At 45.5% G+C, this 140,047-nt stretch overlaps 2 protein-coding genes across 3 annotated transcripts; both read right to left on the bottom strand.

Moving 5' to 3' along the window:
- Positions 1-32,078: 32,078 nt before the first annotated feature.
- On the bottom strand, positions 32,079-41,917 carry OCSTAMP (osteoclast stimulatory transmembrane protein). The gene is given in 5 exon segments (XM_003253691.4): positions 32,079-32,550; positions 32,552-32,613; positions 32,616-32,970; positions 36,631-37,633; positions 41,866-41,917. Coding segments are annotated over 5 exon segments (1,698 nt in total). The 5' UTR covers positions 41,910-41,917; the 3' UTR covers positions 32,079-32,316.
- Positions 41,918-49,223: 7,306 nt separating this feature from the next.
- Positions 49,224-103,493, bottom strand: SLC13A3 (solute carrier family 13 member 3). Of its 2 annotated transcripts, XM_030825686.1 has the most exons (12): positions 103,069-103,493; positions 100,062-100,225; positions 89,548-89,614; positions 85,735-85,920; positions 82,073-82,198; positions 78,829-78,924; positions 77,721-77,825; positions 73,069-73,166; positions 66,942-67,054; positions 57,600-57,761; positions 54,809-54,946; positions 49,224-51,609 (listed from the first exon to the last, which is right to left on the bottom strand). In XM_030825686.1, exons 1-12 carry the CDS (start codon positions 103,350-103,352, stop codon positions 51,433-51,435), a joined length of 1,716 nt encoding a protein of 571 aa, XP_030681546.1. In that variant the 5' UTR covers positions 103,353-103,493; the 3' UTR covers positions 49,224-51,432. The 2 variants fall into 2 exon arrangements, with proteins under 2 accessions (XP_030681546.1, XP_030681547.1); XM_030825687.1 differs by lacking the exon at positions 89,548-89,614 and having other exon boundaries at positions 82,073-82,115; positions 103,069-103,328.
- Positions 103,494-140,047: the final 36,554 nt, after the last annotated feature.

Raw genomic sequence — 140,047 nt, 5'->3', positions numbered from 1 at the left:
GAAGGTTGAAGATAAATCAGAATATCTCGGAAGAAAATGCTCTATTAGCCGTAACCCCAATTCCCAGAGATACCCAAGTTTAACATTAGGTGCACATTCTTCTGACAGTTTTACAAAAAGGAGCTCATATGGGTCTAATAATTTGTTATTTTTTAAATTAGCAAAATAGTTAATATACTTTAATACCACGAATTATCTCATATACATTGTGAGTAATATAGAAAATAGTTTTACATCCACAAGGAAAATACATACAATCATGCATGGTTTAACGATGGGGATACACTCTGAGAAATGTGTCTTTAGGCAATCTCGTCTTTGTGTGAACATCATGGAGGGTTCTTACACAAATCTAGACGATTTAGTCTACCACACACCTAGGCTGTATGGTATAGCCTATTTCTCCTAGGCTACAGACCTGTGTGGCATGTCACTGTCCTGAATACCATATGCAATGGTAACACAATGGTATTTGTGTATGTAAACATATCTAAACATAGGGAAGGTACAGTAAACGTACAGTATTAGAATCTTATGAGACCACAGTTGTATATGCAGTACATCATTGACTGGAACATTCTTATATTATGCATGACTGTATATGAATTGTATACATATTGAATAAATAGAACTTTATAAAACTTTACTCATTGAAAGGCATGAAAGTTTCTGACAAAGTTATGATGTATTATTATTCAATTCCAGAAAAGAGCAATTAGCAACTGGTGGTAGCTAGTCTTCAAAGATGGCCCCCAATGAACTAAACTTCCCAGTATTCCAGGCTTGTATATTTCTCTCCCACATTGAATTTGACTGACTCTGTGACTCTCTTTAACCAAAAGAATGCGTCAGAAGTGACACTGTGCCAGTTCCAGAAAATAAGCCATACAAAGTCCTGGCAGCTTCAGCTTTGCCCTTTGAAGAGTCCTAAGACACTATGTAAGACATGCAGCTAACCTGTTAGACCAAGTGGAGAAACCAAGAGAAGTAGGAAGTGAGAGGCCCTGAGACCACATGGAAAAAGAGAGGCCCATCTTTCCTAGCAATGCAGCTATCCCAGCCTTCCAGTCATCCTTGCCTAGAGACATCAGGCATATGAGTGAACATTCCAGGCCAGTGAAGTTCCTGGATGACTTCAGCTCCAGATGAAATCATATAGCTGATCCCAGTAAACATACAGACTACAAGAAATAATAAATTTTGTTATTTTAAGCCTCTAAGTTTTGGGTGGTTTGTTATGCAGCAATAGCTAGCTGAGCACCAACAAAAGATGATTTCCAAGAATATAATATGAAAAGCTGCCATTTCAAATCATTGAGAAAGGCTTATTGTTAAATAGATTATTGAAAAAGTGATGTGGGACAACTCACTAACCATTTGGAGTAAAAAACTAAGATTAAATTCCCATTTCACACATTATAATCAATATATTTCACATTGACATATAATTTGAAATGTTAAACGCAAACTTTCAGAGTAAGCGATTTTTGCATTACTTGCTAGGGAAGCTCTTTTATTGAAATTTTATTAAAGCAAAGTTTCCTAGTCATCAAGAAAATGGAATATGTTTCTACTCATTCAGGTTTAGATAGTCTCAAATGTTTTGCTACTTTTGTAATTGGGAACATTTTTCTATCTTATTTTCATTGCCATGTAAAAGTGACACTGTAGAGAAAATTATTGATCAATTTGGCTATAAAAAATTGAAAAAATCTTGCTTCAGAAAAAATAGATTTAAAAAGAAATAAATGGAGAAAATAAAGTGGTTTCATATATATGAGAAGGATTGGAAATAGACTCAATTTATTAACAGCTCTCAGAAATCAGTAAAGATGAGGATTCAAATTTGTTTAAAAAATGAAAAAAGAACATGAATAAGGCAATTAATATAGAAGAATTGTAAAAGAGCCATAACTATATATATGAGGTAATGGCCAATAATACTCTAGATCAAAGAAATGCAAAAAGTTTTTGATTACATACTTTTTTGGCAGACTAATTTGGCAAAGATTAAACGGAATAATAAAGTATTGGCATGAATTTGGAAAAAGTATTTGTTCCCAGACAGGTTGGGTGGGAGTATAATTCCTATGACATTTCTAGTAGGCATTCTGTACCAAAATTGAAGATTGCATGCCCTTTATTCCAGCAACTCAGCTTCTAGGAATATCTTAATGAAATAATTAAATCAGTACAAAAAGATGCATATCAAGAATGTTCCTCACAATGATTTTAATCATAATTTTTTTTTTTTTTTGTAGATGGAGTCTCGCTGCAATGCCCAGGCTGGAGTGCAATGGCGTGATCTTGGCTCACTGTAAACTCCACCTCCTGGGTTCAAGCGATTCTCCTGTCTCAGCCTCCCGAAAAGCTGGGATTACAGGTGCCCGCCACCATGCCCGGCTAATTTTTGTATTTTTAGTAGAGACGGGATTTCACCATATTGGGAACTCCTGACCTCAAGTGACCCGCCCACCTCAGCCTCCTAAAGTGCTGGGATTACAGGCGTGAGCCACCACGCCCGGCCAATCATAATAACTTTTTAAAAGGTGGAGGAAAGCAACCAAATGTCTACCAGCTATGTGAAGGTGAAGGTAGAATATAAGTAGCCATTTTTAATTTATTTGATGTAATATTTGAATTAAAAATATAATTTTCATATTTTTTCAGATATAACTGTCTTGATATGATTTATTGAAAACATCATTTTTTGCCCACTGCTTTGCAATGTCATCTAAATTCTTACATACCTCTTGTCTATACATGTTCCTGCAAGGAAACAGAATTTAACTATTTTACAAATTAAAGAAATTTCATACATATTAACATTAATCTGCTTTTTCTAATATTTTCTGGATGTATTTTAAATACTCTGTGAAGAGAAACAAAAAAAGCAAAGAAGGCACCAAAATTTGCCACTATTTTAACAGAAATTTTATTAAACAAACAAAATTTCCAATTCTTCAAGCCTGGGTGACAGAGCAAGACTCTCAATAAATAAATAAATAAATAAATAAATAAATAAATAAATAATAAAAGTTACAGGGATGGAAAGCACAAATTCAGAAAGTTGGAGTGATGATGAAACAGGTTAATTCTACTGTCATCAGTTCGTTTCCAGCCACTGGAGGATACAATAGCATATATCAGCCACTGGTTCCATACATAAGCTACATCCTGGTGGACAACACCCAAAACTCTTAGGGTGTCATTCCAAAACCTCTGCCTTAGCTGAGCCTTTACTAAGCAATATCATACTTCTATCAGGATGGCTGCTTTAGGCTGATGCCTTGTATGGTAGGATTAATTGATCCCATAGAGCAGTGGTCCCCAGACTTTATGGCACCAGGGACTAGTTACATGGAAGACAATTTTTCCATGGACAGGATTAGGGAGCATTAGATTATCGTAAGGAGTGTGCAACCTAGATCCCTCACGTGTGCAGTTCACGATAGGGTTCCCACTTGTATGAGGTCTAATGCCACCGCTGATCTTACAGGAGGCGGAGCTCAGGCAGTAGTGCTCACTTGCCTGCTGCTCACCTCTTGCTGTGCGGCCCGGTTCCTAACTTTGTTGGGATAGAGATCTTGGGTCTTGGAGGTGGCGGACAGTTCCACTGGAAATAATGATGAACAAATGTCTTAACCTTTAGTCCTCCAGGAGAATTCTGGGAGCATTCCATATGCTTCTCAGAGTTCTTGGAAGAATCAAATCCCTGTTGTCCATAGCAGGGACCTTAATTTCACCTGCTTACGTTGGTGTTTCTCCTTCTTCATCTCATAATCTCCAGTCTCTCATCCCCGCTTCCTGGAATCACCTCCCAAATAAACTCTATAACCCAGGCACTGTATGCATTTTACATAACATGTACATGACATCTTACACTGTACCCTGCCCTCTCTCTTCCTAGTATTTCTTTTTCAACCGGAAGAGGAAGCAAATGATGATTGACTTGAAGATTAGAGAGTTGAAGTAATCTTCATTTATTCACTTTGGATGAAGATTGTAGGGTCAATATCTAGGTCTTGGCATTCTAACTACTAAATAGATGCTATGTTTATGGTAAATGACTGCAGGTCTGTCTATCCTCAAAGGAAGCAGAAAACCTTGGATCCTGCTGAGTTTTTATCCAGTGGGAGATTCCCTCAAAAAAATTTAAAGAGTGGTGGAAGACTAAAATTTGCTACTTAAAAATTATTTCTTAAGATGTGCTATTTAGCATACCAGCTACATTGACTATCTGGGCATGGTTCAGATGGGTTCTGTCTGTGCTTCAGGGTCTTTTGCTGTAATCCAGGTGTCAGTGTGCTTGCACCTGAGCTTTATAAGGATGTGTGAAGTGGTCTGTGGCCTGTTAGGAACCCAGCCACACAGCAGGAGGCTTTGTTAATATTTTTAAAAATTTAGCTTTTGGTTTGGTTAATCCTTTCTATTGTTTCTTTTTGCTATTTCATTGATTGCTTCCTTTTATCTGCGTTATGTTCTTCCTCATCATTAAAAAAAATTATTCTGTTCTTTGCTGGGCGCATGGCTCACACCTGTAATCCCAGCACTTTGGGAGGCTGAAGTGGGTGGATTACTTGAGCCCAGGAGTTCGAGACCAGCCGTGGCAACATGGTGAAACTCTGTCTCTACCAAAAATACAAAAATTATCCAGTCTCATAAGCCGGTCTCAGAATAAATAAATTAATAAATTAATTAATAAATAGATTTTAAAAATTATCCTGTTCTTATTTTAACATCTTCAGTTAGACACAGTCAATATAAGAATTTAAGGCCAGGCGCAGTGGCTCACACCTGTAATCCCAGCATTTTGGGAGGCTGAGGCAGGTGGATCACCTGAGGTCAGGACTTCTAGACCAGCCTGGCCAACATGGTAAAACCCCGTCTCTACTAAAAATATAAAAATTAGCCAGGCGTAGTGGTGGGCGCCTGTAATCCCAGCTACTTGGGAGGCTGAGACAGGACAATCGCTTGAACCCAGGAGGCAGAGATTGCAGTAAGCTGAGATCACACCACTGTACTCAGCCTGGGTGACAGAGTGAGACTCCCTCTCATAAAAAAAAAAAAGAATTTAAGGTTCTAGATTTCCCTGCAAGCTTTTTTTTAGTGACCTCCATTCAAATCTACATTTTAGTTGACGAGATATACAAAAAAACCTGATACTGCAAAAGATTATTTAATTTAAAATGTAGTAAAGGCTACAAAGGAGAAATTCACATAATACAGGAGTAGACTGTATCTGTGGGTTAGAGAGAGCTTCTTCTGGGAAGAGATATTTGGACAGTGCTCCAAAGGGTGGTGCAGAGGAGGAAGGGGAAGAACACTTGAAACGTAGTGTGAGGTGAAGAGAATTATAAGGTGTTCCAGAGCTAAAGTAAATGAGGAGGAGAAAGACTTGCTTCCCACACTGGAGGTCTCTCTGAGTCTGGAGCTATCACAACCTCTTCCTGTTGCAAGGTCCCTGGTATGTGAAACAATTTTGTCACACACACCAGCCTGACCCTTGTGAGTCCTGCCAGCCCAGCTTTCAGGGGCCTGGCCCCTGATTCCTTCTTTTCTTATCAGGGTCAGTCAGAATCCAGAATGACTCTTCTTTCCACAGAGCTTCAAATCCCACCTCTCTCTGAGGTAGAAGACCAACAGGGCTTGTTTTCTGGTCACAACCCTGCTGATCAAAAGAGGATCTGATCCAGACAGGATAAAGTGAAAAAACCAGCAGGAACGAGCAGATGGGGACAAATGTGATCCCTGGCTGCCCTCATTGCTCATTAGCATAAGATACTCCCATAGTGCCATGAAAGTTTTAAAATGCCATGGCAATGACTCGGAAGTTACCACTCATTTTCTAGAAAGCTATAAATAACCTGCCTCTCAATTTGCATTGATCCACTCCTTAATTTACATGTAATTGAAAATGGGTTTACATGAGTATAAATAGTTACCAAGAGTCTGTAGGTTGCTGACTCAAGGCATACTGCCTATGAGTTAGCCCTGCTCTGCAAGGAGCAGTACAGTTGAATGAAAGATTGTTTTCTGATCTTTCACCACCAGCTCACCCTTGAATTCTTTCCTGGGTGAAGGCAAGAACACTCCTAGATTAAGCCCTAATTTGGGGGCTCAGCTGTCCCACATCACCTTTGGTGACAGGAGGACCAACTGTGGGGATCGTGAATTCAAACCTCCTGAAAGCTAATGTTGATGGGAGGTGAGCCAGTGAAATGGAAATGGCACCTGAGGCAAGATCCTGTCTGAGCAGAGTTTAGCCCTTTGCAGGACAGGTGCAATGAGTGCTATGAGGGAGATAAGGACAAGTACTGTGGGCAGAGAGGAGATGGCTAATCACCCTGGGACAGTGGGTTCAGAAGCAGCCTCCAGGAGGAAGCGAACATTCAGTGTGGATCTGATAGATTAGAATCGGCAGCCAAGGGTGAAGAGGATTCCTCTGGTCAGAAGGAACAGTATGTGCAGAGGCCAGACAGTGTGATGCAGTTTGCCAGGTTTGAGCTCCAGTCAGGCCTATGAATGACATGGCTGGCTAGTTGGTGCCTTGTTTGTTATGGTGAAGCATGTTGTATTTTCCAAAGATGCCCATTATAATATCTCCCATCCTACTTTCTCTTCTTACTGCATCACTCCCCTATCAAAAGGTGGACTCTATGTCCCCTCCCCTGAAACCTGGATAGACCTTCATGACTGCCTCAACTAAAAGGATATGGTGGAAGTGAGGCCACGTGACTAACAAGGCTTGGGCATAAAAGGCAATACAATCTCCACTCAGCTCTCTGTTTGAGGATGCTCACTCTTGGGACCTGGACGCCATGCCAGGAGGAAGCCCAGGCTATACGAAGAGGCCATGTGTGGACATTGTGGGTAAAATTCCCAGCTAAGGTCCTAGCCAACAGACATGTGAATAAGAAAGACATCAAGAGGACTCCAGCCCCAGCCACCACCTGCCTGAGTGTGGACCGCCTATAAGTGAACCTTCAGAATCATGAAAGATAATAATAATAAATGATGTTGCTTTACACCAATAACCAATACAGATGGTCAAATAGTGATCAAGGAGAGGAATTCCAAGCCAAAGGAAGGTATACGTAGGGTTTGCTACAAAACCAATGAAGGAGGAGTTCCAGCATTGCAGGAGGGGAGGGGAGGGCAGGGCAGAGGAGGGGAGGGGAGGAAAGGAATGGAGAGAGAGGGACAAGGTAAGAAGAAGAAGGCAGACTGGCAAGCCCACACTGGATAGTGCGGTTTTCATGAAGGCCACTAAGTGGCAGCATTGGCACAGGCCAGTGGTTGTCAGACTGACTTTGTTGTTGCTTTGTCAGGTGACCTCGCTGTGAAGGCTCAGTGTCTGTGGCTGCAAGCTAAAGAAGGCCTGGCTGACAGCGAGTGCTGAGGAAGGCCTAGGAAGGCCTAGCTCTTGCTGATACATCAAATAATGTCAACCTCCCACAGCTGTTAACCCGAGTCAATTCATTTGTGGTGGACGTGTTGTTTTTCTTCTGGTCCCCCTTTTTCTGATAACAAACACTTCAATTTTCCTTTGGGGAACTATACCACCACTACTCAGGTCTCCTGTATACACTCTCATAGGCTGTGCACTGCATAACTCCAGAGAATCTATCCATTCAGACTGTGATGAGTGGTGCCTACTGGAATTGAGCAGTGCCCAACCTTTACAACTGTCAATAACAGCCCTTGAAACATGGTCCAAGTTGCCCATTGTACTCCTGGTCTAGATACAAGCACATTGTCTGAACCAAGCATATTGTGGATTTGATTTTGAATCCTGAGCAGAATGTTCATCCTGTTCATCCTGACGTGAATGCTGTGAAGCAAGTGCCCATTAGCTCCAGCTACATGGATCTCCAGAGTTCTCCCTGGTTCTGTTCTTTTTGTTTTTTTCCAACTCCAATAGAAATCAAATTCCCTTTTGATTTAGTTCGCCAGAGATGCTTTCTGTTGCTAGCAACCGGAGAACTCCAAAAAGTCACAATCTGTGCATCAAAACTTTCTCAAGGAACCAGATTTCAGCAAAAGGTCTTGGGTATTAAGATTACAACTAGTCTTTATTCATTATCCATTCATTTATTCATCCAACAAATATTTTGGGGGTACCTACTATGTGCCAGGCATGGTTTTAGATTAGAGGACTCAGCGGTGAAGAAGCCAGACATGCATGGTCACTGCCTACTCAGAATCTGGTGAGAAAGACCACAGTATGTAGATGATTACAGAGAGCTATAGAATTCCAAATGGGGAGAAGTATTGTGAAAGAATAGAATGAAATGCATTTTAGGCTTGCTACAAGCAGGCACTTTCTACCCCTTGTAACAGTTAATCCTCAGAACAATGCTACAGGTTAAGTACTACTATAGATCCTATTTCACAAATATGTAAACTAAGCTTACATTAAATATAAATATACATCCAATAATTTATAAATAGAAATAGAAATAGAATTTTCCCAAGACTTGGGTCTTTCAATGCTAAAAGTGGGGCAGTCCTGGGCAAACAGGGACAAGTTGTCACTCTAATAAATAACTTGCCTATGAGCACACTGTTAGAGAGTGGTGGGGTAAATATTCACTTCAGGTCTAGCTTTACCCTGAAGCTCATGCACACAATGACTACCTGACAGGTGCTCTTGGATGTTGTGGGCAGTGTGTGGGGGAAGGGAGGAGAGTGGGAGAGGCTGGAGGCAAGGAGACCAAAGGGGAGACTGAGGCAATTGCCCAGCATGCAATCGGCATGGAGAAGGAAGTAACTGATTCGATGTGAGGGGTGGAGGGGGCAGGAGATCTGGGATGACCCAGGGGGTCAGGTGTAGGAGGGGGATGGAAGTGGTCTGGGAGGAGGAAGAATTCAGGTTGGCCAAGTTGGGTTTGCCATCTGGGTCCAAATGCCAGTAGGCAGTTAGAGAAGAATCTCAGAGTTAGGGAATCCTTGTAGCTCAGCTTATCAGCACCCAGAGCCATGTTAGAGATCAATAACAACCAGGGGTCCTGGTTGCAAGCAACAGATACTGACTCAGACAAACATAAACAGAAAAGAGCACGTTTTACTAAAGATGTTGTTAAATATAGGAGACTCATGAGGAGGCTTACAAAACCAACTTAGAATACAGGTGGGAACCAAGGTAGATGGGGTGGCAGGAGTCAACCACAGGACCATCTGGTGAGGATGCCACTACCACCATTGTCCCTGGAAAGTGGATGACATGCTGCTGTTGCTGCTTCTGGGGCCACTGAATAATAGGTACCACTGTTGCTGTTGCTGGCATAAAATTAATACATAAAAGAATGCATTTTCCCAAATACGCTCTTCTGGTGCATTTGTATTAGTTAATTGGTAGAGGGATCTGTTTGTCTGAAGTTAGGTCACATGGCCCACGCCCAAGTGCCAGGGGGCAGAGAAAGCAGGTATCTGGCTTTTCAGGTTATCCCAGTGGGAGAAGGTGCACTGCCTTCTAGCAAGATTTACACAGTGAATGATTTGCCATATACAAAGGGGATGATCAGAAGTCAGGTAATCAGAATGAATGAATAAATGAATAAAAATAAAATGTCAGCCAGGTGTGGTGGCTCATGCCTGTAATCCCAGCACTTTGGGAGGCTGAGACGGGCGGATCACCTGAGGTCAGGAGTTCGAGACCAGCCTCAATATGGAGAAACCCCATCTCTACTAAATACAAAATTAGCCAGGCATGGTGGTGCATGCCTATAATCTCAGCTACTCGGGAGGCTGAGGCAGGAGAATTGCTTGAACCTGGAGGTGGAGGTTGCGATAAGCCGAGATCGTGCCATTGCACTCCAGCCTGGGCAACAAGAGCGAAATTCCATCTCAAAATAAATAAATAAATAAAATAAAATAAAATAAAATAAATAAAATAAAATAAAATAAAATAAAATGTCTACTACAACTTCTGCAGCTCTCACATACACTCGTGTCATTTTATAGATGATGCACAAAGAAAAATCCTGTGGTGTAAGCCTCCTCATGATTCTCTTATATTTACAACAGAGTAGAGTTGTCCAAAACTGTCCCCTGCAAGTTCTCATGAGATTGCCTGGACCTTGAGCCTGCTGGCTCATTGCGATGGACTGAATGTTTGTGTTCCCCTCAGAATTCATATGTTGAAATCCTAACTCCCAGTGCGATGATATAGGAGGTGGGGCTTCTAGGAGGTGATTAGGTCATGAGGATGGAGTCCTGTCAATGCTCCTTTTTCTTTGTCCTGGATCGCTTGGTCTCAAGTCACTCTTTTTAGGGGAAAAGCTTTCAAGAACTTCATTAACCACACTGAAGTTTCAGGGACCCAGTTAACTCCTTCTCCCAAGGACATGTGTGTATCTTGGAAAGACAATGCTTAACAACTTCCAATAAAGCACCAAGAGCGACTAGGTGCCACCTGCGGAGAATAAGTAGAAGTAGATTATTTGGGGAGAGGGAGTGTCCCAGTTCCTTAAATTTAAACAGGGACACCCTGCCTGTTAGTAAGTCTAGTCCTGGTGGCCTTTCACCATCCTCCCTCCCCATACTAGCAGGCTGGGTGGTCTCAGAAGCCTGGACCCAGAGCTCAAGTCCAGGTCAGACCAGGCAGGTGCCTCCAGGCTCCCACCTAGTACCTCCTTGGGCTCGTCAGCCAGAGTCCCAGTGCGAGGCTGAATGCAAACGCCTTTCTCCACCTGCATCACCTGAGGCTAGTTTTGCAGGAGTTAGTAGGATTGACAGGTAAAGGGGAGAAGGGCTGGGAGAGGGTTAGCAGCTCTAATGCCATTTGTCATCATCTTGACTAGAGCTGCAGCCAGGGTCACATGAGCCTTCTGAATTGCTTATGGAGCCTCCTCTGGGAGCTGAGACACGTTAGCTGGGATGAAGCCATTAAGGCAGATGGATCAAGAGGACAGAGTGAGATACAGGCTGGGATGGGGAGCTGGCTGGACATAGCAAGGTGGAGTTAAAGGTTACTGGCTGCTTCCCTCATCTCCTATATGGAGAAAGAGAGAGAGAGAGACAGACAGAGAGAGAGAGAGAAAAGAAGAAGGAGGAGGAGGAGGAGGAGGAGAGGTTATTGCTCTCCTACATCTAGAAGAGTGCTTGGCAGATATTAGGTGCTCAATACATGTTAGCTAAATGAATAAATTGAATGGATGAATGAACCAGACCCAAGCCTTTCTCAGTTATTTTCATCTTCCCCACCCTCCCTCAAACCTCAAGCACGTATCCCTCCCCTCCAGCCCATGGGAAGGTCTTACAATGTCATTTAGTTGAAGGTATGAGTGTCTTAATGGCAGGCCCCTATGGGAACACCAGAGAAGAGAAAGCCACAATGGTCATGAACTAATGGAATTTTAGGACTGAGGAACAGAAGGTGAATGGGGTGGAAGCTTCTCAAGTGACCTAAACCAGGGCATGGAGATTTGGGAACCTGTGCAGAGGGCAGCCATATGTGGGTTATGTCTGCTGACAGGGAGAGACTGCTAATTACTAATAAGTCTGGGGAAGCCCCAGCCAGTGGTGGGGCTTCCCCAGGCTTCCAGACCCCCAGATCTAGCTCTGCATGTTGGTGTCAATCTTTCATAGCAGAGGTCATCCACTGTGCCTGGTTTAGCTCTAGTGTTGCATGGTGGTGCCTCAGGGAGTATATCCATTAGAAGGCTTCCAGTTATAAAAACAAACCCAGTTCAACTGGGTTTAGACAATACTTATTGGCTCATGGAACCAAGAAGTCTCAGCAACAGGGTGGGTGGGACAGACACTGTGGGTTGCTGACCAAAACAGCTATTCTCACCTCTTTCCCTTATTTACAGATACCTGATATTGTTTGGGCTATATTGCGTCAAGGGAAAGTGAAATCTCTCCCCAGGCATAGAAAATGAACAATGACTGGTCTATGTCAATCACGAAAATCTCATCTTCCCATGGAAGTGATTAGTGATTGGTTTAGTGGGGGGCACATGACCAGTTCTGGCCAATGAGAGGTAAGGGGAAGTCTGCTGAGGGACTTCTGGGAAAGACATTCCTCTTGGATGAGGAAAGAATTACGGGATGAGAGGGCTTTACCTTTTGTTTCTGTTTGCCCATTATCATGTGATGCACAGAGCTGCTGCAGCTATCTTGTGATCATAAGGAGAAACACTGCTGACACACTGACTAGTCAAAAAGTGAAAGTGCCTAGATTATTGAAGATATCATTGAGCCACCGAATAGGCCTTAAAACTGCCTGCTTCCAGACTGATAAGTGAAGTAATATAACGCTCTGTTATTTAACTCATTTTTAGCCAAATATCCTGTCACTTGCAGCCCAAAACATCAAATCAATATGGGGACTTCAGACACAGCACGATCAGGTCTGGCTCTGATTTTTTGGATTCTTTAGACTCTGCCCCCTGTATGTGTCAGCTTCATGCTCATGGTGGTGTCTCTTACAGTTGCAAGATGGTTTCCAGAAGCATCCAGGGATACCTGTGTCTTGACTGTCATCTGGGAGGAAACAGTATGATTCAACAAACAGCAAACAAAAGTCTGGAGCCAATTGCATGGTTGGGGGAATTCCATGTGCTATTAACTTAGCCTGATTTATGTACCTGGCATTGCCCTGATCAGTGAGTCAAAGAGATGAGAACACCCACACTGGCTAAGACCAAGCAGACCTAGTTCCTGGAGCTGGGGTGAATTCGTTCTACCCAATCAGCATAACCATGCTGTGATACAATGGGAAGGGCAGTGTAGATTGTGGGGAAGTCACCACAATGTCCACTGCAGCGGAGAAACATAGGGTTTGGGCTCTGCCTCCCGTTCCCTCTTTGACAAGAACACCTCCACTTTGAATCCACATATAATTTCACTTTTAAAGGGCCACATAGCTTCAACTTCCACTTTAGGGAAAGAGCAGAGTACCTAATGGTGTCTGGAATCCAGGTTCCAAGACCATGCAGACTTGGAGTTCCAGCCTTGACTCCATCAGTTTATCTGTCATGTGACCTTCAGGGAGTCACTTAATGCCCCCAAGCCTCGATTTCCTCACCTGCAAAACGTGGGTGCAAATAGCACCTATCCTTTTGAGTTGTGAGGAAGACTTGAGGTAAGGGTTATAAAGGAGTTAGCACAGTGCTGGACACACAGGACATCAGTGTCAGCCATCATCACTAATGATTGCTACTATCATTGTTGTATAAAACACAAGGCTTTTCAAGGTGACTTACTGGATCCACAGCACTCTGCTAAAATGGTCAGGACAAGACCATACCCCCCAGGAAGTAGGGGCTTAAAGAAGCTCATGCAGAGTTTGAACTCAGATCTTCTCCAATGGCTTTAACATCCTTTGAGCCACATCAGGCTGACTGTATTGTGAGTGAGACGCAGGAGACTTGAGCAGTCATTGCCTCCAAAGCTAGATGATCCAGTCCAGCAGTGTTCACAGACTGGAAGTCGCAAACCTGCTTTATTTAGTCTGTCCTTTTTCTCCTTTTTAATAGAGTCAATATTTTAAAGAACATAAGTTACATGTCAAAATCCATTCTGGTTTCTTTAGAAAACAAAAGACTGGGCCCCACTGGTCCTGCATTTCCCAGGACAACAAGTGCCTGGAGTGGAAGGGGCACCTCTAGGTAGCCACGCTCCCTCCCCCAGGTCCCACCTCTCTCTGTTACCTTCCTAGCCTCTGTCTGATCTTCTGTGTGGCCACAAGGCTTCCCCAGGCTTCATTCACTCTTTTTATTGATGAGAATTTTTTTTCATGACAACCAAGGCCAGGGGGATTGCAGGTAATTTCCCAGTGTATTCCTGGTCCAGTGCCTTCCTGACTGCACTCTCACTGGTTGTGGACCTTTCCCATGCAGTCCCCCTTTGCCTTGTTCCCAGTAGACAAATTCGCTGCCATCCTCATGTCTTTAATGAGGCCCTTCTACATATAGGGCAGCCTGCTGGGCATCGTAGGCACTTCAAAGATGATGCCAACAGGGTCCCTGCTCTCAGAGCTTCCTGTTAGGTTTTGATGGGAAGGCGAGGGTTAAAGAAAGACACACACATGCACACACACATGCAGAGGGTGGCTCAACAGCAACACAGGTGTATTGCAAAAACCTGCAGAAGTAGGGGACCAGCTTAATGCCAGAGCCCTCTGCTGCTTACAGGCTGTGGTCCTTATGGGCAGGAAGGGTCTGGGCAGTATGGCTTGCTGCCCAGCAGGATATTGAAAAGATGTACTTATGATCAGGTCGTTTGGCCCTTCCTCCAGTGGGATGTGAATAGGGTTTTCCTGGGACCTTTTCCCAGCAGGATATGATACGGATGTCCCTCCAATTGGGCCCTTGCCTGGTGGGGTATGATAAGAATGTTTATAGAGGCTTTCGAGGAAGCATGGCCCTACTGACAGCTTGACTTTGGACTTTGATCCTCCAGGACAGCAAAAGAATTAACTCCTGTTGTTTCAAGCCATTCAGTTTGTGTTAATTTGTTACATCATCTCTAGGAAACTAAAACACATGACATGGTCCTTCCTGCCTCAGAGCTTGCGTACTTGCTACTGTCTACCTGGAACTCTCTTATTCTGACTCGATATGTGGCTGGTTCCATCTCACCCCTTCAGGTCTCCACTCAAATCTCATCTCTTCAAAGATGGCTCCTCCAACTATTCCAGCTAAAGTCTCTCCCTTAAGTTACTCTGTACCACAATGTCTTGTTTAATTTTCTTTATAAGATTTATCACTTTGAAATTATTTTATGGATTTTTTGAGTATGTGTGTGCTGTCTGTTTCATCCCAAGAGAGTGCAGCTTATAAGAAGCACAGCTGTATACCCAAGACCCAGACATGTCCTCTCTATATTGGAGGAACTTAACAAATATTTGTTAAATGAACTGATGATCAAGCAAAGACTCGCAATGGTCAAAAAAGGAAATTTGCACAGGGTAACACCACTAGGAAGCCACGGACTTTTTATTTAAACACAGGCTGTCTGAGTCCGGAGCCCAAGCTCATAACTATTATGCAATTACACTATACTAACTTTGATGCAAGGGAGAAATAAAGACAATTTGGGATGAGGTCCTATTAATAAGGGAAGAGACAGAAAAGAGGTTAATTCTAATTCAGTTATTGGGGTTGAGATATTACACAATCAGCTGGAAAATAAGGTTTGGCTTGTGGAGAAGCCCTGACCTGGAAGATCAGCCTTAATTTAGGGCCAGAAGAAATCTTAGTAGAACTCAGGTTAGCTGTCCTTCACCCCTGGTGCTGAATTTAAGGTTGGTGCTTGATAAAGCCACCTCGTGGCTTTTGCGTACAAGGTCTCAAGTCATTCCTCCTGGGTACTCATTCCCCCTCCACTACCTGATCTTGTTGGCGCAGCTCTTCCTTCATTGCTTCGTTTAATTCCTGAGCTGGCTTATTTAGTCCATTGAGCATCTTCCCTGTCCCCTATCCTAGCTTCAGTCCAGTTTGGGAGAGAAAATTCCCCTTCACATAATATCTATAAACGAACTTATAAAAGATTTGAATCTATTAATATATGATAGGATTCAGTTTACAAAGGCATTAGAGAAAAAAATAAGAAAAAATTTCACCACTACTGGACATCGATCATTGGTTTAACTTCTGGTTTTTCTTTCAGCAGGAGAAAGGCACAGCAGTTGTTTTCAGAGAAGTTCAACCATATCTCCTTGCTGACAAAGCTTCAATTTCAGGTCTTGCAAGTGCTTCAGATCCCCTGAAGGCTTGCTGGGACCCCTATTTGGTCTGCATTTCAGTAGTCCCTACTATAGGCCTTGAATATAAGATCCCTTTACCCCCCCACCCCCTGCCAACTGAAAGAGCACATAATGGTCAAAGCTAGAGCAATTCGGTAACAAAATAAAGTGGTATTAGATTATAATCCAAAGTATGAAATAAATATCATGAGCCCATACAGATAAAAAATAAGTGACTCAATAATAAATAAATGAGGGGAGAATAGACAAATCTTATTTGCAGAATTTCAAATAATTTATGTAGCTACTTCTCCCTCAAGGAGGTAAAGCGTTACTCCCTATCTCTTAATGTAGGCGGTGTCTAGTGACTTCCTCCCAAAGAGGAAGGCAAGGAAGGAAAAGATTAACTTCACAGTGAAGGAACCTTCTGGCAAACACTCCCTCAGCTAAGAGATGAAGGCTACATCAGCAGTGGTAAGTCATGGTGATAATATTTACCCTTGATATGATGTATTGAGAATAAAGTCTCTCCCTTTATGGGGTTATAACCTTATTGCTTTGCAGTCTGTGGAGGAGTTTACCTCTGTGATCTTCCTCAAAAAGATCCATAACCCCAGTCTAATCACAAGAAAAACATCAGACAGATCCCCATTGAGGGAGAATCTACCTGAGCAGTATGCCTCAAAATTGTCCAGATGATAAAAATAAGGCAAGTCAGAGAAACTGTCACTGCCAACAGGATCCTAAGGAGATGTGATAACTAAATGTAATGTGGCACCCTGGACGGAATCCTGAGACAGAAAAAGGCCATTAGATCAAAACCAAAGGAACCTGAATGAAGTGTGGGCTTTATCATATAATAATGTATTAATGTTGGTTTGTTAATTATAACAAATGTAACATAAATGTAAGATATTAATAATACAAGAAGCTGGGTGTGGGGTATATAGGAGCTCTCTCCACTATCTTCACAATTTTTCAAAAATCTAAAACTATTCTAAAATTTAAAAATTTATTTTGAAAAGAAGGGGGGAACTTACTATCCCAGCTTAACAAGGAGTCTGAAGTAGGCAACGGCAGAACTGGCTGAGCCAGTAAATTATATTATCAAACACTCAGACTCTTCTCATCTTTCCCTTGTCCATCCTTAGCTTGTTAATTTTTGCCCTCAAACCTGTCTTCTCATGATTACAAGATGGCTGCCACAATTGCAAGCATCATATTGACATGAAATCATGTTTAAAGACACCAAGGACCATTTCTCTTTATATGTCTCTTTATCAGGAAGAAAAATCTTTTTCCAGAAGCCCTTCCAGAAGATTTCCTGTAGGCTCCATTGGCCAGGATTGGGGCACATACCCAAGACCCAGCTGCAAGAGAAGCCAGAAGAGTGAGAACCAGGAATCTCCAACCTCCACAATGGGAGGCCATCAATAAGTAATTTAGGAGTGGGGCAGGTAATGGTGTTGATTAGGCAACCATCAGTGTATACTACACGTGAGTTCTTCCCAGTACACCTGAGTTTTCTATCAGAATTTCTAGCATCACTTTCTACCCATTGGGCTGAGTTACAGATAACTGAAAATGCTGGTCTCTTCTTTTTTTTTCTTTTTCTTTTTTTTTTGTTGCCCAGGCTGGAGTGCAATGGTACAATCTTGGCTCACTGCAACCTCCGCCTCCCGGGTTCAAGCAATTTTCCTGCTTCAGCCTCCCGAGTAGCTGGGATTACAGGCGCCAACCACCACACCCGGCTAATTTTTGTATTTTTAATAGAGACGGGGCTTCGCCATGTTGGTCAGGCTGGTCTCGAACTCCTGACCTCAGGTGATCTCCCCACCTTGGCCTCCCAAAGTGCTGGGATTACAGGCTTGAGCCACCGTGCCCGGCCTTGGTCTCTTCTTGAGAATCTAGACAGCATCTTCACTAGTCTTGCTCCCTCCAAATCTCTCTCACTCTTTCTGTTTCCTGTGCTTTTTATTCACAACGTTAAAAGGCTCTCCACTTCCCCTTCTTGTCTGTTATGGATGCTCCTTGTGTTATATCCTAAGTTCCCACACTCCAGCCCCAAAGCTTAGTCTTAAACTAAGGAAAACTTCAGGAAGCCAAATCAAATTTTTTTTGAGATGGAGTCTTGCTCTGTCACCCAGGCTGGAGTGCAGTGGCACGATCTTGGCTCACTGCAATCTCCACCTCCAGGGTTCAAGCGATTCTCCTGCCTCAGTCTCTTGAATAGCTGGGATTACAGGCACCTGCCACCGCATCCGGCTAATTTTTGTAGTTTTAGTAGAGATAGGAGTTCACCATGTGGTCCAGGCTGGTCTTGAACTCCTGACCTCAGGTGATCTGTTTATTTTGGCCTCCCAAAGTGCTGGGATTACAGGCGTAAGCCATCACACCTGGCCCCAAATCAACATCTATTAGAGGGAAAGTAGATTCAAGTAATGCAATTCTGTGAGTTAGGCTTAATTATTCAGGCTTCTTTTATTGCAAGTGACAGAAACACAAGTCAGATTGAACAAAGCAAATCGGCTCATATAACTAGGAAGGACAAGAGTAAAGCAGACTCTGGGAAAAACTGGATCCAGGAATTCAAACAAGGTTGTCAGAATTCCCAGTGTCATCTCTATCTGGCTTTATTCTCTCCTGTTGCAAGCTTTCTACGTGTGAAGGGGACACAACTGCCGGTAGTTCTGGGGTTACAACTTTATTACTTTGCAGTCTATGGAGGAAGAGATAAATTCTCCCTCCCAGCACCTATATACTATCCCAATAAAGGTCACTAACTGGGCTGATTTGGGTTAGACCAGTGGTGCTATCCAGGGAAATGGGGAACCAGTGCTAGCATTAGGATGGGGTGACTGAGGTACATCAGCGCAAAGTTTAATGAGGCAGTCATTCTTGAACGTATTTCATGACCCCCTGAGTGAGTGGCTCCTTACGAGTAAGACACCTGGGGCCTCAGGTTCATGCAAGAGTGTGCACCCCCTTAAATTCTGTGCCCTAGGCTTCTGGCTTGAGCAAGAAACTCAAGCTCTGTGGGGAACTGTGGTTGGTCAGACCTATGGACAGGAAATGACAAGGTCCTGGGATTGGGCATCAGAGTGACATGAAACAGGTATTTGTGGAATAGTGGTTCCTCTGTGGAAACGTTGAATGATGTTACAAGAAGTGGGAAAGTATGCTGGGCAGATAAAAATAACAGAGGTCCACTAGAAAAGTATCTTTCTGATCCCCATTTTGTAAATGAAAAAAATGGAACTCAGAAAGTGACATGGATTGTCCAAAGTCACAAAGCTGGTGAGTGACTGAACTGGGAGCTGTAACTTTCATATTAATGCAATCGATTCCAAAGCTCATGCTCTTTTCATTGCACAACACTGTGTGCAGTGTATGTGCAGGGAGGATGTCCTGGAGGAGGGGAATTATGAGTTTGATTAGCTTTTGACCAAACCAGCTGGGATGCAGGAAAGGGGTAGCCTCAGACATGTCTGTGTGATGAAGCATGGACAGTGCCTTTTTTCCTACAGGCTGTGCTATGCGTGACAGGATCTCTTCCCTCTTCGCCAGCTTGCAGTTGGTGGGGGACTGTGTGTGATAAGGGCTGAGGAAGGGAGAGAATCCTTGTGCTGCTTCTGCCCACTTGTCCAGTGACCTTGTAGAGGGTATCTGTCCCCGGCCCCAGCCTCACCAGTTCTGGTGTGCCATGAAGTACTTATGGCAGATGGAAATCCATCTCAGCACAGCCTGGTGCAGCTCCAGTTTTAGCATGTAGCTAAAGTTAAATGTACTTAAGAATGCAAAGAATATCAATTTTAAAAGAATACATTTGTAATAGTAAAAATGGTACATGGTGGAAAAGAAAAATCTTAAAGACAATAATACACAAATGACTCAAGTTTGGGAATTGTTCACCTGTCTTCATGTGGCTAACAGTCACCTAACTAGGCTTCACTCACCTCAAATGCCCTCTCTTCTTTTTTTCTGCCCCTGCTCTTGCCTCCCTCCCCATTTCTGGGATCAACAGTTGTCACCCAAGGTGACCCTAGAAGTGACATAAGGAGCCAGAAGTTGCCACCTATCTTGGCTCCAGGCAGAACAGACATACTATTCTCCCAGGTGGGCGTGGAGTTAGAGTCACTGGGAAATCTGTTTCCCCTTGATAACAGCAGCCGGCAAATCACCAATGTCGGCCACTGGATCCTTTCCTAGGGTAGTTGCTGTCAGTAGCCTGATGTTTGAAAGTCAGGTCAGCTTCTCCTAAAATCACAGTTTCCTCAGCTCAGGGCCCAGCCCAGATGCCCCAGTCCATGGCATGTGATTCCTAGGGTGGGAATGGAGGCAACACCTGGCTGGGGATAAACAGAAGCTGTGCTGTCCTCAGAGGGTCTCCATTCACTCAGTCATTGAACAAACATGCACTGAGCATGCTGGACTCTGGGAATGCTGAAATGAACAAGATCGTCATTGACTTGTTTACTCAGTCATTTATTCACTCACCAGGGCATTCTTTCCTTCCATAGACATTTACCACGGGCTTAGACATATTGCAGTTTTACAGATAGCTCTTACTCCCTTGGCTTCGTTTAGATAAACAATGAAGTGACAAAGTCCCTGAGAGATGATGTGATACCTCAAATTCACACAGTTCTCAGTGTATGAGCTAGGATTTGAATCCAGCTCAGGCTGACTCAAAATAAAATTGCCATGTTTTACAACATTATTTCCATTCCTCCTTCCCCTTCTTCCTGGAGTGGCTTCTGGAGAATGCAAACAGATGGACAGCTTCCTCCACCCAGCCCTTCACAGCTAAGTTCAGAAAGGCTCCTGATCTTTGAAAGCCAAAGCCTTCACTTGACTCCTCCTGCTCCTCTGTAGCAGATCACCTTTTCCAAGGATGCTCCAAAGATGCACCTCACGTGCTCTTTTGCAATGTGATCTCCACCTTGCCACTGCTAGTCAAGAGGTAGGTCTATGTCTCTACTCCCTTGAATCTGGGTGGGCCCTGGGACTCCTTTGGTGGAAGCCATATCTAATAAGGATGCTGTGCTCTCCACTTCCCCTTATTCTCTGTTATGGATTCAGGATTCTTTGATTGCAAGTGACAGAATTGTCACTTCCCAGCAGCCCCCAGGAGATCAAGGTGTAGCCCTGAACTGGCCTGGCAGCTTTTGCTTCCCACTCTCAGAGTCCCAAGTTGCCATGCAAGATGTTCAGTGTACTCTGTTCAGGTCATGTGAAAGAGTTCTGGGGCCCAGACACTGTGAGTATAGAAGCTATCGGGGAGACCAGCCCAGTCATGCCTTTAAAGGGCTCTAGTCCCTGACATTCTCTGTTTGTTCCCATATAAGAAACCCCAAGTAAGAATCACCCAGCCAAGCCCAGTCAACCCACAGAACTGTGAAAGATAATAATAAATCATTGCCTTGAGTCTCTGTGCTTTGGGGAAATGTGCTACCCAGCAAGAGATAACCAAGCACACTCATCCTGCAACACGGTGAGCCTGTAATAGAGAAAAGATTACAAATAGCTTGCTCCCTGCACCTGCCCCCAGTTTATGGATATTTTGGTTTTGTTTTCCTTCCCTTTAATGGAGCCTAAGACAAATCAGGTGTGGAGAAAGGAAGACATCAATAGAGTTTAGAAAGCCTGATGAGGCCTCCTGTGGCAGGATTGCTCTTTGAGGCCCTGGTATGGGCATTTTTTGGCAGAAAATTTCAGGCAGAGTAGGAGGTGACAGCATTTTCCTGCATTCAAACATTGCTCCTCTCTCTGGAATATGCTTTCTATGGGAGCAAAGAATTGTCAGACTTTATCAATCAAGGTGAGCAAGTAAATTAACTGACTGAAAGTTGCTTTGGCATAAAGTTACTTCATTTTCTCACATAGAAAGAGGCCAGGAGGTAGGTGATTCTGAGGGGAAAGCAGCAGTGAGCATCTTCATCAAGCACCCAGGACTTCCCTGTCTTTCTGCTCTGTCATCCTCAGTGTGTTGGCTTTTCATTCTTAGGCTCATCCCAAGACAGTTGCCGCAGCTCCAAAGGCAATGTCCCTGTGCTCAACCATGCTCAAGGCAGGGTGAAGGGGCAAGAGGTCAATGCTAGAAAGAGCACCTTCCACGTCTACCTCATTGTCAGGTAGCAGAAGACTTCCCAGCAGCCCCCGGGAGACATCCTTGCACCACATTGGTCAGAAGTGCATCACATGATTACTCCCAGATGCAGAAGAGGCTGGGAAAAAGAGTTTCCCACAAAGGCCATTGGGATGCCTTGATTGTCCTAGACCACTGGCCTTCAGCCCTGGCTGTACATTGCAATCACTGGAGGGGCTTTTATCTTATTTTTAATTTTTCTCTTAGAGACAGGGTCTTGCTCTGTCATCCAGGCTGGAATGCAGTGGTGCAATCATAGCTCACTGCATCCTCAAACTCCTGGGCTCAAGCGATCCTTCTGCCTCAGCCTCCTGAGTCGCTGGGACTATAGGCATGCACCACTACACGTGGCTAATTTTTACTTTTTAAAAAATAGATATCAGGTCTCACTGTGTTGCCCAGGCTGGTCTTGAACTCATGGTTTCAAGCAATCCTTCCACCTCATCCTCCCAAAGTGCTGGGATTACAAGCGTGATCCACCATACCCAGCCATGAAGAGCTTTACAAAGATATAGATGCCTGGGCCCTACTCTGGATTAACTAAATCAGAATTACCAGGAATAGGCCCAGGTGTCACTGTTTTTTAAAAAAAATACCCCAGATTATTCTAGTAAGTACTAGGATTAAGAAGCACTATTTTAAACCAATCATGATTCAGCTCTTGAAGCTAGAGAGGGACTTACATTTCCTACATACCAACCTTCTCATGATATAGATAGGGAAACTGAGGCTCAGAGAGGAGAGGCGTTTACTTAATATCACACAGCCAGGTAATATCAGGTCTCCTTGATCTCAAACAGTTGCTCCTTCCACCTGGGGAGCTTTTTCTACACTGTGGAAAGAGGACACTGTACAAGAAAAGTCGTTTGGCCTTGCTGAGAAGTTGTGATTCCCAACAGCTTGTCCCAAACTTGGCCCCGATCTAGGCTCCAAGCCAGTTTCCTCTCAGGAGGAGAAACATCCATCTTCCCGGGGGAAGCACAGTGCTTGCAGCCTGACACAGGACCGGGGCCAGAGGGAAACTGCGCATGATGGTTGGGATGGGATGGGGTGGGGTGGGGAGGGGACTTCAGCTGCTGTCAAGAAAAAGAGCTGTCCTGCATTAGATCTGTGTTTGCTGCAGAGCATCTGTTATTGCACTGTTTGGGGGAATCAACATCTTAGAAGGAACTTGGATAGCCATCACCTGGAGCTGAGTCTCCAATCTCAATTCCCAGTCTCATCCCAGCCCTAACCATCATCTTCCCCCTCAGAGCTAAACAGCACTCTGAACTTGGGGTTTTTAATTCTCATGCTTTGTAACAAAAAATTTTGTGTGTATCCATAATATATATATATATATATATTATTTTTCATGCTCTTACATTTTCTATAAAAGCCATCATACTGTATATATCCTTTGGCAACTGACTTTTCTCTCAGCAGGGTATTTTTTTTTTTTTTTTGAGACAGAGTCTCAGTCACCCAGGCTGGAGTGCAGTGGCACAATCTCAGCTCACTGCAAGCTCCGCCTCCCAGGTTCACGCCATTCTCCTCCCTCAGCCTCCCGAGTAGCTGGGACTACAGGCGCCCACCACCACACCCGGCTAAATTTTTTGTGTTTTTAGTAGAGACGGGGTTTCACCATGTTAGCCAGGATGGTCTCGATCTCCTGACCTCGTGATCCGCACTTCTTGGCCGCCCATAGTGCTGGGATTACAGGTGTGAGCCACTGCGCCTGGCCTCAGCATGGTATTTTTTAAAGCTTTATCTATATTGGTACATGTAACCCAGGTTATATCATTTCAGCTGTTCTGCAGTGGTAGTTCTCAATCTTGGCTGTATGTTAGAATCACCAGGTTTTAAACATCCTGATGCCCAGGCTGCACCCCAAACCACGTACATCAAAGTCCGGGATGGGTGGTACTGAGTTACAGTGTTGTTGTTGTTTTGTTTTTATTTTTGACTCTTCGGGTGATTCCAAGGTGTAGTCAAGGCTGAGAACAAATGAAATAAATGGTAATTTGATGATCCATTCTCCTATGATTGGCTACTTAGTTTGTCATGCATTACCTAAAAATCATGCAATAAATATGGTAGACAAAAATATATAAAGTATAGTAAAACAGACACCCACATACCTACCCCACAACTTCTTAAATAACACGGTGTTAATGAAGGTGAAACTCATCCCTCATTCCTGATCTCACCCTTTCCTTCTTGACAAAAGGTAATCACTAAACTAAGTGTGGTGCTTATTATTTCAAAGCACTTCTTTATACTTTCACTACATGTATACGTGCCTCTGGGTTATATAACTATACATATCTATATGGCATTGTTAAAAATTATTTTAAACTTTTTGTAAATGGAATCAGACTCTATTTTTCTAAAACTTGCTTCAGAAACATATTTGTGAAATTCATCCATGTTGTTACATGTAGCTCTAGCTCATTAATAGTTTTTCTGCTGTATATTTTCATTCCATTGAGTTGAAAATAACCGATTTTAAGCCTATGCTATTGTTGGATATTGGCGGTTTAAAAATCAATATTTCTTTTAAGCATCTTGAAACAGCCATGTAAGCCAGCAATGATTACATCAGATTCGTTATAGTTCTCTCTTTTTTTTGTATATTTTTGAAAATTTTCAAAAGAACAAGTGAGAGAGTAATAATGATCTTGATATTTTCCTCCTATGTAATGAGTCACTGAGGTGTGGTGTAATGAGAAATACATGGGTCTGGAGTTCTGGGTTAAATCTTAATTTTAACTTACTAGCTGTGTGAACACAGTTGCTTTGTTTCTCTGAGCCTTACTTCCTTGTCTTAAGAATTGGAATAATAACAGATTCTAGCATTTAGAGTTGTTATGTGCATGTCATGCTTGCAAAGAACTTAACACAGAGCCTGGCTGTAGAAGGGGCTCAGCAGATGTCTATGGAATGAATGTTAGAAATGCTAGACGTTAGTTCCCATGAACTTGGAAGTTGGATTGAGTGATGCAATCCCTGGGGCCCATGTGAGGCCTCTCTGCCTAGCTGCAAGAAGGTCTGGGAAAGTGAGAAATTGGCATTCTTAGCTTTTCTTGTGGGAGGTGGTCCCAACCTCATAAAGAGAGGGGTTGCTGTGAGTAGCAAAAGAGAAGGGCCAAAGGCCACTTCACTTCACTGAACTTGGGCCAGTTGGCTTCATTCTCCATGGATCTCAATTTTTTAAATCTGCAAAATGGAAGAAATAATTGACAGCAGCAGCCACTCCAGATGGCTTGCCATTGCTATCATGCTGGCTGCAGCAGGGAGATGCTCCTGGTGCCGTAGGCTCAGAGGAGCCTGCTGGAGCTGGGGACAAACAGGAGCCCTGCCCCTTCCAAGCTGGAGCAAGAGCTCCCCAGGCACAGCTGCAGCCACCCAACTTGCCGCTGCAGACCTGGGCCTCCAGCCCCATGGGCAAGGATATCCCTGCCCTCCTGGGGGCAGCTGCAGCCATCCAAACTATGACTGAAGACTCAGGCATCCATGCATTCTTGGGGGCCTGGTAAGGCCCCCTGCCCTCACAGGCTTGGAAGTGCCTGCTCCTGCTGCCTGGCTTCTCTCTGCTGTTAGCGCCCACCCAGATCTCAGAGCAAAGTCTGCTTGGTACCATGAAGACGGCAGGAGGCAGATGGATTCCTGGGAGGAGGGGGACAGGTCCCTGGTAATGCTCCACCTTCAGGCCAGGCAGGGCCTGGAGTCTGGGGGCCAGGCTGCCAGTCCTGTGGACCAGAGTGGGGACTTGTGGTGCCTTTTCTGGCCCGGCATGAACACCAATGAACCAATCCACAGGCACTTCCATCCTTCTGAGGTTCATAAAAGCCCTGGGCTCAGCCAGAGCAGGGAGAGGACTGAGAGGAAGGGATGATTACTGCCGAGAGGCACTACCCTCTCCAGGGCCTCTTCTCTGCTGAGGGCTGCAGACATGGGAACGACCTGCCTACAGAGAGGAGCTATCCACTGTGGGTCTCCTCTGAGCTGTTCTAACACTCAGTAAAGCTCCTTTTCATCTTGCTCTCCCTCCACTTGTCTGCATACCTCATTCTTCCTGGATGCAAGACAAGAACTTGGGCAAAGGCACCATGGGCCACAGAGGTTTCTGGTCAGAAAAGCAACACCCCAAAGACCCCATGACATAATGACTTTGTTTTTATTGTGAGGTTGAACATAAATGAATTAATGCTCTACCACATAATAAATCTAAGTGGTAGAATCTGTTATTATTTCCATTCTTAAAACAAGGAAGTGAGACTCAGAGAAGCATAGCAACTTATGTTCACATAGCTAATAAGATGCTTAAAATAAAGCTATAGCAATCATCACAGTGCGATATTGACTTAAGGGTAGAGAATTTGATCAATGGAACAGAATAGAGAGTCCAGAAATAAATCTCTACATTTATGGTTAATTTATTTGTGACAAATGTGTAAAGGCAATTTAATGAGGTTTTTCTCAACAAACTGTGTTTGGTGAATCAGGTATCCATATGTAAAAAACAAACAAAAACTTAGACTCTTATTTATATCATACACAATAATTAACTCAAAACGGAGCATAGACAGAAAATTAAGAGCTGAAACCATGAAACTTAAATAGCTGGGTGTGGTGCCGCATGTCTGTAGTCACAGCTACTTGGGAGGCTGAGGCAGGAGAATCACCTGAGGCTGGGAGTTCAAGGATGTAGTGTGCTATGATCATGCCTGTGAATAGCCATTGAACTCTAGCCTATGCAACATGGTGAGACTGTCTTTAAAAAAAAAAACTTAGAAAAGAAAAATCTTCAAGACCTTAGGTTAGGCAAAAATTTCTTAGATAGAACAGCAACAGAACAATCTACAATAGAAAAAATAATAAATAAGACTTCATCAAAATTAACACTTCTGTTCTTTGAAAGACACCACCAAGAAAACCAAATGACAAGCCACAGACTAGAAGAAAATATTTGCAAATAATGTATTTGATGAAGGATGCATATCCAGAACATATAAAGAACACTTACAACTCAAAAAGAAGGCAAACAACCTAATTGAAAATTGGGCAAGTATTTGGGTAGATATTTCACCAAAGAATAGATATTAAGCACATAAAAAATGTTCATATTGTTAGTCATTGGGGAAATGCATATGAAAATATCCACTAGAATTGCTATAATTTAAAAGAATGATCACATCAAATGTTGGCAAGGATATGGAAAAACTGGAACCCTCACACACTGCTGGTGGACATGAAAAATGGAACAGCCGCTTTGGAAAACAGTCTCACAATTTCTTAAAAATTTAAACATACACTTTCCCCACTACTCAGAGATTTCACACCTAGGTATCTATCCAAGAGAAATGAAAATGTACGTCCACACAAAGACATGTATGTGAATGTCCACAGCAGCATTATTGATAATAGCTCCAAATGTCCAACAACTGGTGAGTAGATAAATTGTAGCATATCCATACAGTGGAATACTACTCAGCACTAAAAAGGGACAATCTACTGGCATGTGCTATAACATGAAGAAACCTCAAAAACATTGTGATAAGTGAAAGAATCCTGACACAAAAGACTGCCTATTGTAGGATTCCATTTATATGAAATGTCCAGAAAAAGCAAATCTGTAGATACAGAAAGAGATCAGTGGTTGCCATGGGTTGGGAGTAATAGAAGAGGTGAAATGAAAATAGGTATAAAAGAACTTTCTGGGGTCATATAAATGTCCTTAAAATGGAATGTAGTGATGGTTGCACCACACTAAAATTCACTAAAAATTGTCAAACTGTGTAATTACAATGGGGGGATTTTATTATATGTTAATTATAGCTCAATAAAGCTGTTTTAAGAATACTTATAAAGTGTGCCAATAAACAAGGGTCATTCTTCTCCGATCCTTTCCAATGCCCACTACCCCCACTCTTCTGGGACTTGACTCAGCCACCCTCGGACTTAGGCATCAGGACCTCCAGTTCACATTTGGAAAAGCTTAGAGGCAGAGCAGCTGAGGAACGTGCTGACGTTGCTGCCATAGCCAGCAAGTGCTGGTGTGGGGATTGGAACCCAGACTTGGAATTCATTTCCAGGAGAGGAGTGAGGTGGGGCAACAGGGGACTTCATTCACCTGGTTCCTTTCCCCCTTGGCCCTCCTCCCTAGGATGGTCCCATGGCAGCCAGCAGCAGGCACCTAACACTGCCAAGTTTCCAAGTTCTTAGACAACTCAAGATCTCCAACTGGGAGACCCCAGGGCTGACTCCTCTGCCCCAGACAAGGGAAATTAGGGCTCCTTCCCCATCTCACTTGTTTGGAAGCCTAGGACTCTTCCTTGGATAGAAGAAAGGTTGTATTTACCACTACAACTCTAGGCAAAAACCGTAATCCTCTCTGAACCGTTCTCATCTGTGAAATGGGCATGTTGATACTCCTTTGCCCACCCCAGAGGGTTATTAGGATAGAAGGCAGAAGGAAGAGCCACCATGCAGGGGTCCCAGCCCTATGTTCTTCTCTCCTTGTCCAGAGAGTAAGATCCTGAGACTAAGTGTGGGATTGTCAGCAGGACTGGAATCAACCTTCACTTTTTCTCTTTCTTTAGGCATGGCAGCCAACAGGTAGTCTGGTGAGAGGCTCCTGAAAGGAGTCGGGGCCTCAGACAAGCAGTCTAGCAACTTCTATGCGCTCCTTTCTGTCCTTTAAAAACACCACATTTGTGCAGTTTCTTCTGCCTGGAATGTTCGTGCCTCTTCTGTTGCATGCTTGGCTCCTCTTGTTCTTCAGCTCTCAGTTCACAGGACATCTCCCCAGAGAGGCCTTTCCTGGCCACCCCATCTAAGATTGCTCCCCATCCTCTTCCTATTACCTATCTTGACACGAAATGATCTTGTTTACTTATTTTTTAGCTTGTTTGCTGCCAGTCTCTCATCTAGCATGCAGGCTCTCTACAGAGCTCTCTACAGAGCTTGCATAGATGGTGTTGGAAGAGCTTAGCAAGGGGATTGACACAAAGTAGATGCTCAATGAATATTTGCTGAAGAAATGAATCAAATGTTAGTGGAAACCAAGTAAGGATTGGTCGAGATGTGCTTCTCATGATTACCCAGCATGGGTGAGGAAGGTTCTGCTATCCCCACTGATGGGGAAGGGAACCTGAGGCTCAGGAAGACCTGGTGACTTCTTCAATGTCACATAGTTACTAAGTGGTAGGACCTGGACTTAGTGGAACACAGACCTTTCCTACTCCCAGTCTTATATTCTTTCCAGCATATAGCGGGGAGAAGATGCTGTTGGAGCCCCACCCACATCCTCTTGGCAATTTTAGTTCTTGTACAGGCAGCAGGTACTCTCCTGTAAGCCCGTGTGACTCTGCACCTGAAAGCATTTTCTCTCTGTCCCAAACACAGGGCAGACTGGAAGTGCCAAGGGAGTTATAGCTCCAGGAGCAGCCTGCAGCCAGTGTGTGAAAGAATAAGACACATATTGGTTTATACCCCCTGCTCCTAACATAGAGCTTCTATAACTCTTGCAGATATGGGTGCTAGGAGAACCTTTTGTTCTAATATTCGGTCTTTGACCATGGATCCTGACACAAAGTTCCTGAGACCTTTGTAATTTCTGGGGTGATAGGAGAGTCTGGCACAGAGCTTCTCAATCCCTTGAAATTTCCTGGGTAATGGAAGTATCACTGGAAAGACCAAGCCATGATTAGAGGCTTTGAACTTTCAGCAACCCTCATCCTCCTTGGATGAGAGAGGGGCTGGGGATTGAGTTAATAATTGATCACGCCTATGTGATGAAGCCTCCATAAAAATCCCTGAACTACGGGGCTTGGGGAGCTTGAGTTGCTGAACACATAGGAGTTCCTGGGGGATGGCATGCTCCTAGAGTACATAGAACCACCACGCTCCTTCCCCCATACCTTGCTTTGTGCATCTCATCCATCTGGCAGTTCATCGGTTCATCGGTAGTCTTTGTAATATCCTTTATAATAAGTGGGTAAGGGTAAATAAGCATGCCCCTGAGTTCTCTGTACCATTACAGAAAACTATCAAACCCGAGGAGGGAGTCATGGGAACCCCAATTTATAGTTGGTCAGTTAGAAACGTAGGTGACAACCTACTACTTGTGATTAGCACTTGAAGTGGGGGCAGTCTTGTGGGACTGATCCCTTAACCCGTGGGATCGGACTCTAACTTCAGGTTGATAGTGTCAGAATTGATTTGAATTGCAGGATACGCAGTTGGTGTCTGCTGGAGAATGGTTTGGAGTTGGGGAACATCCCCATATGTTTTGGTCATAGAAGTGTTCTGTGCTGAGTGTTGGGGAATAAATACCCGGGTTTCCTGCCTCACTCTTGGGGGACAACTCTGGTACAGATTCTACACTAATTTGCAGAGGTGCCCAGAGAGACTGAGCTTCAGTCACCCACAGCAGCAGCCTGTTTGATAATGCAACCTGTATAGGCTTTTCTTCCTGTCTTCTCTCATTTCCCTACTCCCCTACTGGTGCTTCCGGGAATCACCTCCCAATTAAACTACCTGCACATAAATTCTTGTCTCAGGGTTGACTTCTGGGGAATCTCAGCTCTATTGTTACCTATGCATAGCAAATGACCACAAATGTAGTGGTTTAAAACAACATACATTTCTTATCTCAGTTTCTGTGGGTCAGGAGCCCAGATATGGTTTAGCTGAGTCTTCTGCTTTAGGGTCTCTGGCTGGTTACAATCAAGGTGTCAGCCAGGTAGGCCTCAAGCCCTAAGTGAAGACCCAAGTGGGGAAGGATCCACTTTCAAACTCACTTAGAAGGCTGTTGGCAGAATACATTTCTGGAGACTCTTTCTTCTATATGGGCCTCACCAACATAGCATTTTGCTTTATCAAAGCATGCAAGCCAAGCAGAAAGCAACAGAGAAAGTTTGCTAGCGAGATGGAAATTATGATTGCATGTATAACTTAATCACAAAATGACATCCCATCACCTTTGTCACATTTGATGAGCTAGAAGAAAGTCAAGGTCCTGCTCCATTCAAGGAGAAGGGATCACACAAGGGCATGAATACCAGGAGGTGGGGATCATTAGCGGCTGTTTTAGATGTCTGTCCACCATACCAACTAACAGACATCTAAAAACTAAAATCTCGAAAGTAGCCCATGTAATTTAGGAGTTCTATATCTGTTCTAAGGAAAGCTTCTGATGTAAACAAGAAGCCATGCACAAAGATGTTCATTACAACATTTTTTATGATAGCAAAAACTAGATGCCACCTAACCATCTACTAATGGGGTAACTGCTAAATAACTAATGACATATCAATTCTCTTTAACAATAAAAAGTAGGGCCATGGCATATTGTTGAATAAAAAAAACAATTTGCAGAGCTATATATATGGTATCGCGTTATTTAAAACTCGACAAACAATATTATATATTTCTGTACTCTATTTACACACACATGTATGTACAGAAAAATAAATGAAGAGTATCTACCAACCGACAATCCTGGTTATGATTGTGGAGCCAAAGAAGGCAAACTGACTTGAGTGTGGTTGTCAACGGGGATTTTACTTTTATTTGAGAGACCAGTTAAGTTCATAAACCACGGCAGCTAGACTACTTGGGTTTAAATCCTGGCTCTGCAGCTTATTGGCTGAGTGACTTTGGGCAAAACACTTAACCTCTCTAAATCTGTTTCTTATCCGCTAGAAGAAGGATGATAATAATGCCATTGTTAAATTAATTTTAGTCTAAGGCTGCCTTCTTACATATTTTAAGTTCGTCCTAAAGGTTTCTCCATACATAGTGAACTATAACCTACCTGGATGTGTAAACAGAGTGTAACCCACTCTTTACCAATCACTGCGTTTCAACCAAAGGTAGCCAACTGTTCAAACTGTCTGCAAATAAGGCAAATGCCCAGCTGTAACCAATCCAGCTGTTTCTGTACCTCATGTGTGTTTTCTGTACATCTCTTTCCTTTTTCTGTCCATAAATATTATCTGACCATGTTGCACCCCCCAGAGTTGCTCTGAACCTATTCTGCCTCCGGGGGCTACGTTCTTTGCTCAGTTAAACTCTGTTAAATTTCATTTAAGTTTTTAATTAAACAAATATTTGTTGTTTATCTGAAATTCATGTTTTAGGAAATTCAAGTTGAACTGAGTGTCCTATATTTTAATTTGGCAATCTAATTCTGGCAATGGAAAGGCCCTGAAGGAATTTGAGGCAGAGGAATAACATAAACTAAGATTTAATAAATATGTTTATTTATAAAATTAAAACTACGGGTTACTATAAATGAGTTCAGAGGATTTCGAGGCATATAAATAAGTTCCAGGAGCATTTTGAGAAATTCTTGATGCAAAGTCTCCATCTAACAGGTAGAGCAGTTGGTGCAGATGAGATGAGCCTGATTGCCAACCGGCCTGGAGGAACCATGAGCTGTCTCTGCACTCCTTGTCTTTGCCTTTGCATAGTTCTTTACCGGTTATCCAGGCCTATCATGCCCAGTATTTCCTTCCATCCTGACCACATCCCTGCGTGGGAAGTAGGTCACATCAATGGTAAATATGCCGTCGTTATGCAGATGTAGAAACTGAGGCTCAGAGAGGTGAAGTGACCTACCCGAGGTCACACAGGGAGGTGGCACAGGACCAAGGTTACAACTCAGGTCTCCGTAACTCCAAAGCTCTTTCCGCTCTCCCTCACTGCTCTCGGTTCTTCAAGGCATCCAGCCTGCAGTCTATCCATGCCGGAGGCTTGCAGGCAGGTCTGGGTGTGGGGCGCAGGAAGGAGCCCCCAGGGGCAGCTGCTGGCCTTGGTGCCTGTCCTGTCTTCGCTGGAGCCGGGCGTGCAGGTGGCGGACCCTCCTGGCCTCCTGGGCTGTGAAGAAGGAAGCGGCGATGGCGTGCCGCAAGCGGCGGGCGTAGGCCTCCAGGAGCACCGTGGAGCCCGCCAGGAGCTGCAGGGCCCCCGCGACCAGCGGGGTGGCTGCGCGGGGACGTCGGGCGGGTAGCAGTGGGCAGCGCGTGGAGGTGAGGCGGAGCTCCCATTGGTAGGAACTGTGGACCGAAAGGAAGGGGCTCTCCGGGGCCAGCTGGTTGAAGAGGAAAGGGATGAAGCCCAGGACAGTGTATGCCACCTTGGGAAAGGAGAAAAAGGCAGCGTTAACTGAGGGCCCCTCTGGCCACTCCCCACTTCTAGAAGAGGCTTGTCCAGCTTTCCCTGCCTTCACCTGCAAAATGGGTACAGAAGTAACCCATTTGCCAGGGTTTGAGGAGGACCCAATGAGACTAGGAGTCTGAAACAGGTTCTTTTGCCAAATAAAAATCACCATACAAATGTTACTATCATTAGTATCTTTGAGCAGAATATTTTAGAGAAAACAAATTGCCTGTGGATGTTTGCTCCTTGCTGAGTCCTTAGTGAATACTTTAGGTGTCCTATTCCATCCAATGTACACAATTCTATGGGTCGAGCCCAGGAGAAGCCTAACTTAAAAGATGGGAAGTGGCCAGGTGCGGTGGCTCACGCCTGTAATCCCAGCATGTTGGGAGGCCGAGGCGGGTGGATCACTTGAAGTCAGGAGTTCGAGACCAGCTTGGCTATCATGGTGAAATCCCGTCTCTACTACAAATATAAAAAATTAGCTGGGTGTGGGGGCACGTGCCTGTAATCCCAGCTTCTCAGGAGGCTGAGGCATGAGAATAGCTTGAGCCTGAGAGGAGAGGGTGCAGTGAGATCACACCACTGCACTCCAGACTGGGCAACACAGCAAGACTCTGTCTCAAAAAAAAAAAAAAAAAAGATGGGAAGCCCAAAGCCACGCATGGGTTACATGCTGCCAACCCACGGGTCAGTCTCAGCCAAGGTGGGTCCCTGTGTCCTGCTTATAAGCATTGGGCCCTGCAGTTTCCATAGGTACGTCCAGGTGAGGAAGAATGGTATCTAGAGAGGCAGGGAAGAAAGAAGTTCACCATTTGAGCTTTGGAACCAACCTGGGTTGGATTCTGCACTAACCCAGGTGCAGAAGGATAGCTTGCCACACCCCAAATGATTCAAATGAATGTAGGAGAAACTCCCAAAGCTTTCAGAAAAGCTGAAATAATGTGAAAGCAATGAGTGGGCCTGGACAATTTATGTTTTCCCAGAGGATCAGAGAGTGCCAGCCTCAAAACTTGCAGAGTGAGGGCCCGCAGCTTGCAAGGAAATGCTGGAAACAATGGTTGGGCATCACCAGGGCTCTGGAAGGCACAGAGAATGATACTGGAGGAAAAGCCTCAGAGACTGACTCCTCGGCCAGAGTCATTCAGAAAAATCAGATTGAATGTTTTAGGAAAACCATCAGATTACTTCCCCTCCCTCCCTTCCTTCCTTCCTTCCTCCCTCCCTCCCTCTCTCTCTTTTTTCTTTCTTTCTTTCTTTTTCTTTCTTTCTTTCTTTCTTTCTTTCTTTCTTTCTTTCTTTCTTTCTTTCTTCTTTCTTTTTTTCTTTCTTTCTTTATTTCTTTCTTTCTTCTCTCTCTTTCTTCCTTCTCTTTCTTCCTTTCTTCTTCATCTTTTTTTTTTTTTTTTGGAGTCTCGCTGGCTCAAGTTGGAGTGCAGTGGAGCAGTCTCAATTCACTGCAAACTTTGCCTCCCAGGTTCAAGTAATTCTCTCACCTCAGCCTCCTGAGTAGCTGGGATTACAGGCACACACCACCACCCCTGGCTAATTTTTGTATTTTCAGTAGAGATGGGGTTTCACCATGTTGTTGGCCTGGCTGGTCTTGAACTCCTGACTGTAGGTGATCCATCCACCTCGGCCTGCCAAAGTGCTGGGATTATAGGCATGAGCCACCATGCCCAGCCCCCTATTTTTCTTTTTATGTATACACGAGAAAGATATGACAAAATAAACCTATGTTAAATAATAAGTGAACTATTTTATACAAATACAATTACAATTCTAAATGATAAGAAAGCATTGTGTCTAGGTTGAATTGTTAGCATTTTCCGCCCTAAGGATAGATAAAGTAATGGTGTGACTTGCAATTCATGACTATCTGAGATTTGGCGAAAAAGAGCAAATCAGGGAACATACTTAGAACATTGCCTGACACATTTCTTTACTGTGACCTATGGTAAGAAATGCATTTTACAGGCCAGGCATGGTGGCTTATGCCTGTAATCCCAACACTTTGGGAGGCTGAGGTGAGAGGAATGCTTGAGCCCAGGAGTCTGAGACCAGCCTGGGCCACATAGTGAAACACCATCTCTAAAAAAAATACATTAAAAATTAACTAGGTGGTGGTGGTGCATGCCTGTAGTCTCAGCTACTTGGAAGGCAGAGGGAGGTGAAGTGGGAGGCCTGTTTGAGCCAGGAGGTCAAGGTTACAGTGAGCTGTGATTGCACCACTCCACCACTGCATTCTGGTCTGGGCAACAGAGTGAAACTCTGTCTCAAAAAAGGAAAGAAAAGAAATGCATTTTACAGTAGCTTCAAAGCAGAGATTGTATTATAATTGAAGAAAATATTCACAAAACCATACACTCCCTTATTGCCTAAGATGTAATCTTATAATTTTCCAGTTGATTCTATTTCATTAAAAAAACTGCCTATGACTCCTTAAATTGATTGATTTTGTGCAGTTTGAAAAACACTTTCTTAATATGTAATAAGTACTTGATAAATATAAGATATTATTAGCTCACAGTTTGACACTTTGATATATTTTATGCAATGGACTTTTGTGTGAGACCTCACTACTAAAAATTAAAAATAAAAAGATCTGTGGCAAAAGAATCGAAAAACACAACTCTTGATCTGAGAGTAATATATCCAATTATAAGTCGATAGTAAATATTTTCTATATCACTATTAAAATAGCAAATATTTCAGGCTTTGCAGGCCATACAGTCTCTGTTGCAATTACTCAACTTTGCCTTTGTAGGGCAGCCACAGACAATATATTGACAAATGGCACGGCTGTGTTCTAAAAAAGCTTTATTTACAAAACGAAAAAGCCATTGGATTTGTCCTGAAGGCTACAGTTGGATGCCTCCTGATCAAGGCCATTCCAAAGTCCTCCTCCAGTCCAACATAGACAGAGGTGAGCTATTAATAACAGCCACTCTTTTTTTTTTTTTCTTGAGACAGAGTCTCGCTCTGTCGCCCAGGCTGGAGTGCAGTGGCGCAATCTCGGCTCACTGCAAGCTCCGCCTCCCGGGTTCACGCCATTCTCCTGCCTCAGCCTCTCCGAGTAGCTGGGACTACAGGCGCCCGCCACCACGCCCGGCTAATTTTTTTTTGTATTTTTAGTAGAGACGGGGTTTCACCGTGGTCTCGATCTCCTGACCTTGTGATCCGCCCACCTCGGCCTCCCAAAGTGCTGGAATAACAGCCACTCTTTATTAAATAATCTCTTATGTGCCATGAAGCTTACTAGGTACTTTAAGATAACACCACATTGTAAGACACAATAGCCTCATAGGATTAGGAGGATTGATTCAATTTGTACAAATGAGGAAAATGAGGCTAGGACATGCTGCCACTTGTGAAGGGTGACCTTGGACGCAAGTTATTTTAAGGTGTCTGGGTTTCAGCATCCTCAACTGCAATAGGAAGTGAAAATAGAAACCACTTCTTAGGGCTGTTGTGGGTATCCGATGAGTCCCTCTGCCCATGGTGTGGTGCTCCATGGCTGATTCAAGGGCTATTTCTTGGAGGCAAATCAAATTTAATCACAAGTCAAGGGTTTAACAGACCCTCCCCCTGCCCTCAAAACAATGACTCCCTTCCCTTTTCCCATCATCACACTTACATCATACTTGACCGTGAGCGTGATGGGCACAGCTGGCAACTTCTGAGCCCAGTCCACTGTCGCCTGTGCCAGGAGGAAGGCTACATGGTCTGTGGCCACCGCCACAGCCGTGGCCACCAGGAGCAGGGCAAGCAGCCCCAGCCTTAGAAGACAACTCAACAGCTCCTCCTGTGACAGCCTCAGCTGAGCCGCCTGGAGCAACCAGGTGGGTGGAGGGGCCACGAGGTATGTAGCCTGGGCCTGTGCCAACCGCTGGGTCAGCTGTTGTGTGGCGTAGATATTGTCAAACCGCAGGTCTGTCAGGTAGCAATGGAGGTACCATGCCGACTCCACCAGGAGACCCAGCATAAACAGCCCTGTGACCACTCGCTGGGTCCCTAGCACTGCTGCCCGGGCCAGGGACTCCAGGCCAGAGAAATCCTCCAGGACCTGCTGAGTGACCCTGAGCATGTGAAGGTAGAAGGCAGAGCCATTGTCCTGGGCCTCAAATGTCAGGCCCCGGCTGCCTGCCTGGCCTGTGGGGCCCAGAGTCCTGGATGCTGCATGCAGCTGGTGAGTGGTATTGAGCAGATTCTCCAGGGAGCCCTCGGTGACACACCTCAGCACCTGCCCGGCTGCACCCACATTGGCCAGGACGTTGGGCACCACAGCAATGGCCAGGGTGGCAGTGCTGTAGGACAGGAGCAGCCGGCGGCCCTGCTCTGTACCCAGGGTGGGCACGCTGAGTGCAAACAGGCAGCGGACTGGGGGCACCAGGCCCAGGCTCAGGAAGACCAGGAGGCCACAGACAGCGGCCACCATGGCTGAAGGTCCAGGAGGATAAAGCAGCAAGGATGCCAGCCAGTGATAAACCAGACCTGCAGCAGCAGCGGCCAGGGAGGCACACAGGAGGAGCTGGGTCAGCAGCTGGCCACAGCTGGCTGGAACAGGCTGGGAGAAGGCGTCCCAGGCAGCCTGCAGTGGGGCAAGGGCCTTCCAGAACCCCAAGTGCCAGGACCTCCACCTGCACACAAGGAAATTGAAGGGCATCTCTATCAGGGGGTGGGTGAATGGGTGTCTGTCCACTGCCCCTGCCCCACAAACCCATCACCAGGCTTTGCTAACAGACTCCACCCTTGTAGTTACCTAGGTGGACCCATCAGAGTATGTCACTGTATACCCACACGACACAAGCTGAACCAATCACAGCCTTCCCCAGGATTACTCTCGCTGGAACTCTCAGGGAAGAGCCCAACTCCCATGCAGTACCTGAGGATGTGAGGATGCAAGTCTGCCCTGTTTGAGTCCATCATTACAGTTTTGTGAAGGAAACTGGTCCAAGAGAATGAAAGAGTCATGGAGCGAGAAGCACAGGTGAAAGAGAGAGAATGAGTAAGAGGAGAGAGAAGAAGAGAAACAATTTCACTTGAGTTAATGGTCTTGGTGGCTTGTTGTATGATTCTGGACCTTCTATTCTTTCTGAACTTCAGGGTCTCCTCTATAATTTAGGGGTGAGGAGGGTGAACTAGTTGGCCTGTGAGGGACTTTTATATTCTATCATCCTTATATTTATTCATTCAACAAGCGTTTATCAAGCAACGACTTTGTGTTAACCATTGGAGAAACAGGAATGAAATAAAACAGAAGTCCCTACCTTCATGGGGCTTGCACTATGTTAAGAGCAATGGCAGAGGAGTAGTAAGGAAAGCTTGGATTCTGAACACATTTCGTTGGCAGAGTCAACAAGATCTGCAGAGGCTGATTGGTTGTGGGGTATGAGAGAAAGAGGGGAATCAAGGATGACGAGGAGATTTTTGTGTCTGAGCAACTGGAAGCACCGAGGTGTCATTTCCTGAGATGAGAACTCTGTGGTCAAAACGGGTTTGAGTGGAGGGGGAGAGAGGAGCAATTCAGTTCAGAACTCTTAAATTTGAGATTCAGTCGAGCCATTCTGTGGAGCTTTTGACGACGTGGTTGGAAATAGAAGTCAGGAATTCAGATGGGAGGTCAGGCTGGAGTTACAACGTTGGGAGTCATTGATTTATAGATGTCTCCCAACTTTATATCCCTACCTAAAGCCATGGTGCACGATGAGATTCCTCAAGAGAGTGTGTCACTGGGGAGGAAAGACATCCAAGGACACGCCTCAAGGCACTCCAAGGCTAGGGGCTCTTAGATGAGGAGGAACCAGCGAAGGAGACTGAGAAACCAATGTGGGGCTTAGGAAGCCAAATAAACAAAATGTTTCAAGGAGAAGGGAGTGATCAAGTATGCCAAATGCAGCCAACAGGTCAAGAACGATGAGGACTGAGCAATGCCTATTAGCCACTTAGAGGTCACTGTTGACCTTGGCAGGGACAGTTCGGTGGCTTTTTGGGCCAAAACCCAGCTAGACTGGGTCCAGGAGAGACGGGAAGGAAAAGAATAGGAAACACAGTTATAGACAACCCTTTCCAGTAATTTCTGCACTAAAACAGCAGAGAAATGAAGCAGTGGCTGGTAGCTACGGGAAATTGGACCAAGAGAATTCATGTAAAGTGAGGAAATCTATAGCATGTTTACAGGTGGGAGATCTCATTGAGAGGGGAGACATTGACAAAGGGAAGACTCCCTGGAGTGACACCTGTAGGGGTGGGGGCAGAGGGTGAGACTGAGAACATGCAAGGTGGGGCTGGTCTTAAAATGGAGCAGGGGTCGTTCATCCTTAATAGCAGGTGGGAAAGCAGAGGAAATAGGTACAGATGATGGTGAATGAACAGGCAACATGTGTGCACCTGTGAAAAGTATCCTCTGATATACGCAGAACAGAGTAACATTAAGGGCATAACCTCTGGACTGCCTGGGCTCAAATTCCTGCTCCACTACTTGCCAGCTATGTGACCTTGGGTACATATCACAACCTGTCTGTGTCTCAGCCATCTCACCTGTAAAATGGTGCAATAAAAGTATGCACCTCCTGGGGTCACTTTGTTTTTGGCACACAGTAAGCATCACATCAGCTATTACCTACCACTACAGTCAACTCCACCAGAGCAGGGACTTTGTCCCTTTTGAACACTGATATGTCCCAAGTGCCTACAATAGTGTCTGCCATGTTGTGAGTGCTCCAAAACTATTCATTAAGAGTAGCATGAAAGAGTAGAATGAACCGATTGCTTCTGTTTGCTCAGGCTGGCAGGAAGAAAGGTCAGCAGAGAAGGTAAGATGCTGGAGGAGGTGATGGATGCTTGAAGAGAAAGAAGAAAGTACAAAATGGTTGCCCAGGAAAGTGGGAGAACAAATGAACTAGGGCAATAACATATGTGCTGGGCAACACTGAGGCCCATTTCAGGTTAGAGATCACACATTATCTTAAGTGAGAGCAGGCAGAAAGGTTATATGGGAATATGGTTATAAAGGGCAGGGAGGGTGATGGGGAGGCTATCACTGTGTTGGTTACAGGCAAAGCCGCTGACTTGCTCCACCATCATCAGCTTGAAGGATAAGCATGTGACTGGGTCTAGTTGATCCAAGTACCTCTGATCCCCTGGCCACAGTGACTGGTTCAGGGATTGCACCTGACTGAAGATGGACCAAGAGAGCTTTCCTCAGGGCTTTGCTGCAATGACAAAAAAACCCTCCTCTTTGTTGCCTTGAGAGCTAAGCTGGTAGGAGGATGCCTCAAGCATTGGGGACCACCATGTAGTGTGAGTCGGCCTGGGATGAGGGCAACACAAGGAAAACAGTGTTAGGAAACAGACAGAGAGTCCCAGTGGCCTTGCTGGAGTACCTGGATCCAGACATGCCTGAAGCCGAAATCTATGCCGGGCCACACACTAGGAAATGTCTGCTTTTCTATAGGCAGTGTAAGATCAATCTGTCACTTGCAACTCAGTGAGTCCTGACTAATACAGAAAGCTTTGTCACAGGGCTTCTGGGACAATAAAATGAAATAATCCATGTAAAGCACTTTACACAGGGTCTGGCACAGAAGAAGGATCCTATAAAACTGCACCACTTGTTACTCTGACGATACTTATGTCAACAATGTAGATGTTTCACTCGAGTCTCCTCTGTGCCAGGCTCTGTGCTGACCCCTGTGGACACAAAGATGAATTAAGTCCTGGTCCCACTAAAGGAGTTCACAGTCTAATTGAGGAGACTTAAATAGACCATCAGAGTTTAAGTTCATTAACAAAGAATTCTGAGCATAGTATGCCTGGGCCTGGACTGGGGTGGGATAGATGGAGAGTGACCCAGTTTTACCAGGGAGTCAGGAAGGCTCCCTGGAAGAGGTGACATTCCAGCTGGGGGTGGAAGGACAAGTGTCAGTTTGTGGGTGAAGAAGGGAGTTGGACATCCCTGACAGAAGGAACAGCATGTGCAAAGGTCCTGTGCTCTGACCATCGGGAAATAGGGGGCTGGGAGAACCAGAACAGTGGGAAACTGAGATGCAGTGAGGCCTGTGGGGCTGGAGTGAAGGTCACAACCTTGAAGCCCTAAAGGCTGAATCATATGCAAATGTGCTTTATTGTGGCCCATTGTGTGTGTGTGTGTGTGTGTGTGTGTGTGTATGTCTGTATGTGTGTGTGTAAGCTGTCCCATTTGGAAATAAGGAAGTTTCACATTAAAATCTGGGTTTCCAGCTTTTCTTGAGAGATGAGAAGATCTGGGTTAGAGCTCCCACCTTTTCAAAAGGTAGCTGGAGCTGAGTGTCCACTGCCCGCCTTTGACAGGGGAGCAACCCTGCAGACTGCATCCTGCTGATCAATGAACGGGTCTGTCTGCACACCCAGGTGGCCTTCCACGGGCACATCCCCTTCCCAGCTCCTGAAGGCATTTGAATTTGGGACTAAACACCCTCTTCTACTATATAATTAATACTTGGAACACAGTAGCTTTTGGAATAATAGCTGATAATAAAAACAATTATAAGGATTGAAAGCCAGGCCTAAGCCATATTGGATGACAATTCCTGCATGGGGTATTGAAAATGGCAAGGAAACAAGCTGTTGTTTAGTGAGTGCTTACTCTGAGCCAAGCATGTGCCAAGTACTAAGCATGTGTTTTCTCATTCAATTCTGGCAACAGTCTCCTAGATGTCATTATTACTTCCATTTCACAGATGAGGAACTGAGGCTCAGAGAGGTGAGGATTTGCCTAAGGTCACATAGCTAAGGAATGGCGGAGCTGAAGATTTGGGTTCATATCCATTACCCCCATTGGCTGACTGTTTTCTCACCTGTAGCCCTCAGTGTCCAAAGTCCCCAGACCTACCCGGTCTTGACAAGGTGCTCAGCTGCTCCTGGGTGGCCCGGCATGCTGTCTGAATGGCAGTGGTTTCAGGCAGGCGGTTGCTGGCAGCCGTGGCAGGTGGAGAGGAAGTGGGGGAATCGCTGGGGCTTGGGAATCCCTGTCACTTCTGCTTTTCCACTCTTTAATGAAGCTCTCCTGGCTGCCTTGTCCCGCCCTTTTTGGGGTCCACCTCCCGGAGGGTTGGGCAAGCTGCCTCATCCTCTGCCCACAAGCAAGAGTGGGTGGAAGGTGTGGGAAGAGAAAAAGACAGCCTTTTCCAAGCAATGTCTCTAATCTTGGTAGCAGGAAGGTAGAATTAGCTCCATTTTACAGAGAAGGAAACTGAGGCACAGAGAAACCATACAGCTTCCCCTTCCCTCTCACTCCATAGTTGTGTGCCCCAAGGGGAGCCTGATCCCCGCTCTTAGGACTCACAGATGATAATCAGACCCCTGCCAAGTGCTGGGATCAGTGGCTCTGGTCTCCTTCCCCAGCCCCCTTCCTGTCTTTAGCCTGACTTGGACCTCGCTTCAAATCTCAGCTCTGTCCCTCCCTAGCTATGAGACCTTGGGCAGGTGACCTCATATCTCTCTGCTTATTTTCTCCCCTTAAAAAAAGTTTAATGAGGCTGGGCGCAGTGACTCACATCAGTAATCCCAGCACTTTGGGAGGCTGAGGGGGGTGGATCACCTGAGGTCAGGAGTTTGAGATCAGCCTGACCAGCATGGCGAAACCCTGTCTCTACTAAAAATACAAAAATTAGCTGGTTTGTGGTGGTGCATACCCGTAGTTCCAGATACTCGGGAGGCTGAGGCAGGAGAATCACTTGAACCTAGGAGGCAAGGTTGCAGTGAGCTGAGATCACGTCACTGCACTCCAGCCTGGGCACAGAGCGAGATTCCGTCTCAAAAAAAAAAGAAGTGGTTAATGAAAATAACAGTTAACATTTATTGAGCACTTACTATGTGTCAGGCGTTCTTCTAAACAATTTCTCTTCAAATTCACTGAACCCTTACTTTGAACATTCCTTTATGGTAAGGATGTTATTTTCATTCTTCAGCTCAGAAAACTGAGACTCAGAGAGCTACATCGCCAACCACACTGCTCAGCTATTAATGGTACTGCCATGATTTCTAACCTGCGGGCTGGCTTCAGGGTATATCAGTTAGCCACTGGGCTCTGCTGCTGTGGAGGGGAAAATTCACAGACCTCATGATTACTTCATAGTGCAGCTGGTACTGCAAATAGTAGGTACTCAGTAATGTAAATTCCCCATGCACACCCTCTGCAGTTAGTGCCATGCAGGTCTGCTTTCAGGCTATTCTGAAAGCCAGTTCCTACCTGGAATGCAGACACCTCTCCAGCATCTCTGTACCCCATTACTCCCAGCAGGCCTCCCCTGAGCCCCCCAGGCTCCCCCTCTGTGGGATGGACCAGTAGGGGCACAGCCACTTTTCCTTATAAGGACATGTTGCCTGGGTCACTCTCAGGCCTGAAGGGGAACATCCTGCGGCCTGGATAGGGGAAGTGACATTCTTATAGTCACACAGTGATTGAATGGAGTACCTGTGACCAGAACCCCCAGAGGGCCTAACACACTTCCCAGACTGTGCACCCCTCCAGGATGTTAGGCCAGCTACCAGGTCTGCAAAGAACTAAGTACATGAGGCAGACTAGCAGCAGCAAACTTGTGCACCCACAGGGGCCACCCTGCTCAGGTCATGAACAAAGCAGGATGAATGCAAATAGCAGTGAGCTGCAAAGTGTAGCCCCCCCTCCCTCCTGTCTGGTCAGCTGTTATTCATCTCCAATTGAGGGTCAAAGCCCCTTGAAAATGAGGCCCATCATGACCAGATTTTCCAGCTTTTCTAAAGACGCCAGTCATTCTCTTTTTAATGTAAATGTCAGCTTTTTTTTTTTTTTTTTTTAAATGAAAGACTACCGTGCAGACCAATCTTAACAGGTCTATGGGCCAAAGCCAGCATGAGGACCATCAATTTTCACCTTCCACAGGAGGCCTTAGTCAGGCCTGCTGTTAGCTGTCTGGCTGCAAGGAGATGTCAAGCTATTCCCCCCAAACTGCAGGGGCCCTGGACTGGAGAAAGCAGACCTGAACTCAAATGCCAGCTTTACCACTTACTGTGCTGTGTGACCTTGGGCAAAACACTGTCCCTCTCTGAAGTTGTGCATCCTCTGCTATAATGAGGGGTAATACAGTACCTACTTTAAGGACTGTTTGAGGATTCAATGAGATAATGCATATAGAGTGTTCAGTAAGCAATAGGTAAATGCTCATGCCCTGCTCCCTCCTACCTGGGATGACAGTTCTGCCGAGCGAGCCCCTGTCTGCTCACATCCGATTGTTGAGACTTCTGATGCTCACCAGGCCACCCTGGCCTGGATCCCATCACGTAGCAAACTTCAGGGCATTGTGCTGGTCAGACAGAAAGAGTCCTAGAAGCCAGCCACCAGCATTTGCCCAGTTTCTGCACAGGCACTAGGGAGCTGGTTGGATAAGGACCAGGCAGTTTGTTTCCGGAAGGCCTCAGGTGGATATGTAAGATTTGGGAGCATGGGGGCATAGGGAGTGAACAGGCAAAATATATTTTTGGCTTTTCTCGGTACATGTAGGCAGTTACCTCTGTCTATATAAGGCTGGCCTGACCTCAAGGCCCACAACATCCGGAAGGGGCTTCTGAATCATCAAAAATAGAATCAGCTTTGTTGCGGGGAATTTGTGGGCAGAGGATTCAGAGCCATAAGACAGAAGAGGAAGAGGAAGAGGTAAGCCTTCAGATCTTCCTGAAGAGCCTGGTCTGGGATCAGAATCAGAGATCCATAGAGTATTATTGTCAGTAGAGATGGACTTTTGCCACGTTGCCCAGGCTGGGCTCAAACTCCTGGGCTCAAGTAATCTGCTCACCTCAGCCTCCCAAAGTGCTGGGATTACAGGCGTGAGCTACTGTACCCAGCTGCATAGAATATTAGAGGCACTGAATTCTTCAGCCTTCTTCAGTGTTGCCACTGTCCAGATAGTTTGAGAATAAAGAGAAGCAGCCAAAATCTTCCTATATTGCTGGAGCTATCCAATAGCAACAGTATGTGAACCACCAACTCGAACCGTATGCATAATTTAAACTTTTCTAGTAGCCTACTCAAAGTCCACTGATTCAAATGTTAGTCTCATCTAAAAACACCCTCACAGAAATATCCAGAATAATGCTTGACCAAATATCTGGGCACTGTGGCCCAGTCAAGTTGGTATATAACATTTTTTAAATTTAAAAAATTGAATTTTTAAAAATGGAAATATATTTTAATAAAATATTTTAGTCAATGTAACATATCACAAATATCCTTTTAACATGTAAATAATATAAAACATTGACAGGATATTTTACATTTATTTTCTCATGTTACAATTTTCTACTTACGACAAATCTCAATTTGAACTAGCCACATTACGAATGTTCAATAGCCACACATAGCAAGTGGCTACCGTGTTGCACAGGGCAGCTATAGACCATTTCCATCATTACAGAAAGGTCAGTGGGCAGGGCTGCTCTAGGCCATTAGAACCCGTGACCGCTAATGCTGAAATGGACCTCCCAGATCATGCAATTCAAGTGTCATAGATTCAAATGCTTTCACAAGCCAGGGAAGTGACAGAGTTGACAGAGGAGAGCCAGTGTAAGTCATTAAAGAGTGGTGGGGACTGAGGCTAATGAATGTTTACATTCCAACTTATGATTCCCTCCACAAACTACTCAGCTCCAAAACAATTGTTGCCAGATGCCAATGAGGGTCTCGTATTGCTAGATCTGGTATTTTCCTTTCTAAGAGAAGCAGAAATCCAGATTTTTATGTGAAATCTCCTGAATTTTAATGACTAACAAATAATAATTTAAAATTCATCAGGGGTCGGGCACAGTGGCTCACGCTTGTAATCTCAGCACTTTGGGAGGCCGAGGCAGGGGGATTACTTGAGGCTCAGGAGTCTAAGATCAGCCTAGGCAACATGGAGAAACCCCGTCTCTACTAAAAATAGAAAAAATAGGTGGACGTGATGGTGTGCACTTCCAGCTACTCCAGAGGCTGAGGTGGGAGGATCACCTGAGCCTGGGACATGGAGGTTGCAGTGAGCTGAGATCACACCAAGCCAGTGCACTCCAGCCTGGGCCACAAAGCGAGACCCTGTCTCAAAAAAAAAAAACATAAAAAAACCAAACTCACTGGGGAGAGGACAAACAAAACCTGGCTGAAGGCTGGCACCAGATTGCAAGCTCTGATGTGTCAACCCTTTGTGCCTTACTCTTCTCAAAGCTTGTTTCTCCAGACCCCTCCCCATGCTCCTCCTCCCTGCCGTGCACCCTGGAGGTGGACCTGGACGGGCTGCATCAAAGCCCGCCTTGCATTCTGGCTCCTGTTTGTGCAACACATAAAATTTCATGTGTCAACTTGGCTGGGCCATGGTGCCCAGAGATTTAGTTATGCATCACTCTTGATGTTTCTGTGAGTATGTTTTGAGATGAGATTAACATTTGAATAAGTGGGTTTCGAGTAGGGTGGATCACCCTCCAGAATGTGAGTGGGTTTCGAGTAGGGTGGATCACCCTCCAGAATGTGAGTGGGTCTCCTCCATCAGTGGGAGGCCTGAATATTGCAACAGACTGACCCTCCCTGAGCAAGAGGACGCTCTGCTGCAGACAGCCTTCAGGTTCCAACTGCAGCACTTTCTTGGCTTTCCAGCCTACTGGTCTCCCCATCAGATTTTTGGACCCGCTAAGCCTCCACAATGGTGTGAGCCAATTCCTAAAAGAAATCTTTCTTCTTGTCTCTTGAGAAGACACACACACACACACACACACACACACACACACACACGCATGCACACCCTGTTTGTTGGTTTCTCCAGGGAGCCCTGACTCCCCAGCAGGAGAGCTGAGGGATGGAGGAGAGGAAGAGCCCACCCCTTCCTGCAGTCACCAAGAGCCAGCTGTGTCCCTGGACCCAGATCCCGTCAGGAAGCTTGCTCCCTTGAGGCCTTGGGCTGGGAGGTGCTCCTCCACTCCTCGCTCCCTGATTTCTCAGCACTGGGGTCCCACACTTTTCCTGCGGTCCCCCTACTCTCTGCTCACCTTGTAACTTGACCTTTTACTAAACTCTCTACAAATTAGCTAGTTTGCGTGCTTTCTATTTCCTCTTGAGAACCCACCTATGTGCTCTCATTTCTCAGATGAAAAAATCAAAATCCAAAATAGTAGGCCAGGTGCGGTGGCTCGTGCCTATAATCCCAGTGCTTTGGGAGGCAAAAGCAGGAGGACTGCTTGAGGCCAGGAGTTTGAGACCAGCCCAGGCAACATAGCAAGACCCTGTCTCCGCAAAAAAATAAGAAAATAAGCCAGGTATAGTGGTGCACACCTGTAGTCCTTTTTACTCAGTAGGCTAAGGTGGGAGGATCACTTGAGCCCAGGAGTTCAAGGTTACAGTGAGCTATAATTGCACCCCATGCTCCAGCCTGGGCTACAGAGCAAGATACAGTCTCAAAAAAAAAAAAAAAAAAAAAGAGAGATTTGCTCAAGGTCACACAGCATGTTAGAGATGGAGCCAGGATTCCAATGAGGCTTACTGAACTCCTTGTTTAGTGACTTTTATTTCATCTCCTTTTTACAACTACCATCACCACCTCCATTTCTCCACCTACTTGACTCTATATCTGTTTGACACTCATATTGGAATATGTCTGTGTGTAATCTGTCACTCTGTGTACCTGTAGTTCATCACTTCTATGTGTTCCTGTGTTTTCCTTAGTGTATTTCCTTTATATTTTATTTCAATACTCCCCTGGTGATGGTCACCTTGGTGGCCTCAAACAACAGTGGCACAAATATCCTTTGACATTGTCTCCTTAGGACCCATGAGGTAGTTTTCTGGGTCATAGGAAATGCAGATAATGAATACCTCTAATTACTGCCAAGTTGCTGGCCGGGCTGACAGGATTTCTGCTTCCTTATATCCTCCTAGCAGGACTTATTGTCCACTTTTCTTATTTTTCCCAGTCCGATTGGCATGTTGTTGAATTTATTTTAATTTGCATTTCCCTGCAAATTATAAACATGTAGGTTTGGGTATCTCTTCATAATCCTGTTGGCCATGTAGATGTCTCTTTTCAGGATGACATTTCACACGTTTTGTCCACTTTTCTCTTGGGGGCTATGGTAAATGGCTTCCAAACATGGCAGCCCACTGTCCCTCCCCTCCCTGGTGGATGCTGCCCCTACCATCAAGGGCTAGAGTCTATTTCCTTCCCCTTGAACCAGGCCAGTCCTGTGGGCTGCTTTGACCAATAGAATTTGGCAGAATTGACTTCCACATCCTGCCCTTAGAGGCCTTTTAGCTTCGGTTTTTGTCGCTCTTGAAGGCTACTATCATGTAAAGAGGTCCAGGATAGACTCCTGGAGAAGCCACGTGAAGAGAGACCCTGAAGTGTCAGCGGCCATTGCAGACCTTCCAGCCCTAGCAAAACTCCCAGCTCATGGGGCAGAGACAATGCCATCCCCGCAGAGCTCTGTCCAAACGCAGAAACGTGAGCTGAGAAGTTGCTGTTTCAAAGTTCTAGGTTTGAGGATGGTTTGTTATGCAGCCACAGATAACAAAAACAGGGTTTTGTTTGTTTTGTTTGTCTTGTCTTTTCTGAGTTAGGGTGCTCCCCATATCTTCTGGACATGAGCCCTTGTTGTATTCCAATAACTCTGTACCAGCCCTGCCATCTCCTTGTTCGCATGCTGCCATGAGCGTACCATAATGGTGCTGCCGCCTTCTGCCCGCAGATCTTTTTCACTAGGAGTGACAAAGCCCTTCAGGCTTCGAGGACTGAGTAACATCCGGTCAGAGCAAGCTAGGATGCCTTCTCAGGAAAGCTGCAGAGAGACCTGGTAACCAGCCAGAAGAGGCAGACTCTAGATTTCCAAGTGCCACAAAGTTCTAGCTCAGAGCACCCAGCTAAGTGAAGCAATCTGCTCATTTGAACCTCTGCACTTGCAGTCCCCCTGCCTGGAACGTTCTCTCCAGAGATTCCCCATCGCTCCCACCTTCTCCCTTCCTCCCACATTGCCATGAGCATCTGGCTGACTCCTTCAGGTCTCAATCTAATGCCACCTCCTCAGAGAAGTCCTCCCCGTCCACCCTGGCTAAAGTAGCCTCTGAGTTAGTTTAACATCTTGGTCGTTTTCTTCTTAGCCGGCATCATGACACATGACTTATTTGTTTATCTTCCTATTGCCTGTCTCCCCTGCCAGCGCGTAAGTTCCATGTGGGTGGGACAATGAACCAGAACATGACAGGTTCCCAATAAATGTTTATTGAATGAATAAATGGAAGAAGGAGTGAACAAAGTAATGAACAAAACAGACCCCAGATCAGAGGGAGAGATGGCTTTCTTGTTAATTCTGGTGCAGATTCAAGCAGCAAATATTTACTGTACACTTGCTATGTGCTGGAAATTGTTCTAGGAACTGGAGTTACAGCAGTAAAAAAAAAATACCATTTGTATTTTCATAAATTTATATTCTATAGGGAGAAGAAGATAATAGGAAAATAAGTTATACAGTGTCCTAACTATTAAGGAGAAAATATAGCAGAGTAAGGGGGTGGAGAGTAATGAGGGTGATAATTTAGACAGGAGGTCAGGGAAGCCTCTCAGGGAAGGTGACACCTGAGCAGGGACTTGAATAAAGTGAGTCGGGGAACCAGACACATATTTGGGAGCAGAGTGTTGTAGGCAGAGGGAACAGCACATGCAAAGGCCCTGAGGCAGGAGAGTTTGAGTATGTGGCTGGAGAGGGGAGGGAAGAGCAGTAGAAAATCAGAGCGGTCAACTCTGTGGAATCCCCAGCCCAGGAATTTGGGGCTTTGAAGCTCTCTTATGTTCAGAAAGGCAAATCATCTCCAGGTCCAATGTTGATTAACTTTCTTTATTTCACGGTATTTTTGATCAGAAGTCTTTGAAATCATGATTCATCTGGTTACAAATCCCATGAGTTTCTCTTTGAATGGACCTCTTGCTTCCAGTCCCATACAACGCACCTCCCACCAGCCCCAGTGGGTTGTAACTGTGATTCAACACTGAGTGCTCACTTGAAAAGGAGGTGGAGCTCAACCTCCCACTCAGAGGGCCTCTCCCACTGCTCTCAGGGAAATGCCCATGATTCACTTATGCTGTATCAACAACGAGTGCAGCTGGGTGCTGCCTTCCCAGCTGGCCAAGCGCTCCCAGGGGAATCTCCACCCTCAGAGGCTTAGGAAAGGGAAGTGTGACGGTTCAGGGCCCCTGGGCTGGTGTCTTTTCCGATACTGGGCTAACACTGGGCCATTCCATTCAGCAGACACTTCCTGAGGGTCTGCTCTCTTCACTGGTATGCCAGAATGCTTCTGCTTGGAACAAAGAGGGATTAACCCTTGAGGGGCAGACACCACTTCCAGCCTCAGGCTCACGGGGGCGTCTCAGTTTTACCCATATGTAGAAGGGGACAATCTTTTGCTTGCCTGAGACATTTTACCCTGGCCTTTTACAAGGCCCCAATTTATCTTTTGACTTTTCTCTCACCCCTGACAAATGGGGCCTTTGATAATTAAACATGCTTACCACTTAAGGTGGGGCATGGAGAGATCAAGGCCACCTGCTGGGACAAGGAGCAACTGACCGCCTTGCAGCCACAGAGGCCTCTGGGGGCCACATGTAGAAGGGTCCTGGCTGGAGGGGTCATGAGTCACCCCATGGGAGGGCAGGACCCAGGCCTGGCCTGACCCCAGAATTTTGGCCAAACTGACCCAGATGAAACAGGAGAATCCTAAATCTCTTGGGTTGAGATGTCAGCTGCGGTTTCTAGAACTTCCCCTGGTATGCTCAGGAGCCCAGAGAAACAGCAAAGAGGCTTTGCACAGTCTCATGTCCTTGGAAAGCTATCTGTCCCTTTCCCTGTCTCTAAGAATTAAAAAAGAATATCTGACTGCTGGTTATCGGCAGGGGTAAAACAACTGGTGCAGAATGGGCACCAACTAAGCAAAATCACACACTGGTTGTGAACAGCTGGAACAACTGGGTTGGAACACTGCAGCCCAGGAAAGTGATCTTTAAAGACAAGGTGGTCTCTCCAGTATAACCAAAAGTAATCACTGGGGGATAATGTTAGCTGTGCCCATGGGAATGAATGGCCTCCTATCCCAACTGTACGAGACAAACACCATGCCAGATTTGTTGATGAAACTGGGCTCTCTTCCATCCTAACGATAAAACAGCTCACTGATAAAGGAGCTTATTTCTCAGGCAGCAGATCTGAGAGATATCTGGGCTTTGAACTGCATGAAAGAGAGAGAAAGTGTCCTAGATAACGGCTCATGGACCTGAGTGGACCACTGGAGGTCACCCTTGCTTGCTGCATCTTGGATTACAGAAAAAGAATTTTTTGATTGTTTTGTAGTGTCCTAGCAGCAGGTGATGGCGACAGCCCTTTGAGAGGGTTCAGCCTCAAGGGAGTCCTCCAGGGGGACTCAGAGGGTCTGAAATGTGTCATTGGCCAAGGTGGGTGGCAATGCTGTGACATTGACCGAGTACATATCAGCCCAGTCCGGGAAGGTGCCCAGCTGGAAGATGGTCTGTGCCCAGGTATTCATAGCCAAACTGAGCAGCAGGACACCCATCAGGTTCATCAGGAGGCCTGTCCGCACCTGAAATAGAGCCCAGACAGAGGGAAGGGTCAGCACCTGACCCACCATACAGATGGAAACATTCAGACTCAGAGACAGGAAGTCAATCACCCAAGATCGCACAGCCAGGAAGTGATGGAGCCAGGACACAGACCCAGGTTGGTCAATGCCTGGGACCCTTCAATCTTTACACTACCCTAGGCTGTCACTCAAAGAGTTACAAGTGTCCCCATTCATTGATGGCCTCTAGGTTCCAGGCATTGTGTGCTATGCAGTTGTCACAGGGTTATGCTGTTTAACCCAGAAAGCAACCTTACAAAGGTTATTCTTATTAATCCCCATTTTATAGAAAAATGAGACCTAGAGAAGTTGACTTGTCCAAGGTCACCTAACTTGAAAATAATCTTGTGTGATCACTAAACACCCTCATCTCACACACATATACACACACGCATGCACACACACACGCATGCATGTACAAACACACACATGTACACATATATAGAGACACACACACACTTCAGGTCCAGTCCAGTCAGGTAGTCCTAGTCAAGACTACCCTTGTCCATTGGGAAGCATTTTCTTCTGTCAGTGGAGAATGTGCCCATCTGCTCCCCACCCTGGCTGGCCTCTTGGACCATTCAGTCCACCTTGGGCTGAAAATCCGTTTTCCCACCTGGGTCTCCCGGCTGCCCCGCCTTCACATAGCCCAGCCTGAATCACATGGTGAGACAGTTACTTCCTTTCTAATTCTCTTTCTGTCTATTCCTCCCAGAGAAAGTCTCCCTTAGGGGTGCAATAGGAAAATAAATCTTGGGGCCCCCAAATCACTAAGCTAAAGAGAAAAGTCAAACTGGGAACTACTTAGGGCCAACCTGCCTTCCATTCTATTCAGTCATCCCTCTGTTCACTGAGATGAATGCATAACTGATTGCCTTCTTTGGAAAGGCTCATTTGAGACTCAAAATAATGCAACCATTTGTCTCTTATATGCCTATGACCTGGTAGCCCCCTCCCCTCTTTGAATTGTCCTGCCTTTCCAGACCAAACCAATGTTCATCTTACATATGTTGATTGATGTCTCATGCCTCCCTAAAATGTATAAAATCAAGCTGTGCTCCACCCACCTTGGGCGCATGTCGTCAGGACCTCCTGAAGCTGTGTCACGGGCGTGCGTCCTTAACTTAGGCAAAATAAACTTCCTAAATTTACTGAGACCTGTCGCAGATTTTTGGGGTTCATGGGGCCACCATGGCTTCAGCACTTCTCTGCTCCTGTCAGTTGCCCTTTTAACAAGGAGAGGCCCAGAACCTTCTCCAGGCAGCTGCTATCAGGGAGAGCTTAATTCTTTTGTTTCTGCTGCTTTGCATTTATTTTTAGGTTTACTGGCCGTGGCATATATTAATAATACCGGCTTTCCATTGATGGATGCACTGGAAACATTTCTTCTGGAATATTATTATTTAAGTTTTTTTTTTTTTTAATGTCAAGCTGATTTAGTAAAGGTGTTAAATAAATATTACCATGCACGGGTGGGGGACATATTGCGTGTGCTGTCCTGCCTCTCTTCTAAGGGCACAGAGGTGGAAGCCCTGGCACCTTCGGAGGATTAGAGGGAGCCTGGCTGACACACTGGGGAAACTGGGGGAGGATTGGGTCTCCCTTTGCCAGGGCCCAAAATTCCTGCTGGTCCCATGTTAGCTACTTCATTAACACCTAACTCATTACTCTCAGGAGCAAACCTGCAGGTGGCCCATTCCTGCCCGGGACTGGCTGACCAGGGGTGCCCCTTGTACCCCTCCACATCTCTTCCAAGTCTCTACCTCTTGGGGACTCCATTTCTCTGGCTGTCTTTTTTCTCCAAATCTGTGCTGTTTGCCTGCTGCCCTCTCAGTCTTTTTCTCTAAGTAGCCTCCCTGCTTCCACACTTGTCCCTCCCACCCTAACGATTCACTCCAGCCAGCAGCCGAAATGATCTTCTACAGACAGAAGTGAAATCACATCATTGCCCTGCTTACTGAGGGCCCCCACTGTGGTTTGAATAAGATACCAAGTCTGTCCTGTCCCCGCTGTTCCCCGACCTCGTGTCTCCAACCTCATCCTTCTCCAACTCCACTGCAGCCACCCCAACCTCCTGGGCCTGAATTTCTGGAGCACTCGCTGCTATTCCTCACTTCCAAGCCTTTGCACCTGCTGTGCCCTCCGTTGGGACTGCTCTTCCCCTTTTTCTTTGTGAGGCTGGCTGCTTCCCATGATCAGCTCCCATGTCACCTTCCTGGAGAGGGCTTCCCTGCCACCCCTCTCCCCCGTCCTCTTACACTTCCTCACGTTTTATTTCCTTCTGAGCACCTAGCAATATTGAAATTTACATAATTTAAGAAAATCTGCTGAACTTGTTGACGCCTGTCTCCACCAATAGAAAGCACCCTCCTTGGAGGCAGATCAGTGTCTCTCCCGCTCTGCAGTGCCCCCAGTGGCTGGAACATAGAATGCACTCAGTAAATAGTGCTGCAATGAATGAACAAATTAATGAGCGTCTCTTTGTCTCCTCTCTTCTCTGTTTGCTCTGTATCTCCCTTTCTGCCTCGCTCTCACTCTGGCTCTCACTCCCCATGTGTCCTGCAGGGGTCTTGTGTCTGGAGGGCCTGCAACGCTATTGGTTAAGCAGGTCGCCCTTCTTGGCTTTGACAGCTTTGGAAGAGTTATTTGCAAAGCCAGTGGAGAGGGAAAAGGCTGCAGGAGTCAGGAGCGGGAAGGGAGGAGCTGGTTCAGCAGGGACCTTCTGGGGGAGGGAACATATTGCCAATGGCTGGGCCCTGCTGAAAGCTGGTGGGGTCCTCCCACTGCTACAATCCTCAGCTTCTGTCTCCTTCCCAGCTGGTTGAGCACTGAGGCCCACCCCCGAATCCTAGGGTGTGTCTGCTGCTTCTCTCCCCTAAAGATCCTGGGCACGAAGTGGGGTCCAGAGGGAGGGGGAAGTTCCTTGCCTCTGGAGCAAATTTTGGAAAGTAGTCACTAAGGCAGTGTTTCCTGAGATTGTCTAAGTGCGAGAATCATCCCAGAGTCTCTGCTAAATGTATGTTCCTGGTTCCACTCAGAAAGACCTATTCAGAGACTGGGGAGTGGGGTCAGGGTGCAAGAGTCCTGCATAGAGGCCTTGCCCGCCCCCTTGCTGCCCACCCACATCCCAGGGCCTCTGCTGGGAAATGCCTAGACTCACCATGTCTTTAACCAGCAAGTGTCCAGAGGCGAAGGCGATGGAGTTGGGGGGCGTTGAGACCGGAAGCATGAAGGCAAAGGAGCAGCCGACTGTGCCCGGAATCATCAGATACAGGGGGTGCACTCTCAGGCGGATGGCCTGGGCCAGGAAAAGGCGGGAGAGACCCGGAGAGAGACCAACACAGAGCGACCACAGCAAAAGAGAGAGAGAGAGGCAGTTGGAAAGAGGGACACAAAGACATAGAGACAGAGAGACAAAGACATCCATAGAGATGGGCAGAGTAGCAGAGAACAACAGGGACAAGTGAGAAGAGAGAGTTAGAGAGACAGAGAGTAAAAGGCAGTCAGAAAGATACATGCACAGGCAGAAACAGACACAAGCAGGTAAGAAGAGAACCAGATCGAGAGAGAGGTGGAGAGAACATTGCCAGGGTTAGTGATATTCAAGGGCCACACTGTGGTTTGATCAGGGATGGGCTGGGGTGATGTACCTAGAACACTCCTTCTCCAATGTGAGAGTGCAGAAAAGCACTTGGAGGGCCGGTTAAAGCCCACATGGCTGGCCCCACCTCACCCAGAATTGCTAATTCAGCAGGTCTGGGGTAGGACCCAAGAATCTGCATTCCTGACATGTTCCCCCGGTGCTGCTGATCTAAGGACTGTACACTGAGAACCAGGGCTTTAAAACACTTCCCCTGCCTGCTCCTTCCCTCAGCCAAACAATCTCAACCCAGAGTTGGCCTCCAGATACCTCTTGTTGGGGGCATCCCTGGATTTCAGTGAGAAAGAAAGCTCACGGGAGCATCTGTTGGCAGCTCTTCCAAATTTCTAAGACTGTGTGTATCAAGCCCCCTGTGAGCTGGCCTCAGCTAGTGGGCCACCAGTTTATCACCTCTCCTGTCTACAATTCATACTGATCACTTTTCTGGCATTTTACTTAAATAGGATGTTTTTGGGCCTTCTGGGGAATTTTTGCAACCCAAATCACATTTATTTTCTCAAAAAGCTCTAAAATCACCCTCTTGCATGTAAAATGTTGTTTGATTTTGATGATAAGCAAAGTTTACAAGAATGTGTCATTTGCAAGTGTCTTTTCCAGCAAAAGCTGCCCCTTACAGACCTGGCTGGGTTCTGTGCTCCCTCTCCTTCCCCATACCGCCTATAATACTCCCATTTCTCTCAGTCACCAGGTCTCCCTGAGGACTCGCACCCCATACTGCTATAAAATGGTGAACCACTTTAGAGGGCAATTTCCTCATCTCTAACAACATTTTAAATGCACATGCTCTTTGACCCAGGAATCTCAGTTATAGGAATTTCTCTAGATGTAATCAATGATGCACAGACAAGGCTCAGGTGATGCGTCATTGTTGAGTAACCGCAAAGTCTGGAAATACCAATATTTCCACTGGGCAGAGAGACTGCTTAAATAAACCAACAACTGTCCATTTATAATGGAATATTCTCCAGTCATTGAAAATAACACACTGTATATCTGTGTGCTAACACAGATAAATTGATGCATAAAATAAGCAAACAGAAACCAAAGACAAGGTGCTGCAGGTATGTGTGCTGGGGCATCACTGTTTGCATACAAAGCATTTACTTGCAACATTGGTTTAATTTTATCAGTGTGGGTTACATTAAGGTAATTATATGGTCTGGTCTTTAATCTGTTTAAATATAAAACTATATTGATAGTTTCGTTTTTAAAACTCCTAGTATAAAATCTACCTGATCATGTATATATTGTTCTTTTCATTCAATCATGGTTTCATCTTGCTATGTGCATTTTTTTTTTACAGGAGATTGAATCATAGCTTTCTCTTCCCTTGCTCTCCTTATCTGGTTTTGGGGTCAGGGTTTTGCTAGCTATAAATTGAGTGGCCAGGTCTATTTTTCTATGCTGGTGAACAGTTCGGGTGAGTTGGGAACTCTCTGTTCCTTGCAAATCTGCTAGCTCTCACCCAGCAAACCACCTGGGGCTAGTGATTTTGTTTTTGTGTTGAGACAGGATCTGGCTCTGTTGCCCAGGCACCTGCCATTCAGCCTGGCTACTTTTTGTATTTTTTGCAGAGATGGGGTCTCACCGTGTTGCCCAGGCTAGTCTGGATCTCCTGAGCTCAAGCAATCTGCCTGCTTCAGCCTCCAAAAGTGCTGGGATTACAGGCATGAGTGGCAGAGCCCAGCCTGGGGCTGGTGATTTTTAGCCCAGGAGTTACCAGCTGGGTAGGGGGAAGGATTTGTTCCCCTGACGGGGATATCTGGGAGTGCTAGGAGACTTTGGATTGTCATGATTTAGGGAGGCGCCACTTGTCTCTAGTGAGCAGAGTCCAGGGGCACCACTACACACCCTGTAGTGCACGGATCAGCCCCGTACAGAGAATGATCCAGCCCCAACTATCAACAGTGTTGAAACCCCTGCTTTAGAGGGAGGCTACTGCTTTGCTTACCATTAGAATTTCTCCTATGGCCATTTGTTTACTCAGATTTTCTACTTTTTCTTAATCCAAAATTGGCAATTTACCTGTTCTAGAAAACTCTCCATGTCACCATGGGTTAATTTTCCCAAAAGAGAGAATTGGGAGCACTTTGAAAATATTTACTCTATGTATGCATTTTTTGAAGGAAAACATCCAGTATTTAAAAAAATTGTACTCTGGTTCTGACAATGTATTTTGGAAGACAGCAATAGCAACTGTAGCCCCCAGCGAAGCTCCCTTGGCGGGGGGAAGATTTCTGAACGTGTGTTGGGGGAGGGGTGCTCCCCTCTTCCCCAGAAGGACCCTCACCAGCTCTGCCAGGACTGGCAGGAAGATGATGATGGTGGCCGTGTTGCTGGCAAACTCAGTGAAGAAGGCGATGACCACAGTGATGAGCAGCACAGCCAGGGCGGGGGGCACATTCTCCAGGGGGTGCAGCTGCCCGCCAATCCATACAGACAGCCCCGATTCCTGTGGAGGGAAAGGCATTCCTTCATACCCCAGCCCATCCCCAGCTGCCGCCCCCCAGAGAGGGTTAGGATAGATCACAATGACAACCGTACCCCTTCCCAGATGGGGAGACTGAGGTGCAGAGAGGGGAGGTGACGTGTCCAATGTCACACATTCGAGCCAAGGCCACACATCTGAGCCAGCAGCCTCTCTGCTTCTTGAACTGCTCCCCACTCTATCTCGTACAGGCCAGGGACCCAAACCCCTGGGTCTCCAATAATCCATTTGGTTCTAGCACCCCTAAGCGCTGATTTAAGTGGGAGAGGGAAATCAAACCAGACCCTCAGTAGTAAAACTTCTCATCCCTCTAGTGAAGGTTATTAATTACCCAAATAGTAATAGTTACTTATATAAAATATTCATTATTTTTATAATTATTATTTAATAATATATTAATATGTATGAAATATATATACAAGATTTGCTATATATCACATATAAAACATGTATCAGATATACATCAACTACAACACAATCAATGTAATTATCAATAATAATGGTGTTTATACGCCTGTAATCCCACCACTTTGGGAGGCTGAGGTAGGCGGATCACTTGAGGTCAGCAGTTCGAGACCAGACCAGCCAACCTGGTGAAACCCCGCCTCTACTAAAAATACAAAAATTACATGTGTGCCTGTAATCCCAGCTACTCGGGAGACAAAGGCACGAGAATCGCTTGAACCTGGGAGGGAGAGGTTTCAGTAAGCCAACATCACGCGACTGCACTCCAGCCTGGGTGACAGAAACTCTGTCTCAAAAGCTATATATATACACATATATATACACATATATATGTGTATATATACACACAGTAATAAGGATAATTATTACAATGATAATACAAATATTAACGTTGCATTATTATTCATTGTCGTAAGAATCACCATTATTGAGGCTTTACAGGGCACCAGGCACCTGCAGGCATTAGCTCCTTGACTCCTCCCACCCTTCCCAAAAGGTAAATATTGGTTCCTGTTTTACTGAGGAGGAACTTCAGCCTGAAAAAGTTTTTGTGACTTGCCCAGGATCCCTAAAAGTAGTGCCTGAGACACCCATCTACCTCCATAAAATGATGTGATTCTGCAAAGCTCCCCGCAAATCAGCATCTTCCTCTGGACCCATCAATCTGTCACCTTGTCTCTAAATTAAGAGCAATGCCCAGTGCTGACTCCAGTCCTCCAGGGCAGAGACGGGTAGAGAAGTTCACCGAGACTTCACTCGCCTGTCAGTGCTGCAGAATTATTTGGGCGCTCTCTCTGCTGACTTCTCCAGAAGTTACCCTATTTACCAGTGTATAACATCTAGAATAATCTTCCGCACCTCTGTCCTCTCACCATCAAATGCATCCTTAAATAACTGACCCAGCACATCATTATAACCACAAAGCGGCAAAGCTGAGGATGTCAAAACATGCTCAATGCTGCCCCCTGGTGGAACTGTGATGCAGCAAGATCACGATAAAGCTACCGTTTGTTTAGACCTAGAACAAAGCTGTAGGTTTTGGAGCTGATCTAGGGCAGAGCTGGGTTAGTCCGTTAACATTCAGAATCCAATGTATTGCTACCATAGCCATTTTATCAACCCAGTATACCAAAGACACTTTATATATATATATTTATTTTTAATAGAAAAGCCCCTGCTTACTCAGAACTTAAAAATTTCATAATCAATTCTAGAAGACAGCATACAGGGCCAGGCGTGGTGGCTCACGCCTGTAACCCAGCACTTTTAGAGGCCAAGACGGGCAGGTCGCTTGAGGTCAGGAGTGCGAGATCAGCCTGGCTAACATGGTGAAACCCCATCTCTACTAAAAAAAAAAAATACAAAAATTAGCCAGGCGTGCTGGTGCATGCGTGTAATCCTAGCTACACGGGAGGCTGAGGCAGGATAATCGCTTAAACCAGGGAAGCGGAGGTTGCAGTGAGCTGAGATCACGCCACTGCACTCCAGCCTGGGTGATAGAGTGAACGAGACTCCATCTCAAAAAAAAAAAAATAAAAATAGAATACAGCATACAGTTTTTACATAAATAAAATAGTACACTTGCCCCTACAATTTGACTTAAAAGTTACCTTCAATGTAAGAATAATAAATGCTTAAAAATATCTTTCCCCAGAAGAGTCCTCGTGAAACTAAGGTGTTTCTGGTACATCTGCAGTTTGTCTGCTAGCCTGGGGAATATGCTAAGTGGCAGCGTGGAGGCCACAGCCCCTCCCCTGGCTGCAAGGAGTGCTGCAGGGAGAAAATGGGACCTCTGGTTTTTCCCATAGGCCACAGCTCTGGCAAAGAGTCTGACCTGACAGCTCTGTGTGCAATTAAACGGAGAGGGGCTAGAGAGAGGGAATATTAATGACTCGGGCAAGTGAGAAGCCAGGAGCTGCCCCGTAGCTGGGCCTCTGAGTGACCGGGCTTCCAGCCAGCGTCCCCGCAGCCACACAGGCCTTGGCGCAGCTCCAGCGCTGGAGGGAGGTCTGGCAGCTTCCTAAGAGAGGAAAACCCCTGTTGCGTAGGGTTCTACTGGGGACTCTAAAGGGACTTCACCTGCCCTTTCCCATTTTATTTTATTTATTTTTTTGAGACAGAGCCTCACATTGTCACCCAGGCTGGAGTGCAGTGACACAATCATAGCTCATTGCAGCCTCTATCTCCTGGGCTCAAGCAAGGAAGCCTCCCACCTCAGTGTCCTAAGTAGCTGAGGCTACAGGCACACACCACCATGTTTGGCTCAATTTTTTTAAGAGATTCTTTTTGTAGAGACAGGGTCTTACTATGTTGCCCAGGCTGGTTTTAAACCTCTGGGCTTAAGCGATCCTCCTGTCTAGGCCTCCCAACGTGCTGGGCTTACAGGCATCAGCCACCACGCCCCGGCCTCTTTCCCATATTCTTAGGAATTGGAAGCTTTGTTTCCTTGGGAACACACAGCCCCACAGTATTCCCAGGGACTCCAGGGACCAGCAACAGCCAAGGTCAGAGATGGCATTGCCAGAAGGTAAAGAGAAGGGGCTCTGGAGTCAGACTGAGTTTGCTTCCCAGCTTAATCCTTTCTAGCTGTCACTTAACTTCCTAGGCATGTCACTTAACCTCTCTGTGCTAAAATTTCCTTATCTGTAAACCAGGGATAATGAGAGTGCCTGCCCCAGAGGGTTATCGTAGGGAGAAAAGGAGTGAATCTATAAAGGGCCTAGGAAAGTGGCTGGGCTCTTGGTTAGTGCCTGCCATAACCAGTAGCATGAAGTCACAAGATGCCTGAAGTGGTGGAACTCAGAAATCGCCCAGCGCAGTGGTTGTCAAATTATGTTCCTTAGTGGCCTTGAAGATGACCAGAAGTACCCAAGGCCACCTTGCAAAGATGGGAGGTGGGGAGACTGAGTTGGTAGAGTAATGTTTCCCTCTTCCTCCTGTTTTCTTACTTCAACCAGGTCCTCTGGGTGTCTTTGATATACAGTAGAGGAGCATCTTATAAGGAGGTTTGTTATGGCATAAGTTCAATATTTGAAGTCAAAATCTCCTGTGGCCAAAACTCCCTTGAAAATCTTTTAAAAGGCTTTATAAAACACAACAGGCTCAGCTGTGGGCATACAACTTTGTATAATAATTCTTAGGTAAAGAGACCAGTGAATTTGATTAAAGGAAGGAAAAAAGACAAGGCTTTATGCACATGTATAAACATTCAAACCACTGCACCATTTACAAGCTGTGTGACCTTGGGCAAATTAATTAACATCTCTGTTCCTTGATTTCTTTCAGCCATTGCAGTAAGGATTAAATAAGTGCACACAAAACAGCCTCTGTACATAGTAAGCACTGAATATGAGCTATCATTTAATCTAACAAACACAATATAGTGCTTACTCTGTGCTGGGCACTCTTCTAAGTCATTTGTAAATATTAATCTTCATAGCCACCTCATGGAATACAGATTACAGATGCTCCTTGACTTACAGTGGAGTTATGTCTCAATAAGCCCATCACAAATTGAGAATATTGAAGTGGAAAATGCACGTAATACACCTAACCTACCTGTTCACATCATAACTTAGCCCAGCCTACCTTAAATGTGCTCAGAACACTGACATTAGCCTACATTGGGGCGAAATCATCTGGCAATGCTATACACTGTAGAATATCTGTTGTTTACCCTTATAATTGTTCAGCATCTACAAGAGAGTATCCTACCAGATATCACAGCCTGGGAAAAGATCAAAATTCAAGATTCTAAGTACCTTTTCTACTGAATGCATATCACTCTTTCACCATTGCAAAGTGGAAAAATCATACGTCGAATCACTGTGAAGTCAGGAACCATCTGTACAATTATCTCCATTTTATGGTTGAAGAAACTGAAGCACAAAAAAGCTCAGTGATTTGCCCAAATAAATAATATGACGTACCCTAGTAAGATTCAGAATCTGGATCTTAGTCATGTCACTAGGCTTGTCTGTCCAATAAAATGAGGGTAATAATAATTGTATTAGTCCATTCTCGCTCTGCTAATAAAGACATACCCGAGTGTGGGTAATTTATAAAGGAAAGAGGCTTAATTGACTCACAATTCAGCATGGCTGGGGAGGCCTTAGGAAACTTACAATCATGGTGGAAGTGGAAGCAAACACGTCTGTCTTCACATGGTGGCAGCAAGAAGTGCCAAGCAAGAGGGGGAAGAGCCTCTTATAAAAAATCATCAGATCTCTTGAGAACTCACTCATTGTCACAAGAACAGCATGAGGGTAACCGCCCCCAGGATTACATTTCTTCCCACCAGGTACCATGACATGTGGGGATTATGGGAACTACACAATTCAGGATGAGATTTGGGTGGGGACACAGCCAAACTGTATCAATAATAAAGATGACAGATTTCTGGCAGAAAATGAGGAATGGGGAGAATACACATTTTCTCCTTACCTCTATCACCGCAACATATTTGTAAGTAAGTTTGTTGTGGCAACAGAATAAGATCAACCTTTCATCAATGAGTTAATGCAATAATAACAGTAATAATAATAGTGAAGATGAGTGTGGCTCCTGGTTTGAGCCCCCAGGGTATATCACCACTCTTCTGGGTACTTTCCATATATTATGTTAGCAATTCTCAAAGCAGCCCATCTTGTAGGTCATAGCAACAACGATGTGTTAAGCACCATTATGCACCCGGTGTCTTCTAGGTGCCTAGAACAGTGGTGGGTAAGACAGACATGGTCTCTGCCTGCCCTCATGGAGCTTCCATTCTAGTAAGAGATACAATCAATAAACATGCCCACAGGATCATTTCGGGGGTAGATGTGGTATATAGGAATAGGCAGGGTCATGAGTGGAAGAGGGACTGGGGTGGGAGGCTATTCTAGATGTGGGAGCTTGGGAGGGCATTTCTGAGGGGCTGAGACCTGAAGAGTGAGGACTCAGAGCTCTCAGGACGAAAATTCAACAGAGAAAGGGAAGATGCAAAGGCTGTGGGGTGCATGTGAGTCTGCTGTGGCTGAGGAAGGGGCCAAGGAAACTGGAGGGGTGTTAGGAGGGAAGAGAGGTAGGTGCCAATGTTGAGACCTACATTGTCCCATACAGCTTTCTGTGTTGGCCAAGGGAAACCTTGGATTTGAGTTTAAGTCTATGCAGACTCATGACTATATGGTTTTGTGGCAGGAGAAAACTGTAGTGAGGACCCTAAGTGGGCTTAAGTGAGTTGCCAAGGCTCAGAGTAAGCACTAGGATAGGCTCCCTGCTCTTCAGAACCAGCGCTGGGAGCCCACACACCCAGGCTCACCCTGGATTGCATCCAGGGACCTCCGCTCCTCAGGAGGCTGCCAGGCTGTGTTCTGATGACAGCGTGCGGCAGGGGCCGGGAACCAGGATGTGCCATAAGCATTCTGGTCGCTCCTGGGCCAGGCTGCGGCTGCCTGGGGAGGGGATGGTACGGCAGAGGCTGGGGAAAGGAACAGCTACTACACAAAGAAAGCCCCTATTGAAGAGAAACTCCGGCCAGCTGCCCAGGCCTGGGCTTAGAGCCAGGGTGGCCTCTCAGCATGCCCAGCGTCCCGCAGCCCAGCCTCCGCTGAGAGCCAGTGCTCCCCACACCACTCCTGGAGCTTAGAGAAACCTCTGGATCAGGGTCATCTCATCCAGCCTCCTTCCTCTAGGCCAGGCTGGGCTCAGATCACTGAGGTAAATGGCACCATTTCCACCAAGTTGCTCAAGCCATGAACCTCCACATGATTCTTGATTTTGATTTTCCTTTTCCTCAGTATCTAACCATAATAACCAACTGTGCTGGGCTGTGTTCTCATTTCTCTGCATATATTGACTCACTTAATAGTCATGACAACTTTACCAGGTGGGTGCCATTGTGATTCCAATTTTACAGATGAGGAAACTGAGGCCCAGAGAGGTTTAGTAACTTGACAAAGATCATACACCTAAGAAGTGGGAAATCTGTGATTCCAATCCAGATGGTCTGGTTCCATCGTACCTCAAGCTTCTTCAAGATCTGGATAACATGTCACTTCCTTCAGGAAGCCTTCCCTAAGACACCCCCAGCAGGAGGCAATAGCGTAAGTCAGGTAGACATGAGCTCAAATCTTAGCCCTGCTACTAATGAGCTGTGTTACCCAGAACCAGTTACTTAACCTCTTTGGGTCTCAGGATTCCTAAAATGGAGACAAATAACAGTACTTTTGCTCATCTATTCCTTTGTTCCCTTTGAAGTCTGTATCATTATTTATGTTTTTTAATAAATAAAGTAAAACATATTTTATTTAAAAAAGAGCAACTATGTAGAGAGCCTGAATGTGCCACCCAGATCCCCATCAGTGGAGGTCTTGTTGCCCCAGCTAAGGGAGTGCAGTCGGCTGTCTCAGACCTCAAAAGCGGCCTCACTTGAGGTCATACCTGCACCTGGGGCAGCTTGTGTCCCCAGACAGATGGATGCTGGGATACAAGGGCCTGGCTATCTCTGATTACTCGGACTGCTTCTGAAGACCATCTCAGCTCCAGTGCTCCTGTGGGGTTGGGTCTGCCTCCAGCTGCTTTTCTCCCTCTGCACTCTCCTGCTTCCTTCCTCTCCCTTCCACAGTGACCCCAAGGGCACAACCTAATGAAGCCCGTGCTTGTGAATCTCCATCCCAGAGTCTGCTTCCTGAAAGCCCAACCTGTAGAAACCATGACATGAGGATTTATGAGCTGGTGTACATGCAGTTTTTAGCACTTCTTATCAGCTATATGTATTGGGCAGTTATTCTTTAATTTTTTCCAGCAACCCTGTAGAGTAAGAACTTTGAGCCTCAATCTATGGAGGAGAAAAATAGGAACCCAGAGAGGTTAAGAAACCTGCCTGACGTGTCCCATCAAGGAGTGGTAGAGCCTAGACTGACCAGGTACTGAGATTCCCAGGCCTGGGCTTCTGCCCAGTGTACACGGTTAACAGGTGTCCAACATTGTAACCTCATTTGAAACTGAAGATTAAAATTGAATTAATAAGAGAAGCAGTAAAAGAAGTAATTTCAGCTTCCCTTAACCTTCACTTCAGATGGACTTTTAATTGGCTGTGGTTTTTAATGCCTCAGTTTACAAGGCGTTCAGGGGTGGGACGGAGCTCAGCCACGCGAGCTTTGGCTTCAGATCCTGGCTCTACCATCTCCTGACTGTGCAAACGTAGGCGAGCTATTTAGCCTCCTTTTGCCTCCAATTCCTCATCTTTAAAATGGAGACAGTGATAGTTTCTGATTCAGCGGTGTTTATAAAGATCAACTGAGTCATATTCGATTCACGAAGCACTTCAAACAATGGCTGGCATGTGCAAAATTCTAGAGTGAACAATTTGGAGCCTGGACTCTGAAATCAGGGAGAGTTTGAACCCCAGCTCCCAAGCAGAATACAATTGTAAGAATTTAAGAGGGTTGCTTAGTTTTTCATGTCTCAGTTTTCCTATCTGTAAAAAAGGCATAAAAGCATTACCCAGCTCTTAGGGCTGGTGTGGTGATTCAGTGAGATAATCTGTGGTGACAGATGCTAGATGCTGACGTTGCACTGCCTCTGAGCTGGGCTGGCTGACCCGCACTTGCACACCCCGGAGAGTGAGCACTCCCTGCAATTCTGCGCTCCGCGTGCCTCATTTGCTCCACCCTGGTCCCAGCCCTGACTTCTGAGCTCACAAAGCCCTCTGGAATAACATTAATAATAACATCCGTGAACTAATTAATATCACTATCTAGGACTTATATGAGAGTGGTTAAGAGCATAGACCCTAGAGCCAAACTGCCTGGATTCTAATCCTGACTCCATAGCTGTGTGACATTAGGTAAGGTACTTTATCTCTCTGTGTCTCAAGTTCCTTATCTGGAGAATGGGCATAATAATGGTATCTACCTTATAGCTTTGTTGGGAGGTTTAAATGAGTTAATGTGTAAAGTATGTTTCTTTCTTTTTTTTTTCTTAGAGAGGAGGTCTTGCTCTGTCACCCAGGCTGGAGTGCAGTATTATGATCATGACTCCACTGTACTCCAGCCTAGGACCACCACACCTGGCTGATTTTTTTTAACCCCATCTCTAAAAAAAAAAAAAAAAGTACAAAAGAAAATTAGCTGGGTATGGTGAAGCATCCCTGCAGTCCCAGCTACTTGGGAGGCTGAGGTGAGAGAATTGATTAAGCCCGGCAGGTTGAGGCTGCAGTGAGCTGTGTTGACACCACTGCACTCCAACCTTTCACTCTGTCTCAAAAAAAAGACAGAGAGAGAAAAAGAGAGAGGGTCTCACTATATTGCCCAGGCTGATCTTGGACTCCTGGCCTCAAGCCATCCTTCCGCCTCCACAAGCATGTTGAACAGTGTCTGGCATTGGGTAGGCACAATATGTTGTTATCCCTCTGAAGTCACAGAGCCCTCGAGTCCTAGTATTATTAGTATTAGTATTATATTAATATTTTGCCCATCATGAGCTCCTTAAGGATCCAGGTCATACTCATTCCTTTCTTTCTCTGTAGCACCAGGAGTGAACTATGATCATCTCAGTTTGGCAAGTGAGGAAACCGGCTGTGCCCCCGGGGCCCGTGCAGCTCACCTGCTCTGATCCTGGTGCTGCAGCCAGCACTGGGACCCGCCCACACCTGCCTCCCGCTGTTCCTGCTGGATGGGGGAGCCAGGGGGGTCTTACCTCACAGCCTTTGGCCATGGCGAAGCCCCCTCCCAGGAGAAGGATGATGTTCCAGGGCACTGTCTCCTGGGCCTTCTTCCAGGTCAGCAAGGGCTCTGTCTCTGTGTTGGGAGCTGGGCAGAGAGAGGGATTCAGCACACACTCAGGGCCGCTCAGCCTGAGGCACAGGCCACCAGCCCTGCAGCCCCATCTTACTGAGGACACTCAGGGGTCCCCAGGAAGCCAAAGTGTGGGTCAAGCATTTGACTTGGAGCTTTAGGGAGAGAGTGCACAGGCATCGTGATAGGTGGAGCTGTTCTACTCCCAGTGAAAATAACTTTCATGGTTCCCACAGCTTGGGAGTTTTTGGAAACTCCACATGCAGGATATCACTTAACTCTCCCAACAGCCCTTAGGCACAAGTGCTATTTTTACCCTCATTTATAAGAGAAAAGGCTTTCTTTGTACTGGAACATGTACAGAGAGGAAAGAAAAAGAAGAAGGAAATTTAGAAAAATAGAAACAAAGGGTATTTTTGAGCCCCTAAATGATGGGATGATTTTTATTTCCTCGAAAGAGGCAGCGCTGCAGTGGTGAGGACAGTGGGCGGGGGAGTCAACAAACTTTCTGCAAGGGGTTAGCAAGTGAATCACTGAGGCTTTGCAGGCCACACAGACAGACTCTGTTGTCACTACTCTGTCATTGTAGCATGAAAACAGCCAGAGACCATACCTAAACATGTGGGCATGGTTGTAAATAAAACTCTATTTAGAAAAGCAGGTGGTGGGTTGGACCTGGCACGTGGCTGGTAGTGTGACATCCCTGGGTTGGGGGCATAGGCTTGGAGACAGACCCTCCTCAGTCTTGGCTTACTGCATGCCCTTCAAGTGACTTTGCCTCCCTGAGCCCCGTTTCCTCAGCTGGCACATGGCACAGTTACAGAACCAGGGGGGTCCCTGTGAACACCAACCAGAACAATGATGGATCTGCAGGGAGATGAGGCATTTCCAGTTAGCTGATAGTTGCATCCGCAGGGTCTAGAACAGTGCCTGACACCTGATGGTTACTCCATAAATATTTGTCAAATAATGTATATGACACACTTAGACCCACACCTGGTGCGGGGCAATCACTCCTGAAATAGGACTTCTCTTGGCAGGCTGTGACCAGGGAAGCAGGGAGGATGGGTCTGACTCCTTTAAGGCAGTTTGCCATCTCCCAGGACACTTCCTGGTCAAACAGTTATGGACATTTTGCTTCTCCTTTTGAGCTTTTTCCAAATGTTACACAGTGGTTTACCTAAAACAAGATTTTATAGTCAGGAAATAAAGATAATAAAAGCTACTTAATAAAATCCTTCTACCAGCAAGCATGTAGTCCACAAGTGTATGCAGCCCACAGGTGTATGCAGTCCGCAGGTGCATAACGCCCACAGGTGTATGCAGCCCACAGGTGCATAACGCCCACAGGTGTATGCAGCCCACAGGTTCATGCAGCCGCAGGTGTATGCAGCCCACAGGTTCATGCAGCCCGCAGGTGTATGCAGCCCACAGGTGTATGGAGTCCACAGGTCTATGAAGCCCACAGGTGTATGAAACCCACAGATGTATGCAGTCCACAGGTGCATGCAGCCCACAGGTATATGTGGCCACAGGTGTATGAAGCCCACGGGTGTATGCAGTCCACAGGTGCATGCAGCCCACAGGTGTATGCAGCCTACAGGTGTATGAAGCCCACAGGTGTATGCTGTCCACAGGTGTATACAGCCCACAGATGTATGAAGCCCACAGGTGTATGTAGCCCACAGATGTATGAAGCCCACAGGCGTATGCGGCTCACAGATGTATGAAGCCTACAGGTGTATGCAGCCCACAGATGTATCAGTCCACAGGTATATGCAGCCCACAGGTGCATGCAGCCCATGGTATCTACATGCAGTGCAGGTGTCATATACCTTGAGGGGATTCTTGGGCCAAATGCAACTTAAGCCCAGAACTGGATGAGGCAATCAGACATGGCAGGTGGCCCAGCCCTCTGCCTTCAGATGCTAAAATATCATTTCATTAAAGAAGTACAAGAAGTCTGAAAAAGTGAAGTGACTCACCCCACGCAGCAGGTAAGGGTGGATGGGATGGGGGAAGGAAGAAGGCCTTGAGCAGAGTCCCATGTAATGCAGATTAAATGGCGAGTGTATATCAGACTGTCACATGCCAAGTGCTCAGTTAACGTTAGCTACCATGGTTTTTATTGTTTTCCCATCCAACCATGCCTTTGCTGCTATTTCTCATAAGCACAATCTCTGACTGTGGATTTCCCACTGCAGCTCAACCTGATGCCAGCTGGCTGTCTACAGCAGTAGCTAAAGGCACAAGCTTTGAACTAGACTTGAATCCTGGCTCTGCTGTGCTCCAGCTGTGTGATTTGGGCCAGTGTCACTACCTTTCTGAGCTTCGATTTCCTCTTCTGCAAAATGGAGTAACAGCACTGCCCTTGGAGACTTACTGGAAAGATGAAATGGTCCCTCTGTGCAAAGGACTCATCCCAGGGCCTTGCCCAGAGCAAGTCCTTGGCTATTTATTTATTTTTTATTTTTATTTATTTTTTTGAGATGGAGTCTCGTCTCTGTCACCCAGGATGGAGTGCAGTGGCGCGCTCTCGGCTCACTGCAAGCTCTGCCTAATTTTTTGTATTTTTTTTTAGTAGAGACAGGGTTTCACCGTGTTCTCCAGGATGGTCTCTATCTCCTGAACTCGTGATCCACCCGCCTCATCCTCCCAAAGTGCTGGGATTACAGGCGTGAGCCACCGCGCCCAGCCTCTCACCACTTCTTACTGATCTCAGCTGTTGTCTCCCTTTGTATAATAAGGAAACTGCTCTCTGTTTCAAAAATGGGAAAGGAAAGATTGACAAGGAGGACCACGTGTTTCTTGAGACACATATTCCTGTACCCAATCTGCTGTATACAAACGTTACCTTCCATCTGGAGACAAATATAGGGCAAATATATATATATATATATATATATATATATATATATATATATATATATATAAAATAGATTATATATTTATAAAACATATAAATATATATATTATATATAAAATAAGTGTTACCTCCTTGTAGGCAGTTGAGTTTGTAACCCCTAATCTATAAAGCCAGTAAAAGCCAGAGGTGGAAGGCATCTAAGGGACTCCCTCATTTTCTAAGTGAGAAAGCAAGGCTCAGAGAATATAGGAGCTTCTCTGAGGTCACCCAGAAAATTAGTAGCAGAGCTGGGATGCCAGTCATCTATGTCATAGTGAGGTAGGAGGTGGGACTCACTCCAGGGTTGGGGCTTGGGAACCAGACCAAATTGAGGACCAGCTAAAACAGGTCCTGGGCGGAAGCAGCTTTCCATAAGATACGCCCACCAGTATACCATGTCAGTCTACCATTGCCATGACAACATCCAGAAGTTACCATCCCTTTTCATGGCAATGACTCAACAACCTAAAAGTTAACACCCTTATCCTAGAAATTTCTGCATAAACTACCCCTTAATTTGCATATAGTTAAAAGTGCATATAAATATGACTGCAGCACTGCCTCTGAGCTATTACTCTGGGCACACTGCCTATGGGGTAGCCCCACTCCACAAGGAGCAGAATCTCTGCTGCTGCTGTGCACTGCTGCTTCAATAAAAGTGGCTTTCTAACACCACTGGCTTCCCTGGAATTCCTTCCTGGGTGAAGAAGCCAAGAACCCTCCCAGACTAAGCCCCAATTTGTGGGCTCGCCTGCCCTGCAACAATAGCGCCTTCCCCATGGCCCCAGCTGAGAGAAAGCCCTGGGCATTGTGAGTTCACCCCCAGGTGCCAGAACCACGGATGGGCACCTGACCAAGGGCAGCTGATCCATAGGCTGGCCAGGGATCTATGAGGCTGTGAAGTAGCCTTGTGGGAGGAGATCTGCCCAAGAAGAACAAGCTGGACCAACCGGACTCTTACTCTCAGATGCAGCAATGGGAAACAGAGACCCACTGGGTGAAGAGAAGTGACACCTGAAGGTGACAGAATGAACAGAGAGGCCATATGACACACAGGGGACATGACTGGGCTGAAGTTGGGTGGGGAAGCAGCAGCCAGGAGGAAACAGATACTGTGAGGACACAGAGGCTCCGGGGAAACAGAGGCTCAAGGCATCAGATGGACACCATGAGGAAGTGGCTGCCACTAGGGAGAAGAAGCTAGGAAGGAGCAGAAAGTATAAGGGGCGATGCCACAGGGAATAGAAAACATGAGGAAGTGGAGTTAGCAGAAGCCACGGGGATCAGACACTACAAGGGAACAAAAGTAGGGACTAAAATGAAGCAGAAACTATAAAGGTGCAAAACCTAATAAGCAGCAGAAACTAGGAAAAGTTTAAAAAATTGTATACAGAGGGAATGATGAGAACAGCCATTTGGAAGACTAACTGGAAGAGAAGCAGAGATGGAGAAAAGCTGAATCCTGTTCACCTGTAGAGTACACAGGCCCACAGCTAAGCCTCCTTAGACCCAGTTCCAGCCTCCCTGAGGTCCAGCTATGCTACAGGAATTGTTTATGGGTTGCACATGGTGGCTCATGCCTGTAGTCCCAACATTTCAGAAGGCAGAGATGGGAGGGTCACTTGAGGCTAGGAGTTCAAGACCAGTCTGGGTAATGTAGCGAGACCCCTGTTACCACAAAAAAAATTTTTTTTGAGACAGGGTTTCACTCTGTCACCCAAGCTGGAGTGCAGTGGGTGCCATCACAGCTCACTGCAGCTTTGACCTGCCAGGCTCAATCAATTCACCCACCTCAGCCTTCCAAGTAGCTGGGACTACCAGGAATGCCTCCCCATGCCCAGCTATTTTTTTTATTTTTTATTTTTTGTAGAGATGGGGTTTCTCCTTGTTGCCAGGCTGGTCTCAAACTCCTGGACTCAAGCAATCCACCCGCCTCAGCCTCCTAAAGTGCTGGGATTACAGGTGTGAGCTACCATGCCCAGCCTGCTACAATTTTTTTTTTTTTTAAATTAGCTAAGCGAGGTGGCTCCCACCTGTAATCCCAGCTCCTTGGGAGTCTGAGGTGGGAGGTTCACTGGAGCCCAAGAGTTCGAGACTGCACTGAGCTGTGATGGCGCTACTGCACCCCAGCCTGGGTGACAGAGTGAGACCCCATAAAAAAAAAGAAGAAGAAGAAAGAAAGAACTGTTTATGGAGCCTGTAAAATCCTCATCTTCCTACAGGACACGTACACTATACTCCCCACACTCAAACCCCGACTCTTCCATGGCTGGGGCTATCCTGAGTGACACTATTTTTCTCAACAATAGAAAACAGTTTGATTATGGTCCCTATTTCCTGACTCCGGAGGAGCTCATCCAACTGCCCCAGGTGGCAGCCTCAGGTGTTGGCGTCACCTTCTGGTAGACAGCTGCTGGACACCAGAGGGAGTCGCAAGCTGGCAATCTGAAGACCACAGTCTACGACATTTTGGTTAGAGGTACTCAGTGATTTTTAAAAAATAGAATCTGAATGCCTTCAGGCAGTTTTTCCTCAGTCCCCAACACTTCCTATACCGTTGAAACCCAGCTTGTGTTTTCCATGAGTGGCTCCTTGGGCAACCAAGGTGCAACTCCTGCTTTGGGTCAAGGGGTAATTTTTCTGCAAAGGACAAGAAAAATAAACATTTTTTGCTTTGTGGGCCAAGAGGCAAAATTGAGGCTATTGTGTAAGTACTTAAATAACTAAAGAAAATAAATTTCCACAAATTTTCCACAAAGCAAAATTTGATAAATGGACACTGAAATTTAGATTTCATGTAACTTTCACATGTCGTAAAATGCTTTTCTTTTCTTTTTTTTTTTTTCAACCGTTTAAAAATCTGAAAACTGTGCTTAGCTCACAGGCTGTTCAAAAACAGACAGCTGGCTGGATTTGGTCTGAAGATTGCAGTTGCTAACCCCTGTCCTGGACTACCACCTGAGGCAGCCCTCAGTCCCCAGACAAGGCAATGGCTCAGACAGTGAAAGGAGAAGCAGGAAGGACCATGTGGTTAGTGCAGTGGGAGGCTCCAGGCCCTTGATGACCACACTCCACGCCACAGTCCTCACTGAACCCACTGAGACCCCAGCCTTGACCACCTTACCTTTGAAGTCAAACCACCACTTGAGAGAGGGCCTTTGAGACGGGAAGAAGAACAAGATGGTGACAATAGCCACGCCGGTGACGGCATCAGAAAGAAACCTACAATGAGAAGGCCCCAAAGCATGTGACCCTGGGCATCTCAGCCGGCCGAGGTTTGGCAGATTTGTAAAGGAGGATTTGTGGAAGGGAATTAGGCCTGCTGTGAAGGGGCCATTGTTGGAGGCTGGGCCACTGGATTCTGTCCTGCAATGCACTCAGCATGGTGCAAAGCTCTTCGTTCACAGCTCCCTGGGGGCATTTAGATGCTGCTTGGGCTCAAGCAAATGCTTATCCTCCCAACTCAAGAACCCTAGGAAGAGGGACTCGACCGAAGAGGGGAGAATCTGAGGGCCGCAGAATATTGGAATCCTTGGAACCCCTATAAATCACCCTCACTGGGACTCCTGTGTGAGCCCTGTCTGTTCAGCTTGTGCTTGAATCCCTCCTGGGATGGGCAGCTCACTGCATCGAGATACAGCCCACTCACACCAGTGGAACCCAGATTGACCCAGCCTCATGGCCCCTCAAAACCTAACTGTCACGTTTCAAGCATCCACAATGTGTCCTTTAGGGGAGCTTTGTACACATTAAGCCCTCGGGGCAGGCACTTCCCATTTCAGGTGGAGAATCAGAGGGTCAAAGAGCAGAAACAACTTGTTCAAGGGCAGACCCTGAGCAAGTCATTTTGGTAAACTGACATACAAATTCAACAAAGATACCCTGTAAATTTTATTTTTAAAGTTTTTATTTGCAGCATTGGACACAATCCAATAAGGAATTGGTTAAATAAATCGAAGTGCTCCCATTCTGTAGACTCTGGCCTGAAACTCAGATTGCTCTGGCTCCAAGTTCAACGAAGCCTAGAGCTCATTGCTAACCAAAGCTCTTTCCACTCACACATTTGGAAAGGAGAGTATTCAAACAGACAAGAAGTTGGAAGAGATGGTCAATATCACTATCATCAGAGAAATGCAGATCAAAACACTAATGGTATACCATTCATCTCCCAACAGGCAAGACTTGAAAAGGAGAGTAAAACTGGTGAGGGTGTTGGGAACATATGCCCTTAGTGAAAGAATAAACCAGTTTAACCTCCTGGGGCATTTGGCAACATATTTCCAATTTTACATGTAAATACCCTTTGATCCAGTTATCCTCCTTCTAGGAATTTAACCTTGAGAAACAGTCGTAATTTTTCTACACAGATTATGTGCAACGATGTTCATTACTGATAAGAGTAAAAAAAATTGGAAGATTTTTGATAAACACATGTTTAAAGAAATTGTGTTCCATTCATATTATGAAGTACACTGCATCTGTTTAAAAAAAGATAAAAGATAATGTCAATCTCTATGTATTGACATAGAAATACACGAAGATACCCTGTAAATTTTATTTTAAAAGTTTTTATTTGAAGTATTGAACACAATCCAATAAGGAATTGGTTAAATAAATCAAAATGCTCCCATACTGTAGAGTACTATGCAGTGTTTTAAAACAATGAATTTGTGATCTGAGTCCAAGAAAATAAAATTTAGAAAAAAGAACGAAGTAAGTCCAAAATGGCAAGTTTTCCATGATCATATTATTATATTTTACAGTCTTTTGTTATATGTATACATATTTGTATGTGTGTATGTGTGAAGATATGTGTGCATATCTGGAATGTCATACACCAAACTGCTCGTGGCAATCATCTCTGGGCAGTGGGACATAAAGTGGATAAAGAACCACTAACTTTTCCTTTTTCAATTCAGCATTCTTTGAATTTTTATGAGTACGCGTAACTTTTGAAATTCAATACAAAATTAAAAAGCAGATTACAAATAATATGTTGATGTGATCACATTTCTGTTAAAAAAATCTTCTTTTAATAGGGTTCTAAAAGCCAATTGGCATTATGTTTCATTGAGGTGTAATTAACATGCAATAAAATGCTCCCATTTTAAGGGTATAGTTTAACAAGTCTTGACAAATGTATACAGTCCGATAACAGCGTGATCACAATGTAGAACAGTTCTCAGATAGCCATTTTTTAAAAGTCAGGAAAGATGTATATCAGAATTAGAGACTGAGATTTAGCTGATTTTCACATTTTCTGTATTGTTGAAATACTTATAATGCCCATTTTGCATCTGAAAAAAATAAAGCATCTGCATTTTGGAAAAATAAAAAAACGGTAAGAGCAATGAGAGCTTCACGGCTTCATGAAATTATATTGTTTCTTGCTTATAACAACCTTCAGGAGATCAGAATTTATGTCACCCATTTTACCAGGGAAGAGGTTGAGGCCCAGAGGGTGAGATATCTGGATTGTGCACTGTCCAGTATGTGGGCTAGTGGGCACTTGAAATGTGTAGTAGCCACATGTGGGCTAGTGGGCACTTGAAATGTGGCAAGACCAAACTGACATGTGCTTTAAATGTAAAGCACACACCAGATTTTGATGATTTCACATGAAAAAAAGAATGCAAAATATCTCACTAATAATTTATACATAAAATACATTATTCATATTAGTTTCATCTGTTTTTCACTTTTTTAATATAGCTACCAAAAAATTTAAAATACATATGTGGCTCACATTATATCTCTCTTGGATGGGGCTAATCGAAATAATCAGATTTCACCAAATCCAGCAGATACATCTCTCTTTAATCATGTTCCCACTCACACCAGAATTGGACACGGTACCCACTCACGCTTCTTAAAACACTCCCCTCTCTTGGCTTTTGCTGGTCCATAGCTCTAAGTTTTCCTTCTACCTCACTCACCATCTCTCTGTTTCCCTAGTAAATTCATTTTCCTTTCCCCAGCTCCCAAGTGCTGGGGTTCCTCATGGTCTTCTGTACTCTCCTTAAACATTTTCCATAGCTGAGCCCATTGATTCCTATGGATTTAACTCCCAAATTTATACAATGACTCCCAGATTTATGTCTGCCACCTAAACATCTCCTCTAAGCTCCAATCTTGCGTACCCAACTGCCTATTGAGCTTGACAAGCCTAAACCAAGTCCAAAATAGAATTATGAATAAGCCATTCCCAGCCCCCTAAAAAATATTCTTCTGCAATTAACCACCATCCATGCAGGCACTCCTCTCATTCACACCCCCCCAATCCAACCCAGCACAAGTCCCACATTTAACTTTGAATGATATCTTGACTGCTGCATCGCCATTGCTACCACCCTCACTCAAGCCATCCCCCAGACCAGGGGTCAGCAAATGTCTCCTGTAAAAAGCCACATAGTAAGTATTTTGGCTTTGCAGGCCACATGGTGTTTCTCTGGACTCACATTTGACATTGGAGTTTGAAAGCAGCCATAGACAATATGTAATTGAATAGGTGTGGCTGTGTGTCAATAAAACTTTATTTGCAGACACTGAAATTTGAATTTCATATAAACTATCCATTTCCTAATGAATATACAATTATTGAGTTCTTTTTATGAGCCTTTTTTTTTTTTTTTTGAGACGGAGTCTCGCTCTGTCGCCCAGGCTGGAGTGCAGTGGCGCAGTCTCGGCTCACTGCAAGCTCCGCCTCCCAGGTTCACGCCATTCTCCTGCCTCAGCCTCTCCGAGTAGCTGGGACTACAGGCGCCCGCCACCACGCCCGGCTAATTTTTTTTTTTTTTTTTTGTATTTTTTAGTAGAGATGGGGTTTCACCGTGGTCTCGATCTCCTGACCTCGTGATCCGCCCACCTCGGCCTCCCAAAGTGCTGGGATTACAAGCGTGAGCCACTGCACCCGGCCTTTATGAGCCATTTTAATCACTTGACAGGTATTAACTCATTTATCTTTACAACAAGCCAATGAAAAATGCACTATTATAATTATCATTTTACAGATTAGGAAACTGAGGCACAGAGAGATTGAGTACCTTACAACCTTCCAATGGCTGCCCACTGCTCACAGAAAAAAAAAAAAAGCAAAATGCATAACATGCCCGAAAAGACACTCTGATCTGGCCCTCCCCTACCCTTCCTCACCCGCTTTCCTTCCTTCCCACCAGGCCTCGCTCCCACTGGGCTTTTCTCATTTTCTCAAACATGCTACGTTTTGTTCTGACTCAGGCTTCAGTAGACATTCCCAGGGCATCTCCACTGCTTTCATCTGCAGTCTTCCTAAGCTTTGGCTCTTCCCAGAACTGTCCAAAGTCAATGCCCCTGCTCTATTATTTTATAGCACAATCCTCTCAGTCTTTCCTTCATAGCACTCATTGCAATGCAGTTATTTTGTTGTCTAACTACTTGCTTTTGTCCGTGTCCCAGCACCCAGCATCCAGCTTAGCACATAATAGGTTCTCAATCAATGTTGATTGAATGAATGAACCATTTGCTCAGTCACACAGCTCGTAAGTGGCAGAGCTAGAATTCTAACTCAGTTTAGTCTGACTCCAAATCCAGAGCTCCCAACACATGAGAAGTCATATTTTATCACCCAAACCTAAACTGTTTTGAGAGTGAAAGAGGGAGCTATTAATAATCATATGGGACAAAAGATGGAAACTTGGATGCGTGTCTCCCCAGCTGCACTGCCGCCTGTCCAGCTCCAGGTGGCCCAGCCCAGAATCCTCCCGTTGGACTCCTCCCTGTGGGTCCCCAGAGTCTCACCCAGGATTGAAGAGGCTGGCCCAGCCAGGGATGAACTTCGGGTCCCGGGTGAAGAGGAGGATGGCAAACATGCAGAAAAGGATGAAAACGGCCTGTTCGGCAAACCTGTGGCACAGACATGCAGGCATGATGGTGACCCTGGGTTTCAGGCAGACCGCAGCAGGCACAGGCTCAGGCAGCTGCCCACTGGGAGTGACTGGGCCCAGGCTCTGCCTCTGAAAAAGCTGAAGTCATCCACTCCCCAGGGAGTGCCCAGGGTGAGGGGAGGGGTGCCAATGGACTGTAAATGGCTCCTGTCCTAGGACTTCCACGCTCCCTCAGGATCCTTCCTGAGCCTCAAGCCACCCCCTCCCCGAAATTGTGTGTTTCATTATCACCAGGAGTTTACCACGGTCCTACGGAAAATCAAGAAAGTGAGAAACAGAGACACAGTCTGAAAAGCAGAGAGGAAGAGAAACAGACAAAAATGCAGTAGGCAAAGAGAAAGAGGAGCATTCATAGAGAGAGAGAGAGAGAGAGAGAGACAGAAAAACACACAGTCTGTCTACACTGAAAGGAGAGACACAGAGAGGGGACAGACCTGGAGAGAGGGTGGATGGAGGTGGAAAGAGAGGATCCCCAAGAATTAGAGGAGACAGTTACCCAATGTACCCATTTCACAGACTGGAGAGCAGGGCCCAGAGAGGGTTAGTGCCATGACCAAAGCCACACAGGACATGAGTGGCACAGCTGGTCCTTGAACACAGGCCTACTGAACCCGTTATTTTCACCATATGGAAATGTGCATTAAACAAGTTTCCGGAAGTCATCTGAGATAGTGTCAGGTATTCTGCGTACCAGGAGGGAAGTGGTGCCTTGGGTGGAAGGTAGCAGATCCCACTGTAAGTACACTCTGAGGGGCTTTTTGGTCCTCAGGTTTCTACCCCAGCACCACGGCAAGAGGTTGACCGTGTAAACCACCTCCCATCCTCCGTCTCTAGGCTCCCAGGCCATGGGTCCTGGAATTCCCCTGGAGCTCAGCCCCCATGGGCCCAAGGCCAGGCCAGGAGGAAGCTCTCCTGAGCGTTTAATACTCAGCACTTTCCTCAACCCAAGGACCCCCACATACTTGATGGGCCCCAGGTTCTGGTATTCTTCCCGAATTACAGCTCGAGCCCTATCTTCTGCATTGGTTCTTATCTCAGATTTATTCTTCCTCCAGCCCCTGAAACAGAAAGTGGGAGGTTAGGAGTGGCCACTGCAGGTATAACTAACTTCTCACCTACAACCAACACCACCACCTGACCAAGCCACATCCTCTCTGTCCGGGAGGCTGCAACTGCCTGATGGCTGGTCTCCCTGCAACTGTCTTCCTTTGCTACAGTTGTTCTCCCCACATATAGCCTGGTTGATCTTTAAAAATGTGAATCTGTTCATATGACTACCAGGCTTAAAATCCATGAGTGGGTCAAACAGGCACATGAATAAACACAGGAATTAATGGAACAAAACAGAAAGTCTAGACACAGACTCAATCACAAATGGGAATTTACTCTATGATAAAGTTGCTATCACAGATTGGTGTGGAAAAGATGGGCTATTCAGTAAATGGTATCAGACATATAGATCAATGGAACAGAATTGAGAGCCCGGAAATAAACCCATCCATCTATGGCCAGTTGATTTTTGACAGGGGTACCAAGACTGAATAGTGGGGGAAGGAATAGCCTTTCAACAAATGGTGCTAGGAAAACTGGACAGCCATGTGGAAAAGAATGAATCTGGACCCCTACCTCACACCAAATACAAAATTAAACCCAAAATGGATTGAAGACCTAAATGTTGGAGCTAAAGCCATCACACTCTCAGAAGAAAAGGCAGGGGCAAAGTTTCATGTGCCTTGGAATAATATGGTTAGGGTTAAAACCATAAAACTCTCAGAAGAAAGGGCAGTGGTAAATTTTCATGCCCTTGGAATAGGCAACAGTTTCTTCAATATGACATCAAAAACACAAGCCACAAAAGATAGACAAATTTGACTTCACCAAAATAGTAAAATGTTGTGTGTCCATAAATGGTGTTAGGACACTGGGTGACCATTTGGGACAAAAAAAAGTGAAGTTGAATCCAAACTTCACACTGTACCATAAGGATGAACTCCAAATAGATCAGAGGTTTAAATGTAAAAAAAAATACTAGAAGAAAACATATGATTATTCTTTTATAAGTCCTACATTAGGAAAACCTTTCTAAGCTGTAATTGAAATTTCAGAAACCATATGAGAAAAGATTGAAAAAAAAATTAAAACAATTCTACAGGGAGAAAAGCACCATAAGCAAAGCCAAAAGACAAATCAGGAAAAAAATGTAGCTTCTATTGTAGAATAAGCACTCATCTTTCTAAAATATAAAGCGTACCAGAAACTAGTAAGAACAAGACCAAAAACCCATTTGAAAAAAATATATAAAAATGCGAACACACAGTTTCACAATTCACAGGAAAGAAAATACCTATGAACAAACTTTTCATATGCTTCCAAACCTATGAAAAGTTGCCCAAAATTACTCTTCATAAAATAAACACAAGTTATTTTTCTCTTATCAGATTGGCAAAAATCCACTTTGCTGCAAGGAAGCAGACACTCTCATATATTGTGCATGGGAGAGGAAACATGTAAAATTTTTATGAAGAATGATTTGATAATATCTATCAAAATAAAAATGTGTTTATTCTCTGATCCAGAAATCCCACTTCTGGAAATGTATCTTATAAAAAGGCTTGCTTCCTTTGAGCTAGAGCTGCAAGGTAAAAGAGAAAAAATAAAAATAAAAATAAAAAAACAGCTGGGCACGAGTGGCTCATGCCTGTAATCCCAGCTGTTTAGGGGGCCGAGGTGGGTGGATCACTTGAGGTTTGAGACCAGCCTGACCAACAGAGTAAACCCCTCTCTCTACCAAAAAAAAAAAAAAAAAAAAGGCACAAAAAATTAGCCAGGCAAGGTGGCAAGAGCCTGTAGTCCCAGCTACTCTGGAGGCTGAGGCAGGAGAATGGCCTGAACTTGGGAGGTGGAGGTTGCACTCTGAGATGGCGCCACTGCACTCCAGCCTGGGTGACAGAATGAGACTTTGTCTAAATAAATAAATAAATAAATAAATAAATAAATAAATAAAACAAAAAACAAAAATCTGTCAGGGAGGCCAGTCGCTAGAAAAAGATATCTATGTCTGCTCATATTTGCTTAAGAAAACTCTGGAAGGTTACACAAGAAACCAATAAAAGTGGATGCTTGTTTGGGAGGATATCGTGGCAGAAGAGGCCCATGGTTGGGAAGAGGGGTTCTCACTGCATACCTCTTAGCGTTGTTTTGATTTTTGAGAAGCATATATATGAGTTGCCTATCCAAATTAACATAGCCATATTAAAAAGGAATTGAAGTAAGCAAAATAAATATAGGAAAACAAAGTGCCAGTATTACATTTTGGCTAGATATCATTTCTGGCTCAAGCCTCTGGGTCTGAAGCTTGCTCTTTCTTCATTTAGAGGTTGATTTGGAAATGTTAGATATTAAAGGTTTCTTTAGCACCCAACTGAGACTTTCTCCTCAACGTAAGTAGACTGAGTGATGAGAGTTGATAAAGACATATTTCCCATAATATGATTTGGTGTTATTTAGTATTTTGTCCTCATGCCACCCCAAATTATCTTCTGTATCAGGGCCCCATAAAATGGGAAATTGTGCACTCCCCTCTTCTCTGGTCAAGAGCGTTTACCTTATTTAAAGACAATACTATTAATAATTATTAATAATATGTGACATCAACAGAGGGTCTGGGTGTGGCAGGCAGGTCACACCTCTCAATCCTCACATCCCTGGAAGGTCAAGAAATGAGAATATGGCTAGCATGGTGGCTCACACCTATAATCCCAGAGCTTTGAGAGGCCAAGAGAAGAAGGATCGCTTGAGACCAGAAGTTTGAGACCAGCCTGGGTAATGTAGTGAGACCCTCTCTCTACAAAAAATTGAAAAAAAAAAAAAAATTAGCCAGGCACAGTGGCACTCGCCTGTAGTCCCAGCTACTTGGGAAGCTGAGGCCAGAGGAACACTTGAACCTGGGAGATTGAGGCTGCAATGAGCTATGATCGCACCACTGCACTACATCCTGGGCGACAGAGCAAGATCCTGTCTGTATAACTAAATGCATACATACATACGTACATATATACATACCTACATACATACATACATAAAAGAAAGAAATGAGAATACGACATGAAATAACAATCATCCTCAGTTTTCATAGGCAGATACTGAGGTTAGAAATGCCATTCCCTGCTTCCCCACTCTATCTGCCAAGAAGAAAATGAGAGGTACCTGAAGCTCAGTCCCCCGTACAGGAAGGAGATCCAGAGCCAGCCTGCCAACACGAACAACAGCATAAGAGGGAAGGCAAAAATGAACCAGGAGCCGAAATTCACCACGTCACACTGCGGAAAGAAACTGGAGAACAGCGGGAGATGAGAACAGGCCAAGGGCAGCCATGCCCATTTTGGGAGTGGGAGAGGGGACCAGGCGGTACTAGTAGTAGTGGGGAGGAGGAATGAGAGGGTCTCATGGAAGTCTTGGGAACAGTGTTTTCCACCTATTCTAATAGAAGCACCCTTTCTTCCTCTTCTTTGGAGGCTGCTGGCTTCTGACCTAGTGGGACCAATGGGTGCCTTACAGTCAAAATCTCTGCCCCCTGGAGGCCAGACAGGTGAGTGAAACAGGCCAGGCCAGGCCGGGCCCTGTTGAATTGAAGAGAGCCCTGCTCTTTAAAGGGCTCAGCTGCTATTTGCTCCCCCATGGCTGCCATGCAAGAGTGCAGAGCCAGTAAGCCCAGGTTTGGGTTTTACTTGAAGTTATGTGATGTTTAAATGTTGGCAATTCATGAAAATGTTTTTAATGAATGTGGGAGTCAAACATAACACATCTGCAGGCTGAAACCTTTGCCCTCCTTATCACATATGCTCAAAGACCCTGGCCATTTTGTCAAGGCAATGGCAATGTCGATGAGTTCTTTCTCTGCTGAACAGTGTCCAATCTCAGTTTCATTAAGACATCATCAAGCCTGAAAGGATGAAGGGCAGTAACACTCAGTGCTGGTGAAGATGTGGAAAAACAGGCAGATTCTTGATGTTTGTTCATCAGAATATTCTTTTCTGGAGAGGAATTTGGTAAAATGCAGTAAGAGTCTTAAAAATGTGCATACCCTTTTACCCAGAAATTCTACTACTAGAAATAAACTTTAAAACAACCAACCAGAAATGTGGTCAGGAATATAAGTGCTAGATTGAAAAGAGGAAAAGGAAGTTATGGAATGATGTATACAAAAGTATGTGGACACTCACGGACGTTTCTAGGTAAATAAGTAAATAAACCAAAACGTTAACAGTTATTGTATAATAAATAAGCAAACAAAAATATTAATAAACTCTATATAGTAGGATTCTAAGAGGTTTTTATTTCCTTCTTTTTCTCTACCTGTATTTTCTACAATGAATAAGTATACCTCTATAATTAGGCAAAATAAAAATATTGCTTTAAAAATATTAAAATATCAGCAAGTGTGTGGTCAGTTACATAATTTTTAATAGCAAAATAATAATAATTATAAAATGAAAACAATCAATGCTTATGATTAAAGTATGTACACCCAAAATAAGATAATAGTCACTAAAAATTATGTTTTCTAAAAAATTTTAATAATAAAATCAGACTATAAAACTGTATTAAGAGCATAGTGGCAAAAATGTTAAATATATACACATTTAATATATGGACATAGAAAAGTCTAGAAGAAAGTCCGTTAAAATATCGACAGTGGATTGAAGGTATTTCAAACTTCTTTTTCTACATTTTCCAAATGTTCCTTAGTGTGCCAATATCATTTTATAATCAGAACAAACCAATAAAATGTATTTTGGCAACAAGGGCCAAAGGACTACTCAGGGCAATCACTTCTCCTGTCTCTCCAGGCTTCTCCTGTTCTCAGCTGGAGAATCAAAATCACGTATTACCTAGCATTCCTTTTAAATCCCCTCTTCCTACACCAGAGGGTCTACATTTGAGCCCTGGTGTTGCATAAGATTTGCATGTAATTTACTTGAAATCCTACATTTGATATTTTTACTGTATATATGTTAATATTATATATTTTATGTATTATATGTTAATATATATTACATACTTAAATATACATAAGATATATTTTAGAAAATATAAATATGAAATAGACATACAAAAAAATATAATTTCCCCAATTTCATTTCAGGTTGGAACAAAGTCCTACTCACATCAGGGCAGGCAGGCAGCCTGAAAACGCTTTGACAACTGCTCCCCTCCAATTCTCTCCATCCCCAACCTAGGCTCTGCTCTTCATCCCCAGAACCCACATCTTCCTGTCCAGCCCTGGGGATGGGTCCCGGCAAACCCTAATACCAAATGCGTACTTTCCCCCTTGGCAGAACACTAAAGGGCTGAGCCTAGATCCTCCCCACACCTGAAGTGGGACCATCTTTGCTTCTGGTTTTTCTGTCACTGAGCTAAAACCAGAAGGCACAGTCAGCCTTGTTTAAAGGATAGAGATAAAAAGACATCTAAGGTTTGCAGTAAAACTCAGTGGGCTTAAATCAATTGGTGAAATACACCTATGACTTCTTTTTTTTTTTTTTTTCACCTCTCCCAGTGCATGGTTGACAATCACTGGTTTCCATCATCAGATCTTAAAATCAAAGCATTTTGGAATCTGAGAATGTATTGGCAATTCATCTCACTAAGGGGTTAAGGTTTTAAAATCAGCACATGTGGCCAAACATGGGTGTACTAAAATCTCTTGTGAAAATACCTGTAATTACTCACATGTATGTTACTGAGGGTTGCACACGTAGCAAACCTCTCTCAGGGAGATCAGCAGGGCCTCCCTTCATCCCCACAGGTTTTTGATTCTTTGGTTGGGCAACAGGTAAAGAAGTCAGCTAGTATTTGCAGCCATGTTGAATATCAAATACTATTTGGTGTCCTTTGTTGGCCAAATGCTTACATTTGCATTTATGTAAATTAAATGAACCTATGCTACATCTCCACTGCAAGGAATCTTAGAAACCCTGCCTCGGAATCCTGGAACCTAAAAGTCTTAGAGACAGGATCTTCAAATACTGAAGTTTTAAAATATTAGAAACCAGAGGTTTAGAATAATGGGAGCGGCAAGTTGTGCAGTTGGAGAATCTTTCTCTTATCCTCATGCCCTGACCGGCCACCCAGTCACTGCTGACCACTTCCAGGGGTAGGGAGACTTTAGCTCCCAGCAGAGCTCACTCCACTGGGTGGCCCTGCTTATGGTTGGAAGGTTTCTCTCGGGCCATGACAGCCACAGACCCATGCCTCCCACTGGGTCATTCCTCTGCTGTCACCTTTCCAATGACCCCCATCTCACTTGGAGGAAAAGCTGGAGTCCTTAGACAACACTTACCGCTATAATCTTTTGTCTTCTCACCTTCCCTTCGCCCCAGGCTCTTCGTCTCCCTAGTTTTCTTGCTGGTCCCTGAACCTCCCCAGGAACAGCTCCACCTCCAAGCCCTGTAAGAGCTACTCCCCACTGTCGGCAATGCCTTTCCCTCCTGTGTCCACATGGCTCATTCCCTTCTAGGTCTCTGCTCAAATGTCAGCCCATCAGAGAGAACCGGTGTCCTTGACTAACCTACATAAACTAGCACCCCACTCTCCTCACTTCTACCCTCTTTCCCTGCTGTATTTTTTTCCTAACTTATGACACAGATATATTTTATATTCATTTGCTTTTTCATTTATTGCCTGTCTCTCCCGCCAGAATGGAAGTTCCCCAAGGGCAGGGATCTCACTGGATTTTGTGCATTGCTGTGTTCCCAGAGCCTGGCCCAGAGAAGGCCCTCAATACACATTCCCTGGATATTGAATGAAGGAGGGAAGAGGAGGGGAGGAGCAGAACCCTCCCTGCGGGTGGGGACTCTCGCTTTCACCTCTTGAGCTGGCCAAGCAGGATGAGGTTAGGGGCTGTGCCCGTGAGTGTGGCTGTGCCCCCAATACTGGCTGAGTAGGGGATGGAGATGAGGAAGCCCTTCCAGATGTTCCCACGATATTCATCCTCCTTCCTGGAGTCAGCCGGCAGATCCAGTGGAACTTCTGTCTCCCCAGGGTGGTCTTTGCTTTAAACAAATCCAAAGAGAAGCCATTCAGAACATATGGAGAACAGGCCACAGACTGCCCAGGAGTTGGGGAGCTAAGTGATCTTTCTAGAGGGTAATTTGGCACAGGTAATTTGTAACAAGGTGCAACTCTTCAGCTCAGATATTCTACTCTAAGAATGTATCCTAAAGAAATAGACAAGTGTCTCAGGTGTGGGTACAAGGGAATTCACCATGCCATTAAATATAATTTAAATGAAGAACAGTCTAAATGCCCATCAAAAAGGGGCTGATAATAAAGATGACTCTCTTCCTGGATGGAACAGCAATGCAGCTATTAAATGGATGCTTACTAAGATGAGAGCTGTCCATTCACAAACTACAGTGAAAAGGCATGTCATAGTACTATTTAGTTTTTTATTTTACAAATACTCATGTTTCAGCTAGGCGTTGTGGCTCACTCCTATAACTAACTCCACCACTTTGGGAGACCAAGGCAAAAGGATTGCTTGATGAAAAGAGTTTGAGACCAGCCTGGGCAATATAGTGAGATCCCATCTCTATAAAAAAATTAAAAAATCAGCTGGGCGTGGTGGCACGCACCTGTAGTCCCAGCTACTGGGAAGGCTGAGCCAGGAGGGTTGATTGAGCCCAGAAGTTTCAGGCTGTAGTGAGCTATGATTGCTCCACTGCCCTCCAGCCTGGGTGACAGAGTGAGACCCTGTCTCTAAAAAAAATTAGTAAGTAAGAAATAAAAATAAAGAAATAGCTATGTTTCGTGAATATAAGAATATTTAAAGTCTAGAAATACATGCAAGTTGTTTTGATACCTTTCCCAGGAGTGGAATTACGTATTTTTTTTCTTTTTTATTTTCTGGGTTGTTTTCCTTGTACAGTTAAAGAGTTTTGGGAAATAATAAAATTAAGAATTATTAAGTACATAATTAAAAGATCATAATGTTGGCATTATTGAGGTGAAATGATGTCCGCTATTCTCCATTAAGTAAAATAGGTATTTGGAAACAGACTGAAATGAAGAAAAAAAAGTGAAATAGCAGGTTACAAAACAGCATATATAGCATTATCAATTTTTATTTTATTTTGTTTATTATTTATTTATTTTTTTTTTTTTGAGACAGAGCTTCACTCTTGCCACTCAGGCTAGAGTGCAATGGCATGATCTCAGCTCACTGCTACCTCCGCCTCCTGGGTTCAAGCGATTCTCCTGCCTCAGCCTCCTGAGTAACTGAGTTTATAGGTGCCCACCACCATGCCCAGCTAATTTTTGTATTTTTAGTAGAAACAGGGTTTCACCATGTTGGCCTAGCTGGTCTCGTACTCCTGACCTCAGGTAATCTGCCGGCCTTGGCCTCCCAAAGTACTGGGATTACAGGCATGAGCCACCGTGGTAAAAATGCATTTATGTATACAGCTGTCTGTCAAGAAATAGTCTAGAATGGTATTCATTTAACTGTTATAATCTACCTCTGGAAGTGAGGTGCTAAATGCATTTATCTTTTATTTTAAGAGTATTTTTTGACATATGCAATTGTAAATTGTTTCTAAGTGAATGAAATTGAGAATTGCTGTAGCACTGACAGATATGTTAATGAGCTTGATTATGGTAATCATTTCACAATGTGCCCATATATCAAAACATTACATTGTATATCTTAAATATATGTAATTTTTATTTGTCAACTATACTTCAATGAATCTGAATAAAAGATAAATTAAGATTTTAAAAAAAGTGTTCTGTGTAACAAATCAATTTTTTTAAATTAAAGTGGAAATTAAAATGAAAAAATATTTACTTAAAGAAGGAAAGATAATTCAAATACCCTCTGGCCTGAATCACTACATAAGGGACGCCTTCCCCAGAGAGCAATGTGAACATGAGCTGGGGTCTGAGTAGCTGATTTCCAGTATGACAGGAAGGCAAAGACCAGAAGCAGGTGGAAACTACCGTCATGGTCTGACTTCTCAGGAGTGGCAGGCCTGGTCCAGAACTGTGGCCTCCCTCAGACCTGGGGACCCCAACCATCCTGAGTATCAAAAAGAGAAAAAGCAGAAAGGGCCCTAGAGTTTATCTAGAGCAACCACTTTTTTGTTCAGGTGAGGAAACTGAGGCCCAGAGAAAGGAAGGGGTTTGCATCCAACAGATGTAGGCTTCCAGAGGGTGAGGACTGGGTTTTGCAACAGACCCAGTGCAAGCACTGCACAGGCAGATGTTTAAAGCATATTTCCAGGCCATACAGTCATGAGTGGCTGGACCAGTCACAGAACTCACTACTCAGCGTTAGACTCAAAGCCCCCAGACATGGTGCCGAGAGGGAGCACAGGCTGTGGGATGAAACAGGCATAAGATCATACCCCTCTCCTGCTAAAACCTCCATCAGCTCCCATCTCATTCAAAGTCAAGGTTATATCCATGGCTCATGAGGTCCCACGTGCTCTGTCTTCCACCATCACTCTCTTCCCACCCAAGCCAAATCTCAGACCCCACCTCCTACCATGTGCTCACTTATTCACTCGGCTCCAGCCACACTGGCTTCCTGGCTGCTCTTTGACCTCTCAGGAGCTTTGCACGTGCTGGTCCACATGCTGAGAACACTCTTCCCATGGATACCCCCACCACTCCCCACCTCTTGCAGAGATTTGCTCAAGGACGATCTTCTTGTGAGGACTTCCCTGACCACCCATATTCAAACTGCCCCTTCCCAATTACCAGCTCGCCTCCCCCACCTTCTTTCCTGCTTTAATCTCCCTCTGAAGCTTATCAATCACCTGGCACACCATGGATTACATTCACTTATCCGTTTCTTGCCACTAGAATGTAAGCCCATAAGGGCTGGGCTTTCTGTCTGTTCCTTGCTGTATCTCCATCCCTAGAATAGTGCCTGGCTCATTGTAAGCGCCCAATAAATATTAGCGAATGAATGAAATAGACTGGATCAATGCCCAGCACTGCCTTGAGCAGATTGCTTGGCTCCCTGTTGTGTCATCACTGTTATATTGAGATCACAATGCCATAATAACAAGTGCTAACATCTGGACGTGTAAGGTCCAGCCAATCTGCTCTGTCTACATTATCTCATTATTTCACATAGCCAGTATGGAGCAGAGCCAGAGTTCCAAGTCAGGTGTTGTGACTCCAAATCCCATAATCTTAACTACACTGCCATAATGCAAAGGATACTCTAGACTAAATGCGATTTCAACATCAATGTGAAGATGCTTTCTAAGTCATGTAGGGTGAAGGGCTGCTATTGTTTTATAAGGTATTTTTTTGTCTGTATGGACTGTTAACCCTGCCTGCACCCCTCTCCTCCTTGACTGTCATGCAGTTTGTGCTATCTTGCTCTTCTGGGTCTCTTCTTTCAAGAGGAAAGTACCTGTGATCCTCAACCTCACCAGATCTTTAGGGATTTAATGTACTGCCCTACTCTTTCCATGTCTGCATTTTTTTTAAATGAGGCTGTTGAGGTTAATGTTTAAGCCACAGAGATGAATGGTGGAAACTTAGGCATTAGGTTGTTTGTAGAAAAATTTAGGGATGGGAGGAAAATGGTTTGCAGCAGTGAATTCTTGTTCATCGTCTCCTTGAATCAAGCACTGGGTCCTCTACGAATTTCATCAGTAACTTACGCTTCTGTGCTGGCGAGAAACTGCATCTCCGTGGGCACAGTGTGTAGGCCGTTTCTTCGCACAGCAGCTAGGAGGAAAGAGCAGGATGTCTTTAGTGTAATGTAGCGAATGGAACAGGAGTGTCCCAAATCTCGTGAAGTCAGTCAAGAATGCTTTCTTTGCCAAGGATCCTATACTATTCACTGAATCAAAAAACAAAGACAGAGAGAGAGAGGAAGAGAGGGAGAGAGGGAGAGATAGGAATGGAGAGAGGGGGAGGGAGGGAGGGAGAGAGAGAGATGGAGGAAGGAAAGGAAAGGAAAAGAGGGAAAGAAAGAAAGAGAAAGAAAGAAAGAAAGAAAGAAAGAAAGAAAGAAAGAAAGAAAGAAAGAAAGAAAGAAAGAAAGAAAGGAAGGAAAGGAAAGGAAAGGAAAGGAAAGGAAAGGAAAGAAAAGAAAGAAGGAAGGAAGGAAGGAAAGAAAGAAAAAGAAAGGAAGGAAAGAAGGAAAGGAAGGAAGGAAGAAAGGAAAGGAAAGGAAAGGAAGGAAAAAGAAAAGAAAAGTCATTCAGCATTCTATCCTCCTGTCCTACCATCCATATGTGAAGATGTGCCCAGGCCTGTTGGCAGGGGTTTAGCTGCAGAGCTGTTGACAACCCATAAGTCAAGCCTAGGCTTACCTGAGCAGCCATTGCCAAAGTTGTGAAAGGCCAGCTGTGACTGGTAATGAGTCATCAATGGGTTGGATGACCCCAATTGTCCATTCATTCATTCATCCAAAAAGTATTTATTGAGCACCTACTATGTGCTATTGACTATGTTCTCAGGGTACTCTGTGAACAATATAGAACAAGGCCCCTGGCTTCCATGGAGATCATACTCTAGAAGGGGAGACAGGCAATAAATGAATAAAAAAAATTTTAGGTAGGGACAAATGTATGGAGGAAATAGAGCTTGGCAGTGTGACTGGAAAGCAGAGAGGGGAGTAGGTGGGCTCTCTCTTCAACAGAGAAGACACTAGGTGCTGATGGCCTTGGATCTTAGACCTCAAGGATAAAATGGAATCCATCCTATGAAGAGCCCTGGGAAGATGGTGCAAGGAAACAGGAACAGCAAGTGCAAAGGCCCGGCGGTAAGGAGGTGCCTGGCTGAGATGAAGAACTGTGGAAGCCCATGTGCTGGGAAAGAGGTGTATAGGAAAGGCCTAGGGGAGATGAGGGGTGGGGACGGAGTGGGCAAAGGCCAACGGGAACTAAATCAGGGACGGGGACCCCCTGCAGGATTTAATGCCCAAGATGATATGATTTACATTTTACAAACAACTCTGGGCCTGGTCGGAGAAAATGGACGTAGGGGAAGGGGCAAAAGTGGAAACTGAGAGCCCAGTTCTGGATCTGTTGCATTTTCCAGCTAAGATGATGGTGGCTGGATTTGGCTGGTAACCATACAGACGCTGAGAGTAATAAGTGGTGGACGTGTTTCAGTTCTTCTTTTGAGATAAGAGCTTGGTGCAACTTGGAACCCAGAGCCACAACTGGGGCACATGAACCCTAGCCAATTGACCCATCAGCAAATCGCTGTGGAGCACATGTCATGTACCTGGTACTGAGTGACAAAAGATGAAAGTCCACGTCCTCGTGGAGCTGATATTCTGGTGGGGGAGACAGACCACACATGACTAAGTAACATACACAGTATGTCAAATGAAGATGCATGCCATGCAAAAGAACAAGGCAGGGAAGGAGCCAGGCATCCTGGGGTAAGACACCTTCTTCAAGGCTCAAAGAAAGTCTGACAGAGAAGGAAAATTTGATTCGAACCAAGACCTGAAGGTGAGGGGATGAGCCATGCAAACATCTGGGGCAAGAAAGAGCAGGTGCAAAGGCCCTGGGGTGGGAGCACACCCAGGAAGCAGAGGGGAGGCCAGTGGAGCTGCAGGGGCCAGAGGGAGGAGAAGAGTAAGAGGAGGAAAGGTAAGAGAAGTGGCAGGGGGTGGAGGTGGTAGGAAGTGGGTGGGATCATGCAGGGATCTCAGAGCTCACAGGAAGGACTGTGGCTTCTCCTCTGAGTCAGGTAGGAACTAGGGTAGCATTTGAGCAGAGGAGGCTCAGGACAGAAGCTAACTTTGTTTTTAAAGTTATTTCTCTGGTCAAGTGTGGTGGTTCATGCCTATAATCCCAGCTACTCAGGAGGCTGAGGCAGGAGGATTGCTTGAGCCCAGAGTTTGAAACCAGCGTGAGCCAGATCCCATCTCTAAAACACATTCTCCAAAAAATCAGCTGGGTGTGGTGGTGCATGCCTATAGTCCCAACCACTCCAGAGGCTGAGGTGGAGGATCAGTTGAGCCCAGGAGTTGGAGGCTGCAGTGAGGTATGATCATGCCACCGTACTCCACCTTGGGCAACAGAGAAAGACCTTGTCTCTTAAAACAAACACACAAAAATAATAAAGTTATTCCTCTGCTTGACAGACCAGACTCCCCAGCAGCCTTTGACAGTGTTTTGGAGAAAAGAAAATTAGAATGAATTAAATGTTCCTGCAGCTGGAACCACCACCAAGAGTAAAATAACTCACCTCTGGGAGTTGGGTGTGTGGCTGGTGGCCAAACACATCAGCCTTGGGTTCAAATCCTAGCTCCATCACTTACTATGTGACTTTAGGTCAGTGGTTCCCAGTGAGGGCCAATTCTGTACCCAAGAGATGTTGGGCAATGTCTGGGGGCATTTTTGGTTATCACAGCTTGGGTGGAAGGGCAAAGTACTACTGGCGTCTATTACTTAGAGACCAGAAATGCTGCTAAACATCCTGCAATACACAGGTCAGCCCACCCCAGCAAAGAATTATCCCACCCAAATGTCATTGGTAATGAAGTTGAGAAACCCTGGTTAGGGTACATCCCTTAATCTCCCTATACCTCAGTTCTTTAATCATAAAATGGAAGTAACCATTCTAGGATTGTCAAGAGGATTAAAGAGTTAATCTACTGCCGGGTGTGGTGACTCACGCCTGTAATCCCAGCACTTTGGGAAGCCGAGGTGGGCGGATCACCTGAGGTCGGGAGTTTGAGACCAGCCTGACCAACATGGAGAAACCCCGTCTCCACTAAAAATACAAAATTAGCCAGGCATGGTGGCGCATGCCTGTAATCCCAGCTACTCAGGAGGCTGAGGCAGGAGAATTGCTTGAACCCAGGAGGTGGAGGTTACGATGAGCCGAGACAGCACCATTGCACACCACTCCAGCCTGGGCAACAAGAGCAAAACTCCGTCTCAAAAAAAAAAAAAAAAAAAAAAAAGAGTTAACCTATTAAAAGCAGGGATCAGCAGACTTCTGTAAAAAGCCAGATAGTAAACATTTTAGGTTTTGGGGGGCCGCGAGGTCTCTGTCATAACAACATCTCTGCCATAGGAGCAGAAAATCAGCCACAGACAACACATCAATGCTTGAGTATGGCTAAACTTTTATCTGGGGGACATCAAAAAAAATTTTTTTTTGAGACAGGGTCTCGCTCTGTTGCCCAGGCTGGAGGGCAGTGGCACGATCACAGCTCACAACGGCCTCAACATCCCGGGCTCAAGTGATCCTCCCACCTCAGCCTCCCAAGTAGCTGGGACCACAGGCAAGTGCCACCATGCCCAGCTAATTGCTGTATTTTTTTGTAAAAAAGGAGGTCTTGCTATGTTGCCCAGACTGGTCTCTAACTCTGGGCCTCAAGCGATCCTCTCACCTCGGCCTCCCAAAGTGCTGGGATTACAGAAGTGAACTACCATGCCTGGGCTGAAATTTGAATATCATATAATTTTTCACATCATAAAATACTTTTCTTCTTTTAATTTATTTCAACCACTTAAAAATATGAAAACTATTCTTAGCTCCCAGGCTGTAGAAGAAACAAGCGGTAGGCTGGATGTGGAGGGCCATGGTTTGTCAATCTTGATATAAACGCTTCAACAGAGCCGGGTAGTCCCAGCTACTCAAGAGGCTGAGGTGGGAGGATTGCTTGAGCAAGGGAGGTCAAGGCTGCAGTGAGCCATGATCATGCCACTGCACTCCATCCTGGGTGACAGAGCAAGACGCCATCTCAAAAAAAAAAAAAAAAAAAAAAAGATAGAAAGAATTTAACAGGAAGCTGAGTACTAGCAAAAGTTCAGTAAATATGGGTTACCACAGAGAAAGAAGAAAACAGAGCGTAGGGAATGATTCTGACACTCAGAGCCAGGTCACTTTGTTCTCCATAATCTTGTCTAAGGGCAAGTGGCTGTGTCACCCTCAAAATCCCAACATCCCTCTCTCTTGCTAAATGAGTGATTGCTCCTTCCTTACCCAGCTCAGAATTGCCTCTGGTCTCTCTCAGTGCCCAACCTGCAGCCCAGATCCTGTCCTGGGTTCCTTTTAACACCCCCTTCCTGAAATAATCAGGGTAGCTCATGGAGTGTGTGCCCTGTCCCCTCACTACTGCAGTAAATGATAACTCAGCTTGTTTCATTACTAGTGTATTCCTGGGGTCTTTGGTGAAGGCCATTGGCACTCTTCAAGGAACCCAAGCAAGACACGAAAAAAGTTTGATTTTTTTTTCTTTTTTACATGGGATTTTCCTTCACATGGAAGTCAGGCCACATACACAGCCATATGGACATTCCTTGTCTCGCCCCGCGGTTTGGGGAAGTCCCTTCCCCACCACGGGCTGCTCTCGTGGTACACCGTTGGTACCATGAGGGAACAGGATTCCATGGTGGCTGGCTGTGTCATTTTTCCTGTGCCTGGAGCTGGCCCTGTTGACCCCCTGCAGGGGCCTGAAGGTGAAAGTTGAATCAGCTGCCCTGGGCCATAGGGATGAGGGCCCCTGGGCACGAGTGCTGGGAACAGGTCCACATGCCATGCACGAGGCCAGGGTCCAGGGCACTGAAGTAGGAAGCGAGGGACTATTAATAGCACACTAAGGTTGGGGGCAAAGTTGCTCCCCAGGGGATGGCCAGACAGTAAGAACTCTGACTTGGTGACCCCCAGTTCCCACCATCGCTAGCTCACTCTACCCTCTTCCCACCTGGGTGCTGTGCAGGTGATTCCTTTATGCAGCCAGGGTGGACAGCAAGTTGTCTGAGGTTACAGATAGGGAAACTGAGCTCACCAGTTTGCCACAGCCCCCGCCTGGCCCCGTTTGTTCTGCATCTGAGTTGAAGAGCCCTGATAAGAGATCGTATGTGCTATAAATAAGGCAGTGAGGGTATTCATACATGCAGAACTCTAAACAGTAATTAGCTTTATCATATAAGATCAGGAAGGAGGGAGTTTTGCTTTTTCCTTATGGAGATTAGTAATGTAAGAAAAGTTAATACCAGGCATTAATTTCTGATGATGATGATAAAGTCATGAAGATGAAACTGGAAACCTGGTGCTGAGCAGAGCTCTTAGGCATTTACACGGGACCCACCCCTGTGCTTCCTATGACCTCAGTGGCCCAAGAGACCACGTGGAAACAGGCCAGTGGGGCAAAGTCCCCTGAGAGACTTCTCTGGGTCCAGAAATTGCCAGTTGATTAGAAGCTTGATGCTTCTGTAGGGTCTTATTCACATCATACCAATCCTTGAGTTTGTGTCAGGCCAGAGGACTGACAACTTTCACATTTATAATCTTATAGCTGTCTCCAAGCAGCCTTAGAGACCTATGCAAAGTTTATTACCTTCCTCTTTACAACTGGGGAAACTGAGGCCCAGAGAGGTGAGCTAACATTGGGATCAAGAGGACCCAATGGGTCAGTGGCAGAGTCAGGATTATACCCAGAACTTTGGATCTCCCATCCCCTGAACCTCGGTCCATCTCCAAGGCACCCACCTGGCACTTCAGCAGGTCTGACGTGAAACTGATAACTCTAGTCTAGCCTCCCTGGTATGACTAAGATGTTCTTAAAATTTAACAGGAAGAGGGCCCTCAGGAAAGAGTTCTTGTGTCAAATTAGGTAAACAGCACCCAGGGAAGGTCAAAAGCCCCCAAGTTAAGCAGGTTTATGTCCATTTACTCATTTAGCACTCATGTCAGCCCAGGTAGTAAGGATTATTATCCCCATTTTAGGTTTGAGGAAACTGAGGCATAGAACAGTTAGTTCAATGGTCTATTTGTATATTCATTAATTCTACACATTTATTGAACATCTACTATATACCAACAGTGTCTTAGGTGCACAAGACTGCAACAGTGAAGATTCACCACAATGAGAAAGACTGATAGGCCCTTCATGGAGCTTGGAGTCTATGGAGAAGACAGATTATAAACCAGGAAGCAAATCAATCCCACTCAAGTAGGAAGGGAAACACCAAGGTGGATTGAGGTAGAAGGTCTTATTACCTGTGCCTCCAATGCCTGGAAGTCTCATAGGTAGTTTTTAATACAACTGCCATATATTAACCACTTCCTATGTACCTGGCTCTCGTTTCTCATGTAAGAGGCAGTGTCCTTGTTTTATAGATGAGGAAAGTTGCAGAAGGTTGGTTAGCATATGGATGAGGACAATGCTTCGCCTAACATTAAAGACCCTTGTGTTGTGAAGGGTGGCATCCTGGGCCTTCCTATAAAAGAAAGATGTAGATGGCAAGCTAACTTTACATGGACAGAGAGAAGGAAGGGAAAGAGTTTAGATTCAAAAGCCAGGTGGAGGGCCAGATGTGGTAGCTCACGCCTGTAAGCCCAGTGCTTTGGGAGGCCAAGGCTAGAGGATCACTTGAGCCCGGGAGTTTGAGGCTGCAGGGAGCTGATTGCACCACTGCACCCCAGCCTAGGAGACAGAGGAAGACCCTGTCTCTAAAAAACAAAAACAAAATCCAGGTGGGCCCCTTACTGGCCAAGGAACATTGGGCCTATCGTGGCTGTGAGCTTCAGTTTCCTCATTTGTAAAACAGGCATGCTAATAGTGCCTCCCCACAGGGCTGTGGTGGAGGACCTAATGAGAGCGTGCATGCAGGGGGACATTGGTGAAGCCATCGCTCACATGGCCCCCAGGTCCCCCAGGCAGTGCAGGGCACAGAACTGGGTAAAGGAACTGGAGAAAGGCAACAGGGCTGCCCTCCAAGTCTGAGGACCTCTGGAGTCTTATCCAGATAGCCCCACCCTGCCCTAGGTTCTGCCTCCTCTGTACCAGGCACCATGACAAGCTACTTATAAGCACAGATTCTGGATTCAGACAGAGCTCAGCAAATCGCCGTGTTACTTTGGGCAAATCATTTTGCTTCTCTGAGCCTCAGTTTCCTCATCTATAAAATGGGCATCATTACCTCCTAGTACAATTATGAAGATCAGATGAGCTAATGAGTATAAAAAAATTAGCATGGTATCTGGCATGTGGTGGTTGCTCAGAAAATGAGAGCTCAGCTCACATTATGCTTATGGTTGCTGCTGGTGCTACAGATGTCCCTCATGAACCTACAGCTCCTAGGAACTTCCTTGTGCCTCTCCTAGCCCACTGGCAGAATCTCTACTCCCTCCACCCCTGTCCTTGCTTCCTGCCACCTGGTCAAAGCTCAGAACTGGATGAAAGGGAATAGCTCTCTTTGTACTGGAATTAGCCTTGTTTTAAGTCTTAGAAGCTGATCATTAACCAATTTCTGCTCCTCCCTGATCCCACGGCCTGTAAAGGTAGGTATCTATCCCAACCCCCAGGGTCCCCTCCCTTTTGACATCCTGCAGCATAGGAAAAGACTCTGGACTTCAATGCATGGCCACCACTGTGTGTGGCCTTGGGCAAGTCCCTTCCCCTTCCTGAGTCTCAGATTTTTCATTCTCATAATGAGGGACTTGGCTTTCAGTCATTTGCTTGGCCACTTTGGAAAAAGTCTCATGTGGGAGGCAGAATAATGGAGCCTGAGAATGTAGGCTCTGAAGTCAGCCAGCCTGGATTCAAAATACCAGAGCCACTGTTTGGAAACTGGGTAACGGGGGGTGGGAGGACTCTTTTTAATTCCTTCCTCAATTTCCATTTCTGTAAATGAGGTCGATGCTTGCTCCATCTCATTCAGATATAAGGTCCACCTAAGAGTCCGCACATAAACTAAGTGCACAGTAAACATTGGTTATTATTGCTTAGAAGCCCAGTGTACAAAATGAATAAAGTGAGTCTAACTAGGGTTGAAATGGGGAAAAGGGCAGAGTCCCAGGTGCTTGCTGCCACCCCAGGGTGACCATCAGGCAGTTCTCTTAAGGGAAACAGTTTGAAAATCAAGAAAGCCAATATTGTACAGCAGGGGTCAGCGACCTACAATATGCAGCCCCAATCCAGCCCACCGCCTGTTTTTGTGTGGCCCGCCAACTAGGAATGGCTTTTACATTTTGAAATGGTTGAAAAACATCTATAGAAGAATATTTCCTGATACAAAAATTATATGAAATTTTAATTTCAGCACCCATAAATACAATTTTTTTTGGCACATTGCCACACTTGCTGGTTTGTTTTGTCTGTGGCTGCTTTCTCACTGCAAGGGCAGCATTGAGTAGTTGCAACAGAGTGGCCCACAAAGCCTGCAGTATTTACTCTTTGGTCGTTTATAGACAAAGTTTGTTAATCCATGCTATAAAGCTTCTCTTCCCTTCCTCATGGAAGACTCTGCCCTTGCGTAGAGCTGACTCTGCCACTTTGCCAATGCTATGATCCTGAACACATCATCTCACCTCTCCGAACTTCAGCTGTAAAGTACATATAATCATTTCTAGTGTTCAGGGCTGCCATGAAAATAAAATAAGCAGGACCCCTTAGTGTATGATAGGGAAATACTCATGTGACTGTCAGTGAGATTAACTTAGATGGTACATGGGTCAACATTTAAGTTTTAACAGACACATATTTAATTTAATTCATATTTTAAAAACTAGAACTAGCACACAAAACCTATGGTTTCATGGATAATGCTTGTTGTGTTCACTGAGGTAAATGACCCAAAGCCACAGGGGCAGATCTGCCATCTATCTCTCAAGATGTGGCTCCTGTCTTTGGGTCCCAGGTGCCATCATATTCACATTCCACCCGGCAGGAAGGACAGAACCCGGAAGTTGCACACATCATTTCCACTCATATTCCATTGACCAGACTCAGTCATCTGACCAAGTCTTATCACAAGGGGAGCTTGAAGTTTCAGCCTTTCCTGAGAGAGGAAAGTATTGGGTTCGATTCTTAAAAGAACAAAGGAAGAATCGATGCCGGGGTTAAACTAGCCATTTCTGCCCACATATGTATCAATTCAAATCTTCCTTTTAAAATACAGTTATGTAAATTAAAAGTAAGACATTTTAAAGTGACATGATGTGGCAGCCACTTTGCAACCATAACACCAGGGGAACCAGAGTTGCCAATGAAAAGTCGTGACGTCATTGTGCCTCTGAATTGATCCTGGACTTCTTTAACTTCACTATGTGATTTGGGAAAATCATTTGCCTCTTGGAGACTGTGTGTAGTCACCTAAACATACAATGGCTGTGTATGTTTTGTTTTATTAAGAACATAATTTCAGAGGATTGAGGGAACCAAATCCCTCCGTTCATAACACGCTATCACTATTTACTGCACAAAGCTTCTCTTTTCTATAATTGATTGGGTCTTTTTAGTCCTTTCTCTCCCCATTTCCCACTCTCGCCCTTTCCATAGCAACCATTCTGATATGTTTAATGTGTAGCTTTTCGCCATACATTTCTTACAAAATGTTTTGTCGTTCATGTGCATTTTCAGCTTACATATTGAGGTTGTATTCTAGATCTCATTCTGGTTTTTACCCCCAATCATAACTGCTCTATGAGATCCATTTATAGAAGTATATGGTTCACTAATTCTTCTCTCTTTTAAAAGCAGCATAATGCTCAATGGCATGTACCCACCATATTTGCCTTTGCCTGTACTAGCGATAGGGCCCATGTAGCCACCAACTCCCCACACCACAGAGAGCGCTACAGTGAATATCACTATGTGTGTTCCCTCCTGGACCTAGGGGAGAATTCCTTTGGTGTCTGGGAGCAAAACTGCTGGGTTACAGAGTGTAAACACATTTAATGTGATTAAATCCTTGCACAAGATCCTTAAGAAACCTAACTCAGTCCACATTCTTTCTAGCAGTGCATGAAAGTTCCTATGGCCCCTATTCCTGTCAACATGGGGATTCACCAGCTTTCTTATTTCTGCCTGTCTCATTGATTAAAATGTTATTGTTTCAATTTGCATTTCTTTGAGTACTGGTGATGCTGAGCATCTCTTTGAATGCTGTAAAACAAGGTTTAATTAACTTACTTCATAGAGCTGTTTTGAGAGTTAAGGGAGATAATGGATGTAAGGAGTTCAACTCACTGCTCAGTGTATAGTATGCGCTTAATAAATGCAAATTTTAAACAACCAAGATACCATGATTTCTTATCTAATTATCAGTCATTGTCATAATTAAAACACTTGACACATAATAGGTGCTTAATAAGTGTGCATGCCCTTGGCCTTCCCTAACATCCTTTGGACATCCCATTCCCACTTCCAAATCATGGTGGATTTGGACCCAATCCCTTTGCACAGCCTCACCTGTGTTCTCTTCACTCTCCTGGCTGGGGTCCTTTCGAACCTCCTTCTGGCCAAAGAGACTTTTCAGGATGGCATTGGCAATGGGAAGCATCATGGCAGTGGAGGCGGTGTTGCTCAGCCACATGGACAGGAACGAGGTGGTCACCATCATCCCCAGGATGAGCCTGCAGAGCAGATGGCATTAGAAGCAAATCCAGAGCCCAGGGCCCAGGAGATTCTCTGGTCCCAGTTTGCCATCCCTGAGGAATACAATCCATCCATTTTACAGATGGAAACTTGAGACTCAAAGCAGAAACCAAATCCACTCACCAGGTTTATTTTAGATCTAAGAAAACTGTGGTTCAATGTGTTTAAGTGAACTGTCCACAGGTACCCAGGTTATAAAGACATCCCAAGTCTGACGTTTTCTCTTTCTTGCCCCAAAATCCTCAGTGACACCCATTTCAGAATAAAGTTGCCAGGGCACCAAGACACTCCACTATCTTTCCCTCATGGCCTTCTCAGCTTCCTCCCCCTTTTCCCCTCCTCTTACCAGCTACCCACTGCTGAGACTCTGCTGAACTTCTCACCCGCACCCAGTGCCTTTACTCCCCTGCCCCCCTGCCTTTGCTTGGTCCATTCCCACCAACAGAATCTAAGTATCAGGATTTTTTCTCTTTATATTGAACTCTGAATCCACCTGGAATTTACTTAGATGCATAGTACAAAGTAAGATGTAAATTTTTTAATAGAATAAACCAATTATCCCAACTCTCACCATTTATTGGATAATCCTTCCTTCAGATTTGGGTTTCCTTTAGATTTATTGTGTGTTTCAAAAATCTGTTTCCAGACTTGTGTCTTATTGTTTTAATTATTGTAACTTTAGAATATGTTTAAGAGCAGCCCCACTCATTATTCAAAGTCAAGCTCAAATGTGACCTCCTCCAGGAAGTTTCCCCCTACCTCCCTACCTCTCACGTGGGCTCTCACACCATGATGTGCCCCTTGGAGATCAAATTCCACTTGGCATTGGAATAAGTTCCATAGATGGAGTCTGTCCCACAGGACTGGCAGCTCCTCCAGGAGGAGGCACAGTTACAGAGCCTAGCAGAGCAGTTGGCACAGAGATGATGCTAGAAACCTAGGAGTCATCCAGAACCTTCTTTTCCTACACCCTCCCCTGTGTCAATTTTATCACCCAAATTACTCTCAAATCTATCCAATCTGTTCATCTCCACTGCCACCTCCTAGTCCAAGCTGCTACTGTCTCTTGTCGGGACTCTAAATGACCTTCTAACTGGGATGTATCAGCTTCTCATGCCTGTACCCTCCTGTCTGATCTCTACAAGGCAGCTAAGAGGAATCTTTAAAAAATGCAAATCTGAAGGAAATGAGATGTATTTGAAATAAAATGCAAATCTGGCCATGTCATTCCTCAGCTTAGAACCCTTTAAAGCACAGATTTATAACTATAAGTCTATGGATATAATTCAGAACTGGATTGGGAGAAAATGCGTATCTTCATTTTGCTAACATCTAATCAAATTAAGCATTTCCTTCAGTGATAAACAGGCAACAAAGTTTAAGTGTATGAGCAGTGCCTGAGGCTCTATCACCCAAAAAAAAATCCCTGACATTTTCCCTTTCTTTCTTTTTTTCTTTCTTCTTTCTGTCTTTTCTTTTCTTTCTCTCTTTCTCTCTCTCTTTTCTTTTTTTTTTTTTGAGACAGGGTCTGTTACTGAGGTTGGAGTATAGTGAGTGGCATGATCTTGGCTCACTGCAACATCCACCTCCTGGGGTAAAGCGATCCGCCCATCTCAGCTTTCTGAGTAGCTGGGATCACAGACATGCGCCACCACGCCCAGCGAATTTTTTGTATTTTTGGTAGAGACAGGGGTTTTGCCATGTTAGCCAGGCTGGTCTTGAACTCCTGGCCTCAAGTGATCCACCTGCCTCAGCCTCCCAAAGTGCTGGGATTACAGGCGTGAGCCACTGCGCCCGGCAAGATCCCTGATATTTTTATATGACATTATAATCACTGCAGACCTCTTGAAATATCATCGACACTCAAAACTGCTCAACATTATGGGTGTGATTAGGCCTATCACTCGGTCTTGCCATTTGCTGTGTTAATAAAATGGTACCTACCTGTACCAGGGCACAGGTGTCTGTGTTTAAAAAAAAAAAAATCAGATAATTGCATTTTGCTGTAGTTGTTGTTTCAAACTCTGTTGTGCTTTATGCATTTAAAAACATTATTCTGGGAAGATCCTTAAGATTCACCAAATTGCCAAAGGGGTTTATGGAACAAAAAATAAGATGAAAATAACACCCCTATTTTAAAGGCCACCCAATCCTCTAAGAATAAAAGTCCAAATCCTAGCCAGAGGGCCTGAGGCTCTCTAGGATTGTGACCGTGCCTCCCTTTCCCTTCAAGCCCGTCTTCCCACATCCTCTGCATCCCCCCACCTTCAACTCCCACCTGATCTTCATCACCTAGGCAGGTAAATAGCAAACAAGAATGCTAACAGCCAGCATTGCCTGCTCAGGTCTAGGGGATTTACCTGCATTCACTCATCTAATCCTCACTAAACTCTATGAGGCGGGTGCCACTACATCACTATTTCACAGGCAGACAGAGGTTAAGTCATTTTTCAGAGCAGGTCACCTGGGATTCAGCCCTGAGCAGTCAGGGTCAAACTGTCAGTGTGGCTCCCTCCAAAACTATGGGACTGGAATCCCTGGGGGCGGGGCCTGGGGGGTCAGTATCTCATGTTCCCAGGTGATTCTTCTGCACCTTTGAGAACAGCTGCCCCTGATGGGCCTAGTGCTGTGTCTAGCATGCAGCGGGTGCTTGCTAAATAGTTGAGAAATACATAAATAAATAAATAAATAAATAAATAAATGGTGGGAACCGATGAGTTTCTTGGCCTGGACGAGTAAACCAAGAAGAGCAGGTACAGGCTCCAGAGGTGTGGTCCCTCTGCCTCTCTGCTGTAGGGCTGGAACCATTACCTGTTCTTACCTGGCCGGCTGGACTCCAACAAGCAACAGGATCTTGAGGGCGATTCGCCGGTGCAGGTTCCACTCCTCAATGGCGCTGGCCATGATCAGGCCACTGAGGAAGAGGAAGTTTGTGTCCAGGAAGTACTGGGGGCAGACCTTGTTGGAGGGCAAGATGCCCATGAAGGGGAAGAGGACGATGGGCAGCAGCGCCGTCACTGAGAGCGGCAGGGCCTCCGTGCACCAGTACACCGCCATGAGCAGGATGACAAACAAGCAGCGGCCTTCCTGCAGGAGGAGATGCATGCTCAGAGGGTCAGCGGGGCTCGGGGCAGAAGGGGAAGGAGGCCCAGGGCTCAGGGCAGAGGGGGAAGGAGGCCCGGGCTGGGGGCAGAGGGGGAAGGAGGCCGGCCTGCAGCAGGGCCTGCCCCAGCTTGTTCTCAGGGCAGCAGTGGAGCAGGTGTGTGCCTAAGGCGTTGACTTAAAGCAGGTGGTGTCACCTTTCTAAGCCTCATTGTGCTCAATTATAAAATGAGGGAGCTATTTTGGTTCACTTCATAGGACTGTTTGAGAATGAAATGAAATACATTGTTGTCTTAGAGATAAAGATGAGAATGAAAATAGTTTACTTGATAGAGGATCCCAGGAGGTTCTGGAAGGACAGTGGGGAAGTGAAACAGAAGGAACCCAATCCAGAGAGTGTCCCATGAGAAGGTTACCACCGTGGACACCCGGATCTCAATTCTGATGGGGACAGGGCAGACCATGCTTCAGTGTATGTCCCACGAGAAGGTTACCACTGTGGACACCCAAAGCTCAGTTCTGATGGGGAACCCTGGGGCCAGGGCAAATCAGGCCTTAGAGTTGTCTCAACTGGAGGCAAGGAAGTTGGAGCATTTATCTGCCAACTCCTGGCCATCATTGGTTGAGGGCTAATACTGGGAGCATTAACTTTCAGCACTTCCGGCATCCTTATGTGCAGACTGAGCATGCTCCTGCAGCCGGAGGAAATGCTACCACAGACCAGCTCAGAGGCAGTAAGAAGCTACCGGTGTGTGCGGAAATGGTGAGCACCAGTGGGGACGTGGAGGGGGGACAGGGAGCAACTGCCACATCCTTACACGGTACTTAGCACAATGCCTAACATATGATGCATACTCCATAAACAATAACAATAGCTGACATCTGTTGGGCTATTAAGTACCAGGTGCTATTTATTCCTAACAAAATCCCAGTGAAGTAGGTATGATTATTATCCCCATTTGATGGATTAGGAAACTGAGGTGCAAAGAGGTCATTAGCAAGGTAATGGCTGTGCAGACCAGGGTAGACCAAGGCAATCTACCTCCATAGCCAGACCTTCATACAAGTGCCCTGCTGCTGTTCTCAGCTAAATATTAGAACCAATGAAAGGCAGACAAAGTAATTTAAATCTAATCAGTGGTTGCCAGGGCCAGGGTGGAAGGTCTATGTTGTGGAGGCATAGGTAGGGGTTGCAGAGGAGCACAGAGGAAACTTTTGGGGGGGATTGGAGTGGTAGCTACATTGGGGCACATTTGTCAAAACCTGTAACTACACACCTGTTCTCATAATGAGAGTGATAATGACAATGACTTCACATCTGCTGCATCTGTGTCCCACAGGATTCATAATACTTAATGTCCTATTATTCGCATGATCACTGTGGGAATGAAGCTATTCCTGCCCTGCCCTTGCTTTCTTATGTCCTCTCAAGGCAATGATCTTGCATATTCTAGGAAACATGAACTTTTTCTTGGATTTGGTCCTGTCTGGAGCCATCTTATGGCTCTTACTTCCTACTTATAGTAAGTTTTGTTAACTTTATTCCATGTCCATAGGACATCAAACAGAGCACCATCCTTAAGAGCCACCCCCATAGAACATATCCTCAGTGAAACAGGACAGGTATCAGGTTACATGGGGGACACTATGATTACTTAATCCGTCTTACAGGGAGGCCAGGGAGGGACCACGGAGACCCATCAGACAGCTGTGGCAACAATCCAGGCAAAAGACACCGGCCACTAGGGCCCATTGCCGGCAGTTGTAGGTAGTGAGAAGTAGTTGAATTCTTGATCTATTTCCAAGGTCACATCTGACAGTTTGGCTGATAGATCTGTTGTGATATGTGAGGCAAAGAGAGAAACCAAGGGCAATTCCAAGTTGTTGGTCTCAGCAGTGGGAAGGTGGGGTTGTCATTTACTGAGAAGGGGGAGACACACTGTCACCAATTTCCATACCTTGAAAAACACATCCCAAGACTGCTTAACACACCCTACATTGGAAAATGTCCAGATTCCCAAGTCCCTTAGCTTTTCTATCAGTGCTCACATTCACTCATGAAATTTATAGATGTGCAAAAAGTCTCCCACAGGGAGAATTTCTGTACAGCACATCCTATTTTCCTATTGACTTAAGATACATTGTTTTAGAGAAAAAATTAAATAAGCTGCCACAGTTAATACAAAGTTATCCTTCAGGATACCTAAAATTTATTATCTGGGGGCCAGAGAAGAACAACTGTAAAACAAATTAACTCAACTCAGAATGAATATCCCAAGAACCCAGGTTATTGGACACACACACTGAAGGTTGAAAGCAAAAGGAATAATACAGAATCAAACTCCACAACCAAAAATTCTCTAAGTTTTGATTTGTCATCATCCTTTCAGTTTCTCAAATCAGGCAGATCCTGCATCTCAGAGGTAAGATATCTTTGAGAATCACAAGACCAGAGTCCATAAATACTTATAACCCCCAGCCCTTTGTTCAAGCAAAATTGTATGTTGAATCTCAATATATAAAACAGAAAAACTCTGAATGTAAAAAATCAGAGAAAAAGGCATCTTCTGGAGAACTGAGATAAAGGGCTGTCAGTGGGCTTCTCTTTTCTCTCCCTCCCTTCCACCTATCCTGGCAGCCCCTAAACTTCCCCGATTTGGGGACTCAATGGCAGATCATCAGATCATCACCAAGCCCCTATCATTTCCCTGGCTCTACAGATGTGGAGACTGGGACCAGAGAGGGGAAGAGTGAGTGAGCAGGTGGGTGTCAGAGCTGTTTCCAGAACCCCAAAGCTCCCCCAACAAGAAGCTGAGACCCTTTTGTGGAAAAGCCTCAATGTGTGCTTGGAGCCAAAGGGCATCATCCCAGAATTCCACAGAGATAGAGGGCAGGCCCGTCCCAGGTATATAGTACAGCAAACAAGGATGTGGGGAAGCAGTGGCACAATAAACAGCACCCTGTTTAGAGAAGCCCCTGGAATCCCAACATTCTGCCTACAGAGCTTTAGTAACCACCTGGGGAGCCAGTGTACCCAAGGCTTCAGACTTGGCCAAGGCTGCCTCAGCCTTCTTAGGCTGGGAACCTGAATATTAGCTGGGAACAATCGGTTTCCACAGCTCAGAGAGCCAAAGAGGCCTTCCTGAAGACACACAACTTTGGAGAGATGGAGCCACCTCTCCTGTTGAGTCTTGGCTCCCGGTACAAAAGCAGCATGAAACCCTGTCTCCAGCCCCTTATCCTGCTTCATGTTCTTTTATGTAACCGGTTACCACCTGAAAGCAGATTTTATAGCTCTATATGTTTTCTCCTCTATTAGAATGCAAGCTCTAGGAGAGCAGGGATTGTGTTCCCAGTGCCAAGAACAGTTCCTGGCACATTGTAGGCACTCAAAATATCTGTTGAATGATGAATACATGCTTCTACAACTTAGAGAAAAAGCTTGATCCAAGCTGTCATTCATTCATCCATCCATTTAGCAAACTTTATTCCTGACCACATGCTATGCCCTGGGCTGGAAGCTGGTACAAGGAAAATGACTAAGACATAGTCTCTAAATTTTTAACAAGCAAATATGGCCACACCAATCAATAAACAGTTCTTAGTCAGGTGCCTATAGTCCCAGGTCCTTGGGAGGCTTAGGAAAGATGATTGCTTGAGGAGTTCAAGTCCAGCCTGGGCAACACAGTGAAACCTGGTCTCTGAAAACCAAAGAAAAAAAAACTACAGGGCTTCTCAAACCCAAATCACCTTCCCAGGCTCTTTCTGCCAAATATCCCTCAAACAACGGATGTGTGTTGGTAAATGTTGAACAACTGGCTTTCTGAAAAACTAGTGTGTGTGTGCATGTTTGTGGGTGTGTGTGTGTATGTATTAAGGTCTGTATTTAATAACTGGCTATTAGAATTCCTAAAAACTTGACAATCACATTTCCCAAGCCAGCATAAGCTAGCTGCAGCACACCACTGTGGGCCTCCAGGCAGAAGGACATCCATGTATCACCCCCCGGGCCAGGAAATCTGCATCACATTCTGCACAAAACTGACTTTCTTCCACCCGTGCTTGGTATCCTGCTCCACAATGAATTCGTGCTTTTAAAAATATACAATTACTTTCTATCAAATCTTCCTGCTGACCCAGGAAGGAATGCCCCATGTATCCTGTTCTGTGTACCACTTTCCAGACCAACAGGTATCCCAGTTTGTAAATATGAGTCCTTGGTGGAGATTATAATCTCAAATTCCCACAGAAGCCCGGACATACCATAAATGAACTCTTGGACCCCTTCAGACAATCCTCATCTTTGTGTTTTGAAAACAATATGACTATAAGATGTTTCACTTTCATCTTAGGTCTATTATGAGACACCTACACTCCTAGACTGTAGTACACCCCTCTACTTGGCATTCAAGGTTTGGTGCCTAGCCCATCTTTGGTCCTAGATTCCTAGACTGTAGTCCACCCCTCTACCTGGCATTCAAGGTTTGGTGCCTAGCCCATCCCTGGTTCATCTGCTTCCACTGCTCAAGGAGACAGACATGAAGACAAATCATTCATCTCCCAGAGAGACAAGTGCTAAAACAGAGTTTAAGACAGTGAGCTATGGAGCAAAGGTGAAAGGGAGCTGTGTCAGGGGTCTGAGAAGGGCAGACACCTCAGCACCTCCTTGCTATGGTCTCAGTGTTTCTGTCCCTCCGGATTCATACATGGAATCCTCATCCCCATTGTAGTGGTAATAAGAGGCAGGGACTTTGGGAGGTGATTAGGTCATGAGGGCTCTGCCATCACTAATAGGATTAGTTTCCTCATAAAAGGGGCTTAAGAGCCTTCCTTCCGCCATGTAAGGACACAGCAATAAGGCACTGTCTTTGAAGCAAAGAGCAAGGCCCCACCAGGCACTGAATCTGCCAGTGCCTTGTTCTTGAACTTCACAGCCCCCAGAACTGTAAGCAATATATTTCTATTGTTTAACTATCACCCAGTCTAAGGTATTTTGTTATAGTAGCCCAAATGGACTAAGACAGTCCTCCGTCTCTCCCTTCAGTGCCCACCATTCCTGTTCACACCAGTGACATCTTCAGATTTCTCCAGTTTTAGAAGCACACTTGGCCAAGACTGCCAAGAAATAACACTCCAGGAGTAGCTCCCAGCCACGAAGTTCAGTTGCCTTTCAGTGAGATAACTGAGGCATGTGGAATACCATTTCCCAGAAGTCCCCAGTAAGGCTGAGTCCCTGCTGCTGGTAGTAACCTCTTCATTGACACACTTGTATTTCTTCCATGCTCTTCACTGTTTCCCTTCTCCACTGCCCCCAAATTCCTTGCATTCAAATTGTTGTCTCAGGGTCCTTCTGAAGACCCGATCTAAGACAGAAGGCTTCTCAGAGAGGGTGACATCTTTTTGAGCTAGGATTTGAGAGGTGTTTGGCACAGAGAAGGAGAGGGACTGCCTTCTTGCCTATGCTGGCAGCCTCTTTTGTATTTGAGTCAAAAAAAGGCCCATGTTATCCAGCTGGATTTGGGGTTTATCTGAGCCAAACCCAGTTGAGAGAGGTCCCAGGCATGATCTGATACAAGAGAGTCCAAGTCCTGTCATTAGAGCCTGAGTGTTTAGGTCTCTCCCCTCCATCTGCACTGCCCTTGACTAAGGTCAAACTTCATCAGCTTTCACTGAGACTATTTCTCAACCTTTGCACTTGTCTTCATGAATCCTCCACATAAGCAGTCAAAGGAATACTTCTAAAATGCACTTCAGATTATGTCACTCCCCTGCTCAAATACCTCCTCTGGCTCCCCATGGCCCCCAGACTCACAGTCATGGCATTCAAAGCTTATCAGTGTGTCCCAGTACAGGCTTCCCACATTCCCCACTTTGTCTGTTCTCTTGGACACAGTTCTCTCAGCAGTGTACACTGCTTGTCATTCTCTGGGCCTTTGCACATGCTTTTCCTTTTGCCAGGAACATTCTTCTGCTTCTTCATCTAGTGAATTATGACTCATCTTGTAAAGGCCATTTTTATCCTGTGACCCCCACCCTAAAGTCCTGGTCGGTTCCAATATCTATGCTCTCACAGCACTCTGTTCACAGAAGAGCAGAACAGCACAGCGGTTAAGAACATGGGCTTGTTGCAAGACTTCCTGGATTTGAACTATAGCTTGACTACACCATGACTTTTGTGACCTTGGATAGGTGACTTAATGTCTCTGTGATTCAAGTTTCTGTCATCTGCAACTCAGACTCCTGACTAAAACACTCACCTTCTCCATCCTCCTAACAATAAATAATACCTGACATTTTAATAGAACTTAATGTGTGTGCTTTCATCCTTGCTATTGCAAAATTCAGAATATCTCTGTCACACAGTGATGGAAAAAATAAGAACTAACATTTATTGGATGTTACTATGTGCCTGGGACTGTTCTAAGTATGTTATATCTATTCGTTCATTAAACAACCTTACGAAAGGAAGGTTAGTATTATTTTCATTTACATTTAGCAAATGAGAAAATTGAGGCACAGAGAGGTTAAGACAAGGGATCTTCAAAAAGTTCATGAAAAATATGTATTATTTAAAAACTATGCATGAATTTCAAATTTTTGCACCAAAATAAACTCATACTAACTTATTATCACGTCTGAACAGAATCTAGTTTGAGGCACTAAAAAGGATAGTTCGAAAATGGCCCCTATCAGAGCAACATGAATTCTGCTAAAATTGAAGCAAAAACAAATATCAAATTGATGGCAAAGTTTGGATGGAAGAACAATGAAATAATTGACACTTTATGAACAGTTTATGGGGACAATGCTCCAAAGAAATTCTAGTTTACAACTGGATAACTTGTTTTAGAAGGGATGAGACTATGTTGAAGATGAAGCCTGCAGTGGCAGAGCATCCACATGGATCTGCAAGGAAAAAAACAATTAATCTTGTTCATGCCCTAATTGAAAGGGACTAACAATTAACAGCAGAAACAATAGCCAACACCACAGACATCTCAATTGGTTCAGCATACACAATTCTGACTGGAAAATTAAAGCTGGGCAAACTTTCCACTTGATGGGTACCAAGACCGCTGTGCCGAGATCAGCTATAGACAAGAGCAGAACTGTCAATGGGAATTTTAAACAAATGGGATCAAGATCCTGAAGCATTTCTTCTAAGAATTGTAACAGGAGATGAAACATAGCTTTGCCAGTACAATCCTGAAGACAAAGCACAATCAAGGCAATGGCCATCAAGAGTTGGAAGTGGTCCGGTCAAAGCAATAGCGAACTGGTCAAGAGCAAAGGTCATGGCAACATTTTGTGGGGGGATGCTCAAGGCGTTTTCCTTGTTGACTTTCTGGAGGGCCAAGGAACAATAACATCTGCTCATTATGAGAGTTTTATGAGGGTTAGCCAAAGCTTTAGCAGAAAAATGCTAGGGAAAACTTCCCCAGAGAGTCCTTCACCACAGCAATGCTCCTGCTCCTTCCTCTCATCAAACAAGGACAGTTTTGTGAGAGTTTTAATGGGAAATCATTAGGCTTCTGTCTTATGGTCCTGATTTGGCTTCTTCTGACTTCTTTTTGTTCCTAATCTTTAAAAATCTTTAAAGAGCACCCATTTTTCTTCAGTTAATAATGTAAAAAAAGATGACATTGACATGGTCAAATTCCCCAGACTCTTAGTTTCTTAATGATGGATTAAATAGCTGGTATCATCATTACAAAAGTGTCTATAACTTGATGGAGCTTATGTTGAGAAACAAAGTTTGTATTTTTATTTTTGTCTCTTAATTCCATTTTTTCACGAACTTTTTGAAGTCTTCTCATCTTATAGATGGTTCTGGAATAAAAAAAGTTGTGGCTCCAAATCCAGGAAAATACATTGAGTACATTGTGCACGGACAGAATAACTGGCAGCTGAGTCAGCTGCTAGGGGCAACCCAGGAAGTCTTAAGCAATCTCTGTGTGGAACTTCCCAGCACATCACATCCAAGGTCACATGATATCTTCCCAAGAAATGGTTCTAAAATCAAACGAGTTTTTCAGGAACTGTTCTCCTCACCACTCCACTAAAAATTCGTAATTGGTACACTGAAAGGGCTGACAAATCATGTAGTACACATATTTATTTGACCTTATCTAACCCAAAGTTTCCAAAATACATTTGGCCACAGATTGAAATATTTCTTAAAATCCTCCACAACTTATGCTCCATGGAAAATAGGGTGGTAAATGGTGCCAAATTGTAACCTGCAAAGGTTCGTCCATTCAAAATGATTTACTGACTCTTGTCTCCTTGACTACTAAGAAAGTTCCCTGAGAAGAGGGACCCCATTGCTTTTGTCTTGTTCACTTCTGTGTCCCCAGCACTTGGCACAGTCCCCAACACATTGACGGAGTTGGTTTCAGGGAGTGTGGAATGAGTGAAAGAATAAATAGATTGTGACCCTGACTCTTTGCTGGCCACCATGCTGGAAGTTCAGGAGGTAGAGATGAGTAAGTGAACATCTGCCCTTGAAGATCTCAGAGTCTAGGGATCAGGCAGGTGGATGCCGGCTCAAATAACTACAATGGAACCAACATGTGGTTCTCAGTAAGCTAGGGACACCTAGGGGAAAGTAATTAACTTAACTTAGAGGACAAAGAAAGATAGCAGGGAACACTTCTCTTAGGAAGAGCTATTTAAATGAAATCTTAGAGAATAAAAGCTTTTGCAGATTCCTAATGTCAGAGCCTCCTCTTTGTCCAGCAGGCACTTGAGCATTTATTTGCCTATTGTACTTTAAAATATGAGGGCAGATTTCTGGAACAGTAGGGGATCCTTGCAAATTTGCTCCTCTAACCCAACAGGAAGTGGTGTGGTGTGTGTGTGCGTGTGTGTGTGTGTGTCTGATACTCATGAATAGCACCAAAGTTACAAATTTAAGAAGGCAATATGGCTTCCCTGCTAGGGACACTCTAAGGTCAGAACTTAATAGATGACAAGAATTTTAAAAAGACATGACTCAGATCTTACAATATCAAAGGGATACAAAAAGGATAGTTTGAACAACTTTTCACCAATAACTTTGATGGTTTCAAGTAACCAGAGAAACTTCCTGATAAAAACATACCTTTCTCAACTATCAGAAAAAGAAATTAAAAAGCTGAATATTTCAGTGTCTATTGAAGAAACTGAATCAATCATTAAAAACCTCTCCACAAAAAAGCTCCAAGCCCTTCTGGCTTCAATGGTAATTCTACCAAACATTGAAGGAATAAATAATACCATCTTGTACAAACTCTTTCAGAGAGCAGAGAAAAAGGGAACACTTCCCAATTCATTTTATGAGGACAGGATAACCCTGTTACCTGGGTGATCCTGACAAAGGCATTAAAAGAAAAGAAAATGGAATATAATGGTTGAGAACAGTGACATGCAGTCACCTGGAAAATTTCAATTCTGAGGAGCTCTGGTGAGAGTTTCCTTTCTATGCAGCTTCACATCTCTATGCAGAAGAATAACTACAGTATAATGACAATCACAACCACCAACATTTTTTGAGTATTCTCTAAGTTTCAGGTGTCTTCTATGTATTAACTCATGTAATGCCCCTAACAATCTTTTCTTTTCCTTTCTTTTCCCTCTTTCTTTCTTTTTTTTTTTTTGAACCAAGTTCTCACTATGTTGCCCAGGCTGGTCTTGAATTCCTGGGCTCAAGTGAACCTCCCATCTCAGCCTCCCAAGTAGCTGGGATGACAGGCATACACTGACATACCTGGATTCAGGAAGGTACTATTACTTTCCCCCTCTGTTTTGGGGGAAATTATAAAAAGATGTTAATTTGGGTCATGCATATAACGCTGTGTCCCAGGTAATTCAGTCCCAGGGTAGTGTTGCAGCTTACAAACTGCATAGTCTAAAAGGAATTCTAATTTTTAAACTCTTCTCTTTTAAACATTTAAGGGACTCAAAGTATAACGATCGCTAGCAATTAATTTCCAAGTAATTGCATTTATGAACTCATTTTATTTTCACAGCAATCCTTTGAGGCAGATATTATTAGCTCTGTTTTACTGATGGGACAACGGAGGCAGACAGGAAAAGTCAGGTAACTTGCCCATAGCTGCTAAGGCAGTCAGGATTTGAACCCAGGTGGTTTGACCAGAGTTTTCTCTTTATCACTATGTATTTCTGCACAATCCGTGGGTGTTCCTGTCAAATGCCTACATCCTCTCTATTCTCTAGCATGCCTGAAAATCTCTCTCCGTCCTAGGCCAAGAGAACCCCTCTCAAGCTTCCTGGCTTGTCCTTGCCATCTCTGCCCCTCCATCACTCCCCATCTATGCCTCACTGTCTCCCACAAGGCATGCTAATAATAACCATCCTGTTCCTTCCCAATTCCTCATTCACAGGAACCCCATCCTTCTAGTTCTGTCTCCTTTCTCAAGAAAATAACCTATCTGGAGGCTCTAGTTCTTCCTCTTTTCATGCAATAGCAACAACAATCACTATCACCATAATAATACTAATAACAGTCAATACCTACTGAGAATTTGCTATGTGGCAGACACTGCCCAAACAACTGTACCTGTGTATTATCTCAGTTTAATTGTGATTGTCACAACAGCCCTATGAAGGAGGTTCCATGATTTTCTCCATTTAGCAGATAATGCAACTGAAGCAGAGAGTGAATAAGTAACCTGACCAGGGTCACAGAGATGAAAGTAGTGGACAGCCTGCTGGGTAGACACAAGGCAAGCTGCTCATAGCATTATGCTGTTACACAAGGGGGAGATGGGGAGAGCTAGACAAGCTATTCCCAAATATCCAATCAATATTAGGATGGATAGCAGCAAAATTGTTTAGCATAAGTATATCCTATGCACTATTTGGGAAATACTTATAGTTTAAAAATGACTCCTTGTTCATCTGAAATTCAAAGCGAACTTAGCACCCTGTGTTTTATCCCTCAATCCTAGCTGGGCCAACATTCCAAAGATGTGAGGAGGGAAAGCCCAAATATTTCTAAAGACCAGATGTGGTTATGAAGTGAGAATTTCAGCCCAGGTCCTCTTTAAAATCCTGCCTAAGAGGTCCGCTTCTAAGTGATATAGGACCCCTGAGGGAGTTCCCATGTATAGGAAACCAGGAACTAGAGGGGGAGCAGCCAGGGAAAAAAAAACCCAAAGGAAGGGCTGTGAAGTGTTCTGAGAAGGGGGAGATCCTCTGGTCTCCTGACCCTGTAATGCTCACAAGAGAAGTGTCTGCTGTAAAGGGAAGCTGAGGGGCAGGAGTCATGCACCTACTGGGCTCCTTGCCTCTTCCTGCCCCCTGGCTTCTTTCACTATGGCTGTCACAAACCTTGCTTAAGAAAATAAGGAAGAAGAGGTGAAACCATAAAGGGGAACTCAGGAGACAATGATCTCTCTTTCATCTTTCTTTCCCAGCTTCCAGCCTGCAGAGCCCCTAGGAAGGGGAGGGGAAAGGATTTCACTTCAAATCGAGTTCCACGTTTTGATGATCACCTGGAACTGACCATTATAATTTCTGAATTGAGACCATGTTTGTGTATTAAAGTAATTGGAGGATTTTAATTACATCTCAAGAGTGATAGGAAAAGGCATGTGTCTGCAGGGGTTTTTGTCCAAGTAATAGGAAAAGAACTTCCCCCACTGAAAATATTTTAGAGCACTAGCTGGAGAGAAAAATAAACATGACTTTAAAAAAATAGCTTATTGAGCTATAATTTACATAAAATAAAAGTTCTGACAAATGGTCATATTCATATAGCCACGATCCCAATCTAGATATAGGACATTTACATCTCCGCAGAAAGTTCCTACATGCCCCTTTCAGGTCAATTCCCCCATCCCCTCCAAAACAGTGCTGTGATTTCTATCACTATAGATTGGTTTTTGCCTGTTCTGGGATATAATGGAATCATACAGGATGTACTTCTGTCTCTGGCTGTTTTTTAATTTTAATTTTACCAACAAGAATGAGCTTGCAGTGTGTCTGGCTGTTTTGGTCAGCATAATGTCTGTGAGATTCCTCCATGCAGTTGTGTGTATCAGTAGCCTATTCTTTTTTGCTGCTGAGTAGTATTCCATTCTGTGAATACATGGGAATTTATTTGTACATTTTCCTGCTGGTGGCCATTTGGATTATTTCCAGTTTGGGGCTATTATGGAAAAAGTTGTTGTGAACACTAGAATACATCTGCTTTGGAGGTGACATCCTGTGAGTCCTTTTGTGTGACGTATTCATTCTGTACATGACATAAATGGGAGGAATGTTGTTTAAATTCTGGCTGCAAGGGTTGCTTTTCAAAGCTGTATTCTCTCTCTCTCTCTCTCTCTCTCTCCCCACCCCCTTCTTTTTCTCTCCTTTCCCTCCCTCCTTCCTCCCACTCCCTCTGTCCTTCCCCTCTCTCCCTCCCCCTCCCTTTCTCTTTCCTTCCTCTCTCTCCTCCCTTCCTCTCTCTCCCTCCTCCTCCCTTTCTCTGTCTCCTCCTCCCTCTCTCTTCTTCCTCTCTCACTCCCCCTCCCTTTCTCTCCCTCCCTCTTTCTCCTCTCTCTCTCTGGATGCTCCTGTCAGGATGTCAACTCAGCCCTCTGTGAAGGAATGACTCCAGATACAGCACATGTCAGCTGGGGAGGTGACCCAAGGGAAATGGCAAGAGTTGGGAAGTCAATCCTTGGCCCACTTGGGGTTTGGGCAGCAAGTGGGTCGAGTGTGTTTTATTACCTTGCTGGAGAGGGACTGGAGCAGAGCCAGAGTGACCCCAAATGCCTGCCCTGCCTCAGCTGAGCTTCCTGTGGGCAAATGGATTCAGATTTGCCAGCTGTATGCCAGACATCTGGTGGAGAATTAGTAAGAAGTGCTGCTGCCCCTCATCCCCCCACCTTCCCACTCTGCCAGGACTTAAGAACAAAACTAACTTCCAGAGAGCAAAAATCTCCCAGGGGACTTGGAGGCAGGGACTAGAGCACTGAGGCCTGTAAAATGCTAAGTGGTGGGCTCTCAGAACAATCACGCCAGGCCTTTTCCCCACCCCCGTCCAGGTCTTTGCACCTGCTGTTCCCTCTGCCTGGCCCTCTTGACCCCACCCACCCCCCTTGTATCTCTGGCTGGCTGGCTCATTGCTGTTCAGCCCTCACTTCAAAGGTCTCCCCTCCAGGGAGTCCATCTCTGATCACACTGCTCATTGTGGTCTGCTGCACATTATCTGGCTCCATTCTTGTGGAGCCACTTATCACTAGCTGAAGTTTATTTTTTGTTCATTCACTTATTATCTCTCTCTCTCCTCCCTGCAGACCATGAGCACCATGCAAACAGGGCCTTTTCTGTCTTTGTTCACCTCTACCCTCAGTGCCTCAACAGGTATTTGTTAAAAGAATGAATAAATTATATAAAGTCAGGCATTTCAAACTCATATGCAAGGGACAATTTAATGAGTAATGTGGGCTGGTGTAAGAAAAGTCACGTTTTCTCAAATCTGATTTGCACTTCCAACTATGCTGTGGATACAGAATACTATTATTTTAGCAGGGGATAAAAGTGCCCAAGCTTAATGGTAACTTACAGCTGGCATTGGACTTCGGTGTCATGAGTGCACTAGGGAGGGGCGGGGCCTGTGGTGAAGTGGGGAACACAGGGGACCCCCAACACGAGGACAACAACTGCTGCTCAGCTCCTCTGATTGTTGTGATGCAGGAATGTGGGTCCCGTGATGCCAGCTCTCCTGATGTTTCAAGAGAAGCTTGAAATTTTGCTTCTATGTGAAATCTCAGTTTTAAAAGATTTGCTCATTAAAAGGAAACTGTGGGCCAATAAAAAAAAAAAAAAAACTACATCTGCAGGTGGTATTCAACCCATAGTCACCAATTTATGACCTCTCATCTAAGTGATTTGAATTGGTAGAAGGACGGACCTCTGCAGTAATTAATGAAAGCCCCACATATTGTATATGTGCCCACACATACGCAATACTGAATGTAATGTCAAGATGTTGACAGATTAGTAGGGATCACCGGACTCTGCACTGAAAACCCCTGCTCCATTTTAAAATCCCCATTTTACAGATATAAACTGAGGTCTGGAGAGGAGGTGTGGTGTCTTCAGGACCATGCAGAGCCTAAGAGTAGATCTCATCACTCCCAGCCCTGGTCCGTTTGAAATAGTGGAACCATAGAGGGGAGTCCAGGTGGATCCATGATTTTACTCCACCCAACAGCAGCTCTGGTCAACCTCTGCCTCTGGGCCTCCTGTTCCATGAACTCACACCAGCCACGTGGCCACACTGAGGTTCAGTCTGCATGTTTGCAAAATAGAAGCTTCCCTTGGGTCCTCAAGGGCAGATTCAGGTAGGAAGGAGTGTGGGGCCACATGATCCCGAGGCACTGTCCCTTTCAATTTTAACTTCTGGAGCTCAGAGGTTGGGAGAGGTGTCTGATTTTGCAGACTCATTTTCTGGGTCAAGCCAGGGTGAGCAGTTTGCTTTCTTGCCACTTGTTTCTGTCCAGAGGCTCCATTTTGGGAGGGAGAATCTTGCTGAGCGGGCCCAGGGAAGAAGGAATAGCAGCTTCGGGTAAAACATTGCTCAGCTCCCAGCCTACTCCCTCTGCCATCAGAAGCCAGTGGGACTCAGCTAAAATCTCTAGGGCTGAAGGAACTGACAGCAAGGCCTAACGGAGTCTGCACCTGGAGAAGACAGGTGCCACAGGGAAGGAGCCTAGTCCTAATGATCAAGGCTGACCCCAGAGGCCAGATTCTGGGTGAACTTGATATGGATGAGGTTGAGAGGACGGCTGAAATGGAAAGTGGTCAGCTGACTTTGAAGGGGAAAGAATGCCAAGGAACTCTCTAGTGCTGGCCTGTCTAAACAGTGGAGGCCCTGGGCCACATGTGGAATTTAAGTTCAAGTTCATTAAAATCAAACGAAATTTAAAATTCCAGTTTCTTAGTAATATTAGCCACATTTCAAGTGCTCAACAGCCACATGGGACTAGGCTCTACCATTCTGGACAGAGCAGATATGGAACATCTCCATCATCACAGAAAGTTTTATAGGACAGAGCTGTTCTAGAGAACTCAGGCCCAAGGGCCAGGAAGCCTGGGCATGGGTGGTTTTGCTGCTGAATTCTTGCAGCAAATCACTGAACACTCTGAGCCTAAATTTGTTCATCTTCTAATTGGGAATAATAATATTGGGATGTCTACATCACAGAGGATTCCATTAGGACAAATGTCTGTGAAAGCATTTTGAAGTGTGTGATTGACATTTCTATCTTAGGGATGAAATTATGAATAAATTTGGATTTCTTTCTTATATCCTCTATTTTCCAAACTTCAACAACAAATATGCATATATTTTAGAAAAGAAGGCATCATCTGAATACAAAAGTGATATATCTGTAAAATTGTTGAGTTACATGTTCTTTCTCTGAGAATTAGTAGATATTTAATTATTGCAGACGTTTGAGTCCAGCCTGATTTCTCCCACCCCTTATAGCTCACTTGAATTTTTTGCCTGGATATCCATAAGGTTTTTTTATTAAGCTTCAAGTCCATTAATGTTACCACAATTTGTCTTAGTGTTGATGAGTGTCCATAAGCTTTTTCTGGAAGACAGTAAGCTCTTTCAACCTGCATATATTTTAGTTTTGGAGAAATGTTCTTCTATTAAAGATCCCAATATTGTTTTCCATTTTATTTTCTTCTTCAGGAACACCAATTATGCTGATGTTGGATTTCCTTTGTCTTCCATATTGATTGTTTTTCATTCATCCTTTCTTACTTTTCTTTTCCACTTCATTTTGTTCAATCTTTTTTAGCCTGTATATCATGTCTCTGATTGTGTTTTTAATATTTCCATATTTTGCTCTTTCTGATACAGCATTTATAAGAGAATAGCTTTATTTTTCTCTTCCACTTACTTCCTGAGTGCTGTTTTTTCACCCCCTTCTGCTTCTTAATCTCTCTTCTTTGCCCTTTTTGTTTCTTATTTTGAGATTTGTTCTAGGCAGGCAATTTTTTTAATATATTTCATTGAAAAATATCTGTCCAATAGTTCCTCCCACTTCGTAACACAAATCTTCTAGTATTTATTCTTTTTTTCTCCTTTCTATTTTATGTTTCTTTCCTTTTTATTTCTCATGCTCTCTTTTTGGCAGATCTCATGTTGGCTACTTATTACAGAATTGGGGTCATTCTTCTAAGACCGGTTCTTTGTTGGAGGAAAGTATGGGGAAAGGCGCTGGCCCGCAGGTATCCAAGCATTGGCTCTGTTGACTATCTCAGAATGCTTTCCCACCAACATGGACCTGAACATGCCTCTCCTCTAAGCAAGGGGGAGCCCCTTACTCAGTGTGAAGACCTAGGAAGGTCACAGTTCTTTGGTGTCTCTTTAGCATTTATGTCTCTTTGACTGACCAAGAGAAAACTAGAACGTTTACAGCCATACAGGTAATCACTATCCACAATCTCTCCCTCACGTGCCATTCCAACATCCCGCTTCTTGACAAGGGTCTTGGAGCCTCCTCAATCAGTTCATCTGAATGCTGTACTGTCACATACATCTCAGGAACTCTCCCTTCTCCCACATGCATGCTCCAGGCTTTGCCAGTATTAAGAAGTGTCAGAGTTCAAAAACACTTCAGGAGAACTCCTCGTCCTGCCCACGATCTGCAGAAGCATGCGCCACTCTTGATTTCCTTCTGCAGTTTGGTCAAAGTTTCCTGCTGTTGTCAGCTCTTCTTCATATGCTAGCGAGGTGGGATTGTGGTCTTTCCTTCTTTCATCAAAGATGGCATATTCTTCTCCTTTTGTTGCTTCTGTGGTTGTTTTCAGACTGCTTCAGAAAGGTGAATGGAATGAAAAAGTCTTTGTTCTACTAACTTAAACCATAAGTGCCTCCCACCTAGTAATTCTGTGATCAGAAAGTGCTGTTTTCTTTTGCATATCTATATTTTCTAATGTTTCTACAACAAACATGCGCAGTTGAAACAATATGGGATTTGGAATCAGAGGAGCCTGAATTCAAGACCCGATTCTTCCACATTCTAGCTGTTGATCCTGGGCCTGTTAACTCTCTTCACCTTCAGTGTCCTTGTGTGCTGTAGACATATGATCACAACATCTTCCTTGGAGAGATAGTTATTAATATAAGGTAACCACTGACCCAGTGATTGATACATACAGTAGCTCAATAAATATGATATATTGTTATGTTGTATTAAATAACATTATTATTAATAATACAATTAGGTCAATTTCATAAAGCTGGGCTTCAAAAATATTGTACTTAAAATATGAGAGTCAGAATGAAGCTGAGATCATTTAATCCAATGGTTCTCGACAGGGGGTGATTTTGTCCCCCAGGGGACATATTTTATTGTCCTGACTGGTGGAGGGTGTTCCTGGCATCTAGTGAGTCCAGGGCTGGGATCCTGCTAAACATCCTGCAGTGTCCAGGATAGCCCCTTACAATAAAGAATTATGTGTTCCAATAGGGTTAATGTCCACAGTGCTGAACAAAGTGGAGAAACCCTGGTCTAATCTAACTTCTAGTATATACAATGGAGGAAATGGTTGTCCCGAGAAGGAAAGTGGCTTCCCTGAGGTCACACAGTGAGTCAGAGGTAGATTTTGCACATTAAGGCCATGCTTTCTCTTAGTTCATTGAAAGACCATTGCGCCCTGGGCTTTATCATGCAGCAGGAGTTGGCAGCAGGGCTGCCATGTGGGCGAGGCTCATGCGTGACCCTGAGTGAGCTCCTCCTTCAATCTTGCTCTCCAAGTGCCTCATGTGGCCACCCTAGTCCTAGCCTTGGTCCCCAACTCAGCCCTGCTGACACCCACCCAACCCAGACATACTCTCCAAGGTCTGGCTTTCTTATAGGAAGCCTTATAATCCCCCCGCCAAAGAAATCCCAGCTTCTCAGGCTTAGCCAATACATGGCCACAGGGATTAAAGCCTGCAAGCAAAACGCGCAGGGGTGAGAGTGGGGTGGAGAGAGAGGGAAAAAAATGCCATGTCAGGTGGTTAATTTTTGAACTGGGGAATGATTTCCAGGCATACACAAGGCAACTTTTCTCCTACTGCCCCCCAACTTGCCCTCTTTGTGTAGCAAAGGAAAGAAAGAGAAATGGTCTGTTCTCCGGGACCCAGGGGCAGGAGTTTTCAGGACACTGTCTCCACCACCACTGCCCCCTTCCCCCTGCCCCAGCTTCCTGCTGGGCTGCAACTGGCATTTTTGTCAGGGCACTGGGCAGTGACCAGGCTCTTGGCAGGTACTGGTAGCTCCACGCCAGGCAGAGAGCTGGCTGGCCCACACTTTGGGGAAAGGACTGAGGCCAGCTGCCCACAGCAGTGCCCTCCTGCTGCCTATGAGGGTCCCACTCCTCAGGAGTGTCCAGGGCTGGGGCTGTGAAGTGCTGAACTTTGCACTCTAGCAAGGCAAAAGCCAAGCCTTAAACCTCACAGTATCCTGTCGCCCAGGACTGAGCCTGCAAAGTGACAGAACCTCTGGAGCCACATAGGGTTTGAAGCATCATGGCTTAGGCACTCAGGACTGGTGTCCCTTCCCCACTCCGAGCATCAGTTTACTCATGGATAACATGGGAACGATGGCCTCACAGAATCACCATGGTGGGACATTGCCTGGAAGAAGGCCAGCCCCCAAGAAAAAAAAAAAAAAGCTGCCAGGATCAGGGGAAAGAGCCATGGACAGGGAGCTGGGAGCTGGGGGTTGAAATCCAGACCTGATGCCAAGAAACAGAGAAGCCTATGGGTTATGAGCTTGGTATCCAGTGCCAGAGTGCCTGGGTTCCAATCCTGCAACTATAGCTTCCAGAGCAAATGACTTAACTTTGTTCCTTGGTTTTCTGGAAAATGGGGGTGATGATAATAATGATGATAAGAATTTCAACCTCATAGAGTTATTGTCGGAAGGATTAAATAAGTTCATGTAGGTAAAAGGCTGGGTGCAATGTATAGCCCAGAGTAATCTCTCTCTCTCTCTCTTTCTTCCTCTCACTCTCTCTCTCCCTTCCTTCCTCTCTCCCTTTCTCTCTTTCAATAGATAGATAGATAGAGAGAGACAGAGAGAGAGAGAGAGAGAGAGAGATAGACAGACAGACAGAGAGAGAGAGAGATAGATAGATAGATAGATAGATAGATAGATAGATAGATAGATAGATAGATGGTTCTTTATCCACCCAGATCTATCATCTCTCTCTCTCTCTCTCTCTCTCTCTATGTATCTATCTGGAGATTTACATATCTAATGTTACCTACTACTGGCAGATGTTACTGTGTTACATTCCTTGCCCTCTTTATATTAGAGGGTTCATCCCAGTGATCCATAAGCCACTTCAAGTCCACCATTTGGGGATGAAGGTAACGATTCCAGTTGCCACATTTATACGGACTCCAAAGGGAAAGAAGTTTGGAACACACACAGCAGGCCCAGCGAAAGGACCCAACCTGGAAAGAAGAGACAGAACCCAAGAGAAACCCTCTCTGCCAAGGCCAAGAAGCACATTGGCATGAGATCTCCACTTGGAAGGAGGAGGTTCAATCAGGCAGGTGAAGGCTCAGGGGAACAAGGCCACTAGGAGTCACACAGCTTGGGTGCAAATCTCAGCTCCACCACTTACAAGCCGCCAGCTTCAGGCTGATTCATTGGCTTTTTGGAGCCTCCCTGTCTCCATCTGTAATTTCGGATGCATATTAGGCCATCCTCAGAGAATGCCCAGGTTGAGATCAAAAGGCAGGTGGACATGGCTATGCTTTGACAGTCTTGCAATACGGGCATTTCTCCCCCAGCCTCTGGGGCAACTCTCCCTCATGGCCTCAGTGCCACACCACTGCTATCCGAGATAGCTACACGTGTTGAGCCCTTGCTACACACCAGGCACTGTTCTGCAATTCCCTTGTTAAACTCTATCCACTGCCCCGAGAGGCAGCAACAACTACTGTTTATGGGTGGCTTGGTTTATTGTAGCTCAGAGAGCTCAAGTGACTTGCTCAAGGCCCTCTGCCTCAATGCAAACCATAGACAAGAAGAACAAAGCAACTATCGATTGAGGGCTTACTATGCTTAGGCACCAAGCCATGCTTTTGGGGGTACATTAGCTCACCTGTGTGTCTCAGTGACCCTGTTTAGAAATGATGAAGCACACAGAGGTTCAGCAACTTCTCTGCCCATGTGTGTACATCTAGCAAGGGATGGAGCCACGATCCTACCATGGTGGTCTAGCCCAGGGCCCTAGTCCTGATCTTATAGGCCCTATCCCCACGGCTCAGCGATGAAGATTATAGTGAAGGGAGCAGCCAGCATTTACTGAGCACTTACTATGTGTGGGTGCTGATTAAAGCCCTTTACAGTAATTGTGTCTTCAGCTCTTCCCAGGCTCTGGTAGGTTCTAGTAGAGGAAATGAAAGGACAGGCACTCAACAGAAGGTGCTTGATAGGCATTTTCACATCCTCTTTGGGGGCTAATTCAGTCTTGAGGGTGAGCAGAACTGATTTTCGTGTGCCCACTTTCCAGAGGGAGAGACTGAGGCATGGAGGATTAATCCAGAGGTGATGCAGATGGAAGTAGTTGAGGCCACCCAGAAGTCTTGTCTCTGGTTGCCAACCGAGGCTCCCTCTTACCTTGTCCCATGCCCCAAAACACTCTGAGAAAGCAGCTAGGGGCCACCTGTGTCCATCTGGGCACAAGACTCAATGGGGGAAACAGAAAGGGCAGCAAACTTGCCCCAGGAGATGCCTGAACCCCGCCCCCCACCCCTCCCCTACAGTGGACTCTGCTAGACCCCTGGACTCATTAGTGGATGTTGTGACAAGTTCAAGTTCTTGGAGCCATTCATTAAAAGCGTTCCTGCGGTGGCTCACACCCTGTGGCTGCCCAGGCCTCACTAATCATTCACGAGCCAGACAGGAGGGTGGTTGTGGGGGTGTGCCCTGGATGCAGGAGCTCCTGGTAGCCTCGCTCAACCTGAGGAGGGTAGAACACGTTGTTCTGAGAAAATAAGCTGATTCATGGTGTGACCTTGGGCAGCTCCATCCTCTCTCTTTGCCTCAGTCTTCCCAACTGTCCAGCTGGTTCCTTCATCTCCCATCATGGAGCGGGGTGGTGGGGTGCACCAAAAGCTCCCTTCAGGGCCCCTCTACCTCCCTTTTCCTCTCTCACACCTTTGCAGCTGGTGCTAAAGGGAGGCCTTTCTCCAGGTGAAGTGAAACCCTGCCTGAAGGCACTGGGGTGGGACAAGTCTTTAAATCCCATCTGGGCTCTTCAGTTTAGTTTTTCTGTGACCAGGGGACCAAAGATCAGTCTCCTGGAAAAGGCCGTTATGAGGACCAAGGAAGACCACTTGCTGTTTCTTGGACATTTGCCATGCTCCCACCCTTCTTTATGTTAGAAGGTTATTCCCAATGATCTGTAAACCACTTTGGGTCTACCATCTGGAGATAAAGGTAATGATTCCACGTACCACATATATATGGGCCCCAAAGGGAAAGGAATTTGAAGCACACATGGCAGGCCCAGGGAAAGGACCCAGCCTGGTTAGATGAGAGAGAACCCAAGAGAAACCCTCTACCGAGGCCAAGAATCATGCTTGGGTCCATCCAAAGGGACTTTTGCACTTGCTGTTTCCTATGCCTGGAACACTCTTCCTTTATAGATGCTCAGGGCTTGCTCCTTCACCTTCTTCAGGTCTTTGCTCAAATGTCACCTCTTTTCGGTGTGTGTTCCAATGCTCCCTTTTCCAGGACACCTTCCAGACTCTACAATTGTGCTACTCTCATCCCCAACTCCCTCCCTACCCTGCTTTTGTTCTCTGTAACAGTTATTGTGGGACCTACTGTCAGAGGCCTTTGAACCAGAGTGACTCCATCTTGAACAGGAGCTGGGGAAAATGAGCCTGAGACCTGCAGGGCTGCATTCCCAGGAGGTTAGGCAGCCTAAGTCACAGAATGAGATAGGAGGTCAGCAGGACTGGTTTCACAAGATACAGGTCACAAAGATCCAATTCATGAAACAGGATGCAGCAAAGAAGCTGGCCAAAACCAAGATGGCAAGGAAAGTGACCTCTAGTTGTCCTCACTGCTCATTATATGCTAATTCTAAGGCATTAGCATGCTAAAAGACACTCCCACCAGTGCCATGACAGTTTATCAATGCCGTGGCAGCATCCAGAAGTTACCCTATATGGTCTAAAAAGGGGAGGAACCCTCAGTTCCAGGAACTTCCCACCCATTTCCCAGAAAACTCATGAATAATCCACCCCTTGTTTAGCAGATGATTGAGAAATAGCCACAAGTATGCTCCGTTGAGCAGCCCATGCCACTGCTCTGCCTGTGGAGGAGCCATTCTTTTGTTTTTTCACTTCTCTAATAAATTCACTTTACTCTGTGGACTCACCCCGAATCGTTACTTGCACAAGATCCAAGGGCCCTCTCTTGGGGTCTGGATTGGGACCCCTTTCTGGTAACAATACTATAGATCTTGCTTATTTATCCCTCGCTAGAATGTCAGCTGCATAGCTGAAAGGATTTGTGACTGTCTGGTTCACTGTGACTGTCTGCCATGTCCCCCTAGAATAGTAGCTGGTACCCAGCAGGTGCTCAATTGAAATTTTTTGACTGATTATATTAGTCACTTGTGGGTAGCACCTGGCACACAGGGAACACTGAGGAAATATCCCTTTTGATTTCATAATCATTCAGGACACATGGATTAAGCACCTGTTGTGCACCAGGTACTGGGGTGCATTGGTGGACAAGATGGACAAGGTCCCTATTAACCTCTCACTATTTGGAGGGCACTTTTTTGGTTTACAAAGCACCTGGTTTCCCTGGCTCCTCATCACAGCCCCATGAGGCTGGTGGGCCCATGGGACGGATGAGAAAACTGAGGCTGGCAAGGGAAGTGCCTGGCTTTCACCTGCAGCGTAGTTCTTGGCCAAACTCGGCTCTGTCCTGGATCATCCGAGCCCACATTCTGTGCTCCCACTGCTGCTTGGGCCCTGGGCTCTGCCCCACCCTTGACATTTTTTTTTCTTTTTCTTTTTTTTGAGACAGACTCTGTCACCCAGGCTGGAGTGCAGTGGCGCGAACTCGGCTCACTGCAGCCTCCGCCTCCTGGGTTCAAGTGATTCTCCTGCCTCAGCCTCCTGAGTAGCTGGGATTACAGGTGCCCGCCACCACTCCTGGCTAATTTTTGTATTTTTCATAGAGTTGGGATTTCACCATGTTGGCCAGGATGGTCTCGATCTCCTGACCTTGTGATCTGCCCACCTCGGCCTCCCAAAGTGCTAGGATTACAGGCGTGAGCTACCGCACCTGGCCTGACATTTTCAATCATCTTATGTTTACCATCATCCCAGCTCCACCTGGGTCCAGCTGGTCCTGCCCCAGGCATCCTGGGAGGGGGCGCAGTTGGGAAACCAGTGAGTGAAGGGGAAGCTTGTCCTGGGGGAAGCCGGCCCTGCTGGAAAGGCCCGGCCTGTTTCCAAGCCCCTTTTGACAATGCGCCTCCACTGCTCATGGTCCCTCACTTCTCAGGCATCTGGGACTTTGGGATTTTGGCCAAGAATAAGAATGACAAGGGAACTCTCACTGAGGTTTTTCTCTGAATAAGCATTATCTCAGTTAATCTACCCAGCAGCCCCTAGGAGATGAGCTTTATTCCATTTTATACGGGAGGAAATGGAGGCTCAGAGAACCCAAGAACCCACACAGTGAGTAAAGGGAGGAGGTCAAGAGGATTCAAGAACAAACGTCATTCCCTATAATGCCCTTCTAGACCCCAGGGCCAAGACTCATTTATAAGGCAAATAATACCACTACGACTGCTACTGACAATAGCAAACATTGACCTAGCACCTGTTCTGGGCCAGGTACACCCCTAAGTACTCTGGGCATATGAACCCATCAGCACAACATTCCTATGAGGTAGGCCTGATCAGTATTTTCATTTTACAGAGGAGGAGACTGAGGCACAGAGAGGCTAAGTAACTTGCCCGAGGTCACACAGCCAGGAAGTGGGAGAGCAAAGCTGGAGTCCAGGAAGGTTGGTGCTAGGGTTCATGCTCTCATGGTGCTGTCCTTCCTCCTGCACCCACCCAGAAGGTGATTCAGGGGGTCATACCACCCCAGGTGAAGCAGGCTCCTTCTCCAGGAAGGGAAAGCCAGGGTCTGGAGAAGTACAGGTTCCACAGCAAGAAAAAAGTCAGGAGCAGGAAGCGATTGATGTCTGGTTTAGTGGGGGTGAGAAAGTCCTCTGGGAACAGGCCTCGGTCTCCCCTATCAACCCCAAAGAAAGGTGAGAGCCGGGCCTTGGCAGGACTCCCCAGGCCTGGACATCCCATGATTCTGGTCCCAGGCACTGGCCAAGCAGGACTGGCTGCCCAGTGAGCAGCCCACACTTGCGATTGGGCACTCTGCAGCGTAAAATGCCTAACTCAGGCACCATGAGAAGTTTTGCTGACTGGTTCTAGCCCTTTCCAGAGAAGTCTGAGCGGGGCTACAGGTGGGGGCAGGGATTGGTTAACAAGAGGAGCTGGAAGAATGTTCCTTTGCTCTGCCCCTCACCCCTAGGCCCCCAGAGCCAGCACTTTCAGCTCGTCAAGAGAGAAAGGTGCGGGAGGCATGGTAAAACCCAGGGCAGAAGCGGGGCTGTGGGTGGTGGCGAACAAGGGCCTCTTTTATTATTTCCCTAGCAAGGGAAAGGCGGCTGTCCTAACTGCTGCGGACAGAGGGGCCGTCAGCTCAGTCCAGTGAAGCCTGGAGCTGGCCTCTGAGAAGCCCTGAGGGCAGGAGTGCCTTTCTTATGCCTGGAACGCCCTCCATTTCCAAATCCTCTCCTTCCTGCCAGGCCCTCTGCCTCCAGGCTGTGTGCTCACAGGCTAGCATGCCCCTCTTTAGGTCTCAGTTTCCTCATCAGCAAAATGGGACTCTGGACCATGCCTGCCTCCGCATGTCAGAGAGATCAAAGGAACGAATGCATTTGGGGCAGGGGTTCTCAGCCTTGGCACCACTGACATTTGGGGTCTGAGGATTCTCTGTGGGGGGCTGTCCTGTGCATGGGAGGGTGTTTAGCAGCATCCCTGGCCTCTACCCATCAGCTGCCAGTAGCACCCTACTCCCAGTGTGAGAATCAAAATTGCCTCCAGACATTGCCACATGTCTCCTGGGAGCAAATTTGCTGGAAGACTCACTGATTTAAAGCATATCCTCTAAGGCCTGTGACACAGTAGGTGCTTTGTCCCTGAAGGTAGCCAATGACTTTTTAGCTCTTTACAAGCATCATCTATTATTATCATATCCATTTCACAGATGAAGAAACTGAAGCACAAAGAGGTTAAGTAACTGGCCCAAGGTCACACAGTTGGTTAAAAAGCCAGGACTGGGGCCAGGCGTGGTGGCTCACGCCTGTAATCCTAGCACTTTGGGAGGTCAAGGGGGGGGCGGATCACCTGAGGTCAAGAGTTCGAGACCAGACTGGCCAATATGGTGAAACCCCGTTTCTACTAAAAATACAAAAATTAGCCTGGCGTGGTGGCAGGTGCCTGTAATCCCAGCTACTCGGGAGGCTGAGGCAGGAGAATTGCTTAAACCTGGGAAGCGGAGGTTGCAGTGAGCTGAGATCGTGCCACTGCACTCCAGCCTGGGCAACAGAGACTGAGACTCTGTCTCAGAAAAAAAAAAAAAAAAGCCAGAGTTGGAACCAAGCAGCCGAACCCAAGCTCCTCCCCCCACTGCCTGATCACTTGTGTTAGTTCTTGTCTCCACAAACTCCAATCTTCAGAAAGCCCCCTGAGATTTCCAGACTCCCACTCCAGTGTCTGGACGACGTCACTGTCCTCTGAGAAGCCTGTCTTGATGTCACACCTTCCCCATCCAGCACGATCGCTCCCTTCCCTGCTGGCCTCCACTTGTTTTCAACAAGGCAGACCCAGGCTCCAGTGCCAACCCCACTACTTTGTCAATGGCTATGAGATGCTGGGCAAACGGCTTAATCTCTCTGAGCCTCAACTTCCTCATCTGTAAAATGGCTCCATCACCTCTGGGTCATACTGCGTGGCTGAGAACACAGACCCTGGAGCCAGAATGGTGAGGTTGGAATCTTACCTCGGCCACTTCCCAGCTGTGGGAGCTTGGGCAAGTGACGGAAACACTCGGTGCCTCAGTTTCTTCATCTGCAAATGTGGATAATAACACACCAGCCCACAGAGCCACAATGAACATAAAAAAAGCTCACAAGCATATCATGAGCGCTTAGAACCATGCCTGGCACTTAGGAGATGCTAGAGAGGTGCTGGCTGTGGCTCTTTTGAATTCTCCTCCGGGAACAGAGGAGAGTGCAAGAATAAGGCATGTGATGTGGCCCAGGACATCAACAAAGCTGAAGTCACATCCTACAGCCTCCCAGGTATTGGCACTTTCCTGTAGGGGAGCTGAGTACAGTGGAAATCAAAGTCCTCTCTCTGCGCAGAGGGCTGGTAAGGTCCTGCAGGAGAGTAGAGCTAAAAGGGTGGGGAAGGGCTTCACCAGGTTGGCCGGCAGGGCAGGGCCTTGCTGGCCTCCCCGGCTCTGCTCCAGTGTCTTTTTCTAGCTGGGGCTCACTGTTGTGTTCTGCCTATGGGTGCTCCCACCAGCACCACAGGCACCTTCCCATGGCTGTCCCTCTTCATGTGAATTTCAAGGACAAACAGAAAGAGCAGAGAGCCTGGACTCTCTGCAGATAATAGCAACAGCAGCAATCCTTTATTAAGCACCTACTGTGTGTCCACACCGTTGAGTCTTCCCAGCAGATGAGTAGCATTATGCCCACTTTGCAGATGAATAAATTGAGGCTCAGGGGAGGGAAATGACTTGCCGGGAAGCAGTGTGACCTCATGTGGCTCTTCCCAAGTCCCCGGTGCATCTCAGCTGAAGACAGCAGTTTGGACACACATGTCTGACTTGTTCCAGGCCCGGGCCAGGTCTGCCCCTAGCTAGGGTGCTGACTTCGTGTCTTCAAGGTCTGGCGGTGTCAGAGAATTCTGCTCATCAGTCCAGAGAGCACTGTCCTGTTGAGTTGGGTCAGGAAACACGATCTTGCTCCCTGCTGCGTCACTGGAAGTCACGCCAGCCTGTTTACACACCTGGCAGGAGCTCCGGGAAAGTGGAAAGTTGGCTGGACCTCAGAGGAATTGTTCTGGGGTCAGCGGGTCTATGTGCCCACTTGAGGGATGGGGCAATGGGTCAAACCGGGTAGGGAGAGCATGGAGGGGCACAGATGAGGGATCTGGGTCCACTAGGCTGGGAGAGGTTAGCAAAGTCTCTTCAGTCCCCTTCTGGGCCTCAGTCTTCCCAGCTCAAAATAGAAAGGGCTGGAAACCCTGATTCCTGCTCAAACGTTACGCAAACCGGGAAGCAGTCTGGGGTTTTGACCTTGTACAGGTTCTGAAATCAGAACTTGTGTTCAAATCCAAATTCATGGAATGAATACTTTTTTACTGAGCACCTACTATGTGTCAGGCACTACTCTAGGTACAGGGCTGCCATAGAGCACACCATAAGCATAAACCTGCTCTTAGGTCACTCACAGCCAAGGGGGAGAGGCAGACACTAGACAAAGAAATGATCATTTCAGATCAGGGTGAATGCCATGAAGAAACAAAACAGAAGGCTGTTTTAGAGAGCGATTTGTGGGATGAAGAGGGCAGCTGTGCTTGAGAAGCAGTAATCAAGGAGGACTCCTAGGAGGAGGTACCATTGGAGCCGAGACCTAAATGACCAGAAGCACCCAGCTGTGGAAGATCTGGGGCAAGAATGGTCCAGGGAAGCAAGTGCAAAGGGCCTGAGGCAGGAGCAAGCTTCGCGGCTTTGAAGAACCAAAAGAAGGCACATGAGGCTGGGGCACAGTGAGAAAAGAGAAGGGCATGGGAAGTTGTAAAATCAGGTTTTCTAATTTCTGTATTTGAGGCTCTGAGACCCTGGAGGGACTGCCCCTTCCCAGGGCTAGCAAATTCCTAGAAAGAATTCCTAGCCTGCAAGCATTCCTTCATATGTGAAACAACCAGTCCAGATCCCATACTCCCTACCACCTCTTTTTGAGGGATCTCACATTAATCCACCTGCCCTAATCACCCCAGAGCCAGGTACAAGACAACTAGGGGAAGCCCCTATGCCCCAGAGCCACTGAAATGATTCAAACTAACGAGCCAATCCTAAACCTGCCCGCCCTGCCTTGCCCGAACATATTGCCCACAGTAAAGGCTCATGCCCACGTTTCCTCTTATTCCCTCTGCCTCCCGACGGACCCTGCTGCTCCCCTGTGTGGCCCTGTGTGGCATGGTATGCCTCCTGCTTCTAGGGCCATGCGAGTGTAAAACTTCTTTGATGATGCTGATTTCTGTGTCTGTGTGTTTATCATACCTGATTAAAACAAATTCCATTACCATTAAAACAGACACAAGGGGACAGGTGGGCAGGAGCTGGATGACACAGGGTCCTGGGGCCACAGCTGTGAGCGTGGGTGTCATTGTAAATTCTACTCACCAGGGGGGACCATGGGCTACAACACTGCACTGTGCTGACCCTCGGTTGCCTTCTCATAGGCCTCCCTTGTCTGGATGTTCTAAGCATTGGCTGCAATGCATGTGAAGTACCCAGCATAACACCTGGCGCTTAGTAGGTGCTCAGTCTATGGTTGCTTTTGCCAGTTTCTGCCCTCCTGGGTCGCTGTGCACTGGAAGTCCACATCTAGAGTTGGGAAGATGACTCCTTGCCCTCTCCCCCTGCTCAGGACTCTTCCTGCTCCTGTCCTCTTGGGCTTCCCATTCCCCAGGAGCACCCTTCCTTCCTCTCTTCATCTCACCACGTCCAGTCCAAGCGCAAAGCCAGCCAGAGACAAGAAGCCTTCCCAGCTTGTCAGCCTGACCCCAGAGCTTTATGGTGAGTCACAGCCTGTCCCTGTCCCTGGATTGCCAACCTGGCTCTTGAATCAGCCTCTGATTATTCCCGGAGTGTGCAGGGTCAGCAACTTTCTGCAGGAGGCAAAAGGCCAGGGGAGATAGGCGACAGCAGGAGTTTGGAAGTCAGCCTGGGAACCATCTGCCGCCATCTGCCAGCCTAATGTGGGCAGGGGGCTCCTCCTGTCTGCACGTGGGCTCTTCATTGGGCAAATGGAGAGAATCGTAGTAGCTCCTTCTTGGGGTCATGGTGAGGATTAATGAGAAAATGCATGCCAAGAATTTAGTACACAACTGGCATTCTTTCTTTCACTTATTTGACACATACTTATGAGCACCTACTATGTGCCAGGCACTGGGCTGGCATCAAAGATACAATGGTGAGCAGGACAAAAAAAAATCCCTGCCCTTGTGAGCTTATACCCCATGGGTGGGGAGGGGGGAAGGGGGTTAATATAGATAATGCACCAGCAGATACATAATTAAATACATAATACGTTGCCAGGTAGTGATAAAGACCATGAAGAAAAATAAGGCAGAATGGAGTGTAAAGGATGTTTCACTTTCTATTTTAGATAGGTTCTAAAGATAGGGGCAGGGAAGGCCTTTTCGGAGGTAAGATCTGAACGGAGATCAATGAAGGGAAGGAGCCAGCCTTGCGGACATCTGGGAGAACAGAGGTTCAGAACGAGGGAGCTGCAAGTGCAAAGGTCCTGGGATGAGAGCAAGCTTGGGATATTTAAGGAGCAGTAAGAAAGCCAGAGTGGTGGGAGCAGAGGGCGTGAGAGGTGGAGTGGGGTTGGAAGATGGGATCAGCAAGGAAACGGGGACCAGAACTCCTAATAAACACACAGTAAACATGAGCTGTCCTTAACCTTTGTTGAGAGCTAGCTATGATCTGAATAGAAATAAGTGAACTTGACCTCTGACCCCCCTCACCTGTCATCTAGAAGTTAGCCGTCAGAGATTAAATGAAATGTCTTTAGCATAAAACATTAATGAGGCCAGATACAGTTGCTTGTGCCTGTAATCCCAGAATTTTAGGAGGCTGAGAGGGGCGGATAGCTTGAGCCCAGGAGTTTGAGACCAGTTGAGTGGCATGACTCCATCTCTACAAAAAATACAAAAATTAGCCAGGCGTGGTGATGTGTGCTTGTAGTCCCAGCCACTTGGGAGACTGATGTGAGAGGATCACTTGAGCCTAGGAGACAGAAATTGTAGTGAGCCGGGATCGTGCCGCTGCACACCAGCCTGGGCAACAGAGAAAGACCCTGTCTCAAAAATAATTAATTAATTAAAATAAAAACATTGGCTGGGCGCGGTGGCTCACGCTTGTAATCCCAGCACTTTGGGAGGCCAAGGCGGGCGGATCACGAGGTCAGGAGATCGAGACCACGGTGAAACCCCGTCTCTACTAAAAATACAAAAAATTAGCCGGGTGTGGTGGCGGGTGCCTGTAGTCCCAGCTACTCGGAGAGGCTGAGGCAGGAGAATGGCGTGAACCCGGGAGGCGGAGCTTGCAGTGAGCCGAGATTGCGCCACTGCACTCCAGCCTGGGCGACAGAGTGAGACTCCGTCTCAAGAAGAAAAAAATAAAAATAAAAAAATAAAAAAAATAAAAACATTGATGACCGATGCCTGAGATAGGGTACTCTCTGGAGAGGGGGATGGAAATGCTCATCCCCGCCCTGCCCCTCACTGAAGACTTTGGAAAATTCATTTCCTTTTCTGGGCCTCAGTTTCCTTTTAGTGGGGGTTAAACTGGAATGATCACCAGTTCTGAAATGTTACGATGGCAACTGTAATAACAATAGCTGACAGTTACTGAGTGCTAACTATAAGCCAGCACTCCAGTAAGTGCCTCAAACATATGAACCCATTTCCTCCCCACAACACTATGAGGTTGAACTATGATTAGACCCAATCTCCAGATGAGAAAACTGAGACGCAGGACTGACCATTTCAACATAGTCCTTTCCACCAAATGCCACCAGCATCTCCCATTTTTTTTCCAAGTCAATTTCAAAGATCCCACCCAGAAAAGCATGTGTAAAGGTTAAATTGCCAAAAAATAAAATAAAATTTACATGTCCTCTGAGACATACATTTTGCATATATGAACTTATTTATTCATTGTAAAATCCTGTGAAGAAAGGACTGTGGACATTTCCATTTTTCAGCTGGGGAACTGGGTTCAGAGAGGTGAAGACACTCTTCCTGCATCACACAGCTCATCAGGGCAGAGGCCAGAGATGAATTCGTATCCAAATGAATCCAAAGCCTGGAACCTCTTTGACCAAGCCAGGGTCTTTCCTGAACACCAGGGTTTGCATCCCAGGAACACAGGGCCCACATGATGGGACCGATCTGGGAATTATGGGCAATTGATGCATCAAAATTCAGAGGGAGACATGGGGCTAAACTTCCCAGCCGCTTCTGGGAGAACCAGTCTGGTGGGGTGGTTTTGCCATGTATTCATCTTTTCTTGCTGCTGTAACAAATGACCCCAAGTGGAGTGGCTTAAGAAACACAAATGTATTCTTTTAGAGTTTTGGAGGCCAGAATTCTGAAATCATTTTCACCAGGCTAAAGTCAAGGTGTTGGCCAGGCTGATTCCTCCTGGAAGCTCCAGGAGAGAGAATCCATGCCTTGCCTGTTCCAGCTTCTGGAGGCCACCTGCATTCCTCAGCTCACAGCCCCCACATCACATTGCTTTTTCTCCCTCTGCTTCCATCATCCTATTACCTTCTGACTTCAACTTCTCCTGCCTGCCTCTCAGAACGCCCCTTGTGGATTACATCAGGTCCACCTGGATACTGTACAATAATCTCCCTGTTTCAAGATCCTTTACCTAATCACATCTGCAAAGTCCCCTTTTTCCATAGAAAGTAATATTCAGTGGTTCAGGAGATTAGGACACTGACATCTTTGGTGGGTCACTGTTCAGCCGGCCACATGCCAGAGATTTCCTTTACTTAACAGCTCACCAAGCTTCATGGTGGCAAGAAGGCCATCCATGTACAGATGAGGAAACTGAGGAGCTGGGGCTGTCAGTCAACCTCAACATCCCCAGACACGGCACATTTCCAGGCTATGGGTCCAATATTTCTTGAAGCATAAAAAGCCAACTCCAGAAGACTTTGGGTGGAACAATGAAGTTACCTCCCTTCTAATCCTTCTTTCTCATTATTTCAAAACAAAGTCTCGGTTTGGTACTAGTTTGTCTTTAATGCCTCACTTGATGATATCCCTCCCTTTGCAACAAAGAGAGGGCAGGTCACAGGCCCACATCTTCAACCAGGCAGTATGTACCCAGTATTAATCAGCATTAAATATTTACCTATTTATTGCTAGTTTTCTTCTCCTGATCATCCATGATGATCCTGGTTTTCCATATATGATACCCACATAAAATCTCCTTTTAAAGTCATTGCATTTAAGTTTTTTTTTTAAAGGAGAGGGCAGTAAGACATTAATATAAAAGAATAAATAACAGGAATGTAATTAAGTAAATAATATTGAGTGGTGAGGGACTCTTGCCAAAATGATGTGAGTGGGTATTTGGATGATGGAAACCAAACCAGACTCACTCCCTTCTGGGGTGCATGTGGGAAAACTCCCTGTCTGAGCTCCCTGAGGCTCAAATGAGATGATAGAAGGTAAAATCAGCAGGCAGTGTCTGGCCAGAGAAGGTGCTCAATCCACAGAGCTGGACTTGCAGTTTTTTCCTGGAAAACCTCTACTGGGGAAAACTCAAGGGCCTCTCTAAACCCTGGCCACCATCACTTCCAAAATCCAGGACCAAGAAAGGAGGAGGAGTGACCACAGTAGTGTTTAGTAGCTGTGTGACCTTGGGAATTTAACCTCTCTGTGCCTCACTTTCCTCATCTCTAAAAATGGGGATAATTATTGTTTGAATTTCCTACATTTGATGTGAAGAGTAAATGAGCTGAAATCTGAGATGCATGTAAAACAGCATTTGGTAAATGTGAGAAAAATGTGTGGCTATTGCTCTAATTATAAACTCCCACTATACACTGGGCACTGCTCTGGACACCTCCTGTATCTTCCCCTAATTCTCGTAACAGAATGAGAGGGTGTCAGTCCTCCCCACTTCACAAATGAGACTGAGGCTCAGAAATTCAAGGTCTCCAGCCCAGGCTCCCCTCTTCACAGCCAGACAAAATCCAGGTTTTCTCAACTCTAAAGCCCATGTTCTCTCCGTCATTTAACTTCTCTGAGCCTCAGTTTCATCATCTGCAAAATGGGAGAACTAAAACATATTTTCAGCATTAAATAAAAAACTAAGAATTTATAGTACAGGCACAATGTATTAACTCACTGAGGCCAGAAAATAACTGGGAAAGAATATAATATTATGGCTCTGTTATAAATGAAGAAACTAAGGCCAGAAATAGAAAATGACTTGCCCAGCAAGTATGTGGAATGCAAATGCAGTTCTGATTCCAAAGCCTCAAAACTAAGAATGAAAGGACCATCTTCCTGGTCATCTACCTGCCCACAAATTAGGCAAATGCAAGAAAGGGGTCCTCGGACCTTACAGGTATACTACCATCCCCCTAAACGATCTCTACCCCAGAGCAAGTCTGCTGTTGGCCAACATGACACCTTTGTGCAAATTAGAAAAAAAGGCCCTTCCTCAGGTGGATCCAGCTGTGCACCAGGGTGCACAGCTTGGCATGTGGAATGCAGGCAGGTTCAGCCTCACTTGCCTCCTCAAGCACCTTGTGCAGTGCACAGCTTGCACAACACTCTGTAGCAGCCTTGCCAAGAGCACCCCCAAACTCTTCCTTCTCAGAGCATCTTTAGAGTCACCTGTGAGTCCCCAGTGTTAAGAACTCCACTGGGACATGTGGTCAGTATCATTTAATTTGCTCTCAGGGGGCATAAGGCAGGAAAGGGGGTAAGGCCTCTCTACAAACAAGTGGGGCTGGAGCTTATTTGCAAGCCTGTTTTATTAATAACAGCCCCATCTGTGCCCACTAGCTGAGATCACTCCCCAAACCTCTAACTCGCAGGATGGCCATTCTTGGAAAACGTTGACGTAGTCCCTGGGGTAGCATCCCAACTCCCTGAGCCCCCAGCCCTCTTCATAGCAAGAGCTGGGATGCCCAGTGGTGCTGAAAGCAGCAGCCATGCATTCCAGAGCTCATCCCACTCCTTTTCATCCCTGCTGACAGCATTTCTGAGCCAGAGGACATAATGTAAGAATTGTTCCTTCCAGCTCTGCTCTGCGGATTGACTCCAGCTTCCCCAAAGACAAGCCCACCAGTCACCAGGGACAGGTGCATGAGGACCAACCCTCTCGACTACACAGACTCCTAGAACAGCAAAGCAGCAGTGGATAGGAGACGTCATCAAGCTGGAAACCCAGGCCCCAAAGAGGGGTTGTCTCCTACTCCACACTGCCTGTTAAATGACAAATAACCAAGCATCTCCAACTTCTTTCCTGATGTGATATCTGCAGTTTCGCAAGTTGTTAGTAACCCATGTATACAATACAACCTGCATTCGTGGCGCCAGAATATCCATGTGGAAGAGGCTGAGAAGTGGCGATCTGATGTTGGAGTGGATGCTGAGGATGCCTGTCTTGAATTGCCCAGCAAGCATGTTTTGAAGTTAGTCCACTGTTTGGGGAGGCTCTCACAGGGAGTGACTGGTGAAGATGACCAGAATTGTCTTGAAGCTCCGTGTGCGTAACAAACCTACTGTGCTTGCTTTAACCCATGACCCGTTTTGCACCGAGAATACTGCACTGGCAGTGAGCTGCACCTTTTTTCTTTTCTAAATGGGAAATGGATTAAATGTGTGTCCCAGAACAATAAAGATGGTGATGTTTTCTAGGGATACTTTTTATTCGCATTGTATATGAAATTGAGAAACATGTCTGCTCTTAATCTCAGAGAATCTAATAATGATAATTATATAAATATTGTTATATGGGAGGGGGGCTTCAGGTATGCCAATAGAGATTTTGAGGGAGGCGAAGGTTCTCCAAAGGGCCAGACCTGCCTGCTGGGAGGAGGCCCTGGTTCATCAACCACTTAAAGAGGCAGTGACATCTAGAGCCATATAAAGGGTCCCCACAAGGGAACTGTAGGAAACAAAGGAGTGGTTTGTATTGAATTATAACTAAGAAGAGCATGTAAGGCACAGCAGTTAGAAAGAAGTACAGACTCTTGCCTGTAATCCCAGCGCTTTGGGAGGCTGAGGCTGGTGGATCGCTTGAGTCCAGGATTTTGAGACCAGCCTGGGTGACACATAGTGAAACCCCATCTCTACTAAAAATATAAAAATTAGCCGGGTGTGGTGGCAGGAGCTGGTCATCCCAGCTACTTGGGAGGCTGAGGCAGGAGGATGGCTTAAGCCTGGGAGGTGGAGGTTGCAGTGAGTCAAGATTGTGCCACTGCACTCCAGCCTGTGTGACAGAGCAAGACCCACACACACACACACACACACACACACACACATACACACACACAAAGGAGTACAGGTTCTGCATTCTAGCTTTGTAGCAGCTGTGTGACCTTAGGCAAGTTACCTAACCCCGCTGAGCTTCTGTTTCTTCACCTGTCAAATAGGGAAGCAAATAACAGCTACCTCTCTGGTTGTTGTGGGCGTTACATGGGACAAGCCTGACAAGCTCCTAGCATGGCCCCTAGCACGTGGTAAGAGCTAAGCATTCAATAAAACACCTTTTTCGTCAGGCTTAGCACCATCATAAGGGGTTACATCCCAGGGGCTCTCCCTGTTATCTCTCCCTGCCTTCCATTCAGTTGTGCATTTTGGAGTTCAGATAGGAAGAGGATCCTTTGTGAAGCTCAAGCTTCAGAGCCTCTCCCAAGCCTTGTACCGAATCTTGTATTTGTAAATCTGTATTCATTTTCTTAAAGAGATCCCATCAAACAGTATATGCTCCAGGCCCCATAACCTTTGGATCTGCTCTTGGGTTCATGCTCTTGCTAGAGGACAGAGCAGAGAGAAGCTGTTGGGACCCCTACTGAGAATAGAGACCTTGTGTTTTGTCTCTTCTTGCCGGAGAGCTCTGCCTATGGCCTCGCAGACAGCAATCAGTCAAGGCTCGGCCACCCACACTTCCACCAAAGATGTTTCACAAAGACTTACTCAACCTCTCACATCAATCCCAGAAGCTAGCGGTGTAATCACTCCAGTTACAGGGAAGCAAAACCCAAAGAGGAAAGGAGTTTGGTCCAAGATCTTAAGATCCACAGGTCAGAAAGTGGCCTGGGGTGGGCTGGGTTTTGCAAAGGTGACCTCATCCTTCTTCCATCATTTATTGTGTTTTTCTCTTCCATGTCGAGAAAGTCTAATAGCTTAGATAATTCCACACTAATGAACTTGCTGTGTGTTAGCCCTGGGTGTCCTTGGAACCACCTGTTGTCACCTTCTTACTCCATGTGCCCAAGGAGGGCTCCTTCTTCCAGGAGAACCTCCCTGGTCTCAGCTGATCGGTGCTGGGTAATGCACCACTAAATTACACCTCCTCTTTACTTTTATTTTTGTGAACATTTAATATCTCCCTGAGAGATGGTGAAGCAACTTCCTGGAGGTAGAAGCCTTATCTTACAAGCCTAGTGCCCTCTCATGATGCCCTGGCTGGGCTGGGCACAGGTGAAGAACCCAAAAGGGATCTGTGGTACCATCTCCTTCCAGCCCCCACTAGTGTTGATTTCAGTTATGACTCCTGAATTCCACCTGCGGCCTTTGATCT

Source organism: Nomascus leucogenys, chromosome 13, assembly GCF_006542625.1.
Source record: "Nomascus leucogenys isolate Asia chromosome 13, Asia_NLE_v1, whole genome shotgun sequence".
In the NCBI taxonomy this organism is placed as follows: domain Eukaryota; kingdom Metazoa; phylum Chordata; class Mammalia; order Primates; family Hylobatidae; genus Nomascus; species Nomascus leucogenys.
The sequence above is the reverse complement of the archived record's forward strand: the minus strand, read 5'-3'. Positions and strand labels throughout refer to the sequence as shown.

Excerpts from the sequence above, each read along its gene's own strand:
- SLC13A3 (XM_030825686.1), bottom strand. The coding sequence starts at position 103,352 with ATGCATCTCCTCCTGCAGGAAGGCCGCTGCTTGTTTGTCATCCTGCTC. Across the intron at positions 100,226-103,068 it reads GTTGGAGTCCAGCCGGCCAG|GCTCATCCTGGGGATGATGG; the intron begins GTAAGAACAGGT and ends TCTGCTCTGCAG. Across the intron at positions 78,925-82,072 it reads TACGGGGGACTGAGCTTCAG|GGGCTGGAGGAAGAATAAAT; the intron begins GTACCTCTCATT and ends TTTCTGTTTCAG.